Source organism: Lactuca saligna, chromosome 8, assembly GCF_052625555.1.
Source record: "Lactuca saligna cultivar CGN05327 chromosome 8, ASM5262555v1, whole genome shotgun sequence".
NCBI classification, from domain to species: domain Eukaryota; kingdom Viridiplantae; phylum Streptophyta; class Magnoliopsida; order Asterales; family Asteraceae; genus Lactuca; species Lactuca saligna.
In genome coordinates this window covers 20222413-20366591 of record NC_136424.1, presented here as the reverse complement: position 1 = coordinate 20366591, position 144179 = coordinate 20222413, and the positions used below count along the sequence as shown (strand labels likewise).

Sequence of the window (144179 nt, the reverse complement as noted above, 5' to 3'; positions counted from 1 at the left end):
TGTTAAACAAGGTTAAATTTTAATTTCATTTGCCTCCATTTTTGTGTTCTAATTTTGATTAGCTTGTTTTCAAGTTTCAATTGTTGTTAACTGTGCGTCTAGAGAGAAGACTTAGGTGTAGATGCTATGTTTATTTGAGCTAACTATTAATGTGTAAGATGCATTTTTCTTCTTTTGTTTTTTTCGTAGATATTTTTCCTTATTTGGATACACAATCAATCAACTTACATAAAATAAGTAAATTAACAGAATGCAATCAAACTAATAGAAAATTAAATAGTAAATTAACATAATGCAGTCAAGCTAGTAGCAAATGAATGCTTTATTGATCAAACTTCTCCAGATTCATTATTGGTCAATCGGGTGTTAATAGAATGAGCCAATATAACAGTAAATTAATATTTTTCATTTTTAAATAAAAAAAATCATTTCTATAAAATATAAAATCCCAATCACATTTGTTTCAAAATTCATAACATCAGACAATTTATTCAAAACATCAGAGTGTCCCCAATAAAACGCCAAAGAGTACATGTTGCACCATCACGCTGGGCTCTTGTCCTTAGATCCTGGAGTACATGAAACAACCAACAAACTGTAAGCTAACGCTTAGTGAGTTCCCCATAACATATCTCATACATTCCACATAATCATATAAGCCATATCAACCACACAAGTCATGCATATAAACATATACGGATGTCGTTGGCTCCCGCCAGGGTCTTACACCTATGTGTTATGGGAACCCCCCATGGTCTTACTTGGAATGCCATGGGCACTCCCACATGGTCTTATAACAAAGTGTCATGGGTACCCCCATGGTCTTTATCTAGAATGCCATGGGCACCCCTACATGATCTTATAACCAAGTGTCATACATGGTCTGACATCCAAGTGTCACGGGCTCCCCCCCAGGGTCTTCCATGCAAGTATCATAATACAACTAGCATATCACATACCAAAAATCAACTCACATACCACATGACACATTATGGGTTGACCTTGGTGCCTTTGATCCATTGGTATGGTGAGGAGGCTCACCTCAAATGCAAATTGTAGCTGAGTAGGTCTAAACTGTGAGTATTAGCTCTACCACCTCCCTAATCATAAACAATTCCTTAGATACAACTCAACCCTTAAAATCCCTTAAAAGACAACCCTGTTGAAAGTCAAAGTCAAAGTCAGTGTTGCGAGTTGACCTGACTCGTCGAGTTATCCCTATAACTCATCGAGTCCATCCAAAAGCCAGAACCGCGATGTGGCGATCCAACTCGTCGAGTTCATCCTTTTCCAACATAATCGTGGTAACTCCAACCCAACTCACCGAGTTCCCCTGTAAACTTGTCAAGTTCTCCTATCTGTCAACCCACTTATTGAATTAAGCCCTTTTTCTTGAATCCAAAGGTTCCAAACTTCAGATCCCTAACCATAGAGATGTCTAGAAGGGTAAAGTTTCCAGCTTTACCCCCAAAGATCATCTAATAAGCTTTAGCCCTGAACCCTAGCTCCTTTGAGGAGGGTCTTGACTCATTAAGCCTCAAACCCTTGCTTCAACATTTCATTTTTACGTATCTGAGGTCCAAAGGTGGTTTAATCACGTAAAGTTTCCAACTTTACATCCATGCATGCAAGAAACACCCTGTAAGGTTCATTTTTGGCTTAATAATAGACATATTGCATGAATGGGATATGGAGGCTATCAAAGTTTGCAACTTTAATTCTCTAGATGTCTTATAGAGGCTAGATCTACACCCTCAACCTCTGGAAACCTATTTTCTTTGTAAATCCAAGCCAAAGTCCAAAAACTAGGCACTAAACTACAAAAGATGAGATCTAATAAGCTACAAGTCAAGGTTATGACTTTATACCTCAAATATGTAGCCCTTGATGTAGAGTTTCTGGATCCAAGTTCACTCCGCCAAGCTTGGTACTCCTGTCTTCAAAACCTCCTTCAAATATCTCAAATAATCACTCAAACACTAAAAAAAACTCAATGAACAAGAGGGGAGGTGATTCTAGGGTTTTCTCTAGGAAAGGAGGTTGATAAGAAGGCCAACCAAGGGGGTTAATGTTCTTTATATAGGGTGCAATGCTCGAAAATTAGGGTTTTCATCCCCAGCTTCAAATTGTTAAGTTGAGGCTCCCCAAATCATTGAGTTGAGCCTCCCCAACTTGTCGAGATGGTGAGTGATTTCGCCTTAATTCCTGTTCCTTGTTTGGTTGTGGATTTGAGGCAGAGTTACTCAGTCAACTTTCTTATTCATCTTAATTATTCATAACTTGTATATGACATGTGATCATAGTGGTACCAAAAAGGATCGTAGTATAAAGTATCGACACTAAGCTTTCATAGTATGTCCTCGCTCATTGTTGTACGATACGTAGAAGTGTTAACATCAAGGGGAAAACATAAAGCACTAGAACATTTACAAAGAGTGCATTGTTGAACACACTAGGAGTACATCATCATATAACAGACGTTTATTTCCAATCGGCCAAAAATTTGTCTCTCGTATTCTAAACCCCGAAGTACTCATGCGAAGAGTACTTTGCTTTACGAAGCCTTGCCGCCGTATGATCAGCAGACCGTCACGAAATACAACTTGTCCAACAGACCAAGTTCGAGCACAAAGGCTAAGAATGAATACAATCTACCTATCACTATTCGATGTATACGCAAGGGTGGTATATGATTATGATTACGCGGATTTAGTATGTATGTTTCCGCCCTATCTCCTTTTCCTTGTTTGGTTGTGGACCTGGGGCAGAGTCGCACATCCGACCGTCTTACTAATCCTAATTATATGCGATTTGTATACATGAAGTAATGATAGATGGACCAAGTATGAGTCCTATCATGAACACTAGGGCAAATTTGCCAGCTCTACGAGTGGGTATTCTACAAATTAGAGGAGCGCAACCCTTAATAGTACTTCTAAAAAAGCTAATTTCGGGACGGAATTCCATCTAACGGGGGGATGATATGACAACCCGAAATTTTTTTCCTTGTAAAGAGAAGTCAGTCAACCCAACAGTGTATCATACTCGTTTCTGCTATCATTTAACCTTGTTTAGAGTCCGTTCAAAGGTCCAAAGCTCAGTACATTCAAGCCTCGAGTATAGGATTGCGTCGCGTACACTTCTAAGCCAACAAACAAGCCATACACTCCATTTGAGGGAGTGTACGGCCGTACACATAAGTGTATAGCCATACACCTATGATGGGTCGTAGACCCCTACCTAAGTATGATATTCTTCATTTCCAAGCCATTCCAACAGTTTCAAGGTCAAGAACATCGAGTTTCCTATCAACTATCATCCTGTTTTTCATATTGATCTTCAAAAAGTGGTAAGTGGTTCTTACATTTTTCTTGATATCCTTCCTAGTCTCATAATCATCTATTGATTCATCCATGAAAACATCTCTTTTGACTAGATCTTCAAATCTCACCAAGAACACACACTTTTTCTTGGTGATTATGAACCCTTTTGAGCCTGCAAATCGTAAGTACTCTTTCCTTATGCTTAAGTACATGTTAGAACACTAGATTAACACCTTGAAAATGCCCAGAATTCATGAACATGAGGGTTGTATGGCCGTACACCCATGTGTGGCCGTACACTCCTCAAAACTCCCTTAAAGGGGCTTCAAAGTGCATTCCTAGCTTCAACACTTGAAGAGAAATTGTCCTAGAAGCATTCTTACCCTTGGAAAAGGTTTTTGTGCACTTAGTACCATGAGCGTACGGCCTTAAAATCCCTGTCCATACACCCATGGCCGTACACTCTTCATATTGGCCGCACACTCCCCTTAGTTGAAGCACATGTGATTCCTACACTTGGTCAAAGTGTTTCATAGTCCCGTGAGGTGTTTCCTTGCATTTTGTTGCTCCTAAACACTATATTTAACTTCTCATCCTTACGCGCATATTCGCTTGAATCACCCGCATCAGGTGAGTTCATACCCCGTAATGAATCTTTTAACTGTTTAAAATGCTTTTTTTTGGGGGGGGGGGGGGGGGGGAATACAAGTTGAACACAATGATAATTGTGTAAATGTTTGTTATAAACATCTTTCAAAAGATTGCTTATGTATTTTATAAGTGATCAAAACATTTCAAAAACTCTTTTAAAGTTATGTTACTTTTTATCTAACAAAACTCCATTTTTAAAGTGCAAGCATGACTTAGTAGTAAAATGAGTCTTTCCAATAACAGTTCAAATAAAACACTAGTAAGCTATAAAGGGTACAATTTATAGGTTCAGTTCATACTAGATACAATACACGATAACATAAGAGAACACACAATAAAGAGAAACAAGGAGGAAGATATAATACATGATAACAGAAAGAATATACTAAGATACTATAACAGAACAAACATACTAATATGCTATAGCATGGAACAACTACAAAATCTAATTATACTAATTAATCACTAACTCATTGTTCTAAACACAAGGTGATAGTAAAATTGGGTATACATGATCACATAACTTCAATGTGGATTACACGGCCTAACAACTGGTTTGCTGAAGTCGCATTTGGTTCCCGAAATATCTTGATAAGGAGATCATATAGTATGGGTACTAGCCTTCACATTATGACCTTAATAAAACAAACATGTTTTAAGGTAATCAGTACATCACGTCAGGATGTCAATTCAAAAGACAACTGAGTACTTATATTTTCCCATTAATTTCATAAAGTGACAATTCCACTTTAAAGTTAATGCAAACTATTTTCGAGTCAAGATAGTTACAAACTAGGTGTAACACCGTGATTTTCAAAAACAAAATTTTCATTTAAATAATCAATTTAATATTAAAACACTTGGTAAAAATCTTATTCATATTTGAATTACAAAACATAGTTCCATTTTCATTTGCATAGATAACCAGGATCCTCCAAATACAACTCTTTCTTCGGTGTGTACAATCGAACCGTTGCCATTCCGCGTTACTGAGAAAACCTGAAACAACATAACATAAACACTGTAAGCACGAAGCTTAGTGAGTTCCCCAATATACACCTTACGCACATACGCCTTTCCAGGCCCTGACCTTCCGGTCCACTGCACAATGCCTTCCGGCCCATGAGATAATTGCCTTCCGGCCCATAACGTGTTGCCTTCCGGCCCATAAGATAGTTGCCTTCCGGCCCATAAGATAATTGCCTTCCGGCCCATAAGATAATTGCCTTCCGGCCCATAAACATATATAACACATAATACATTTACTCTAACACATAAAGCACATATATCATATATCAACCTGCCTTCCGGCCCGAAACATGCACAGCACATAATACATTTACTCTAATACTTAAAGCACATATATAGCATATCACACCTGTCCTTTCTGTCACATAACACTTTGCCTTCCGGCCCATAGATAAACATGTATATCACGCGTAGCAGCTAACTTTCCATTTGATAGCATATAAACATACACATAACATATTTGACCTTCCGGTCACACAATCAAACCCTTCCGGGTACAGTATAGTGAGAAAACTCACCTCGCGGACGCTGGGAGATAGCAACTCCTGAAGTCCCTCGCACTTGATCCTCCGAGCTACAAGCTCCCTGTAACATCATATATCCCTTATTAACACTTCTATCTTCCACGTTAACTGACCCTAAGAAATCACACCGGTCATCCCTGGTCAACAGTCCATTGTCAGCTCGACTGGACTCGGCGAGTTCCCTGGCGACTCGGCGAGTCTGGTCGTTCTTCAATCCTCTAAAATTCCCCTTCTACTCGTCGAGTATCCCCTTTTCCTCGACGAGTTACTCCTGGAAGAATCGCGGGGCCACCCCGACTCCACTCGCCGAGTCTGAAGAACAAACTCGGCGAGTCCCAGTGAATCTTCAAGCTACTCGCCGAGTCTGACCATCCGACTCGCCGAGTCCACGCCATGCAGTCGATCGAACTGCTTCCTGAGGTACATATTTTCCCGAATATACAAACATGGATCCTTCTGGACCTCTAAGGGTCCTAATGCAAGGTTATAAACGTTGAATAACAACACACAAACCATCTAGACTCCAAATGGGTTCCATAAACCCTAAATCTATATACACATCAATCACAGGAGAATGTAATCCGAGTTATTACCTGAATGATGTACCTTCCATGTTCCCAAACTTCAGAACTCGAACTCCCTGCAGTTCCTTTAACTAAAACCCTTCTCCTCCTTGCACAACAATTCCTTCAAGGTCACCCATGGCCTTCAAGCTTGCTCTAGACGCCTCAGTCGTTTAGGGTTCTCATCAATCGGCCAAAAGACGAGCAATGACGGCATAAGATCCCTTATATACGTCCCAAACTGAACGGCTAGGGTTTTCCGCTGAACAGCGTCGACTCGCCGAGTCCATACCTGGACTCGTCGAGTCCAGCCGCGAACCCGCGACCACAACTGCGACCCTACTCGGCGAGTCTGGCTCCAACTCGCCGAGTCCCCCCTTTAAAACACCCCAAAATGCTATTAAACAATACTTAAGATTTTGGGCTGTTACACTAGGGAAAACTTACATCATTTTACAAACGACAAACAGAACAGTCAGGTCTAGTACATTCAGTAGAAAGGGACCATAATGCTAACCTTATGATTCCTTAATTTATACATCAAGGGATATATACTAATAGGATCCGACATGTAATAGGATGTGTGCTTTTCGCTTCATTTCTTGTTCCTTGTTTGGTTGTGGGATTAGAGTGGATTCATTCAGCCTATTATCTATTCAATCTTAGTTATATATATGTTCCATATACATTAAGTCATCATAAGGGGTACCAGGTATGGGTCAGGTCATAGGACACTAATTCAATGCACAATTTTCTAGTACAAAGCATACTTTTCAAATCAGAACTTTTGGTATACAAAACTATAAACTTACCAGTAAAAGGGTTTAATCCATTTTATTAAACCAATATAACTTAAAGGACCTTAGGTGATTAATTCTATAATACCTTATTTTATACATCGGGGTTATATATAATTAATACCCGATAGATAGTAAGATGTGTGTCTTCCACCTCATTTTCTGTTCCTTGTTTGGTTGTGGGCTTAAGGCAGATTCACACAATTAACTATCTATTCGATATTAGATTATATATAGCTAGTATAATCTAAGAGATTATAAAAGGAACCACTGTGTTTACTATTTGTATTATAAGAAATAAGGGTTTTCTTAAAGGATAATATTTTCATAAAATATAAAGGAACTATTACAATTAACTCCGCGAGCACCAAGTGAATACATCAAGGTTATATACAACGATGATCTAACAACCAACGGATGTGTGCTATTCGCCTCATTTCCTGTTCCTTTTTTGGTTGTGGGCTTAGGGCAGATACACACAATTGATTGTTTGTTTACTGTGATTTTTATATAACTTGTATCCATTTAGTACTCATAGAAGGGATTATAGAGTCATTTTTACTTATCTTTCATCAAAGCAGGAAATATAGGATTTTATAGAGGAACATGCAAACTTTTCTAAACAAAACTTACAACTTACTAAAATTTCTTACAACTTACTTACATCACTAAAATCTTATGAACTCACCAGCTTAATTGCTGATCAACCTTTCTAACGAAATGGTTTTTTATTACTTTGATTACTATGATACATGTCTTGTGATACTAAACATGACGTCCTCTACCCCCGAATCTTTCTGTCATTCTGGTTTTGGGGTGTGACAGAGTATTAGCCCCGTACTACTGAAAGCACATAATCCATACTCGAATCTGTGAGAGTCTTGCAGAATCTGCGAAGCTTCGTGGAGGAGTTTGTGACCCAATTTGGGGACATATGATGTTCCAACTGTTGCAGCTCAACCATTTGCAAGTGAGCAAATGAGCGTGACAGGGTGTCCGACCCTGGACTATATAACTTCTAAGTATGAGGATGCGAAATCGATTTGGAGCACTTTGAGAAGTGAGGGTTGTGCCAGGTTCAAATAGTAGGGGGTCCCGGGGAGAGACCCAAGACTTTTGATCATCGGGTGAAAGGATAGCAGAGCCGGATTCAGTGCAACACATGCATGAAAGTACACAAGGGAGTTTGACATTCCAAGGGTTTAGGCTGCTACAAGTATAGCGGGGTTGTCCATGTTAGCAAAAGGAGTCAGGCTGTGCAGTTTCTGACATGAGAAGTCATAAATCCAACAAGAAATGTTGTGGGTATGTAAACATGCCTTCTTTCAGTTTTATCTACACATTTTTGTGGGAATTGTAATGTGGTTTGGGATACTGTAGCAAGATGAGTAAGTGTATCCCTGGTTAATTTCTTTGCTCCTGTTGGGTTAGATCATCAAATATCATCATATGCCAATTACATACCGTGAATGACTAGTGGTTAGTGTAAGATCGTTTCCATTTTGTTGGTTGGAGGTGTTTAATGTTCACTCGGTTCATAATACAGATTTGTCGTGGAGCAGTTAGGGCTCATCTAAAGCCCAAAGCTTGTGAATCCTTAGAATCCTTCAGGAAGCAGGATCCTACTGATCAGAAGGGAGTTTTGCACCAAGTCCTTAGAATGGTCTAGGCATCTCAGGAGGAGGTGATCAGGAATCCTCCAGATGATTGTGGATGTGTTATTTTCTGCTACTTCTAGGTGGATAATGGGAAATGTACCACTTCGGAATTTTGATTGAGTTTAGACTAATTAGATCTCATGTCCGTTCCCTACCACTATGTGGATTATCAAGGATTGTTATATGTCATTCTACATGCCAAAAGGTCCTTTGATGAACCTATAGATGGATGAATCTTGTGGAGTGGGTTCCGTGTGTATTGTTACTATTCCATATATTTGTTGGGGTCCAGTCAGAAGTATTATTTGGAAGATCCTTGGCTAGGAATTAGTATGATAGTTCTCCAATGAAGTCGGAGTTCAACTGTTCTATCATTGTTTGGGTATGGTCGACAATTTCCTATGGAAGGACTTCTGGGTTCTAGCACTACTGGCAGTAGGAGAGGAGTGGTAGCAGTAAGATACGGGTGTTAGACGCAGAGGAATTTGATAATTGGATGCTCTAGAGAAATTGTGTTTTTGTGTGGGTCGTGTTGATTAGGGTTTAGTGTTTCTATGAGTATTCATCAGTCAGAATAAAGATTAAGGCCTCCAGTTGTCAGCATGGGAAGTGGATTGATGGTCAGACTGGACCAAATTGTAAGTGTACTCTTCAACATTTCCAATGATGGGCGATCTTAAGGCTTGACTAGTGATTGATCGCTAGCATTGGTAAGCATGGGTTTTCATTAGTGGTATATTAGAAAGCCAGAAGGATTGGGAATCCTTCAACTCTTACGTACAGTGAAGACTTAGTCGAATCTAAATGGGGGAGAACCGACTAGGTACTTGGGAGTAGTAATAGGTTTGAAACTAGGATGAGTTTTGCATCCTCGTCAGGAAGGAATGCGGTCGAGTGGCCATCTAGGTTGAGGTTTGTGTAAATTGGGAGTTTAGAAAATGTTCCAACGTTTGGTTCACACTTTTCTTTTACATTGGATAACAGGTTTAGGGAGCCAAGTTAGAGGTCCAATTAGAATCCAAGTACAGTTGAGTGTAAGTTCGAGTATGTGTTCGACCCGGTATGGGCAATGTTGTAAGACTACGGCAGTAGCCGTAGCAGTGACTAGCAGTTATATAGTATAGAAAGAGTTGTAAGATTGTGGGGGTAGCCGTATCATTCACTAGCAGCCAATCATTGTGGGAAGTTGCAAGACATGTTGGATTAGTGTCTATAAGACATGTTGGATTAGTGTCTAAGTCCATAACTATTTTGGTATGTACTTGACCCGATTATGAGCATGCTCCTTTTGGGTTGCCTTCACCATAGCAATATGTAGGATGAATTAAGGAGAGAGAGGTTTAATTATGATTTATTAATATATTATAAGAATAATATGTTAAAGGAGAAATCATAATGTTTAATTAATATTAGTCAAGAATTAATTTTGTGGCTAAAAGAGATTAATTAAACTTAAGGGACTTATTGTGTAATTATAAGATAATTACATAAATGGGCTTATGGACTCCATAGAAAGTGGAGTGGATGAATTCTATGGGGAAACCTATTAGAAATCATCCAAGGCTTCTAAAGAAGGAGTCCATGGGCTGCTTAGGGCTTAAGCAGTCACATTAGGGTTTTCTTGTTAGATAACCCTAATTGCCTACCTATTTAAGGAGCCCCTAAGCTCCAAAAACGTGGTGAATGATTCCCTTAGGGTTTCTGGACGATTTTGGGTGCTCCTCTCTCTTCTCTCTTCTTCAAAGTTGCTTAGTGGTGTTTGTGGCTCCATTAGAGGTGCAACACTTGAGGCAATAAGATTTCTGAAGCCAAGTATCGATTGTTATTGTTATATAACAATCAAAGGTAAGATCTAAACCCTAATTTCAGTTATAGTTTATTAGATCTAGGGTTTATGGCTTTGGATAATCAATTGCATGTTCATTAGACAAAGTAGATCCATAGCTATTAGGGTTTGCATCTACACCATATGATTGATGTATTGCTCAAAACCATCAAGACCGCAAGATAGCCATAGCATTCAGTAGCAGTCAGTCAGTGTGGGAAGTATTGTAAGACTGTGGGATAGTCGTAGTATTCACTAGCAGCCAGTTAGCGTGGGAAGTATTGTAAGACTGCGGGATAGCTGTAGCATTCACCAGTGGCTAGATAGCATGAGGAATGTGGTAAGACTGTGGGGTGGCCCGTAGAATTAGCTAGCATATAGTATAGAAGTGCTGTCAGACTATGGGATCGACCATATCATTCACTAGTTGGCAGTTAGAGTAGAAACGTTGAAAGTCTGCAGGGTGGCCTGTAACATTAGCTAGATGATAGTGTAGAAATGTTGTCAGACTATGGGGTGGCCCGTAGCCTTCACTAGTTGGCAATTAGAGTATAAATGTTGAAAGACTACGGGGTGGCCCATAGCATTCGTTAGTTATCCATTAGTATATTGGTTTAGTAAGACTGTGTGGTGGCCCGTAGCATTCATTAGGGGTTAGTTGGTATGGAAGTGTAAGACCGCAGGGTGGCCCGTAGCACTCACTGATCCCTATTCGACAACGAGGATGTAGCAAATGTGTGAATCACTCATGGATTCCTTCCGATGGTTTAGAACATGGCGGGCCAGCCACACGAATGTGAGAAGGCCACAGTATCACTAGATTCGAGAAGTGGTAGGTCGTTGAAGACCAGGAATGACATAAGACTACAACGTTTCTAGTAGCATTCACTATTTGTAGTAGAATTGGTGGCGATGGTTAGTCAGACGACATGACCAGAATCATCAGCAAGAATGATGGAGCCATGGGCGAGAATATGGTTGGGGCTTATTCTGATAGACGAAGTCCTCTTCGGAAGTCGCGGGAGGTGAGTATGAGGTTGTTCTTTAGCTCGACAACTGGGTAGGAATCCAGTACTCCAGATAACGACAATGATTTGAGATTTTGCATATAACATCTGGTGTACAGAAAGATGCTAAGTTGCAGCAGAATTAAATAATCTCAGAGTAGATGATTTGACTTTGCTGTGCAGCCCTCATATGAGTCAAACCGTTGTAGGGATGGTTCTTCTACTCATAAGATTATTTGATTCACACACTGAGTTGGACATCCAACATTAGACATGGTAAATGGAATCATTCGGTGGGTAATGTTGGGATGATTAGTACTAGGAAGGACTGAGATGAATATTCACAGAGAATTCATACAGTACGGTTTCCACATTAATGGTCTGTTGCAGAAACAGATCAATGTACGTTTCAGGATCCTGAAAGGCAAAGGTGGTTTCATGCCTTAGATGGAGGATTTATCCTCATTAGAGACAAGAAGGGATATTATTGAGTACGTTCAGTTGCCTTGGAAGGGCCATTGACTATAATGGGTAATGGTTGTACAATTGGTGGCGATGGTTAGTCAGACGACATGACCAGAATCATCAGCAAGAACGATGGAGCCATGGGTGAGAATATGGTTGGGGCTTATTCTGATAGACGAAGTCCTCTTCGGAAGTCGCGGGAGGTGAGTATGAGGTTGTTCTTTAGCTCGACAACTGGGTAGGAATCCAGTACTCCAGATAACGACAATGATTTGAGATTTTGCATATAACATCTGGTGTACAGAAAGATGCTAAGTTGCAGCAGAATTAAATAATCTCAGAGTAGATGATTTGACTTTGCTGTGCAGCCCTCATATGAGTCAAACCGTTGTAGGGATGGTTCTTCTACTCATAAGATTATTTGATTCACACACTGAGTTGGGCGTCCAACATTAGACATGGTAAGTGGAATCATTCGGTGGGTAATGTTGGGATGATTAGTACTAGGAAGGACTGAGATGAATATTCGCAGAGAATTCATACAGTACGGTTTCCACATTAATGGTCTGTTGCAGAAACAGATCAATGTACGTTTCAGGATCCTGAAAGGCAAAGGTGGTTTCATGCCTTAAATGGAGGATTTATCCTCATTAGAGACAAGAAGGGATATTATTGAGTACGTTCAGTTGCCTTGGAAGGGCCATTGACTACAATGGGTAATGGTTGTACCCCATAAGATGCCAAGTATAAGTACTCAGGGGTGGGGTGGGGGGAGGGGTACCTGAAGGATTGTCGGCTAGGGTGAAAGCAAGTGTATTTAGGGCTTATAGCGATTAAAGTGGCCTCAAGATTTTACCTCCAAGGAGTAGCATTTCGCTTAGGAAGCATGACAGAGGGATAAGTTTAGCGGTCCTTTCGAGGATTTGACGGAGCAGACAAGGTTTTGCATTTAATATGAAGTGTTGTGAGCTTTTTAGGCTAGTCAGAGTGATAATTGCATCCCATGAAAAGCATCAGTTAGTCCGGGGTAGATTGTGGAAGCCGAGGGTGTGGCTCGTAAGAAGTATCCGAGATAGGTAACTGCAGGTGACTTTGAGGATGAAGTCTAGTTTAAGTGGGGGCACTACCAGAATATAGGCCTTTAATGACATGCAAAGCATGACACGTAGTGATTTACGATACGGAAAAGTGTTTCCAAAAAGTAACGTCATCTCTTCTAAATTTTAAAGGATTTAGGACACTTATTTTTGCGTGCCCTAAAAATTAGTGTCTGAACAAAAAACAAGAAAAACACGGAGGGCACTCTACATAAAAGGAATGTCGTCTAAACATGTCGTTTTATAAAGTTTTCATCGAAGCGTGTTCTCCATCTTTAATAGCTAAGGGGGGAAATCAAATCCCAAAAAATTAAACCCCCCGCCTTGTTCTCATCTCCTACCTGCCGAATTCCATCACCTAATTGATCAATCCCTGCAAATTCCATGGCCACTTTGAAATCTATAGTTAAATCGGATCCAACCATACCTTTGCCCGAAAGTCTTCAGATATGGTATGTCTCCATATTTTATCTTTATATATGGCCTGTCTTCACATAATCAACAAAGATACTAGGGCTTCGAACCGGACCTCACAAAATTATTCGGTCAAAAAACCCTTCCCACCAGTAAAAAACCATTCATCTCACTCATAATGTTGGAGATTGAGGGTTCTACGATTTATTAATCTCCTCCTTCTCTTCTCTTCGTTCCGTTTTCTACCCTCCCTCGTCGTCTCCTTCCATCTTCATCTTTCTACATCTCCCCTGTACTTTCTCAAAAGTAACAGTAAAGTTATTTGATTTAGCGTTTTGATTTTGATTCTTCATTAATTGGAGAATGTGTTCCCATCAAGTCTCTAGTGGAAGAAACATTTGAGTTACAGACGAAAACAAACATGAATACGTTGACTTCCAAATATCGACTGTGAGCAACTCAACTGTTTTGACTTATATTTCTATTTTTTTGTTTATTTTTGGTTGTTTACACAACATTTTGGCTTCGATTTGCAAGAAGTATGGAACCAAATCATGGAACCAGGAAGATGTACAAGATGATTGAACTATAATTTGGTTCCACTTCATTAACATCAAGCTTTGATTCCAAAATCGAAGGTAATAGCTTTCTGTTTCTCAATAGCCTAGGACACCCACTAACAAGAGAAAAAAAAAAGTTTTTTTTTTTTTTTTTTCATTACTTACTTCTGCCTTATTGATCTAGACTCTGTTATCTACTTGTTGGTGGGATATCTATTAGTTTGAAGTTTAAGATAAGTTGAACTAAATGAAGTGCACATAAGGTGTTCGATGAAATGCTCAAGAGAGACTGGACAATAATTTCTTGCATTTTTGGTTGTGTAAATATTGAGGTGGTGAGATGGGTAATGATGGAACTAATAATATTTGACATACCTTTAATTTTAGACATTATTTGGCGAATCATCATCATATGGTTGTACAAAAGATTCTAATGTGGAAGGGAGATGATTTATGTTCCTTTTGTTTACTACATATTAACATTTTTGTTTCTAATTATGGTACATCGTTGTTGTAGGTGCTCATGTCAATTGAAGCAAAAGGTTTAAAAAAAGTTTGTATTTTTTCCTCATTTTGCTTTTGTTCACAATTACACATCCTTGTTTAATATTGATACTCTTAGTGATGATACACTGTTCAAATTGAGGAAGCTTTTGGATGATCATTTGGTGGACAAATAGAAAAACATAGCAAGACCAAATCCGACTGCAAATACTCACTTGCTTCCTTGATTTATTAACACTCAATTATTTCACTATTTTTCATCTATATAATTTGGTAGTTCCTTGATTCATAGTTAAACAATATTTTTTGTGACTCAGGTATTGATGTCAACGAACATGAATGTTTGTGAAGAGGATAAATTATTACCAGTCGTGAGGTGTTACCAGCTTATGAGTAAGGTCTCTCTCTCTCTCTCTCTCTCTCTCTCTCTCTCTCTCACACACACACACACAAACACACACACTACATGCTCTCTTAGGGTTTTGTGAAAAAAGATGAATAGTCTATGTCCCTATTAGAAACAACCAAATCATTTGAACCTTCATCATTTTTATTCTCAATTAATATGCTTTTGAAGCTGGCTACAGTTCATGGTAGATGTTTTTTCATCACCGTTTGTGTTTTTTCTCTATATCACACCTAAAGATCTCAATTTAAGTTTGTTTTCATAGGATTGGTTGTTTTTAAATTGTTTCTTGTATGGAGTTTTACTGCATAGCAGGTGTTTGGTAAAATGCCACAGTAAATCCCTTTTCGGTTATTACAGATGTTATTTAGTTGTATTAATATAGTTTCTTGAAGAAAGAAGAAACATGTTTGTAATTTTGTTTGAAGCATATCTACAATACATCCAAAAAAATTAGTGCTTCCATTTCTGCAGGTTATTACTTTTTATTTTCCCATTTTTTAGTTTATATATAATATACAGTTCCTAAACATTATTATTTGTTGGTATTTCAGATCAAAACACACAAGCATTTAAATAAGTGGCAATCATTACTCATTAAGCATCCATGTATTGGTAAATAAGCATTTGGTTTCACTACTTCATTTTACGCTCTCTAGGTTCATAAATTTCCATCCATTTATATTATTTCTTTCTATAATAAGCAAAAACAAAAACAAAAATATAACACAAATTGATCTATTTTCCCATAAATTATTGATTATTTTTATTTAAGTGATTTGATTTATCCATTTTTAGAAAAAAAATGAAAATATAACACAATTCATATTTATAAGATGAACTTTTGATTTGCTTTACTTTGGTCAAATAAGAAGCATTTTTTCAATGACAAGGAGAATATTTTTTCTTGATTATGATATTGTAGGTAAATATATTTTTCACAATGATCATAACATTTCAAGAAATAACAAGGTACATTTAATTACTTTTATTTATTAATCTTAAACTTTAAAAACTTTATTTTTGATCCTCTTTTGTTAAAAATATGTTTTCATGTTATAAAATATCATTGTACGCACATAGGTGTTGGTTTGTTTTTATGTTTCTTATTAAAGCATTGCACTTTGTGAGTACATTGCTAAATGGGGCACTTAAATAAATTACAATTTTAACCTTTTTAAGGTCTGATGTTTTTTTAATATAAGTATATTGCTAAAAGTGGCATTGTTATAGTAAACTACAATGCTAAAAGTGGCATAAAAAATTTAAGGTCTGATGTAGTTTATTTGACCTTTAACCTGCAAGTGTTAGTTTCATGATATCAGATTGCATTTAAGGAACTTTTTATTAAGTATATTTACTATGTTTTGTAAGGGTTAGAGAGGATTTCATGATATATGTTTGTAATTAAAGAACAAAGTCAAAGGGACTTCTATTTACTTAATATGGGCAATGTAATTTTTTTTTATATATAACAACAATATGTAACTTCTTCTAGCAATAAGTAACTTCTAAAAGACAAAACTCACCATAATTCTTTTCGATGCTCTGAAGAGACACTTGAATATGTCCATGGAGTTGATGCTCCTTATGTGATGGGTGAACTTACAAGGCATAACACTTCCATGGAGACTACCAAAGGTGGAATTACTCACGAGTTCCTTTTAATATTGTGTTTTGTTTTGTTTTTTTTTATTTTTTATAATAAATAGTATTAGAATGATTATTTGTATTTGACATGTGATATAATTTTTAAAATGAATTATCGTTCTTATGTATGATATTTTATTTTGTATTAGGTGTAAAACTCGTGTATTACACGGGTTGATTAAACAAAAGATTAAATATTAAAATGTAACATTAAGTATTTTTTTAAATAAGATTTTAAAATAAAGAATGAATAAATCTATTAATTATAATTACTACGACATTTATTACAGTTAATACTTTACATATATAAATATAGAAGTATTATGTGACTACTTAATTTAAAATTTGAAAAAATCTAGAAATTGACATTTGGATATTATTTATTTCAAAAATATAATAAAATGACAAGTGTCAAAACTCATGAGAGATTGACACATGACAAAATGAGTCTTCATTTATTATAGTTGATTATGATAATTTCAATCTGTTGTTTAATTTGAAAATCAGTAATTCTATCAAAAATAAATATATTTTTAAAACATTTAAATTATGACACTTAAATGCGTGTTCTAAATGCGCATTGTAAGGTTACAATAGCAAATGCGTGTTGTCTTCCTTTATGATAGGGGATTTCTTGATACGCATCGCGTTTCGTAACTGCACGACGTAAATGCGTGTTGTAAATAGATGACACGCAAAAGCATGTCGTCTTTCTTTATGACAGGGCCTTCCTTGATACGTATTTGCATGTCGTATGAACATTTTACAACATGCATTGCACGTCGTAAAAGGCTGTTTTTCTAGTAGTGGGGAGAGTTGTAACACCGGGAAACATGAAGGTCAATTAAGGAAAGAAAAAACCCAAATCAAGAGGGCAACTTGTCAAGTCCAAGGAGGAGAACACGACGAGTAGGAATAGATTTGGGATGCGGGTTGGGAAACCTACTCGACTAGTTGGAGGGACCAACTCGATGAGTTGGTCTGGGTTTGGGAAACCCTAAATCCGAGTTTTTGTAACATATTTAAGCATCCAATTCCCTACCTTTCAGCCTCATTTCCAGCCTCCATTGTCGAAACCCTAATTCTCAAAACCCTAATCCATAATGAGATATTCTAAGCCATTTTTGAGTGAATCTTGAGTGCTTTGGAGCTTGAGGAAGAATGAAAGGCTTGGAGATTCAAGAAGAAGGCAGTAGACCCAGAGCTTGGGTTGCATTTACAGCTTGTTTGAGGTATAAAGCTTATACCTTGGCTTTCCACCACTTAGATCTTCTTTAGGGCTAGCATATTGTCATTTTTTAGGTCACCTCAAAGTCACTTTCGGGATTTGAGTGCATTTTAGAGTGACAACTTCAGATTTGGGAACATTTAAGCTCAAAAAGATTAACTTTGAAACCTTTATTGAGCTATGGTCCTATTCCTTGCATTAGAACTCCTTTAGGACTTAGTTTTGGTGTTCTAGCTTCATAACGCCCATGCATGCACGTAAAGTTTGTAACTTTACATGTTATATCGACCCTAGGAGGTCAGATCTATGCTTTGGATGCAATAAGCCCGGCAGAAATCGATTGGATAGACTTGGACTTTGGGGGACTCGACGAGTCGTTCATATAACTTGGCGATTCGGGTTGTGGTTCCCCAACCTTTTCTGTTTCCGAGCAATCTGGTTGAGTCTATGTAACATCCCAAGTCTAGGTATACCTTGTAACCCTTGATCTTTTGAGTACTTGTCCATTTTAGCACTTTATTGAGAAAATGTGGTGAATAAGTACGCGGGGTGTACGCGAGTGTACGCTCAGCGTACTCATGTGCGTGTTTTTGATGCTGAAGCCACCTAGTACGTTGGGCGTACTAGGCCCAGAGTGAAAACCCTAATTTGAGGTGAGTCCCCTATATAAAGGATATGATGGCCTCATTCTTGGCCACCATTCTCAGACAACAAACCCTCTTACACCCTAAAGCTTCGTTCTTAGAGCTTGTGAGTGCATTCGAGATCCTTTGTGTGATTTTGTGTGTTCTTGGAGTGAAGAAGAAGCCTTGGAGAATAAGGAGTGAGAGTCCAGGCTCTTGGATCTAAGCATATCTAAGTTGGGAGCTTCATATAGAGGTATAAATCTTCAAGCTTTCTCACTCTTTTGTTTTGTGCATCATAGTAGAGTATTTTAGGGTTTTGTCCCAAAAGTTGGAGACTTTATGAGATACTGAGCTCTAGAGATTATGATCAACCCCCCCTTGAGTGTATTCAATGGTGTTTCCTGAATTGTGATGCCTTAGCCTAGGAGATGCTTTTAATCGGTGTTATCTGTTATTTGCTCTGAGTATGTTCTGAGTTCTAAGTCGAGAGATAATATAGGAAGAGATACCTAGATGAGCATATGAGTAGTCTGCTGAGAGAGTAGTATGATATTGTGAGAGACAGAGTACTTGTGAATTAGAATCCTAGGAGGAGGACTTGGAATGACTACAGGTTGGTATGGAAGGTAGTATTGGGCCCGTACTACTGGAAACACCGGATCTGGAGGCAGTCCAAGTAAGAATCCTTAGGATGCTAGACAGAAAGTAGTGGTGAGTGATCGAGTGTGAGTATACTCGAGCGAGTCTCTGATGATTTTGTGTTGTGTTTCAGAGACATCATGGTGGGTACACGCCACAACCCAGAGAGTAATTGAATTAGCAATGATGCGATTAACAGGATGATTCACGACGAGGTGGCCATAGCCATATAAGAGGCTATTCCGGAGATGTTTGGGTCTATTAACACCACTTTGATCGAGATGTTTGACGAGCGATATGCTGCAACCACTGAGGCGGCTGCTGCTGCAGCCACTGTAGCTATCGCTTCTGTCAGGCCATAGAGAGGTGACTCGTTGCTGTACTGGGAGTTCAGCAACATGAAGCCAGAAGAGTTTGACGGGGCTCATGATTTGATTGCTGTGATGAGATAGATCTCTAATATCAAGGGGTGTTTCTACACTTGTTCATGCCCAGAGCAGTTGAGGGTATGGTACGCACTGAACAAACTTCGCTTGGGAGCGAAGGACTGGTGAAAGTTTGTGACAGCCAGTTTTACTCCTATAGAGCATAAAGCAGTGACATGGGAGAGGTTTACATTGATGTTTCGAGATGAATATGTTCCCTTGGTTGAGAGGGAACGATTGGCCTAGGAGTTTCTATCTCTCAAGTCGAAGACATAGTTAGTGACACCGATTACGAGGTTGTTTCACAAGAGGGCGTTGGTTTTCCCCGATCATGTGTCTACTAAGCAGGCATGTATGATCCAATATTTGAGCATTCTGAGGAGGGATATTTGAGAGTTTCTGGCGAACTCGTCTTCTCGAACATTTTCTGAGCTTCAGGAAAATTCCTGGAAGAGGAGATTGACTTGGACACTCAGGCCAGGGAGGAGGCGAAGTCTCAGCTGATAGACTGGCGGCCGGTATAGTCACAGTTGGCAGCCAAGCGGGCTAAGCCCGTTGATGCGAGATCGGGGGGGGGGGGGGGCAGAAAGGCCACACTTGTGGGAAGTGTGGCAAGATTCATGAGGTATCATGTCGAGTGGTTGTTTGCTACAAATGTGGCAAAGAGGGGCATATGGTGAGGGATTGCCCCAAGGGGTTTGCAGTTTGTTTCCAATGCAACCAGACTAGCCATTAGAAGGTCAAGTGCCCCAGCTGCTTTAGGGATCAGCATATGGATTTTCACCTACTTTTGTACGAGCTACCGAGAGTCGGCCAGTGTAGGTCGAGACACCGAAGGTTCGTGGGAGAGCCTTTCAGCTGACATCAGAGGAGGTCAGCGCAACACCAGATGTCATGCCCGGTATGTATTCTTTTACTTATTCTATTTTGAGTTATATGGTGCTTATATTGTGTAGTGTATAGGTACTTTTCTTGTGAGTTCTGTACCTGCCTTGGTGTTATTTGACTTGGGTGCGAGTCGATCCTTTGTGTCATTAGTATTTAGTTGCCACATCAGTATTCGACGCAAGGCGTTGAGTCGATCTTTGCGAGTTTCTATAGCCGATGAGCATGCAATGTTTGCTACTGATATGATCCGGGGATGTGTGCTCGAGATTTTTGGTGTTGAGTTTTCGATAGATCTGGCATCGATCACGATGGATGATGTCTGTGTCATTGTGGGCATGGACTGGTTGAGTCGGTTCGGAGCTATGATCTATTGCGAGGGTTAGATGGTGACCATACGAGACCCTAGTGGGGGAGTGCTTACAGTGTGTGGCAAGGGTACCAGATCTGGGTTAGCTTTCTGCTAGGCTGCTAGAGCGAGATAGAGTTTACAACAAGGTTGCAGGGGCTTTCTAGCGTATGTGATGGATACGTGGGTTGCTACCGAGAGACCGAGTTTTATCACTGAGGTTCTGATAGGGAGTGAGTTTCTAGATGTTTTTCCCGAGGAGTTACCGGGTGTGCCTCCTGATAGGCAAGTGGAGTTCCGGATTGATTTGGTTCTGGGAGCGGTGCCTATCGCCAATGCATCTTATCGCCTTGCACCACCAGAGATGCAGGAGTTATCCTTACAGCTTCAGGAGCTGCTGGGGAAGGGATTTATCAGACTGAGTAGCTCGCCGTGGGGAGCACCGATCCTTTTTGTTAAGAAAAATGATGGTCCACACTAGATGTGCATTGATTATCGGGAGTTGAACAAGCTGACGGTCAAGAAGCGTTATCCACTTCCGAGGATCAACGATTTGTTCAATCAGTTGCAGAGGGTTTCTTGGTTTTAGAAGATCAATTTGAGGTCTAGATATCATCAGATGAGAATCTGTGAGGAGGATATCCAGAAGTGTCACACCCCAAAACCGATAACGGCGGAATACGTTTCGGGGTGGATGACGTAGTGTACAGTATCATCACAATTGTATAATAGTAAAAGCAAGAAACATACAACCATTTCATTCATATAGTAAGTGTATTTACAAGTGTGTTTTTTAATGTTTGACAAACACCAAAAGTAAACAAAAAAATAAGAGATGGGTCTTGTATCCTCCATATTCTCCAAAAATTGCTGCTGTACCTGTCTATCTTTGACCTGAAGATACAAGTTATTTTGAAAAGAATATCAGCATAAAGCTGGTGAGTTCATAAGAGTTTTAGTGTGAGTACTTGTATAAAAAGCATTAGAGTCATTATTATGAAAACTGAAGTTTGAAATCATAAATGGTGGTGAAACCTAGAAAATCCCAAATTTTCCAGAACATTAAGTAATGTAATATAGTGAGTTATTCTTAGAGTATGTAATAGTGGTGCAGCATCCTTTAGTATTAGATACTTATTTACTTCGGGATATTACTTCATCTTTCTTTTAGTATTTTAGTGCGGTTATAGTGTCTTTCTAGTATATTCCCAATAATGTGAGTAATAGCGAACTCCCATGACCTTCCCAGTCATGCATAGTGTAGTAGAGTAAGAGCATCCCTGGGCCTGAGCGGCTCGGACTGAAGTTATCAGTCGGGATGTAATAGCGTCTGCCCCGTATAGATCTATACATATAGTGTCATCTTCCTGTCGGAAAACTTCGGGCATAGTGAATAGCGTATAGAGTATCCCGTAGTGGATTAGTGAGTTATCTCATGATTAGTGCATTCCCTTGTATTATAGTGTAGTAATCATTCGTATAACTTGTATTGTATTCTCTTATTAGTGTATTGCTTCATAATATAGAGAATTATAGTAGTGTAGAGTAATAGTGGAAACTAGGGATAGAGTCCTTAACTATACCCATTATAGTTAATTTAGTGTATGTAGTTCTAGTCAAGTAGTGATCCAGGTAATTAATGAATTAAGAAGTACTCATAATCTGTACTAATATATGAGATATATAATTAAGAAATCAATGACATTCGGATGGATAACTACTACCCTAAGTCCACAATCAAACAAGAAACAGGAAATAAGGCGAGCTATCGGTCCTAAGTCTTTCAAGTCTTACTTATATAAATATATTAGTATGATTACATTCTCATAAAGAGTTTTATTTAACAAAAGTATTGTACGAAAGGAACATTTAAAACTTGTTTGTTAATCCAAGATAGTTTTGAAAAACAATTGACTTATTTATAAAGCATAGTGATAAATCACATGTGATTTGAACTACAAATTGTGAATCACATGTGATTAACTCGGAAATCTGAAAAATAGTCTTGTATAACTTTTCATAAACATGTATATTCAACTTGTATCTCCCCCCTAAAACATATAAAACATTTGAAAGGTTCATTAAGGGGTATGAACTCACCTGAAATCGCGGAAATCGGGTGAATCGGGTAAATCGGGTAAAAGTGTCGATTGAGCGTTTGGTACCCAATAACCTCTTGAGCACCTCCTAGGACCCTAATGTCCTATGAAATATGTATTTTACAAGAAGTTAATCATCTTATGCCTTTCATTATAGTATTTGGACATCCTAGCATCGTTTTCGGGGTTTTAAGGCTTAGAAGGGGTTCCCGGGAGTGGTACAAGGTCATGAATGATTTACGGGAGGGTCCACGAGCTCACTCCCTTGGAGTTTATGGCCCAAAAGCCATCCTTTGGGAGTTTACGGCCGTAAACCCCCTAGGTTTGGCCGTAAACTCTTGTGGCACTCCAAAGTGTATGCTTAAGGTCTTATTTCACTTCCTTGATTTAGTGGTGTGTGTCTTGGACCATTTTAAGGGATTAAACATCATAATTTGTGACATTTTTGGGGAGTTTACGGCCAAGACTTGTTCTTGGGCCGTAAACTCTTGTAAACCCTTCAAGATGTATGTTTTATTGGTACAACAAAGTCTCATACACCTTAGATAAATTCTAGAAGGCCATATAGTGAGTTTGGGACAATTTGGCATATATTTTTGGGGAGTTTACGGCCCAAGAACACCCTTGGCCGTAAACTCTTCATTTTGTGTCCAAATGTGAAGTTTAATGGTACAGCACACTTCCAAAGGCCTTAGCTAAAATCCTTACATGCATTTGAGGGGTTTTGGGACTTGTTTGACACAAAAATATGGGTGTTTACGGCCCAAGCTTAGCCTTGGCCATAAACTCCTCTTTTTTCCATCAAATGATGTTGTTTGATGCATTTAAGCCTTCCTTGTTGTCAAGTCTAAATTGCCAAACACCCTAGATGAGTTTTTGGGACATTAAACAAGTGTTTTTGGGGTGTTTGAGGTGTTTACGGCCTAAGCACATGCTTGGGCCGTAAAATCCTTTTTGCATGTCTAATCCATGTGTTTTAGTGTCCAAACCCTTCTAGATACATGCCTTAATTAGTATACTAGCTTAACATGAGGAAAAACTTGACCTTTGGCATGATTTTGGGGGTTTACGGCCTAAGGAGCTTCTTAGGCCGTAAACTCCTTTATGGTCCTTGATTCTCATGATTTTGGACTCTAAAAGCAGTAAAGTATGATTAGATTAAGTTAGGGGATGAATCCTTACGTTTGGAAGTCGGAAATTCACGGATTTGGAGTCGATTTCGGGTCTAGAGAGAGAAAGTAGTGAGAGAGAGGTGTAATTGTGGTAAAAGAGTCCAATTGAAGTGTTCAAGTGTTTTTATATGTCTCGGGTATTGTACCCGATACACGGCTACTCGATGCTAAAGTTTAACGGGGTTAAAACTTTTTACCCGGGTGAAGTGGTTGAAAAGTAATATAACTTTATTTAGTTAAACGGGGTTAACATTTGCACGTTATAATTACTCATGATAATGCCGGAACATATAATTAACTAAATATTTATTTATTGACGACCCGAACAATACCGAGAAATAACATATAATGACGCATTCCGTTAGTGAAAATAGGGTTTGTAACGGGAATAGATTTAGGGTTGTCACAAGAAGATAGCCTTTAGTACTCGTTATAGGTAGTATGAGTTTGTGGTGATGCCTTTCGGGATCGAGGCAGTGATGAGATGGGAGGTGTAGATATCCCCACCGATATCAGAAGTTTTCTGGGTTTGGCCATCTACTATTAGAGATTTATCATAGATTTCTCCAAGATTGTCGTCCCTCTCACTAGGTTGACCCGGAAGGGTGTTACTTTTATTAGGGGTCCCGAGCAGTAGGCCTCATTTGAGACTCTTCGCCAGAGATTGTGTGAAGCCCCAGTGTTAGCCCTCCCTGAGGGAGTAGAGGACTTTGTGGTTTACTACGACGCATCTGTATCATGGATGGGTGCGGTACTGATGCAGAGGGGTCACGCGATAGCATATGCATCGAGGCAGTTGAAGCCACATGAGACGAGATATCCCACCCACGATCTAGAGTTGGGGCGGTGGTGTTCACCCTCAAGATCTGGCGTCACTATTTATACAGGGTTCGGTGTACCATGCACAAGGACCATAAGAGTCTGAAGTATCTCATGGATCAGCCCAACCTGAACATGAGACAGGGGAGGTGGTAGGATGTAGTAAAAGACTATGACTGTGAGATCCTGTATCATCCGGGAAAAGCTAATGTGGTAGCCGATGCCCTGAGCCGTAGAGCAGTAAGTGCTCCAATCCAAGATGTATGTATGAGGATGACAGTGATGAATCCAGTCTTAGATACCATTCGAGAGGCATAGGTGGAGGCTGTGAAACCGGAGAGCCGTAAGAGGGAGCGGGTGATTGGGCATGTGTTTGAGTTTGTGACAGATAGTCGAGGGTTTATGAATTTCTGAGGGCGGATTTGGGTGCCTTATACGGGAGGAGCTCGACGTATACTAATGGAAGAGACGCATAGATCGAGATTCTTGATCCATCTAGGGGCCACTAAGACGTATTTGGATCTAAAAAAAGATTATTGGTGGCCGACCTTGTATGAAGAGGGATGTGGCATGGGTAGTTGAGAGGTGCTTGACCTGCCGCCAGGTTAAGGCAGAGCACTAGGAACCACATGGTCCATTATAGCCTTTAGAGAATCCCCAGTGGAAGTGGGAACATATTTCTATGGAATTTATCACCAAGTTACCGAGGACTGTGCGTGGGGTTGATGCGATATGGGTGATTGTGGACCGGCTGACGAATAGTGCTCACTTCCTTGCTATTAGTGAGAGCTCTTCTACAGAGAGACTAGCCAACATTTATGTGAGATAGGTGGTAGCACGGCATGGAGTGTCAACCTTGATAATGTCAGATCGAGACGTGCGTTTTACTTCCAGGGTTTGGAAGAAGTTTCATGAGGAGTTGAGCACGCGTTTGCATTCCAGTACCGCATACCACCCACAGACGGACGGACTGAGCGAGCGGACAATTCAGATGCTTGATGACATGCTGTGTGCATGTGTTATGGACTTCGGAGGAAGTTGGGACACTTATTAACCATGGATTAGTTTTCTTACAACAACATCCATCATTCGAGTATTGGTATGGCTCCCTTTTAGCTTCTCTACGGGAGGAGGTGTTAGACTCCCATTTGTTGGGGAGAAGTGGGACAGAGAGTGATGGGTGGCACTGATATAGTGCTAAAGTCAACTGAGTAGATTTAGCAGGTTAGACAGAGGTTACTGACGACCCAGAGTCGCCAGAAGAGTTATGCAGACAGGCGACGATCCGAGCTAGAGTTCCAGGTCGGAGATTTTCACCTCCTGAAGGTATCCCCATGGAAAGGGGTGACCCAATTTAGGAAACGGGGCAAGCTGGGTACATCGGTCCTTTCAAAGTGAGCGCCAGATTGGGTAAGGTAGCATACCGGTTGGAGCTACCTGCAGAGTTGAGTCAGATTCATAACACCTTCCATGTGTCCCAGTTGAGGAAATGTGTAGTCTATGAGATGGCAGTGGTACCCCTAGAGGACATTCAGGTGGATGCGAGCTTGAACTACATTGAGAGACCAATTACTATCATGGATCGAAAGGTGAAAGTTATGAGAAACAAAGAGGTGCCCCTAGTTCAGGTTTAGTGGTACCATCAGAGAGGATCTGAGTTGACTTGGGAGCTGGAGTCAGAGATGTGAGAGCAGCATCCATATTTATTTTCGGATCATGACTTCGAGGGCGAAGTCTGATTCTAAGGGGGGAGAATTGTAACATCCCAAGTCCAGGTATACCTTTTAACCCTTGATCTTCTGAGTACTTGTCTATTTTAGCCCTTTATTGAGAAAAGGTGGTGAATGAGTACGCAGGGCGTACGCGATTGTACGCTCAGCGTACTCATATGCGTGCTTTTGACAGAGAAGCCACCTAATACACTGGGCATACTAGGCCAAGAGTGAAAACCCTAATTTAGGATAGTCCCCTATATAAAGGATACGATGGCCTCATTCCTGACCACCATTCTCAGACAACAAACCCTCTTACACCCTAAACCTCCATTCTTAGAGCTTGTGAGTGCATTTTAGAGCCTTTGTGTGATTTTATGTGTTCTTGGGGTGAAGAAGAAGCCTTGGAGAAGAAGGAGTGAGAGTGCATGCTCTTGGATCTAAGCATCTCTGAGTTGGGAGCTTCATATAGAGGTATAAAGCTTCAAGCTTTCTCACTCTTTTGTTGTGTGCATCATAATAGAGTAGTTTAGGGATTTATCCCAAAATTTGGAGACTTTATGAGATATTGAGCTCCAAAGACTCTCATCAACCCCCTTATGAATGTATTCAGTGGTGTAGTGTCATAAAAATCAAGTATTAGATGTTGGAATCAAGCCATGCATGAGTTATGAGCATTTTGAGTTAAGAGAGTGAGAGTTTTGTGTGTTTGTGACCTTATCATCCATGCAAAGGATTAAAGTCACTGAGTTTATGGAGTAAAAGCTTTTAGGGAGTCCAGATTTGTGATATGAGCCAAGTTCTTAACTGATTAAGATGAAATGAGTATAAGGAGTGAAACTGGGACGTACGTTAGGCGTAATCCTAGTACGCGCAACGTAGGGGTCGAGCATCCTTGATGCCTGCATGGTAGCCAAGTACGCCCAACGTAGAGAGATGGTACGTGCAGCGAACGCACTGCCGTTCACTTTTGGTTGACTTTTAGTGTTTGGTCAATTTGTGGACTATTAAGGCCATGGAGCGGTAAAATGGTCTTTTACCCTTCTGGGAGTTTGTAGAAGGGTTGGTCTAGCTTCATTGAGAGTTGTTATTAATTAGGGATTATTATCATATTGTGATAGGCGGAGGCTAGATCGGTGATTCGAGTTCGAGATTATCCGAGTTCTTATGAGGTCAGTCTTCTCACTATACTTTACCATGAGTGGTATCTATGCGTGACCGGAGGGTCTTTTGTGCTTATTTGAGTTATGTGATATTATGCATTTTGTCTGTGTGATATATATGCTATATTTTGTGTTTACTAAGATCAGATCGAAGGGTCCAACCCGAGCTGTGGGACTAGAGGATTTCCACTGAGAGAGGACAGGAGGGTCTAAACCTAGTTGTGAGACCGGAGGGTCCTCACTGAGACACAACAACGGAGGGTTCAAACAGAGACTGATGAGACAGGAGGGTCCATGCCGAGTTATTGCCATTAGAGGCTTATTATTTGTGCATGTGGTATTTTGGGGAACTCACTAAACTTCGTGCTTATTGTGTTATGTGTTATGTGTTTTAGGTACTTCTTAGGATCGCAGGAAGGCCCCGACTTGATTGTACACACACCCGCATTAGAGATATGTATTTGGAGGATCCTGGATTTGTGATAAACAATTTTTGAAATATGTGTTGATAATTGATACTTGAGATTTTTTGTGAAAATGTGACATGTTTTTTGTTGTGTTTGAAAATGAATATTTTGGTTTGAAAATTTATGTTGTTACAGTCTAGAGGAGGACTCAGCAAGATGGATATGATTTTGGAATTGAAGATCAAAGAACTCAACGAGTTCAAGTATGAACTCGACTTGTTGAAAACAAATGTCCCGAAAGATATGATGAAGAACTCAACAAGTTCAAGGAAGAACTTGGCTAGTCAAGGGCTAAATGTCCCAACTGATATGAAGTAGGACTTGATGAGTTCAAGGATGAACTCGGCGAGTCAGGAGCAAAAGGTCCCGATTTTGTATGGAGAACTCGACTAGCTCAAGGAGAACTCGACAAGTTTGGAGTAAAACATCCCAACTATGTAGGAGGGAACTCGACGAGTAGGATCAAAGTACCAAAATTTTGTGGATTATGGAACTCGATGAGTTGGTAAACCAACTCGGCAAGTTGAGTCAACCAGATGTTGACTTTGACTAAAAGTTGACTTTGACCACGGTGTTAGGCTTTATTTTGACTTGGACTTGAGTTGACCCTTGAAAGGGTTATGATTATGAAAGTGTAATTAAGGAAAATTGTTATGTGTAGGAGTTTGAGAGGAGTTGATCCCAGCACCGAGGACAATTCAACTACTATACAACATTGAGGTGAGTTACCTTCTAGTAGAAGTGGGTCTAACGAACCAAGGCCGGCCCACTAGTAAGAGTTGTAGTAGAGATGATTGTCTTGGTGATAATTATCTGGTATGTTGCTATCTATTGTGATTATGTACTAGTATGTTATGATGTTATGTGATATGTGATATGAGGGGTAGGATAGACCCAGTACCAGTCGATAGGGCCGAAGGGGTATGCCAATATCCAAATAAGCTAGGCAATATATGACTTATATGTTTATGCACTAGGATGCTATGTGGTAGAGTACGGGGTGAAATAGTCCCAGGTACCGTTCAAAAGGACTGAAGGGGTAGGCCAGCACCCTGATATGCTAGGCAAGGTTACCAATCGACAGGACCGAAGGGGTAGTCGACCATCCTAATATGCTAGGCAAGTTTACAAATTAACAGGACCAAAGGGGTAGGCCAACACCCTGATATGCTAGGCAAGGTACTGGTCGACAGGACTGAAGGGGTTGGCCAGCACCCTGATATGCTAGGCAAGGTACTGGTCGACAGGACCGAAGGGGTTGGCCAGCACCCTGATATGTTAGGAAATGTACCGGTCGACTGGACCGAATGGGTAGGCTAGCACCCTAATATGCTAGGCAAGGTACTGGTCGACAGGACCGAAGGGATAGCTAGTACCCAAATATGTTAGACAGAATGTGTTATGTATGGTATATGATATGATGGGGGAACTCACTAAGCTTCGTGCTTATAGTTTTCAGATTTGTTTTCAGGTACCTCTTCATCGAAGGGGAAGGAGCCGGCAAGGTACCTCTTCTTGGGATTGTACTCTGACATTGTTACTATTTTATGATATGGTTTTGAGACATGTGACTATGGTTTTATGAAATGAAGTGACTTGATGACGTTTTCTTATAATTGTTTTTATAAATCGTTATATAAAAATGAATTTTTTTTCTTGAAAATTGGGATGTTAGAACTGAGCTACTAGTGGCCCTGCATGAAGCGGGAGATTGCCTGGTTTGTGGAGCGGTGCTTGACCTGCAGGAAGGTCAAGGCCGAATATCAGCGGCCTCATGGCAAGGTTCAGCTGCTACCATTTCCCATGTGGAAATAGGAAGAGATCACCATGGACTTCATCATGAAATTATAAAGGACGACGATGGGTGTGGATGCCATATGCATTATTGTGGATAGATTAAAGAAAAGTGTCCACTTTATTCCGATCTTCGAGAGCATCTCCGTAGAGAAATTAGCGGATATTTACGTGCGAGGGGTTGTGGGTATGCAAAGGGTCCAGTGTCAGTAGTCTTCGACCGGGATGTTCGATTCACATTTAGATTCTAGAAGAAGTTCCATGAGGAACTGGGCAATCAGTTGCATTTCAGCACGACATAACACCCCCAGACAGTTGGACAGGGTGAGAGGATGTTCTGTACACTCGAGGATATTCTTCGGGCATGCGTGTTGTATTTTGGAGGTAGTTGGGATGAATACCTCCCATTAGCAAAGTTTTCGTATAATAATAGCTATCATGCTAGAATTGACCGACCCCCATTTGAGATGTTTTATGGTCGGAGGTATACGACCCGATTTTGTTGGGGTGAGATTAGGTACCGAGTCATAGGGAGCACCGAGGTAGTACTCAAGACTACCGGGTTGATTCAGCAGGTACGCGACCGGCTGCGAGTTGCACAGAGCCGTCAGAAAAGCTATGTTGACCGACATCGATCGGATCTTGAATTCCAGGTGGGGGACTTTGTTTTACTGAAAGTGTCGCCATGGAAGGGAGTTATCAGGTTCCGGAAGAGGGACAAGTTAGGGCTTCGGTATATCGGCCCGTTCAAGATTTTGGTCCAGGTGAGAAAGGTGGCTTACCGTTTGGATTTGCAGGATGAGCTTAGCAAGATTCACAACACCTTCTATGTGTCTTAGCTTCGGAAGTGTGTCACAGACGAAGCTGCGGTTATACCTTTAGATGACATTCAAGTTGATAAGAGCCTGAACTATATTGAGTGTCTCGTGGTGATTTTGGATATGAAAGTCAAGGTCCTTCCTAATAAAGAGGTGAAGCTAGTGAAGGTGCAATGGTAACACCGAATGGGCTCTGAATGGAAATGGGAGTCGGAGGATGAGATATGGGATCACTACCTATATTTGTTTGCATCAGCAGACTTCAAAAACGAAGTTTAGTTCAAGTGGGGGAGATTTGCAACGCTCGTTTCAGGTATCAAATTACTTTTAGAATTTTAGGGTTTTAGGATGGAACTCGACGAGTTGGGGAGCTCCAACTTGTCGAGTAGAGATTATTTATGGGATGCGGGATTTAGGATTTACTCGACTAGTTGGAAGGCCTAACTAGATGAGTAGGCACTGTAAAGGAAAACCCTAATTTTCAGAGGTTAAAACTCTATTTAAGGAACTTATGGGCCATTTGTGGCCTCCCTCATTGTCCTAACTGTCTAGAGAGAAATCCTAGTTGTGCTTCAGTGCCTTCTTAAGTGTGTGTGAGCCTTTGGGAGTGAATCTTGTACTTTTTGTAAGGAAACTTGAAGATTGAAGAGATTGAAGTAAGGAAAGGACCTTAGATCCGACATCTACCTGGTGTTAGTATCCTTTTGAAGGTAAAAAGTTACTATCTTGAGCTCTATTTGTTTAGATCTCATCTTATGAAAGAATATGGTCACTTTTGGTGCAAAATGGTGTCATACTCGGATTTGGACTTGTCATGAGGATATGGTTCCAGATCTAGACACCTCTAGGTTTCCATGGACATAAAGTTTCCCACTTTATCTAGTTTAGGCCCCTTTCCATGTACTAAACCTTGTACGAACCTTAGTTTTAGTGTTTTAGCCTAGTGAGGCCTTGCATTAATGTAAAGTTTGCAACTTTACGTGGTAACTACACCATAAGGGGATGGATATGTGGTTTGGAGCCTTGGATTTCACTGGAAAGGACTGAACAAAAAAGGGGCTGAAAGAACTCGACGAGTTTCTTAGCCAACTCGATGAATTAGATAGGGTTTACTCGTTTTTGGGATTCTGAGTGATTTCGGTGAATGATTAGAGTTTTCGGTCTACACAAGTTTTCAGTCTTCTGGACATTAAGGAACTCGACGAGTTACTCAGGTAACTCGGTGATTTGAATCGAGATTTCGGTTGTATGGACTCTGAAGAAAGTTGACGAGTTTCTGGATGCACTCGATGAGTTACGATCAACATCGGATGTTGACCTTGACTGCTGACTTAGACTTTGACCATGGTTGACAAAGTTTAACCTTAAGGGTATTTCTGGTATTTTGGGTTTTTGAAAAAATTGGTCACCCGATGATTGTAGGTAGTTGAGTTGGAGCTGCAAGTTGATATTGACCTTATCAGTTCAAGATTCCTTGAAAGGTGAGTCTCCTCACCATACCAATGGGTCAAAGGCACCAAGGCCAACCCCTTACTTGCTATGTGTTGTACTAGTTGATCATATGATATGTTGTATGCTATTCGTATCTATGATACTTACATGGAAGACCTCGGGGGGGGTTCCCGGGGCGCGTAGGTGTATGACCTTGGAGAGTTTCCACGACATCCTAGGTAAAGACCTCGGGGGGGGGGGGGGTCCCGAGACATTAGGTTATAAGACCCTGGAGGGTTTCCAGGGCATCCTTAGTCAAGACCTTGGGGGTTCCTGAGGCATTTGACTAAGACCATGCGGGGGGGTTCCAATGGCACCTGGAGTAAGACCCTCGAGGGTTTCCAGGGCTTCCCTATATGTTTGTATGCATGGTTTATGTGGTTTATGTAGCTTTTATAGCTAATATAGATTATATTATTATGTGGATTGTGTGGGGTATGTTTTGGGGAACTCACTAAGCATTAACTTGGAATAATCATAACTTCCTCATACGAAGTCAGATTTGGACACTCTTTGCATGCATGATTTTGGTTTTACGACTAGTATGAATTTCATTTAGATTATTTAGGCTAACAAGAAACCTATCTAAAATTCACTTTTTATGATACACTGAGCCAGTTAACTGTGAAACTTCAAAGAAGTATAACTTCTTCATACAAAGTCGAATTTACGCATTCTATATATCTACAAAAATCATATCAACATTTCCTACATGTTTATTACAATTATTTTCACTTAATAGTAAGATATTTTTATTTTGTATTTTATAATAATTGCAATCTATGGTTATAGTAACAATGGGGTGTTAAAACTCTCCCCTACTTACAAGGATTTCAACCCTGAAATTTAACTAAATAATTTTGACTTGTTGTTTCTCATTTCTTCTTCTAGTTTCTAAGTTCAATATGATCCTTTTCAATGTTGCCGCTGTACCTTCATTAGAATAATTACTTTGTTCTGTATTTTTTGTCTTCTTATCTAGGATTACTACTGGTTTCTCCATGTATTTATCTACTTGAATATCCTCCAAAGGTACAATTGCAGATTCATCCGTAATGCACTTCCTTAAATGGGATATGTGAAAGGTATCTTGTATCTCACTAAGCTCTTATGGTAGATCCAGATGGTAGGCAAGCTTGCCCACTCTAGCGATAACTTGAAAGCGTCGATATACCTAGTTCCTAACTTGCCCCTCTTCTAGAAACAAATGATACCTCTCAATGGTGAAAATTTGAGTAGTACAAGATCTCTGACTAAGAACTCAAGATCTGACCTTCGTTGATCTGCATAACTCTTGTGTCGGATCTAAGTAGTTTTCATTCTTTCTCTTACTTGTTGGGTAAGTTCTTTAGTTTTAATGAAAATCTCCTTACTTCACATGACTTGTTGGCCACCTTCTCCCTATCATATGGGCGTCTGACACTTTCTCCTATAAAGCATTTCGAAGGGAGGTCTACCAAATTCCGTCCGTCAAAAGGTGTTATTAGCTTGGTAATTCTAGAATCATTTTTCTTACGGCTTCTCCTACCGCTGTCTCTATCCAATCACGTATGTCGCTCTCGCTTGGTCTTGAGCCTTCAGATCCAGAACTCGAACCGCTCGCTCTAGTAATCGTCACTACAATGGAGACATAAATGGGACTATATTAATACAAATTTGTCATGTTATCTATAAATAACATCAACCCCTCTCAGTTCCTTAGTAATCATGCGACTTTTCTTGATTCATGTATATATCATGTGCTTCTGGTAGTAAGGGCTCATACTACCTTTCGTACCTATCCATAGCAGATCCAAAATTGCCCAAATGTTTCTAAGTCACATCACTCCCATATCGTTAGGTATCTTTCCATAAACAGTACTATAAGGACCTAATTACTTTTTCATAGACTTTTGTCCTAGGATTCCTTTTGCTATTAGCTGAGGAAGACCTCCTCCTGACTCTAACTAGTTATGAGATGAAATACGATTGCATGCTGCTAAAATCAAACAATCTATCGACCGTGAGATCCGTCATTATAATGGTTGGACTCAGAAAAGAGCTATACAATAGCGCTGGATTAGGAAATCTAAAACTATTTAATTCTAGGAGAATGCAACCTAACTTATATGTCGAATAGCTAGTCAACACCAAAATAGGTTCTAAGTAGTAAATAGCAAGCAATTTTCTAGGCTATAAGAAATCTTAAGTATCAGGAAAGTCTAATCTACAATTCCTAAAAAAATCTCTAGGCTATATACTATCATGCATTTCTAACACATATATCAGTTAATATAACAATATGGATATCCTAGGATTCATTTTCTTTTTTGAGCTCTGCCTAACTGTATGCATCCCATTTTCTTCTTTTTTGCAAGATTTTTTTTATAAAAATATTTATTTGATATTCAGATCCTTAGTTTGAGTCTAGAATAACATGAGTGTTCATCCAATTCTCTCAAACCAGGGTTCTGATACCAACTTGTAACGTCCTGATTTTCAACAAACATTTTCATTTTTGTTTATTAAAATAGAAGTCTTACACGTTCATACATTTATTGAAAAGAGTTTTAGTGGAAGTCTTAAAACAAATGCATTCGATGCGAATACCGTCATACACGTGAGCTTTTCCTCATTCCAAAAACAACCTGGAAATTAGTTATTGAACAACTTTAAGCCTAGGCTTAGTGAATCCCCTCAAGATACCATATACCAAAACAAATATATAATGCATACACATATTGGCCTTAAACTTATAGTTGGTCTGCACCTTTCCTTTCAGCATATAGTTGGCCCACCCTATATAGCCTTCAACATGTAGTTGGTCTACTTTCCTTTGGCCTTTAGCAAAAATCTAGTCTACCCAAATCTATTGGTCTTCAGCACAAGGCTGGTATGCTCTCAACTCAACATATAAGAGAACATACATTTAGCAACAATTCACATAACAAGCAACAAACTAATCTAGTCTAATTGCCTAATTTCATAGTACATAGAACAATATTCTAACATACAAATGTTACATACTAGAGTATATAAAATAGTGAGAAGAACTCGCCCTGACAGCTTCTCAAACGGTTAACAACTATCCGGTCAATCTAATTGACGAGTACGTGCCTAACAAGTATTAACCTATAATACTATAGTTGATTAGTTCCTATGAGAATTTGGTAAATGAAAGGCTAGATTTTTCACTAATCCCAACGGATATTGAGAGTTCTATTAAATAAGGATCGGCCATGAGGGACAATTGGGAAGCAGGAGCATTTTGGCATATATGCTTTCTGAAATCCAACAACCAAGACAACATGACCATTCTAAACACTTCTCCTATAAGTAGATCAATCATTATTTGAATGTTATTACCGATTAATCTTATTTACACATTCATAATAACGACTATGAATATGAATATAACTAATTACAAGAAAAGAACTCAAAAATCGAGCCTAAAAGTTGAGAGGGAATTGAGAGATGGTGTGGGAAGGAATGGGGCTCTAAATGGATTTTATAGGGAAATTTTTGGGGAAGCACACAACACATACCTACCAAGCGTGTCGCGCTCTTGCGTGATATTGGATGCCATGTGGCATTGTCTAGGTGATGACACGTGTTGGAAAGCTGGTTGTGTGTATGTCATGCCTCTTGTTGGGGCGTGTTGCACATACTCATATTTTTCAGTTTTTTTTCAAAAGAATATATATCTTCTTCTTATGAGCTCTGTTTTTTACGTTAGTTATATCCACGTGTATCTATCAGCGATATCTACAACTTTCATTTAGACTCCGTCTGCTAATTCTCATTTTATTATTTATTTATTATTTTTAGAAGACTTAAACTGTTAAAGTCCATGTGAAATTCATAACTCCTTAATACGAAATCCTTTCTCGATTATCTTTATATCGACGGGTTTATATTTACGAGATCTTTAACTCTCGTTTAGATTGTTTTGGCTAACAATCAACCAATTTGAATTTCGATTTATGTGTCCGCACTAATACACTGAAACTTAATTAGAAAAATCATAACTTGCTCATACAAATTCAGATTTTGACGTTTTTTTTATATGTACGCTTTTGGTTTTATGACTACTACGACTTTCTTTTAGATTGCTTAGGCTAATAAGCATCTGATCTAAATTTCTCTTTTTACAATATGTTAGAGTCGTGTTGATTTAACCGTGAAACTTTGAAGAAGTAGAACTTCTTCATATGAATTCGAATTTACGCGTTCTATGTATCTACAAAAACCATATCAATGTTTCCTACATGTTTATGATGATTATTTTTGCTCAAGAGTAATATATTTTTATTTTGTATTTATAATAATTACAATCTACAACCATAGTAAAAAGTGGGTGTTACATGATTTGTAAGGATGGAAGGAGAAGGAGGTCACTATTGGTGCAAGGGAGTTTGGTTGCAGCTTTGATCCAACATTCTCATCATATTATTGGACCTTTGTGAGTATACATTACCAATGTTGTTCTTTATTTCAATAGATCTAGTTTTTATCTCATTTAGGAGATTTTGGTCCCATATTTTGGTATGCTTGGAGTTGGAGGACGCTAAAACCTTCTTTGTGATTATTATGACTTATGGGCCTAGGTAATGAGAAAAAAAAATGTGATTGCGTGCTTTCCCTTTATGTCATGCATGAGTTTTGGTGTAGTATTAGACTTAGAGTTTAGAAGAGATTAAGCCTTGGAAATGGATAAAGTTGGATACTGAACCATTAAGTCGCTTAGGGGGTCCAAATTTCTAATTTGGGCATTGGCGAATTTTAATAATTTGGTGATATTAATTTCTAACGATTAACCAACCGATCAAAAAAAAAAAAAGGAGGTTGTTAAGACATAGGTTGTGACCCAACTTTTCAGTGTCGCGGCGAGTTATTGGTATTTCATGACTCTTTTGTTGTGTAGTGGGCATGGAATGCCTGATCTTAATCATGGCGTGCTTCCATTGATTTTGACTGTTGACTTTTGACTAGTTTAAGTTTTGGTCAAACTTTAAGGAATTAAGTTGTTGACTGATGTTTGACTTCTAATCGGTATCTAGGTGGTTCCTAACACATGTTGTTATGATTCTTCAACTTTTGGCTCATGTGAGTTATATCACTATTCTATGTGTTATAGTATATAGCATATGTATGATAGGAAGTAGTTGCACTATAAGATGTTGATTATACAAGTAGGTTACTATAGTCTATTGTATGTTGACTGCTTGATTGTATGATATCTTGACATGTATGTAAGGGATTTGATGGTGGATTGACACTAGAACTGAGAGCCTAGAATACTTGCGTCGATGACTAGACGTGCACTAGAGCCGTTAGTTGTCGTTTGATTACTAAACATGCACTGGAGCTGTTATTTAGCGTTTGTCTAGGTGGATCAGAACTAGATCCGAGAGCCTTTGTTTGTTTACGTTGTATGCGTATTTTAGTATGTGGTATTTTGGGGAACTCACTAAGTTTCATGCTTACTCTTGTTGATTAAATGTTTTTCATGTTGTTTCGCTGATCATGGAAAGGGCCTAGCTTGAGTGTACCATACATGCATCGCTGAAGAAATATGTTTTAACTTCTGTGGATCCTATGTTATCACTATATTTTTGAAATTATGTTTTTACAAAGTTGAACAAACGAGTTTCTATCTAGCATGCAAAAGTGTAATCGTGTATTCCTCATGGGATGAAACAGTATCAACTTCGCGGTAACTTTCGTCGGTGAAAAAAGCTGGTTGTTTGGGTGGAGGCAACACCCCCTCACTAATCAGCATCAGAACTACTGACAACATAGTTGGTCTATCTTTTGGATGATGTTGCACACACAATAATCCAACATGTATTGATCGTAGTACTTCAGATACCACACAAGAGTTGCGTACAAATGCACTCAAGAGTTCAATGGACTTGTCTTCTTTATATAGTCTCCATGCCTGAATGAAACCAAATTTCAGAAAAATATACTAAAGGATGAAGTTAAAGAACAAGTAGTTCCCAGCCCTTTTTAGTCTACAAGATTAACTTACATGTCCAAGAAGGTTATCACTATGAGCCTCATGAGAGAACCCTCTGTTTTTCTTCCCACTCACAATCTCCAGCACAACAACACCAAAGCTAAATACATCTGACTTTATAGAGAAACATCCATGTACTGCATACTCAGGAGAAATGTAACCACTGCAGCCAAGTATATTTAATATAAAAAAAGATTAGTGGGATTTTCGTTTGTTTGTTTTTGTTCCCTTGTCTTGGACAATGTTTTACAGGTTCTTACTATGTTCCAACCACCTTCTTTGTCTTAGCCATGGCATCCTGTCCTACAAACTTTCTAGCAAGGCCAAAGTCTGATATTTTTGGATTCATCTCACTATCCAACAAGATATTACCTGCCTTCAGATCTCTATGGATTATTTGAAGGCGGGAATCTTGATGTAGATAAAGAATACCTCGAGCTATACCATGGATAATGTGAAAGCGCCGAGGCCAATCAAGCATTGAACAATTGGTTTCATCTGCCAAATATGAACCACTTAATAATTAGTCCATGCGTGTTGCTACAACAGGTTTGAAATTAAGTCATTAGAGGGAGTCAAACCAAATAAAAATGAGTCCAAGCTTTTGTTATCCATGTATTCATAAATTAGAATCCTTTCATTTCCTTGAATGCAGAATCCAAGGAGCTTCACAAGATTCCGATGCTGAAGTTTGGCAATACAAATGACTTCATTTTGGAACTCATCAAGTCCTTGTTGAGATGTTTCTGAGAGACGCTTTACAGCGATTACTTGCCCGTTTTCCAGCACACCCTGCAGATAAATATTGGAGCTTATGATTCTAATATTTCATTGTCAATACAGACATGTATTGCATCTTATTTCAAGTGAATCGGCAAGTTACCTTGTAAACAGGACCAAAACCACCTTCTCCGATCTTATTATCAATGTTAAAGTTATTGGTAGCCTCGACTATTTTATGCAGGCTAAACAAAGGTAGCTCATCAAAGTTTTCCATCTGAACACTCGTATGATCTTTATCAAGAGTAGGTGCCCTGCTTCCTACAAAAGTTCATTTTCAATTTCTCATGGTTACACGAATATGCCAAAAGTCATACTTTTGAAGACATATAATATTTCATTTCTCGATGAGTAATCAATGGCTTGTTTTACCTCGTCCCTTTTTATTAAGCCTCTTCACTTTCTTTCTACATGCATATGCTACAGCAAACAAAAGTAGTGCAGCTATCGAAACAGAGAGCACCACCGCGAGTACTCCCTTCTTCTTGTTGAAGCTGAATTGGCTTTCTGCTAATGAATAAAATAGTTAGTGCGGTTACAATTCAAAAGCAAATACATTCAACCTAATCCAGGCTTTCTGCTATGTATGTCTAATAAGTTTTATGGCTAAGAAGATTAGCTAGCATACACATGGTGGTTTAATCCAGGCTAATGTTAGTACTGACTCTGTAAGGGAAATGAAAAACAAGCAACACATGGACTAAAGTATGGCGATGATAAACACAATAAATAATTTTGATGTATATAGATTTCGATATTTAGAGGATACACCCCACAACATACTCAACAGGCTCAACACTTTTCACGGTTATATATATACATATATATAGATCAAAATGTGGGTACCTGTTAACTGAGAGGTTGACATTCTTATATAAAGTTCTTGATCATCATCATACTCTCTGATGTCCAAAAGCTCATCAAACCATAGCAAACATCCACTTCCCCCGTTTCTGATATCTAGATTAGCATAAGCTGTACAAGAGCAATCCCTTCTACAGGCCATCTCACATTCTTCAAGGGACATGCTCTCGTTGTAGGATGAACGACGTGTGTCTGGGAAAACCACTCCTGAAATTTTATGGAAGAAATCCGGAGTCCTACAATCCAATGGCTTTCTACGCTTACACCCACTCAACCAATCCCCTGCATTCCATTCTTCAGGGACTTTTGGTTCAAAACCTTCCAAACAACTGCAAGGAAGAGAACTTTTCATCCTGCAGCTTCCAAAAGGACCACATGGTCCATAACGACTACAAGCATCAACCACTATATTTGCATACTCGACCCATTCTTGGGTTCGCTTGATCCACTGCAACCGACGTCCCATTCCATCCCACACCAAAAGAAGCCTCTGAATAGTTGTGCTCTTAAGTTTATATCTATAATATATTTCCTTCTGATTCACAACAAATTCTGTCGAGTAAATTGGATTCATGTTATCCACAGGAACGCCTTGAAAGCCAACACCATTCCATGGTCCAAGCCTCAAGGTCTCACGTTCACCTTCTCCCAAAAAAATCTGTGGATATCCATTTGTGTCTACCCAAAATTTATACAGACCAATAGAAGGATCATCAGGGCTCTTCCAAGATGTTAAGAACCTCTCTCTTCCTGTTATCAAATCCTTCCCAAATTTCATTCCTGGTAGCAAAGTGTCGCCAGGATAGTCAAAACTCTGCCACAGTGGACTTTCTTTAGTGCTACTTTCATCCCACACCACAAGATTTCCGGTGTCTAGAAGCTGTGCCACCGGATTAACAGATAATATTGTAAAATTTGATGACCAAATCACTGATCTATTACTACTACTACCACCACTGTGAATCAGCAGGATTCCTTCTGTAGCGACTTCAAACACCGCAGATGCATCAGTGATCGGTGTCTGCCTGTTAGCAACCCAGACAACTGTACGAGGTGATATCTTCTTGTACCATATCCCCAAATATCGATTCTTTGACTTTCCGGGGCTAAAAAACCCGAGTTCGTAGATCTCTCCATCTGAAACAATGGTGTTGCCATCTTTGATTTGTTGATTTGCAGATACAGTACTGTCTACTGCAGCAGAACATGACAAGAAAAAGAATACATTACAGGATAGCAAGATAAGGATAGTGCGATATAGCTTCATTAACTAATGACGTGCTCTTGAAAATGGTTAGTGGTAAACGTGTACGTAAGTTGAAGTTTGAATATTGAAACTTACTTATATAAGTTATTGACTTGAAACCGTCAGCTTTGAAAACTTTACTTCTACACGTTTAATATCATATGTCATACTCTCAGTTTGACCACCGTTAACCTACCACTTCAATGAAATTTGAATACATTTAGGTAAAATACAAGCAAAGATACTAGTTTTTAACCAAATAATAGTGGGTGTAAAAATTCTTTCCTAACAAAATAAAAGAACTTATCGTGACATGTCACATTCATGTAATTTTTTGGTATTTTTCAATTAAATTAATTCTATGTGCAATTTTTTGATTTTTTTATTTATATAAAAAATTCTAATTAATGCATTAAATGTATTGACCGATTGATTCTATTATTAGTTGACTCTCCCTTGCTCGCCGTCGCTCCCCTGTGAAGACACCAGCCAGAGACATTCGATAGCTACATCTCCGTCGCACCCAACACCATGTTCCATTTTTCTTCCGTATTTTATGCTTTCTTTCTTCTTTTTTCTTCTTTCATTGAAATTACCGATTGATGTTGTTGGTCGATTTCTTTTTTATCGAGAAGGTTTTCTTTTCCTGTGATTTCCTTCTTCACATACAATATTTCTGTAGTATTTTTTTTATATCAATCGTCAAGTTCAAGTTCTTCGCTGGAGTTCTGTCAGGTGATTTCTTACTTTCATTGATAATTGATTTGCTACTATTTTGTTGTTACTGATTTGGTAATTGTGTTTGATGTTCAAATTTATGAAATCTGATGTGTATTGTGTTTTTTAAAAAATGGAATGTGTTAAGTTGTTTGATTAAACGTTGTTTGATTAATGTCTGAGAGGGATAGTAATTTCTTATGCATGTTTTCACTTATCAAATCTAATATTTATGTTTTAATGTTTAAATTTTGAGTTTTAGACATTCATATTCATTTATGTTTTTTTTAAAAGAAAATACATTTAGAAACCTAATTATGTAACAACGAAGAATTGAATACTACACAAACTCTCTTAACTTTTTCAAGTTGATACCCTGTAGTTCATATTCCAAAAAACAAATAAAAGCACCAATTTACTGAAAACTACATAATTTCTTACAACATGCAAATAGCCCTTCAAGTCTCGCCTAGATTTTAAGCTTAAAAATATGTTGAACAAAGTGCTACATAAGCCTCTCCTTAGCATTGTTTATCCACAACTGATAAAAAAGTTGTTTTGCTTAAAAATTAAATTTTTTGTTAAATTAAATATAATTTTAGGTTGTTATTACGAGTAAAGTAGTTATATACCTTATATGACTTTAAGGCATAGATATCCAAAATACTTAATGACCTTATGTTCTTATTTTGAAACATAATTTTTCTAGAGGTCATTTTGAAAAAACCTTAATAGAGAGGTGGGTATTGTAATTTCATTGACTCGTTTTTTAAAACATCATATTTCCATTTGCTTCCTTTAATTTAGATGCTCATGGAGTAAGAGGAAGAATATAGCATTCTAGTTAATAAAATTTTGATTTTTAACAATTATTTCATGAGGAAGTTTACTGTTTGATGTTTGACTGATTTGCAGCTTAATAAAAATTTGATTTTATCGAACATATTATAAATGTACGATGTTATATTCATGGTTGTTTTTATTCATTTTCTTTTTTGTTTTATTAACGTTAAATATCCACAAAATGTTTAATTGTTTGTAGCTTCCACACAAGGTTGGCCTGTTTTGCCATTTCTTCGGTTATATAGGTGGGTATTTTGTACATTGATAGGTTTTTTAAAACATCATATTTCTAGATGTTTCCTTTAATTTAGTTGTTTCTTCCATTCACGTTTGAAATTCTTTGAAAAAAAATATATTTGGGTTGAGGCGGTCCTGCTTTGTGGTGTAGGCCAACATACCCGGCAAGTTGTCCGGATAAGCTGTAGGCCCTGCGAGGCGGTTCAGTCATGTCGAAGGCTCGGGAGCGGTCCAGTTAGGGTGTAGGCCGTACGAGGCGGTCCAGTTTTGGCTGAAGGCTTATTATGCATATTGTTCTGTATTTTTTGATATGATATGATTATGGATATGTATGGATGGTATTTTGGGGGTAGCTCACTAATCTTTCGTGCTTACAGTTTCAGTTTTTTGTTTCGGGTACTTTTTGTGATCATGGAAAGGCGAAGGCATGATCGTACCGCTAGGCCTGCTGCTATATTTTTATGATTGGAAACTGAGATACTCTGATGATTATTATTTTGAAAACAAATTATGTAATGATTAAATGGTTTTAAGTGTGCCGAAAAAGTTTTAATTTGGCACGAAAAATATGGGTGTTACAAACAAACTTTTACTTAGTATTTTTAGGATGTTACACCAAAGAAGAGTTTAAAGAAATTTTGGGAATATACTAAATCTCAGTGAGAAAAACATGAGGGGTAATAACATAACCGACACCCTCTACTAGCATTAATGTAACACTATTAGACATAACATAAATATTATAGCAAGAAGACAAATAAATAAATGATGACAAACATGGTGACATTTGGTGATATTCACTAGAGTCAAAGATCTAGAAAGATGAAAGAATACTTGAAAACTAGATAAGTACATACCCAAATGGGACATCGGTGGTGACTGCTATATTCCCTAAATTAGTCATACATTTTAGGTATTTATCTTAATAATTTATTCTAGAATATTGTATTTTAAAGATAAATTATACGTGATATGATTTAAATTGGATAATAACAGATAAATTCAAGGTTTGAAGAAAAAGGAAAGGGTTGAAGATTATTTGAGCTGATAAGGAAAAAAATTCAAAAACTTGCCAAAAATATGACTGTCTTTGCTCTGTGAAATCGACGTTTTCCTGATCCTATAAATAGACGATTATACAAACCTAATTCAGTGTGCAATCCTTAGGAACTTCTCCCAAGAGGTTAAAAAGTGAAAAAATCATCCATAAACCCTTTTGGTTCGATCTCGAAGGTGGAGATAAAAACTGGAGTGAAGATTTGAAGAGTAGAAGATAGAAGCGTTAGAATGATAAATCGGTTGGATTAATGATCTTGTTTTGTAAATCATTTCTTATAATTTTATGTTTTTGTTTATCTATTATAGGGTAAAACATGAACAATTTCACTAGATTAAATGCAATGTAATGATTTGGTGCAGTTTAATTGTTCGAATATTGGTTTTGTTTAATATATTATGTTTGTTTGATCAAAATCCTTATGTGTTAAAGTTTTGATTTATATTATGTATTTGTGACTTATTTATGATTTAGACAACCAATTTGATTGTATTAACTTGAATCTTGATTAGTTTATGAATAATAAATTGGTTGGACTAGTGTTTGATAAAACCTAGGGTTAGGCGATAAAATTGTAAAATTATATGTGTAAGAAAATGTTTGTGAACAACTTATGCTAATAGTTGGCTTTTGTGACCATTGAAGTTAATTTCTAGATCAAATCTCTCATAATATGAACTTAATTATAATTGTAGAGATAGTTAATTGCATGAATATTGTATTCGTTGTCTTTATAATTACATAATGTAGTTAATCTGACCAGATAACTAATACATTAGAAATCGATAACAATAACTAGTATTCATTGTACTCATTTGGAATCCACCATACCTGAAGGTGAAATCGAAATCTATGTGAAAACATCTTTATATCTTCTATCTTTAAGTCAATTCTCTAGTTTTGTTAGCTTAGTTGAATCAAACATTTGAATATATCTGAATTGAATTCCCATTCTTACACTATCAGATCCACTGTGTAATGTGCATTAGCTTAGCTGCGATAGATTAGGATTTTATAAATTTAAAAGCTGATAATATATATACACACACACACACACACATACACACACACATCACTGACATGGCAGCAAGATTAAAGGCCATATAAAGGACTAAAAAGCATGGGGATCCAAATTAGATTGAGGAGTGATGGAAACTTCGTGATTAGTCTCTATGGAAGGTGCAACAATAGCAGTGAACTATGGTGGACGCAGTACCGATGACATAACCATGTGACTAAAAGGGCATGGTTGAAAGGTTGGCTAAAACTGTCAAAGATGGTATGTTTTATTGTGGATGCATTTGCTATAGTTTTTTCTTTGTTGAATAATAGTATGCACTAAGACTTCTAGTGATTCTTCTATTTTCAAAACACACATTCATCAAATGCAACTTTATTGGATGTTCATGGCTGATTTATAGACTAAGGTTGTGGTGGAACAACAAAAACAAGTGTATTACAATCTTTATACCCATGGTCAAAAAACCTTTTGATACATGTTTCTTCATAAATCATCTCTTTAACAACTCAATGAATTGTGGGAAGACGGGTACAATGGAGAATTGTTCCACCAAGGCCTTCATAATTATATGGTAATGCCATACAAATGCGCTAAATGTTTCTCTTCTCTTCTAACAAAATATTGTCTAAAAGCTTTTAATTCAGCAGACTCTGGGTGAGACAACAAATCCCACAAATAAGACATAGTTGAATATTAGTCTCTAATTGATACTATATTACTATTTATCAAAGTTAGACTAAGTGTGCAATCTTTCCAAGTGATCCCAAACTTCTTGTGTTGATCATATTTTGGGAATTAGGTGCCAATTAATCAATTAAACCACAATATTATTAATCCAAGTGATAGTCATAGATTTATCAATTTCCTAAGCATCAACTAATATTGCATAATTAACATCTCATCTATCGACTTGCTTTAACACCTGTATACCCCACATCTATTTGCCCCTCAAAAAGAATTTCATCACAATAAACAAAATTTTTGCAATCTAGTTGGATGCTAATAGACTGTAAAATAGTCATCTTTAGGAGCCATATTGACAATAATCAACCTAAGCATATACCAATACCAAATAAAAAGAAGATGACGAACAAACAACAAACACCAATCAACAAATTCCGACAATAACAAAAACGAACTAACATCAACCGAATGAATGAAGGAAATGATGGAAAATTACCAGAGCATACGAACGACTAACATCGGCTCATGCAACCGGTGATTGCCAAACCGTTCTCCACAATTAACATATCAAAAGGAAAGGATCGAATAACACTCTGATAGCATGTTTAGCAAATAATAGACACAGAAAAACGGCTAGGGTTATATTATGAGAGGAAATGGTAATTGAAAATACAAAAGAAAAGATAACTATATATAGATAAGTTATCTATGATTTACGTAGCTGCATTGCCAAATAAAAGACCCAACATAAAATAAGCTCGATGCTTTATTACGCTAAGATAGGCACATGCTGTCTATCTAGCATGCAAAAGTGTAATCATGTATTCCTCTAGGGATGAAACAGTATCAACTTCACGATAACTTTCTTCGGTGAAAAACGCTGGTTGCTTGGGTGGAGGCAGTGCCCCCTTACTAATCAGCATCAGAACTACTGACAATATAGTTGGTCTATCTTCCGCATGATGTTGCACACACAATAATGCAACATGTATTGAACGTAGTACTTCAGACATGACATAAGAGTTACGTAAAGATGCACTCATGAGTTCAATGGAGTTGTCTTCTTTATATAGTCTCCATGCCTGCATGTAACAAGGTTTTAGAAAAATATACTAAAGGATCAATGATGTTAAAGAGCAAATAGCTTCTAGTCCATTTTAGTCTACATGATTAACTTACATGTCCAAGAAGGTTATCACTATGGGCCTCATGAGAGAATCCTCTGTTTTTCTTCCCACTCACAATCTCCAACACAACAACACCAAAGCTAAATACATCTGACTTTATAGAGAAATGCCCATGTACAGCATACTCGGGAGAAATGTAACCACTGCAGACAAGATCATTTAATTAAAAAAAAAAAAAAAGATTAGTGGTATTTCGTGTTTGCTTATATTTTTTCCCTTGTCATGGAAAATGTTTGATGGATTCTTACTGTGTTCCAACCACCTTCTTTGTCTTAGCCATGTCATCATGTCCTACAAACTTGCGAGCAAGGCCAAAGTCTGATATTTTTGGATTCATTTCACTGTCCAACAAGATATTACCTGCTTTGAGATCTCTATGGATGATTTGAAGGCGGGAATCTTGATGTAGATAAAGAATACCCCGAGCTATACCATGGATAATGCGAAAGCGTTGAGGCCAGTCCAGCATTGAACCTCTGGTTTCATCTGCCAAATATGAACTACTTTATTAGTCCATGAACATTGCTACAACAAGTGTGAAAGTAAGGCATTAGAGGGAGTCAAACCAAATATAAATGAGTCCAAGCTTTTGTTATCCATGTATTCATAAATTAGAATCATTTCATTTCCATGAATGCAGTATCCAAGGAGCTTCACAAGATTCCGATGCTGAAGTTTGGCAATACAAATGACTTCATTTTGGAACTCATCAACTCCTTGTTGGGATGTTTCTGAGAGACGCTTTACAGCGATTACTTGCCCGTTTTCCAACACACCCTACAAATAAATATTGGAGCTTATGATTCTAATATTTCTTTGTCAATACAGACATGTATTGTGTTTTATTTCAAAAGAATCAGCAAGATACCTTGTAAACGGGACCAAAACCGCCTTCTCCGATCTTATTATCGATGTTAAAGTTATCGGTAGCCTCAGCTATTTTATGCAGGCTAAAAAAAGGTAGCTCATCAAGGTTATCCATCTGAAGACTCGTATGGTTTTTATCAAGGGTATGTGCCCTGCTTCCTACAAAAGGTTCATTTTCAATTTCTTATTTTTACATGAATCTGCCAAAAATCATACTCTTGAAAACACTCGATTGGTAGTATTAGCTTGTTAATGTTTCATTTCTGGAAGAATAATCAATGACTTGTTTTACCTCGTCCCTTTTTATGAAGCCTTTTTACTTTTTTTCTACATGCATATGCTACTGCACACAGAAGCAGTGCAGCTGACAAAACTGACAGCAACACCACGAGTATTCCCTTCTTCTTGTTGAAGCTGAATTGGCTTTTTGCTATGAAAAAAAAGTTAGTAATGTTACAATTCAAAACCAAATACATTCAACCTGGAGGATCCCGACAGTTTTTTTTTTTTTTTTTTTTTTTTCAAGAGTCCCTATAAATTACTGTATAAAGTAATTCTTGTTAGATTCGATTAAATCTTCATCCTATGTGTGACCAATAGGTTTTACCAGCTAAAAGAATTAGCTAGATATCACAAGATAGTCTAATCCAAACTAATGATAGTACTGACTCTGTAAGGGAAACGAATAACAAGCTAGCAAGACACGATTAAGGTATGGCAATAATAACTCAACAGCCAACTTTCACTGTTTTATATAGAATAAAATTTGTGTACCTGCTAACTCAGAGGTTGCCATTCTTATGTAAAGTTCTTGATAATAATCATATTCTTTAATGTCCATAAGCTCATCAAACCATATCAAACATCCACTTCCTCCGTTTCTGATATCTAAATTAGCATAAGCAGTACAAGAGCAATTGCTTCTGCATACCATCTCACATTCTCCAAGGGACATGCTCTCGTTGTACCATGAACGTCGTGTGTCTGGAAAGATCACTCCTGAAATTTTATGAAAGAAATCCTGAGTCCTACAATCCAATGGCTTTTTACGTTGGCACCCACTCGACCAATCCCATGAATTCCATTCTTCTGGGACTCTTGGGTCAAAACCTTCCAAACAACTGCAAGGAAGAGAACTTTTCATGCTGCAGCTTCCAAAAGGACCACATGTTCCATAACGACTACAAGCATCAACCACTACATTTGCATAGTCGACCCATTCTTGGGTTCGCTTGTTCGACTGCAACCGCCTTACCATGCCATCCCACATCAAAATAACCCTCTGAACAGTTGTACTCTTCAGTTTATATCTATAATATATTTCTTTCTGATTCACAACAAATTCTGTAGAGAAAATTGGATTCTTGTTTTCCACAGGAATGCCTTGAAAACCAAGACCATTCCATGGTCCAACCCTCAACGTTTCACCTTGACCTAATTCACCCACAAAAATCTGTGGATATCCATTTGTGTCTACCCAGAATTTATAAAAACCAATAGAGGGATCATCAGGGCTCTTCCAAGATGTAAAGTATCTCTCTCTTCCTGTTATCAAATCTTTCCCAAATTTCATTCCTGGTAGCAAAGTGTTACCAGGGTAGTCAAAACTTTGCCAGATCGGATTTTCTTTGTTGCCATAGCCATCCCACACCACAAGATTTCCGCTGTCCAGAAGCTTTGCCACTGGATTAACATTCCTTGCAGATACGGTGAAATTGGATGACCAGATGACAGTATTACTATTGCCACCACTGTGACTCAGCAGGACTCCTTCTGAAGTGACTTGAAACACCCCAGATGCATCCTTGATTGGTGTCTGCCTGTTAGCAACCCAGACAACTGTACAAGGTGATATCTTCTTGTACCATATCCCCAAATATCGATTCTTTGACTTTCCAGGGCTAAAAAACCCCAGTTCATACGTCTCACCATCTGAAACAATTGTGGTTCCATCTTTGATCCGATGATTTGTATATACTGTATCTACTGCAGCAGAACACGACAAAATAAAGAATATAATACTTGACAGCAACACAAGAATAATGCGATAAACCTCCATTAATTAATCATTTGTTCATGAACAGGGTGAGTGCTAGACATAGATGAAGATGGTAGACATAAATAACATCAACTATGAAAACACGTTTTTTTTTAGAACCAAAAGTAATATTATGAAAAACAAAAGAACAACACGTAAGCTTGACTTTTGAATATTAAAACGTACATAAGTTATTGACTTGAAACCTTCATCTTTGAAAACTTGATTTCAAGACGTTTAATTTTTGGTTACGGAAGTTTTACGGGTAAACCGTGGGCGTGTTTGGCACGGCGTTTTTGGGAACTTTTAGCTTCTAGGATTTGATAAAACGCTTCGTTTTGAATAAAAAACTTGGTTTGACACTACAAGCTGTTAACGTTTAGTTTAAACAAACACTCTAAATCTAAAAGTTATCTCACATAGCCTTTGACACTAGAATCTGTTAACGTGATAAACCACCTTAAGGAAGTCAGATCTATGTGTTGGAGTGAAGTCTTAACCGTTTAAGAGTTGAATGAGAAAGTTGTCCAAGTTGAGTACACTGGCCATATAACTTTTATGTTGGGTGGGGCCCGTTATGCGAGTTTGGGCGGGGCACATTATACTCATTAGGCGGGGCCCGTTATGCGATTTGGGTGGGGCCCATTATACTTAGTGTGCGGGTCCCATTATGTGATTAAGGGCGGGGCCCGTTACACTCATTAGGCGAGGCTTATTATGTGTTTATTTATGTAAGGTATGTTGTATTTTGGGGAACTCACTAAGTTTTGTGCTTACGATTTTCAATTTATGTTTCAAGTACTTCAGGATTGAAAGGGAAGAGCCCAGGATGATTGAAGAGCACACATCACCTTTTTCCGCATTTTGAGAAGTGCTGTGATATGTTTTGATATATTGACATACTTTGATCTTTATGGGGTTGTATGACAATGATTGGGTTAATGTTGTATTAAATCAAGAATGAAATTTTTTGGTCTTATTGTTGGGACGTTTCAATTGTTTAAGTTAGTAAAGCTCTTGAATTGTGTTTTAGAGCTAAAATGTAGAACTAGAGTGCAATATTTGGACTTCTTGATTAAGTTCGATGTTCTTTACATCATAAGTAAGTAGATAGAATTATGGGGCTTGTCGATACCCTTCCGTGCATATAAAGATCGTTGAAAATGGAGTTGAAACAAGGAAGTTATGGTTGTTTGAAGCTGATATGGATTTTGGGAAAAACGTGACTCCACGTTACGGCATGCTGTGCAAGTCAAGCCCATTAAATTAGGGTTTGGCTCGAATGTTAGCATTTAAACCCCTTGTTTTAGGTTATTTGTAGCCTCCTTTTTACCTAGAAACCCTCTCTTTAGCAAACCCTAGCCTCCCTTCATAGATTAAGCTCCTCCTATCTCCTTTCATCCATTTTTATGGTGTTTTTGTGTCCTTGGAGTGTGGTGTTCTTTAAAGACTTGGTTTATTACATTTCCTCTTTGGATCTAAGGTATTTGGATTTTTAGTGTTTATATGCTTGTTTGGTGCATTTGATGAATTTTGAGTGATTGGTTTCAATAAAGTTTGCAACTTTATTGATCTATGAAGTCTCAAGAGTATTGTATGTTCCAGATCTGAGGTTCCTTGGAGTTTTGGTCACAAGCTTGGAGTGTATTTTTCCATGTTTTTGACTTAAAATGGAAGGGACATGCATTGGACATGTATGTCCATAAACCTATGACTTTTATGGTCCATTAGGTGTAGGAAACCCTTCTGATGTGAAGGAGTAAGTCTAATGATTAAGTGCTTAATGGGTGTTTGCATGGCTTGAGTTCCCTTTAAGGACTTAAGGTTGGAGATCTTAACTTATTGAAACTTCTTAAGGGATAAAGTTGGAACTTTATCCATCAAGACCGCAGGAGGGACCAAATCTGAGCTTCGAAGCTCTTGGAATTGTTGGAAAACAACATAATATGTTAAGTTGTTCAGGCTAGTCCCTACGGTGTGACATTAGGCTCCCCGACATCACGACTGGTAAGGACCCGATTGTTTTTTCCTTAGACTGCCACAGCATGACCGATGGATGGCCACGATAGGACTACTCGCTGATTAGGGTTTTTGGGTTGTTGACATAACCGTTGACCATGGGAGGTAACTTATTGACTTTCTGAGTTAGTTGACTTTTAGTCAATCTGTATGTTTGGACTTTAGACTGAGGTTAAGTTCCCACTGTCTTATAGGTAACTCGTGGTGTTGGTTTTGATCCTTGGAGGGAGCTACTATATTAGTTGCTTGATTTTGAGGTAAGTTTTCCTCACTCTATGCATAGGTCGAAGGCACCAATACCGACCCACTAGATTGTGTAATGTACCCTATTGTATAGGATGTTGTTATGCTACAATGATCTGTTAGATTAGTAGATCTGTATGATTATCTAAATTTTCAGGATAGTGTTTATCTGTGGCATATGTCGACATAGTACGGTTGGGTCGAAGCGCAAATGCTTTGTGTTGTAAGCTAACAAACGTGGGAGCAATCCATCCATAAGCTCAGGGCCAAGAGAGCAATTCATTCTTATGATGTGGGCTCGGGATCAAGGTAGTCATTAGCTGTGGTCTAGGATTGGGCAATCCAGTCTCATGTAGTAGGCTCAGGGGCAATCCAGTCTAATGTTATGGGCCCAGTGTGCATGCATTGTATATGTATTGTCGTGTGGAGTATATTGGGAGAACTCACTAAAATTTGGCTTACAGTTGTTGGTAAGGTGCATCAGATGATTAGGGCAAGGCAAAGGCGTGATCGTACACGTCCTCCTGCCGATATATGTTTTAAGAGATCTTGATACTCTGATTTTATGGAATTGTTTTGAAAACAATGTTTTATAACTTATGGTTTGTGGGATGGTTTTATAAATAAATGAAAATTTTTATCATAATTTTTGGGATGTTACATGAAGGTTTATATGTGTTAAGTTGACAAACTCTAAGCTAATCCACCCCCCCCCCCCCCAACATTCTTCCACACACTTCATTTGGAAACGATTGTGAATAGATGGACGATAAGTAAATGGTGATTTAGATGCTTGAAGAAAACTAAAAGCATGTTTGAAATCAAGTTGAATATTAGAATATTATTTCTCGATGAAGCTTGGAACTATATAGCTTATTCACAATCATTTTGTAACACCCTGTTTGGGATCATTCTATGTTTTAGGGCCGTGGGCTGGAATTCAATTTTGTAAAGGCTTTGGGCATTAAGGAGGCTATGTTTAGACCTTTTGAATGGAGGTAATGATGATTATGAGATCTACACCCTTGAATTTTGTTTTAGAGTCAAAGAGTAAAATGGGAAAAGTCATAGGTCGGGTTCTTGCATGAAATGTGGATTTTTTTCGAGTGGTTTTTAGTCTAAGATATTTAGATAATATTGTAGAGCTCTTAAATACTTTTTCGTGGATATAAAGAACATCGAAAACGGAGTTGGAATGAAAAAGTTACGATTGTTTGAAGTTAGGACCATTTTTGGGTCAGCCACATATGTTGGGCATAAATTGAATACGTCGGGCATACTAAGTATGCCTGAGTACACTGGTTGTAAATTAAGTACATTGGCCGTATGCAAAAAGTGCCCAAACCCTATTTTCATGGTCCGAGCCCTATTTAAGCTTCTTAAATCCCCCAAACCCATTCCATTCTCAGCCTCCACCTCCCGAACACCCTCTCTTGTGACCCTAATCCTAGATTGATCCTTGTGAGTAGAAAGAAGGTGTTTTTAAGTGCCTTGGAGTGTTCTTGGTGCACCTTGGAGAATAAGGAACTCATTAAAGAAGTGTTGGTTGCATTGGAGCTTTTAGATCAGACTTTGCTCACCTTGATCCTTCTTCTAGAAGTATAAAGTTTGAATCTTGATGATGAAATTGTTAGATCTAGTTAGTTTCGGGTGTTATGAGCTTTTGGTCACTTTAAGTGCATAAATTTAGATCTTGAAACTTTGTGACCTTGTTATGGATAAAGTTGGAAACTTTATCCATCTAAACATCATTTTGATTTAAATCTAAAGGTTGGAGACTTGTACTTAGTGGATTAAGTTGAAAAAGATGCACTTTTGGGTCCCTTTGAGACTTAAAGACTAGACCTTGTTTGTTGGGACCATTATAATGGATAAAATTGGAAACTTTATCCATTATGGAACCATTATGAACCATAAAAGTGTGATCTTGTCCCCTCTATCCCTTCTATACAAGAGTTGTGATGTCTTATTGGGTTAAGAACTTAGGATTTTGGACATTAAGCAGTTTATAGCCATGCAAAGTCATAAACTTTCCAAACACTATATTACTTAGGACACCATTTGGGGCTTGGATCTAAGTTTTGGATATAAGGGCTTAATGGAATAAGCTCTTAATGGAGTTTTGGGACTGGGCTGCATACGTTGGGCGTACCTAGTGGTACAATACACGTATGCAGTCAGTGCCCCGCTTTTGGTCAACGTCAAAGTACATTGGGCGTACTTTCTTGGTACATAGTGCGCACTCTGCTGGGAAGGAATATTGAGTTCTCGACCTTGACCGTTGACTTTGATTTTTTCCAGGGTTGACGAAGTTTGACCTTAGGGTATTTTGGGTAATTTGATTTATAGTTTGAGATTTAGGTTCCTATTACTTGTATAGGTGACTGGTAGAGATAGCTTTTTGAGCAGTGATCAGTGCATCTATTGTTTCAGACTGTGAGGTGAGTTTTCTCAGAATATCCATGTGTCGAAGGCACCAATGTCAGCCCATTACTTGTTATGTGGAATGCTAGTTGTCTTTGTGATACTTTCTTGGAAAAACCCCGGGGTAGCCCATGACATTTGTATGAAAGGCCATGGGGGTAGCCCATGGAACTTGGATGTCAGACCATAGGGGTAGCCCATGACATTTCAAGGAGATACCATGGGGGTAGCCTATGGAACTTGGATGTCAGACCATTGGGGTAGCCCATGGCAAATGTATGTATGGTATGTGGTATATTGGTGAACTCACTAAGCTTTGTGCTTAAGGTTTTCAATTTATATTTCAGGTACATCTATACTAAGGACAAGGGTCCGACGTGATGGCACATTATCCCCCGTAGTTTTATGCATTGGTAATTAATGATATTACTCTAATGTTTAAATGATATATTCATTTTGATCGGTTTTGGAACAACTTGTTTGTATGATTTATCATTTACAAAAATTACCTTGGATTTTCGAGATGTTACAAGTTGGTATCAGATCCTTGGTTTTAGGGATTCGGGCACACTCTTGGGTATTTCTAAAATCAAACCAAGGAATTCGTAATATTTTGAAAGAAAATAAATTTCTAAAAAGATTTTTGTAAAGAAAATAAGTTTCTAAAAATATTTTTATAAGAAAAAGGGGGTGTGATACGTGCAATCAGCCAAGCTCAAGTAAGTGATTCCTAGAATACCCATACATGTTGAGATGATATATGATATGAATGTTCACATGCTAGGATAAGGCTATGGATACATTCTGGAATTGCATGATAAATCGGTCTGATATGTGATACCTTGTAGCCTAAGAAGCATTAGATGCTATGATTGGGAATATGTATTGGTAACAGTAATTCCTAAGTGTATGCTTTATAAATTATATACGATTAGGATCATATAGCCCTAGAATCATTGCTTTGGCCTTATATCATTTTCCTTGTTTGGTTGTGGTCCTAGGGTAGAATCATTTAGTCGATAGTCTATTTGATCCTGGATTGTGTATAATTTGTATGCATAAGGCAACCGAAAGTGAGAGTAGAAGTTCCTAGCTTGGTAGTAGCATGTGAGTGTGGGATGCCCTTTGTTTGTTTTATGCCTTGCAATGTTACTGCTCGAATGTTGCTTGCTTTGTGCTTTGTGGAACTCTTAGTGATGTGATTTAACTATTAAGTGAATATGTTAAGCCACATGTTTCAAAGGATAAATAATCTCGGAGTGATGGATTTGACTCTATTGTGCAGCTCTTGTCTGAGTCCAACTGTTGTAGGGTTATGTATTTTACTCGAAGGACTATCTAATCTTTGTTGCATGTGATTGTATTCATGAAGTGGTTAATTGCATTATTGGGAGTTTTTCAGCAGCTAATCCACCCCTCCCCCCAACTCTTTTCCACGTACTTCAATACAAGAGTTGTGATGTCATATTGGGTTAAGAACTTAGGGTTTTGGACATTAAGCACTTTATATCCATGCAAAGTCATAAAGTTTCTCGAAACTTTATGACTTAGGACATAATTTTGGGCTTAGATCTAAGTTTTGGATGTAAGGGATTAATGGAATACGCTCTTAATGGAATTTTAGGACTGGGTTGCATACGTTGGGCGTACCTGGTGGTACATTGCACATATGCAGTCAGTGCCCCGCTTTTGGTCAGCATCAAAGTATGTTGGGCGTACTCTCTTGGTACACAGTACATACTTCGATGGGAAGGAATATTGACTTTTGGACTTTAACCATTGACTTTGACTTTGACCAGGGTTGACAAAGTTTGACCTAAAGGCATTTTGGGTAATTTGATTTATAGTTTGAGATTTGGGTTCCTATTAATTGTATAGGTGACCGGGAGAGATAGCTTTTAGAGTAGCAATTGGTACATCTATTCTTTCAGACTGTGAGGTGAGTTTTCTCACTATATCCATGGGTCGAAGGCACTAATTTTGGCACATTACTTGTTATGTGGAATGCTAGTTCTCTTTGTGATACTTTCCTGGAAGACCCTGGGGGTAGCCCGTGGCATTTGTATAATTGACCATGGGGGTAGCCCATGACACTTAGATGTTAGAAGATGGGGCAACCCATGGCATTTCAAGGATAGAGTATGAGGGTAGCCCATGTCACTTGGATGTCAGACCATAGGGGTAGCGCATGGGATTTTAGGTAAAAGACCACGGGGGTAGCCCATGAAAAATGTATGCATGGTATGTGGTATTTTGGGGAACTCACTAAGCTTTGCACTTACATTTTAGTTTATGTTTTATGTACATCATGTACTAAGGAAAAGGGCCAGACATGATGACACAACATCCCCTAGAGTTTTCCGCATTGGCAATGAATCATATTCCTCTGATGTTTAAATGATATATTCACTTTGATCGATTTTGGAAAAACTCGATTGTATGATTTATCGTTTAAAAAAACTACCTTGGATTTTTGGGACATTGCATATTTTCTCCAATTATTTTCCAAGCCTTAAGAAAACTTCATGAATTCAAATCTAAGTGTAATTTATGTTTTAGATTGACAATCAGGGATCACGAGTAAAAATCTGGGATCTCATGTAAGCATCATGGATGCTTATAAGTTGAAGATCCTAAAAAGGATGCTCATCAATTGAAGATACTAATTATTGATGCTTATACAATCTACCTCAAGGATAAAGGTTCCAGAAGTGTCTACATGGAAGATGATGATTATTTGACACCTCTCATGGGCCTAAGGATTAATAGGCTTGGCTTATTAGGGTTTTAGGTTTGATCCCTAGTCTATGAATATGGTTTCATGCTAGTCATTTGTTAAGGTCTTCAATGTCTTTTATATCCTTAGTGAGTAGGTTGAATCTTTTTTGGTTGTACTTGTAATCACTTTTTGAGAACTTTGTGAGTAAGAATACTCCCCTCCTATCTGTGGATGTTGGTCAACTTGACTAAACCACATCAATATTGTGTTTTCGTGTGCTTTTAGTTTCGTGTGTTATCCGAATTACTTTCTTACAAGGTTCAATATAGGTTGACAAGTGGCACCAAATATATTCTGATTTTTAACAAGTGACGTCTGCTTTCGCTAACCCAAATCCAAAAAAAATTTAAAGTAGTACAACTGATTTGTAGAATAATTATGATGATGTTGTACCTTATATAAATGAATGAATTTCTTAATTGAATGAACAACATCCTCACATGAAAAAAAGAGCTTACAAAGGTGTTGTACCTTATATGAAAGATGGTGTAGTACATTATCAAGGTGTTGTACCTTAAATGAAGGATATTGCTGTAAATTATTGTAGTTTGTTATTAGTAATCAGTATTTTTAAATTTTAGATTGGAGAAAATAAAAAACGTGTTTATTGATTTAAATAAGTAGTTTTTGTAAGTTGGCTTCATCTAATTTAGTTAAAATTGTTCTATTATGATAACAAATTTACTGTATAGTTTGTTATTGTTAATAAGAATTTATTAATTTTTTGGGGGAGAAAATAAGGAAGTGTTTGATAAACATATGTAGTTTTTATAAGTTGTTTGGTTCTAATTTATTGAAAACACTCGTCCGTATAATACATAATTTATTGTTTTACTTATACTTTAATCATCAAATTAATCGTGTGTATGTGTGTGTTTGTGTGTGTGTGTGTGTGTGTATATATATATATATGTATATAGAAAAAAAACTTTGAGAAAATCTTTTCACAAGTGATTATTCATATATAAATATGGCAGTTAGTGTTGGTGGTGGCAAGGATAGTGGTGACAATAGCAATGGTTGTAGTGTTGATGTTGGTTGCAGTGGCAGTGGTATTTGTGGTGGTGGTTGAGGATATGGTGGTTGTAGAGGTGGCAGAGGTGCTGGTGATGACAGCGGCGGTTGTGGTGGTAGTGGTGGTGATGATGTCGGTTGGTGGCGAAGGTGTTGGTGATGATGATGGAAAATGAAAGAAAGAGCAAGAAGCATGTTCTCGAGTTTCATTTAAGTCATCAAAGGAAAAGAATGAGAAGGAAATGAAAAGAAAATTTGTAACATCGCAAAGATTAAGGTCGAATTTTCACTTTCGAAACCAATCCAAAAACCCTAAGTGTTTACAAAACCTAGTTTCCAAAATTCATAACACAAATCGGGGTATTCCGAAATCAAATTAACAACCCGAAAGAATGTACATGATGAAGCCTTCACCTTGACCCTATCATCTGATGTATCTGAAACCATAAAATTAAATTATAAGCCAAAGCTTAGTGAGTTTCCCCAAAATACCACACACAACCCAACATATAACAACATGCATGCATGATCCTTCAGCATGACTGGACCACCTCGTAGGGCCTATAACCTATCTGGACTGCTCTCAGGGCCTTCGACTTGACTGGACCGTCTGGGAGTTCCTACAGCCTATCTAGACAGCCCTGGGTATCTTGGCCTTCATCAAGAAGAAGTACCACTTCATCCCAATAAAACAATAACATGTCGACATATACGGTAAAATTCAATAGCCAGCAAATACATGTAATCATATAAATCTACGAGTCTAACATATATCCAACATAACATCATCCTATATACCAGGATACAAAACTTACTGGGTTGGCATTAGTGCCTTTGACCCACAATTATAGTGAGGAAAACTCACCTGAGTCACAAAGTCAACTAAAAACTAGCTTAGTGTCGTGCTGACAACAACTAACAACTCTCTTTGCCAAAGATAGGTGTTAAACACCTCTTACTAATCCATACAAGGTAAACCCTAATTCTACCTTCTAAAAATAGAAGTTTAACCAAAAGTCAACCCATATTAAAAGTTAATTGTTAAAGTCAACAACCAATGTACGTTGACTTTAGTCAACTTCCGCGTTGTGGTTTTTCTTGGCCACATCGTGGTCCTCATGCGATCAAACAGATGGGAAGTTCCCAGTTGTCACGCAATGAAAACTTATGTCCATGTTGTGGGAGCTGAGATTCCAACAACTTAATGGATTAAGCTAGTTTCTTCGATTCCAAGAGCTTTAAAGCTCAGATCTGGTCCACTCTATGGTCTAAATGAATAAAGTTTCCAACTTTATCCATTAAGACACCGAAAGAGATTAAGATCTCCAGCCCTAGGTCCAAATAAAACTAAATACGAAAATGTCTTAACCATTAAGCCCTTAATCTGAAATGTCCTTAACCCAACCACTCCAGAAGGGTTTTCTAATATGAGATTTATCATAAAGGCGGAAGCTTTATGGACATGCATACCAATGCATGTCTAGAATCCATTTTAGTTCAAAATGGGCTAAAAATGACCAAAACTATTGTAAGATCAATAACTCTCAACCAAAACCTAAATCTACAATATATGTTGCTCATGGGATTCAGGAGAGTCATAAAGTTGCCAAATTTATGAGTTCCTTCCTTCCAAAATTTCTCAAGCATGAACAACATGGGAAAATATTCAAGATCTAACCACTTTAAGCCATAAAGCAAGGAACTTTGACACTTACAAAGGTCAAGAGATGCCCATCTTCACTTTAGCCAAGAAACACCCTAATCCTTTCCAATGCCTCTTTTTTCTTCCGAAGCAACCAAGGTCACCAAAATGGACTCACAACTGTCAAGGAGGAATTAGGATTAGGGTTTCTGAAACATGAGGGTGATGGAGGCTGATAAGGAACCCTAAAAATGACTTAGAGGTGTTTAAATATGAAGGAAACCTTAAAAGAAATATGTGCTTGGGCCAGGACAGCTATTATGCCATAGAAAGCTTTGGTCATGTCGTGATGATCCAATAACACATGCGATCCATTATATAATAGCCACGCTGTGACACTCTGTGGCCACGTCGTGGCATAAAATTTATTCCAAAACTTAATCTTTGGTCCTTGATAAAAGTAATCTTAACCAATTTGGAATATAGGTGTTATAATTATCCCCTACGCAAATTTGATTTCATCCTCCAAATCGCTCTCTACTAACCCCATGCTATTTGGACAATCCTTTCAGAATCCCAATCTGAACTAAGAAGTCGACTCATACAGGCAATTTCCTTCCCATACTACAATCAAAACCCAATCTTTGTGAAACTCACATGAAGTGACTAATAATGAATCATTGACCCACTACCTTTAACCAATGAAGAATAAGCATCACTATTATGCTCGAAATTAGGAAATCAATTACCTTTTCTGACTCCCGCGCATGCAAAACCATCACAAAACGAAATCAATATGACTTCACTTCGCAACCCGAACCATATGGAACCCTTCCGACCTTGAATTATCATGTTGATACCACTAGAAAATAGAACCTCTAGCTATTCACTGCTATTGAACCCTCCACTTGAAAACAAAGGTGACTCCTAAAATGAGTCTCAACTAAATAACCATAGTAGTGGAACACAAACAACATCAACATATTCCAAAAATTCCCTTTAGCCACTTCGAAATCAAGGCATCTTATAAATAGAACTCAATAGACCACTCGGAAACCCACAACTGCCGACAAACAATCCAATAACTTGAAAATACTCAATCACAACAACTATCTTTCTCACACTAACTGTAAGACCCAACTTCCAGTGACAACCAGACAACCGAGAACTCTCAAAACTACAACCACAAACCAACTCCACCAATAAACTTCCTGGAACCGGGAACCCATCGGTTCTAAGCTTCAGAAACCATACTCTAAGACTGATTATTGTACCTACCCCTAGTTCATAACTACAAACACCACTAAAAAATGAAGAAAGAATACTCTAAACATACCGATCATGAATTTCAACCAATCCCAAATCCATAAGTTGTGCCAAAAAATATTAAATACACACTTGACTTCCTAAAAAATCATCACCAACCCACTACTCCCACAAGCATAAAGATGGACCATCCAAGAATTTCACGTTTCATCCAAATCCCTCATCATCTCAGGAGTACATCTACCTAACAAATTAATCGAGACATTTGAAATGAACTCCAGGACTCAAGATTCCATAACAAATACTCAACATTGGTAACCAAACTCCTAATAAACAGCCTGCAAGCAAACAGGGTTCATAATGAAATCACTCCGCAAGTGACTTTTGATGCTCAACTATTACTCCCAACAACCTTTAACTCCCCACATGATCCAAACCAGCTTGTCATTGATTCTCCCGAGTCCCAACAATGAGCTAACACCCAAACATGACAAGAAGAAAACGATAAGAGATCTAAGAGTCTCAATCAAATGACTACCAGGTCCCACGCATATGAATCATACAGCCACTAGTTCATGATATATTGTCACAACTTCTAACCAGTAAAAGATAATCTTACGACACTATTTCGATCATGCCGTCATCCCATCACTTGCCGGAATACTCATGACCAACGCCATAGGGGCCTAAAGATACTCAACCATCAATCCATTGACTTGTAGGAAACCAATCAACATCCCTCTCAATGCTAATCGAACACAACATGGGCTATACCCTTCTATCACACACAATTCCTTTCATAGTATAGGCTACTAGTAATGCAAAATTAGACGAAAACATAGTCGTACACAACCAACGAATAAGTTTGGTGGTTGCACTCTTGTTCTAACTCTAAGGGTAAAAAGCAATTAACAAAACATGACAATAATTCGAGCCAAGTTTTCTCCTGCTATCTTACTTAGCCTACATCCCTAAGGGAAACACACAACCAACCCTAGATCTATTGCACTCCTTGTACTTCACAACCTTACCCATATGGTGTCGTACCAACAGATCTAACCGAAATGATGGACCTTAACAGTTAATAGAAACATCCTTATGAATGGTCAAAACGAAAATCCTACACCTTGATTGAAGCTGAAAAGATCCTACCAATACACAACTAGCTCAATTAAACATCCAAAGTTATCAGAAACGTTGTCAAAACCCTAGTCGGGTCAATCCAGATACTAGCCTTGCTAACATGACATGCCAAAATTGGATTCTACGCAGATCCAAAGCCAAACATAAAAACTATACAACATTGCCCCAACATCCAAACTTCCAGTAACCAAGGACATCTGCAAAACTCGAGCCTGCTACGAACAATAATTCCACAACCAACCATTGTGGTTACCCATACCAAAAAACCAAAATCTACAATGTGTAGATTTTGACAATAGGTTGATGCATCCATTGAACTCCAAATGATACAGCTTGAAACTTCCGAAGAACCTCTACTATTGATGATGAACAAAAAGAATAATGACCGAGATTGAATGAAAACCAATCGATTTATCCAATACAATAATGGAAAAAGCCTATGACGAACTAAACATACCAAACTCTGAAACTGATTGACCGATCAAAAACTGCTCATCCTAGACTATATATATCAATATATGCAACAAGATGACAAATCCCTCAACAATCGTACTCAACCTGAGCAACCCAAATGCCTCGTGACCTATTCCTTGATGTACCCCAAAGGAACCACTAGTTACAATGAGCTCCTTGTCCAACAACTTCTTACCACAAAGACGACTCTTTCATTTCTAAACACATACATATGATGGCAACTTCCTTTGCACCCCCGTCTTAACTAAATCTTGAACCAAAGTTTCGCATACCCGAACCGAAAATCCTTATGACCCATTCTTCTCAAACTATAACTAGAACATATTGATAATCCTCCAAGGAGAATATCAACCTCCCCCCCCCCCCTTAGGGTTCAAACTACCACAAAAGGTCATTGCAAGTAGACCAAAACTCAAATCGGCTTACCTAGATACAAAGCATCCTTGACCCTTATAATGTATAACACAATGCAAGATGATCTTCCAGATAAAGACCAAGAAAAATCAAAGAGATTCCATATCTCAGATGGAGACCTCGGGAACTCCGCAATCATTACTTCCTATATTATCAAGAACCCATGCAGATACACAAGCCATAACTCTATCTGTCCATTCATAACACCAACTTCCTATCTAGAAACAAACTGACTACCACACTCCTCGCCTGCAAATCCACAACCCTTAATTCATCATGAGAATCATTCATAAATACAAAAGACATCATTCACAAAGTCGGGATACATCAAAGACAGTAAAAGTTGTTACTCCCGATTCAGTTCCCTGATCACCTGAAACCATCAACTAGCACCTGACCTGCCTATATCTAAAGAAATCAGACCCTTGATCTCATTTCAAGTCGACCATACTACAAGAATCCTCTTGTGCATTACCATACTGCCATAGTACCACCAAAAACCACAACCATCTAGCCTAATGTTGGGTCTACATCCCAACTCTGAAAATCACATGTTTGTTCTCTCTCTCTCTCTCTCTCTCTCTCTTTTTCTCTCTCTCCTATGAATAGGAAAGCTAGAGGAACATAGCCCACCTGTAGATAGGGACATTCCAGTCCATTTACCAATCACTCAGCCGTTGGATACAATCCTCGGGCCTATCATAATAATCGATTTTTTCTTGAGTCTTGCGACTTAACGGACATTACCTCGAGTAAGGCCCATGATACCTCAAAATCAATGAACTCACCTAGGTATGCACCATCCAAACCTATCCTGAAAAGACCACTAAGGCCCAAACTGTAACATCCCAAAATAGGACCTAGAAACTTTTGTTTAATAATTACTAAAAACATCATGTTAATATCATAAAATAAAACTCGTATGTCAATATCTCAAAACCATAGCAAAGTATCACGAGAAAACTGTATCAAGACTATATCAAATCACATCTATGAAAAACTAAAAGAACTCCCAGGATAAACAGAAGTTGTGGTGTCTGCGATGCCATCAACCCGAGCTCTTCCCTTTACTTGCGGAAGTACCTGAAACCAAAACTGAAACTGTAAGCACAAAGCTTAGTAAGCTACCACATACCATACAATAACATATAAACACATATTGGGCCTTGCCCACTGTATCGGACCGAAGTCCAGAAACTTCATCGGACCGAAGTCCGGAACTGACTGGGACCTGGTCCCCTGCATCGGACCGAAGTCCGGAACTAACTGCATCGGACCAAAGTCCGGAACTAACTGCGACCTTGTCCCCTGCATCGGACCGAAGTTCGGAACTAACTACATCAGACCGAAGTCCGAAAACTAATTGAGCATAACATAGCATAGCATAAACATATCAACTAGCATGAACATATAATCTGCATACTGCATCGGGCTGTAGCGCAGAACACATAACACATAAATCCTGTTTGAGCCACGAAGGTATCAAACATACTAAAAATTGCATCGGACCGCAGTCCGGAAACTACTACTAGCTAAACGGATCGGCATTGTGGCCTTAGACCCGTTCTTACTGGAAGGAAACTCACCTCGTACACTGGCTGCTAAATGAACTGCTCTTGAAACCATCTGGTGCTGCTCCGGTATCACCCCGGCTACAATTTCCATAAATACACTCAATCAATTACTGATAACTGTACTAATGGTAAAATGACTATTTTACCCCTGGTCAAAGTCATCCTCCTGGTCAAAGTCAACCTCCAGTTGACCGGACTCGCCGAGTCTGAGGAACTACTCGCCGAGTTCTGTCGTGCAGACTCCATACAACTACATTCGAATCCGCTCTATGGTTCCTAACTCATAGATCTGAAATCTTGGAACCATCTAAACACGTAAATTTGCTAACTTTACGTGTAACTACGAAGGAATGAAACCATCCTACTCAAACACAACTTTACTTGAGAAAACTCATCCGACTCGCCGAGTTGCTCATACAACTCGTCGAGTTCTAAGGCAAACTTCATCCGACTCGCCGAGTTGTTCTTCCAACTCGTTGAGTTGACTACTAACTTCATATAACTCGCCGAGTTGCCCTAGGGACTTGCTGAGTTCATAGAGTCCTTTTTCCATACAGGTCCGATCTGAGCCATGCAGCTGCTCCAAATCATGGATCTAAACTTCTAGGGCATGTTTTTCACGTAAAGTTGCGAACTTTACGTGCAAGCATGGCTTTAAAGGTTTCATATGACCAAAATAATCTCTTAATGAGGTTCTAGGCTCAATAGGGACTTTAATCACAACCACAACCGAAACTTTATACTTCTAGCATGCCATGAGTGTCCAGATCTGAGGTATAACCCAACCACAAGGCCTAATCATAAGGGATTTGGGGTTTTTGGGCTTAGAAACCACAAATTAGGGACAACATAGATCTATATGATCAATAAGAAAGGTATAGAATTTAATACCAGAAAAGATGACCAATAGAGTGTGTATTCTGGATCTACTTCCTCTTCCTTGAACTCTCCAACTTTCTCCATCTCCTTCTTACTCCAAAGATACCTTCACAAGCAATAAACACACACACTCACTAAGAAAACGGCTAGGGTTTGTTAGTTGATGCTCTGGAGGTGAAAGTGACGAGTTTGGGCGCATAAGAGGGTTTAAATAGGTGCAAAACCCTAAAATTAGGGTTTCCTCCAGACAGGCAAACTCATCGAGTCCAGCGTGTGGACTCGCCGAGTAACCGGATAAATACGCGTGCTCATTCTGTGTCTACTCGATGAGTCAGGAAACGGACTAGTCGAGTTCCTCACAAAGGAATAAACTTATTTAAATACATACCGGGAATGGGGTGCTACAACTCTCTCCCATTTGCCTTAGACTTCATCCTCGAAGTCTACTGCTGCTAAATCTTGGAACAACTCTGGATAGTGCTCCCTCATCTCTTCATCTGCCTCCCACATCCACTCAGACCCCTTCTGGTGCTGCCACTGCACCTTCACCAACTGAACCACCTTGTTCCTCAAGGTCTTTGACTTCCGGTCCAAAATCGCAACCGGTCTCTTAATGTAATTCAGGCTGCTATCAACCTAAATATCTTCCAAGGGTACTACTGATGTCTCATCTACCAAGCACTTCCTTAACTGAGAAACATGGAAAGTGTTATGGATCTGGCTGAGATCTGCCGGAAGATCCAACCGATAAGCAACCCGACCCACCCGGGCTAAAACCCTAAAAGGACCGATGAACTTGGGGGCCAACTTGCCCCTCTTCCGAAACCTGATAACACCTTTCCAGGGTGATACCTTCAGGACGACCTTATCGCCCAGCTGGAAATCCAAGTCTGAATGCCTCCTATCGGTGTAGCTCTTCTGCCGACTTTAAGCAGTCTGCAGTCTACTACGAACCTGCTGGATCAACTCTGTCATCTTGAGCACCACTTCGGTGCTCCCAATGACTTGCTGACCGACCTCGCCCCAACAAATCGGGGTCCTGCACTTCCTCCCATAGAGCATCTTGAAAGGAGGTCGATCAATACTCGGATGGTAACTATTGTTATACGAAAATTCCGCTAGCAGAAGATACGTATCCCAACTGCCACTAAAGTCTAGGACACATGCCCGCAGCATGTCCTCGAGAGTCTGAATCGTTCTCTCGCTCTGTCCGTCCGTCTGAGGATGGAAAGCGGTGCTAAAAAGGAGACGAGTACCCATCTCATCGTGAAACCGCTTCCAGAATCTGGAAGTAAAACGGACATCTCGGTCTGACACCACTGAAACAAGCACTCCATGTTGTGCCACCACCTCTCACACATATATATCGGCTAGCTTCTCAGCCGATATGATCTCCTGGATTGGTATAAAATGGGCACTCTTCGTCAATCGATCCACTATAACCCAAATTGAATCCACTCCACGTGTGGTCCTGGGAAGCTTAGTAATGAAATCTATAGTGATATCCTCCCATTTCCATACTGGTATGTCCAATGGCTGCATCTTTCCGTGAGGCCCCTGGTGCTCCGCCTTAACCTTCCTGCAGGTCAGGCATCTTTCCACATACCAGGCGACATCCCGCTTCATGCAGGGCCACCAATAGTCTGGTCGAAGATCCCTATACATCTTCGTTACCCTTGGATGGATTGAAAATCGAGACTTATGGGCCTCATCCATCAACACCTGCCGTACTCTGCCCCAGTACGGTACCCATACCCTCCTATGAAGGGTCAACAATCCTCGGCTATCGTAGTCAAAAGAAGCTACTCGGACCACAATCCTCTCATACTTCTTCCTCTCTTCCTTAAGGCCCTCGGCCTGCGCCTCTTTGATTTGCTCCAATAATGGAGTAATTACCGTCATCCTCAAACAAATGCCTCCGATCAGGGCCGCCACTGCCTTGCAGCTCAGAGCGTCGCTCAACATGTAGGCCTTCCCTGGGTGATAAATGATCTCACAATCATAATCCTTCAACACATCTAACCATCACCTCTGCCTCATATTAAGATTCGGTTGATCCATGAGGTACCTCAAACTCTTGTGATCCGTGTAAATAGTACAACGGACCCCATAGAGGTAATGTCTCCAAATCTTGAGGGCAAACACCACTGCCCACAACTCCAAATCATGCGTATGATAGTTAGCCTCGTGAGGCTTCAACTGTCTCGAGGCGTAGGCTATCACACAGCCTCGTTGCATCAACACTGCTCCCATACCTGTGATCGAGGCATCACAGTATACTACGAAATCCTCTACTCCTTCTGGCAAGGTAAGAATCGATGCCTCGCACAATCTCTGCCTGAGAGTCTCAAACGCCACCTGTTGCTCAGGCCCCCAATGAAACACCACTGACTTCTTGGTCAGTCGGGTGAGCGGTACTGCTATCGTGGAGAAATCCTGGATGAATCTCCTGTAATATCCTGCCAAACCTAGGAAGCTCCGAATCTCGGATGGAGATCTCGGGACCTCCCACTACATCACGGCCTCTATCTTGGCCGGATCTACCAAAATACCCTTCTGGTTGACGAGATATCCAAGGAATTGCACCTCGCGCAACTAGAACTCGCACTTGGAGAACTTTGCGAAAAGTCTCTCCCCCCTCAAAATCTCTAGCACCTCTCTCATACGCTCCTCGTGCTGCTCCTGAGTCTTGGAATACACCAAGATATCATCTATGAATACTATTATAGAACAATCCAGCATCGTCCTGCACACACGGTTCATGAGATCCATGAATGTTGCTGGAGCGTTGGTGAGCCCAAACGGCATCACCACGAAATCATAATGACCATACCAGGTTCTGAAAGCAGTCTTCTGCACATCCTCGCCTCTGAATCGCATTTGATGATACCCGGAGCGTAAATCAATCTTGGAAAACCAAGACGCTCCCTGCAGTTGATCAAAGAAATCATCTATCCTCGGAAGTGGGTAACGGTTCTTCACCGTTACCTTATTCAGCTCCCGGTAATCTATACACATACGGTGCGACCTATCCTTTTTCTTTACAAACAAAATCGGTGCACCCTAGGGCGAACTGCTCGGCCTGATAAAACCCTTGTCTAGCAGCTCTTGTAGCTGCGTAGATAAATCATGCGTCTCCACGGGAGCCAACTGATACGGTGCCCTGGCTATCGGAGCCGCACCAGGGATTAGGTCAATCCCGAACTCAACCTACCTCTCAAGAGGTATCCCCAAAAAATCCTCAGGAAATACATTCGGGTAGTCCCGTACCACCGGAACATCATCAACTGTCGCCTTACCCTTCTCCCGGGCATCTAGAACATAGGCAACATAACCGACACAACCCTGCTGAAAATAACGCCTCACTCTCACTGCTGAACACAGAATCGGTTCACGCTGTGGCCTCTCACCCTGAATCACCAACTCTCCCCCACTGGGAGTGCAAACTCTCACTAACTGCAGCTTACAATCTATCACCGCCCCATTGGGGCTCAGCCAATCCATGCCTATTATAACCTTGTTCCCTCGTAGGGGAATAGGGACCAAGTCCACCGAAACCCGCTCATCGAATAACTGTAGAGAACATCCTCTATGTACCCTTGCGACCCTAACGGTCCTATCAGCTTCTATCTCAACCTCAAGTGAACAATCTAGCTCTCCAGGAGCTCTACTGAACCTCTTGATAAGCGTAAGAGAGACGAATGATCGGGTAGCCCCGAATCAAACAATATTGTAGCTGAAATGTCATTCACTGAGAACGGCCCTATACAAAACATATAACCATAAGAAACACTCAATAATAACTACATAGATAAGGGAAAAATACATACCCATCACCACGTCAGGACTCGCTCGTGCCTCCTCTACTGTCAGCTGAAAAGCCGTACTCTTTGCCACCGGCGTCTCAGCTCAGCCCTGACGGCCATCTATAATCCTCAAAGTAGCAGGAGCAGGTGCTGACACCTTTCTTGCAGCAGCTAAACTCGGACACTGGGACTTTTTACGTACCCTCTGATTGCAATGGAAGCAAATCGGATCTGATGCCGCAACGGTGGCAGTAGTGGCTGTACAATCTCTGCTCATATGCCCAGTCCAACCGCACTTGTAGCAGCCGGCACTCCCTGCGTTGCACGCCCCATCGTGCAATCTCCCACACTTGCCACACCAAGCGTGGCTCTGCTGACTCCTAGCTCTGTGATCGGAACCCTTGGGCTTTTTGCCCGTACTCCCTGTACCTGGAGCCGCCTCCGGCTTCCTCTTTCTCTCCATCTCAAGGTCAATATCTCTCTCTCTCTCTCTCGCCCTAGCAATCATGTCATCCAGCGTTTTACAGCTGGACCGGCTCACAAACTGGCGGATATCACTCCGAAGCATCTCATGATAACGATCCTTCTTCATTTCCTCATCAGCCGCGTACTGAGGAACAAGAAGATCCCTCTCCCTAAACTTGGCGGTAATCTCCGCCACTGTCTCTGTAGTCTGGGTAAGATCCTGAAACTCGCGTGCTAACTGCTGCACCTCAATAACCGGTGCGAACTCGGCTCTGAATCTGGTAGTAAAGTCTGCCCAGGTCATGGCATCCAAGGCGTCATCATCCCCGATGGCATGACCAATCTCCTCCCACCAATCTCGTGCCCTGTCCTTCAGAAGACAGGACGCCAATCTGACCTTATCCCCCTCGGGACATCTGCTAGTGCGGAAGGCGTTGGCCACGTCTGCCAACCATCTGGTGCTCGCTATGGGGTCCCGTGCCCCATGATAATCCAGTGCCCCGCATGCCCGGAACTCCCTAAAAGTAAGCGTGTGCGACCCCATCATGGTCGCCACCTTAGCACGGAAGGTGCTCAACCTCTCGTCCATCATCTCTAAGATACCCTCCTTGATCGAACCGAAGATCACAGGAGTCTGCTCAAGTATGGTGCGAGTAATATCTGAAGAGAGAAACTCCCTAGTCTACTCATCCAACTGCCCAGCCTCCGGGCCTGATCCTGATCCCCCTTCGTCACCTGAACTGCCGACTGCTGGTCTAGGGCGTAATACCACCATTCTGAAATACAACATAATAAATGTCAGGAAAACGGATATATCTCGAGGAATCACTACTACCACAAGTTTCCTGGTCTCATCTCAGCTTTCCTTGATTCGAGTACGGATCCTCTGCTTCCGGTAGTACGGGCCCATACTACCTTCCACATTTATCCGTACTTTCCTCAAGTACTGCCTTGACTCCACCAAGTCACTATTACTGCTAATGATCTCTGTTACTCCCATCCTACGCTTGCCCGAGGGAATTCTCTGACTATACCCGATCCAGTCCTCAGCTGTTGAAAGCCTCCTTGTGATGCCAATTAGCCATCACCTGAATATCATCACATGCGGCGAGGCTCAGATAATCCTTCAAGTAAAAGTCTCGTCCCTACAACGGTTAGACTCAGACAAGAGCTGCACAATAGGGCTAAGTCTAGCACTCTGAGATTATTCAACCCTGTTCACATGTGATGTGACGCATTCACCTAATGGCTAACTCCTATCACTTAGAGTCCCACAAAGCACAAAGCAAGTAGCATTCAAACATAGGAGACTACTCAAGCAATTCTATCCTCATAACGGGAAACTGTACTAGCATACAATGCTAAGCTCATGTTATCAGGCATAACCTAAATAGGCTATCCTACTGCTAACTACTCAATGTTAGCATGCAATCTTATAAGGCTAAAACACATAAAATAGACATATAAGGCATCCTCATAGATCCTTAGTCCTATACTAGCATGCTATTCTACTGATACTGAAACTGAAACTCAACATTAACTGATACATACTGTTGTATGGGTAATTTAGGAGTACTTACTTGAGCTCGGCTGATCGCATGCACCACACCCTTTTTTCTTTTCAAAGTTCTTGTCTTTCTAAAATTCTTTTTACTTTTCTAAAACTCTTTTCTTTCGAAAAATATTTTACCATTTCCTTAGTTTGAGTTCATACACACCCGGAAGTGTGCCCGAATCCCTCAAACCAAGGCTTTGATACCAACTTGTAACATCCCAAAATACAACCCATAAATTTTTGTTTAATAATTACTAAAAACATCATGTTAATATCATAAAATAAACCTCGTACGTCAATATCTCAAAACCATAGCAAAGTATCACGAGAAAACTGTATCAAGACTGTATCAAATCACATCTATGAAAAACTAAAACAACTCCCAGGACAAACTGAAGTTGTGGTGTGTGCGATGCAATCAACCCGAGCTCTTCCCTTTACTTGCGGAAGTACCTGAAACCAAAACTAAAACTGTAAGCACAAAGCTTAGTGGGCTCCCCCAAGCTACCACATACCATACAATAACATATAAACACATATTGGGACTTGCCCACTGTATCGAACCGAAGTCCAGAAACTGCATCAGACCGAAGTCCGAAACTGACTGGGACCTTGTCCCCTGCATCGGACTGAAGTTCGGAACTAACTGCATCAGACCAAAGTCCGGAACTAACTGGGACTTTGTCCCCTGCATCAGACCGAAGTCTGGAACTAACTGCATCGGACCGAAGTCCGGAAACTAACTGAGCATAACATAGCATAGCATAAACATATCAACTAGCATGAACACATAAACTGCATATTGCATCGGGATGTAGCTCGGAACACATAACACATAAATCATGTTTGAGCCACGAAGGCATCAAACATACTAAAAACTGCATCGGACCGAAGTTCGAAAACTACTACTAGCTAAACGGGCCGACATTATGGCCTTAGACCCGTTCCTACTGGAAGGAAACTCACCTCGTCACTGGCTGCTAAATGAACTGCTCTGGAAACTGTCTGTTTCTGCTCTGGTATCTCCCCAACTATAATTTCCATAAATACACTCAATCAATTACTGATAACTGTACTGAGGGTAAAATGACTATTTTACCCCTAGTCAAAGTCAACCTCCAGTTGACCGGACTCGCCGAGTCCAAGGAACTACTCACCGAGTTCTGTCATGCAGACTCCATACAACTACATTCGAATCCGCTCTATGGTTCCTAACTTGTAGATCTGAAATCTTGGAACCATCTGAACACGTAAAGTTGCTAACTTTACGTGTAACTACGAAGGAATGAAGCCATCCTACTCAAACACAACTTTACTTGAGAAAACTCATCCGACTCGCCGAGTTGCTCATACAACTCGTCGAGTTCTAAGGCAAACTTCATCCGACTCGCCGAGTTGTTCTCCCAACTCGTCAAGTCGACGGCTAACTTCATATAACTTATCGAGCTGCCCTGGGGAATCGCCGAGTTCATACAATCCTTTTTCCATACAGGTCCGATCTGAGCCATGCAGCTGCTCCAAATCATGGATCTAAACTTCTAGGGCATGTTTTTCACGTAAAGTTGCGAACTTTACGTGCATGCATGGCTTTAAAGGCTTCATATGACCAAAATAAGCTCTTAATGACGTTCTAGGCTCAATATGGACTTTAATCACAACCACATCCGAAACTTTATACTTCTAGCATGCCATGAGTGTCCAGATCTGAGGTATAACCCAACCACAAGGCTTAATCATAAGGGATTTGGGGGTTTTGGGCTTAGAAACCACAAATTAGGGACAACATAGATCTATATGATCAATAAGAAAGGTATAGAATTTAATACCAGAAAAGATGACCAATAGAGTGTGTATTCTGGATCTACTTCCTCTTCCTTGAACTCTCCAACTTTCTCCTTCTCCTTATTACTCCAAAGATGCCTTCACAAGCAATAAACACACACTCACTAAGAAAACGGCTAAGGTTTGTTAGTTGATGCTCTGGAGGTGAAAGAGACGAGTTTGGGCGCATAAGAGGGTTTAAATAGGTGCAAAACCCTAAAATTAGGGTTTCCTCCAGACAGGAAAACTCGTCGAGTCCAGCGTGTGGACTCGTCGAGTAACCGGATAAATACGCGTGCGCATTCTGTGTCTACTCGATGAGTCATGCAACGGACTAGTCGAGTTCCTCACAAAGGAATAAACTTATTTAAATGCATACCGGGAATGGGGCGCTACACAAACAATCACCAGACCCAACCTCAACCTGAACAACCATAATGAAAATATCGACACATACGGAAACACTGTCACGAATCAAGCTTATCAAACCACGCTATCTACCCTCAACCAGATCCTTAGAATCCTTGTGACCTCCCTCAATCCGAGTATGGATCTTATTCTTCTAGTAGTACGGTCCCAATCCTAATTTTAACACATATCTATACTTTCCTCAAGAAGCGTCCTGAGTCCCTAAATCACCTGCTCATAATAATACTCCTAATACCCACTAAACAACATAGAAACAAAACTAAATCACTTCCTAGGATCCCCACCTCACCCTGCCATCAGCTACCAGAAAACCCCTTTTAATGTCAGCTAACCACTTCATGAATACACTTACATGAAACGAAACATAAATCATCTTTTGAGTAAAAGACCCAACCCTACAACGGTTAGACTCAAACGAGAGTTGTGCAATAGGGCCAAATTAATCATTCAAAAATTATTTAAACTTTGCAACACATAATTTAACATATTCATTTAATATTTAACACACATCAATATGTGACCCACAAAGTACAAAGCAAGCAACATTTGAGTTGTGAAACTGTCTGGCACTAAGACACCATAAAATCAGGTAGATCCTTATGCGCAAATTTCGAACCACTAGGCCTAAGCATCAAGGATACACATACATCATGCATCTACTCTCTCAATTGTGGCTAATCATTCCTCATGATATCCTGCTATAAACTATACTCACTCATGGAACTTCCACCAACCCTATAGCCACTTGTACATGCTAATCATACATAACGCTAGATTCTATAGACAATCGAATACTTGACTCTACCTTAAGCCCTCAACCATTCTCTGACTATAAAATATTGGTTATGTACAACTATGATGCATACACTAAGGAACTATAGTAATGATGTCAATTCCATCTAACATACAACAAATTCTCCTAGGCTATCAGGCATCATGTATCAAACAATTCTATCATGCAATTCCTGAAGATCCATAACCTACTACTAGCATGTTTTTCTATCAGAATCGTCATAAGTAAATAATAGTGTGGGTAACTTCGGGTACACTTTCCTACTCCGGCTGATCATACACATCCCATCCTTCCTCTTTAACTTTTGAAAACCTTTTTGAAAATTTTTACAGATCCTTAGTTTGAGTCCAAATTCACATGTATGCTTATCCAACTCACTCAAACCACATATCTAATACCAACTTGTAATATCCCAAAAATCAAGGTAAAATTTTAATTTCCTAAACCAATCTAAAAACCATAAGTGTTTACAAAACATAATTTCCAAAAGTAATAACACGAATCAAAGTATCCCAAAATCAAATCTCATAAAAACCCAGGAGAATATGCATGATCAAACTTTTGCTTTGACCCTATCATCTGATGTACCTGAAACCATAACATCAAATTGTATGCCAATGCTTAGTTAGTTCCCCTAAAGCACCACGCACAACTAAACAGATAACAACATGCATGCATGACCATTCAACATGATTGTACCACCTCGCATGGCCTACCACCTATCTGGACCACTCTTTGGGCCTTTGGCTTGACTGGACCACCTCGCAGGTCATACATCCTATCAGAACCGCCCTAGGTATCTTGGCCTTCAACACAAAGAAGGGCCATCTCAATCCAAGAAAACAATAAGATGTCGACGTATACATTAACACTCAATAGCCAACAAATATAGGTAATCATACAGACCTATGAGTATAACATATATACAGTATAAAATCATAATATAGTGCTGTGCCATTGGTGCCTTTGACCGACAAGTATAGTGAGAAAAACTCACCTGAATCACAAAGCCGACTAAAACCCAACTTAACATCACGCCAACCACAACTAACAGCTCTTTCTCCTAAACATGCATGTTAAACAACTCCTAACAACCCATATAAGGTAAACCCTAAGTCTAACTTCGAAAATTAGAAATTTAACCAAAAGTCAAACCATACTAAAAGTCAACGGCCAATGTTGACTTCAACCGCCATGTCGTGGCCTTCCTTGGACACATCGTGGCCCACATGCGATCAAATATACAAGAAATTCCCAGCCTTCATACTTTGGTGACCTATAGCTACGATGTGGGAGCTGAGATTTTAACAACTTAACGGATTAAGCTATTTTCTCCGATTCGAAGAGCTCCAAAGCTCAGATCTGGTCCATGATATGTTTAAAATGGATAAGGCTTCAAACATTAACCATTAAGACACCCAAAGAGATTAAGATCTCCAACCCTACGTTTAAATAAAGCCAATACCACAATATCTTAACCATTAAGCCCTTAATCTAAAAATTCCATTAACCCAACCACTCCAAAAGGATTTTCTAATACCACTTATATCATAAAGGTGGAAGCTTTATATACATGCATACCAATACATGTCTAGAATCCTTTTTAGGTCAACATGGACCAAAATGACCAAAAGGGGAAGTTTTCTTATTTCTTATTTTTTTCTTTCTTTCTCTTTTCTTTTATTTATTTATTTATATGTGATTACTTTTGCTTGTACTTGATTAGAATGCACACCATTTTAAGCCTTGAAGCAATTCACCACATGAGTTGTAATAATGTTAGGCTTCATTTAGGAACCTTATTGAGAGTTTACGGCCAGGAGTTTACTCCCTTGGGCTGTAAAATCCAACATATATGGTCTTTTGACCATAAACTTCCATGAGAGGTCTTGCACTCCTTTGTTGCAACCCATTAGCCTCCTAGCACTTGACCAAACTGTTTACCTCGCATTAGAATGTTAATACATGTTCAATTAGTGTTTTAATCACTAATTGTTTATATACATATGTCTTCATATGTAATTAGGATCATTGTGTGTGTCTAAAGTCTTCACTTGACACCAAGAACTTGTCCGATCCTTCCTTACGATACAGTTCGTTCAATTCCAATCACTTACTACAAGTGAGTTCATACCCCTTAATCAATGTTTTAACTGTTTTTAAATGTTTTATGGGTGGGGGGGATACAAGTAGAATTATGCTAGTTACTATATCAATCACATATGATTATTAAGCAACATTCAAATGATTGGCTGCTCATTAGCCATTTTACCAAACAGTTTCCTTCAAATGATTTTCATAAACATTTTATATGATTAAAACTCCTTATTAAGTTGTACACTTTACTCTGTACGCTTCATTTCAAACTTATTTATATTTGTGTTTCAAACAAATGTTCTTTTATACTTAAACTGTTTTATCAAACCCACGCTTTCAAACCGTTTTATAGATTGACATCAAGTCGATCTTTTCTTAGATAATAATTATGTTCAAAGGTTTTACAAAACTTACTTTATGCTTTTATATTATAAATTGCATGCCTATATATGTATATTTATATGAGGAATGTTTAAAGGACTTAGGAAGGTTATCCACCCTATTTCCTTTTCGCGCTTGAGATGTGGTCTTGTGGGATATCGGGTACCCATCCAAAGGTTGTTTAAATATTAATTATATATCATGTGTACATATATAGTCATAAAGGTCCTTCCAGTTCAGCCAATGCCCTTAGGTAGCAAGGGTATACATCCATGTTCATACGTACCAGTTTAATTATTAGTAAGCTACAATATGGGTAGTTTAGGAAGATACTAGAACCATTAATAGAACGCGATATAATACAATGAGTCAGTTCATTCATGAGTCAATACTTGCTAGATAGAGAAAGAACACACATTACAGCTAGCACACGCAAAACATTAAAGCACATTACTTTAGATTTACATTGATACATTTACATAGAGATCCTATTATAAGCATAATTATATAAGCAATGTTTAAAGGACTTAGGAAGGTTATCCACCCTATTTCCTTTTTGCGCTTGAGATGTGGTCTGGTGGGATATCTGGTACCCGTCCAAAGGTCGTTTAAAAATTAGTTATATATCATGTGTACATATATGGACATAATAGTTCCTTTTAGTTAGTTCAGTACCTTTGAGTAGTAAAGGCATACGTTCATATACTTTTACATGATTACGCTTACATAAGTACATATACATGAATACGTTAACAAAATTGTGATCCACTGTATCGGAGCATGCCTTCAATTTCATGGCCCGAGTTGTAGCCAGAGTCTCTTGGAGGGAGAGCGTGAGTTTGCGTATAGATATATACTGGGTTGACTATCCTACACCTTGCTGCTAGCTACAGCCGGACCTGCAGGTCTGCGGGTGCCAAACGTCATTTCTTTTTATGACCTACATTTGTCGTTGTTATCCAGTCGATAGTATGGTACAATTAATCACATGATACCTTAATATAAATCCCGTTTAAGGTAGTTAGTACAATAGTAGTTCTTATAGCACTACATTACAGTACTACATTAATTTTCCTTTTTACATATACTTAGTGATCTTTTCACTTAAACATTAAATGTAAAAACTATACTTTGTTAATGATAGTTACACTTGGGAAAATTACACAATTTTACAAGAAACGAACATTTAGAACAGTTAAGTCTTGGTAGAAGGCTACATTCATAGCAGTTAGGTCTTGGTAGAAGACACCCTCATATACTAGTAGGAATCATAGGGATTTCTATGGTTTTTCAAAAGTTTACAGTTGTTTTACAAACATTTTCATACTTACAGTTCATTTACATTTACAAATACTTACATTTCAAATACATACAACTATTTACACACAAAATAACACACTAAAATACTTATGATCTCACCAGCTTTAAAGCTGATACTCTCTTTCAAAATTACTTGTATCCTCAGGTCATCAATAGACAGGTACCGATGCAAGGTTTAGAGAAGATGGAGCTCGTTCAAGAGTCATCTTTCTTTTGATTTATACTTTAGTGTCTATTATAATTTGTCAGAACACACTTGTATAATAATTACATTATCAATGCAATGGATGATGTTGTTCCTTGTTTACTACTTTTCATTGTTGTGATACTGTACATGACGTCCTCCGCCCCAGAACGTTTCCGCCGTTCTTGGTTTTGGGGTATGAGACCAACCTCGCCCACTCACTGTATCTGTATCTGATCGTCGTCGCTGCCACCTACTGTGCTCTCGCAACACTTTTTTGGTGACAAGAAGCCACCACGCTCTCTCTTTATCCCCTTTGTCCTCTACACTCGCACCACTCACTTGAGATTACTTCGAGGATTAGCAGCTTTCAGATGAGATCCAAGCACTCTATCAACCGTAAGTTTTTTTTTAATGCAAATTCGAAGTTGATATTGTCATGTTCAAGAGAAATGAATCTGAAAAAAGGGCTCAATAAAGATTGAATTTGATGTCGGAATTAATGTGCAAATACAAATTCTTTGTTCCAGTTTTGATGTCAAACCTCGCTCTTTCAAATTATTAGATGTTCGAGTGTCGTCTGCGTGTTTCTAGCCTCAAAACCCACGTCTGTATAAGGTCAAAATGCTTAAGGGTATCGGTAGTCACCCAAGGCAAAGTTCTGTTTTTGAGGTTTCAGCTTTGCTGGGATATTGGTTCTCTCAGAGTGTTAATTTTGTGATAGTAATGCCGAAAACACGTGTTTTATGAATTACTGATGAAACATGTGACTTTTTGAATTTGTTTGCTTGTTGCTCTTCTTGTTGAACACTAACTTCAATTTTACAATAAGAAACAACATTTTTGACATCAAAAGTGAAGCTTTCTTTGGCATTCCTAGAACCTAGTATACTCTTTTAAATAAAAAGAGTTGATTTTGTTCATGTACATTTCAGTAAACACTTATTTGTACATGTAAAAATGCAAATATATTGAAAGAATGAATCATATGCTGATAAAGTAAAAAGAAATTTGTATTTAAAGCTGCATATTTTCAATTCAAGAGGATAATCAGTACCAGAGAGATGTCATTTCCAGCTTTCTTAATTTGATTGTAGAGATGTGGTGCTTAGGATTTGAACATTACTGATTATATTGTTATCTGAAATTCATCTATGATTTATCCAAACAAAAACAATTTTACTGACTTTATCTTATTCCTACAGGTGCTCAAAATGTGAGCTCTAAAAGCCCACTTAGGCAATTCGTTACAGGTAAAGACAAGTCAGCAGGTAGAAATTCAAAGGGTCGTATCACAATTTTCCATAGAGGGGGAGGGGCAAAACGATCACAAAGAACAATTCACCTAAAATGCAACACTTCATCAGTAGGTGTAGTTGAACGAATCGAATACGACCCAAATCTCACTTCACGGATCGCAATGGTCAGATGGGTCGAAGGGGCAACCGTTGACCGCCCTAAAAAAGTCAACTCCCTCCAAAAAAAACTTCACCCCACCACTAAGATCCTACCCTCCATCTCCATCAAAGGTTAGTTTTCATTCTCTTCAATTCCCGGAATGTTAGATGACAAAAAGATGGAATCTTTAATGCCTAAAATAGATCATGTAGCGGTTGCACTTTCAAAAGGTAGTAGGACCTTGAGTAGTCAAAGTCAAAGTTAAACAAGGACCCACATGAGAAATGTTAAGGATGTTTTCTTATCTGCTTTTTCATCTTCAAATGGGAAAAAAGACATGATGCTCCTTCTTCGTTTGTGAAAGTGTTGGGTGTTCCAAGAATGGCGGTGGCAGGGGCAAAACCGGATTTTTTTTCCAAGAATAAAAGATGATGTGAAAGAGAATGAAAGTATGTTGCTTAATGAGGTAAAAAGGTGGGATAAGGATAGTGTTGTGTGGGGGCATAAGATGAAACGAAAAGCAGTTGATTTTTGGGGGAGTTTGAGACAAAGGGGGATTTTAGGGGTTGTTAATGAGTCAGAGTCAAAGTCAAAGGTGGGAGAAAGTGAAAAGGTGGAAAAAGATGCGAAATTTAGAGTGGATCGAGCTCCTGTGGGTTATATATTGTCTACCAAAGTGTCGATTTATTTGTTACCTAAGTATCGGTTTATCTGTTACTTGTCTGTTGTGACAAAAAAACAACATAAATCATAATTATACTTAAAAAAACAAATATTTAATTGGGTTTGTAATCAAGAGTGTACATTTATATATTATTATTTTAACATTTGCACAATTTGACATAATCGAATTTGTAATCAAGAGTGTACATTTATATATTATTATTTTAATTATATTAATAATTGTTTATATTTAGTAAACTATTTGTGCAAAAAAATTAATCGTCTCTACAATTTAATTTTTGAATAAAATATTTGCACCTGACGCTTGGCGTGAGTAAACGGCTAATATATATATATATATATATATATATATATATATATATATATATATATATATATATATATATATATATATATATATATATATATATATGAAGGGTTATTCTAAATGCACGAAAAAAAAAATTCTATATATACTTTTGTCAGTCATTTGTCATCGATTCAATTTCGTTTTTAATATATTTTATCACTTTTCATTTAATGCCCCTTATTTTTTGTTAAAGTAATAAAATTTACCTTCCACTTTTCATTTATAGTTTTTATTTTGCTGTTTTGTTTATTAATTTATTTTATTAACTAAACTTAATTTTTGTATATATAAAATAAAACACATGGTAATTATTATTATTTTCAACATTGTTTGTTTTTAATGATTGAGAATTTTAAAGTGTTCGACACCAAATAAAAAATGTTATATATATATATATATATATATATATATATATATATATATATATATATTAAAATAAAAAACGATAATAAAGTATGATCATCCCGAAGGAGGGTTTTATGAAGAATTTAATAGGTTAAAAAGTGGTACTATAACATTGAATGGAATAAAAATGCATTATATATATATATATATATATATATATATATATATATATATATATATATATATATATATATATATATATATATATATATATATATAGAGAGAGAGAGAGAGAGAGAGTTAGCTGGGGGGTGGTTAAGATACCTGTTTCTTGGAATGAATACGTTGATGGTATCGACTCTACTCGTTACACGAAACTCGCGACTTTTTTATTAAAATATATATTTCTTGAATAAAACGTCATTAAATATTTAATAGATATAACCAATAGTAAAAAATAATATATTTAAAATTAAAATTAATAATATAATATAATATAATATAATTAATTGGGAAAAAGTTAGAGTTATAAAACATAAAAAGAAATTATTGACTAATATATATTAAATGGTTTAGAAAAAAAAAAAAAGTTTTCTAATATGATTTATTTATACGCCCGATGGTTGATATAAAACAAACAGGAAAGAGTTATAAAATAAAATAAAACTTTCTTAATTAATCATATAACAAAAAAAAAATAGTAAAGTTTAAAGTAAATACTATAAAACATTAAGTGTGTATTTTGAAAAATCTTTGGAAGTTGAGAGACAAATTAATTTTATCGTGTCAAATGTCATATTTGACCTTTATATACTAAGGATTCGTGCGTATAGGAGTACCCAATCTTAATAAGGTACTTATTTATCATGCATATGATTATATATAAAGCTCGTTGTCAAGAAGTCAACATCATGTTATTCCTTTTACAATAATAAGTATACATAACAAGTTACTTCCGAGTATATTTAAATACGTAACTTATGGCCCAAATAAATTAAATTCTCTATCACAAAATCTTAATAGTAATTAACGTACTTATTAATCATGCATGTGATTCCAAACAGAACAAATTAACCAAAACATGTTATTATTAAAAAGTAATAACAGTATAACATTGATGTTTTAAGTCACATTATGGTTTCAAACAAGCAAAAGGAAGAAATTTTAATTTGGAATTCATGCACTGTAAAACACATAAGAAAACTAATTACAAAAAGCAAGCATCTCAGGGTCACTTTGAACAACGGCCAAGTCATGCTTTCCCAAACACACGAGTACTTCAATGCCGTCCCTGTTTGGCGCATCCATCATTATAAAGCTATTCTTCCTTAGATCTCCGGCCACGGTTGCTTTTACAGGCTTTCCCCACCCAAAATCAATCTCGTATGTAGAATACCGACACAAGCTTGTAGAAAGATAAACACTATCAAATCTTCTTTGACCTTCTTCTACAGTAATTCCCGAAAGAATACCAAACGCGGTTTGGATATTTCTTATGCCTTGGAACATCATCTTTTGCTTCTTGAGCTCAGTAAGGAATGACTCCGGCTTCACTTCAGTTTGGTTGTGTGTTAGAATATCCATTACCATGAAGAAATTTCCTATACTCTTTTCAGGCAACTTCTCCGTGAATCTGCCTCTCATATTTGTCAGTTGACCAACACCGGTGGGTTTGAAACAGCCTGAATTGTTCTTGGTAGCTGCTGCAACTGCAGACTTATAAAGCAGCCAGTTCAAAACTTCAACACGAGTAGGGTCTGTGATGGGTTGTCCAGCTTCTGCGGTCATGGCTTTGACTTTGAGTTTAAGCTCGTTTATCTTTGCGTTGGGGAACATGAAACTCTTTGTAACACATTCATCGGATCCAAGTGTAAACCCATTATAATTTAGATTCATGTATTCAAAAGGAATAAAGTGGGGGTCGTCGGGAAGTGCATGTTTCTGCTCTCTGGATGATAACAATTGTGTCATTTTAGCCCAGTCGTTTAGAAAATGAACAAAACTGTTTCCATCTGCTAACTTGTGGGACAACGACATAGCCACCGCTGCTCCTCCACATTCAAAATGATTGACCTGAATGGCCAGCGGGATCACTCCGTTGCTTTCAAGATCATCGTCATCTGGACGATTGGATTTTTGATTTACGAGACCATGCGGAAAGAATTGGTCGAGATCTTGATGCTGATAATTTTTAAGGAAATCAGAGAGCGAGCTATCAATGGAAGCTTCAAGAAACTCAGCTCCTCGGTCGTTGCAATCTACAAAGGATGGTGCCACCTTGGCGAACCTACCAGCAAAAGGGTAGTACTTAGTTAAAGTTTCAGATAATGATTTCTTCAAGGGAAGTATTTTGTCATGGGAACTAGGATAAAAACCAGTGTTTGGGTAGAATGTAACAAACGGGAGAAACGTATTTATGGAGGCTTGATCGATGAACGAAAGATTGTAAGTTTTGAGGTGAGAAGGGGTCGGAGAAGAGGGCTTAATAATTTCTTTAGAGACGATTGTATGAAGCTGCCTTCTACCAAATCTTATCACGTTGCCAATCATAGTCATCTTCACAGAGAAGAAAGGGCTTTTGATGATCTATATTTTTGCGTCTTAGTTTTTCACATCTTATATGGCCATAATTTGCTTAATTAATTACAACATGCACACGATCTTTTTCACATCTTATATGGCCATAATTTGCTTAATTAATTACAACATGCACACGATCTTTTTCACATCTTATATGGCCATAATTTGCTTAATTAATTACAACATGCACACGATCTTTTTCACATCTTATATGCCAGAGTTTGCTTAATCCAATATATATTATATATATGCCATAGTTTGCTTAATCCAATATATATTAATGCACACGATACTCGCTTCCTACGGGGTTGATTGTCTCGCTTCCCACGGGGTTGATCGTTTTTATTTATATGTGCACATTGCTAGCTGTCGGCTATTCATTTCACTTTTGTATATTCTATTTATTGTACTATTATACGATATAGTTTTCTTCCACCTACGCTACTATGTTACTTTTAGTATATTAGTTTTTTAGTATGTCACGTGATCATTAACTAATGTAAAGTTTAAATAATTTGTTTAATTCTTATTTATGTTGTTTTCACATTTAGTAATTTTTAAATTGCCTTAAATATTAATCATATCTTGTTAATGTAAAAAATATTATTATTATTATTATTATTATATATCTTAGTTAGCATCATATAAAAAATAAGATGGCAAACGGGAAACAAATTGTGATGCTAAACCTGTTTGTATGGTAAAATCAATTGTTTTGAAAACTACATCCATACACGTAGGGATATAACATTGTTATGCATGATTTTATAACGTCTCAAATACTTAGAAGCAAGAAATTTATTTTTATATTATATTAACTATCAACCAAACATGTTCTTCAAAACCATAAGGAAATCAGAGTATATCAATAATCATCCAAAAATACATGAGAGTCAATAAAGCGGAAAATCATGGTATGTACAATGCGATCATCCTAAGCTTTTCTCCTTCGAACCGGAAGTACCTGAAACATAAACTGAAAATCGTAAGCACAAATCTTAATGAGTTCCCCAAAATACTGCATACCATACATATATGTAAGATCAAGGTTGTACCGGGTCTATTTCACCCCAAGACTATTTCACCCCCTGAGTCTATTCCAACTCATATGTCAGTACAAGGTTTTACGGGGTCTCTCTCTCTCTCTCTCTCTCTCTCTCTCTCTCTCTCTCTCTCTCTCTCTCTCTCTCTCTCTCTCTCTCTCTCTCTCTCTCTCTCATTAATGTAATGTATGAAAATAGGCTAAACTATATATTACTTAAACACTCACCCCCTCCCCACATCCAAGCTATATTATCATATATGCTCAAATTAAACCAAAAGCAACACACACCTTTACAAAATGTGTATCTATTTCAACATGTCTAGTGTGTTTGTGTTAACATTATCACAAAAGACAACAATAGCATCCTAAATAATATTCTTAGTTTCCAAATTTAGCGAAATTAGCCCTTCACCATTTAAATTTCGAATTAACTCCAATATGACATTCGAAATATGTTTTTTTAGTTTCTCATATTCTAATGCAACCTTAAATTATTGAATTTTTACTGATCTCTAAATTCATATTAAATGAATTTATCCAAATATTATTCCTTAATTTTCAAAATCAAAATTTTACCTAATCTATCATCTAACTAATTAATTATTTTTTTTATTTAATTACTTTTAAGTGATAAGTTTGAAATTTTAAATCCACCAGATTTATTTTATTCAATTATTTTAATTTATGTTATATAAAAATGCACTTAAGAATTTTAACTTCTAACCACAAATATATGTGTACCATACGCGAACACATTGTATTGTATTGCTTCTTCTTTTCCTTTCCTTTCCTGTTGAGCACCAAGAAGTCAAGAACCCACCACAAATCATATGTTGACTTCCCTTTCACTAGCCTTTTATTTCCTTTTCATTTTTGTACTTAAAGTATTAAGTTTTCCCGTTGTTTTTCCTTAACTATTTAAATACAAAATTAATAACAAAAATACAAAAAAAATGGATTTATTATAATTTATATTTTTTTATAAAATTTTCTATTTATTATAATTTATATTTTTTTATTATAATTTATATTTTTTTATAAAATTTTCTATTTGTAGTTTTGTACTAAACCCAATTAAATATATGGGCTATTATGTTTTCCAAGCTCAAATACTTTTTCTCTTTGATATAAACTAATTATACACAATCAGTGTTGTAGAACTTTTTCATCTACAAATTCACAATTTAATTTTTTAGATTTTAAAAATTCAGATCGTGCCCTAAACTACTAATTAAATGAACTTGTTTATCCTTATTTTAGGATGCTACAACTTGTGATTGTCGAAATTTCAAGGGTCACGATAGCAATGGTTTTCGAAATTACAGGGATAGCACAACCTACTAATCATAGTACCTCAAACATAGTATAGACCATTTGTTTTTCTCAAGTCAACCTTTTTACAACAAGATAGCCTTTTGTTAGCACAACTTGTGATTGTAGTACCTCGAACATAGTATAGACCATTTTCTTTTCTCATGTCCGCCTTTATCACAACAAGAGAGTCTTTTGTTACTTGAAAATTTGTATCCCTTGTCATCAAAGACACTTAAAGATATAACGTTTCTCTTCATCTTTGGAATGTAACGAACATCACTTAAGCTTCTTATTATGCCATCAAACATCTTGATCCGTATGGTGCCAATACCACCAATCTTGCATGGTGAGTTATCAAATCAAGAACAGAACCAGCATTATGAAGTGGTTTGAAGGTAGTAAACCATTCTTTATGTGGGCATATATGGTATGTACAAACGAAATCAATAACCCACTCATGATTAATGTTGGGACACCTAACAAAATCTACATTAACAAATAACAACTTCTTTTGAATGTGGTCGATTGCTTTTTTCAAGAACAATATCCCTACCATCTTTTTTCTGTAAAAAGACCACAACAAAGGCCGAGTTTAAAAGGAGGGAGATTTAAAATACAAATACTAGATATAGAACTAATAGTAAAATAGTTGTAAAGGTAAAGAAAGTAACATTACCTTTGTCGTCCGGCCTTGAGCTTCCATGAAATCAGAAAAAGCATGCATTAACAAGTCTTCCTCGGCCTACAAAAAAGATTAAAATAATTAATTAATCAAGCAAAGTGTTGGATATTATACGTAACAATACATGCAAAGAAAAAAAAAATCACACCTTAAGTTTTTGCCATTCATGTGACAATGATCGACTAGCATCCATGAGGAGTTCATCATGTTTCTCCAAGTGTTTACATTTAGAACAAGAACATTATGTGCTACCAATCGTGTAAGAAAAATCATTATTTCAGCAAAACTTACTTCAAAGTCTCTTCATATTTAAGGTCCATTAGATTATGCAAGCTTTATTGATACCCTGAAATCCTAGCCTTCAATCTTTACTTAAACATCAACAGCAATTAGGGATGATCTTCAAGCATTGTTGATTAAATAAGTACTCTAGCGAGCATAACAGAGATAGTAATGTAAATATTTAAGGACACACAAGAGGCACGACTTTTTGGAACATTGTACTTATCTTTCTGTTGGAAAACATACGAATCTTGTGAAAACAGAGAAAGGACATTGCACTCGATGCATGTCTTAAAATAACTTATTCATGCAAATTGAAGCCATGGTTTCCACATCCAAAACTATTTAACCGAAGATTGGTATATTTACTCTTTAATTTTTGACAAATAATTAACTGTGAAGTTATTTTTTTTTAAAATAAAGCGATTTGAATGAATACTAAAAAGAAATTAAATTGATATTAGCCTTATTTTAAAGGTTCAAGATATCACTACCTATATGTTCAAGTACTGGAATGTGGTACACGTCGTTGTGGTGTTTAAAATCCTCCAATAAGAAAGGTCGTGGGCGGCTATTTTCACACCACCGCCTCAATTAGCCGTTAGCGGTGAGTCACTGACTCTTTTCCAATGATGTTTCGTTTTGCGGCCCACATCACCGCCTATTTTTTCCCTTTTATCTCTATCTCTCTCTTGGTTATCATTCCCTTCTCTCCAAATATTGTCGATGCTCTCGTACCTTCCTCACTGTATGCTGTAGATGGAGGTTCGGGATAGTCTACATCCCTCCGTCATACCGGAGAACATGATGCTTTAATTGCATACGTCTTACACCTGCGTCCCCTTTGGCCGCCTCAATGGGATGAGTCATCATCTCCTTCCTTCACACGCAAATTAAAGGATACGATTTTTGTTTTGGCTATGGATAGTTGACGTCATCGCAAATTGGGCCTACTAAGTTGCCACATTCATTCCTGGGTAGCCAATACCCCCTGTCACCGCCTTATCAAGAGGTGGACCTTTATCTTTCCAATTAATCCAAGAATCAAAGTTTGAATTGCAACTTTCGTTTATTTTAATAGTTACTTTGACCACTTTTCCATATTCCATTTATTTTAATAGTTAGGAACAAATTTTGGGGAACTTATAAGTGCTAAAACTACTATAAAACAAATCACAACCATCAGGTGCTGGTTTAGAAAAGTAAACACACCCAACATTGCAAAACACAAGATGTAAAATGGATGATTATGCAAAATATATATATTACAATTAGAATAAATAATAATATATTTTTGATCTATTGAAAGGTGTTTCGGGTTTTTGTAAGAAAATATTCATTCATTATCACATTAGTTGGTGGATTGTTTATAATTTTGGTATGCAATTTTATTTGTTTGGAGAAATGGATGAAAATTTCAATAGTTAAGAAAATTCAACCTTATATTAAAAAAGAGCAAAAAGGTATTATGAAGAAAATGTTTTTATTCAGTCACTATTGTATTATTGTAGATGAACAGATGGGAAAGGATACTGACCAACTTTACATAAATGATAGCCATAAGATAGGTTAGCTATTCTGTTACTTTGAATTCCCACTGGTTTGAATGCATTCTTTAATCATTCATAGTTGATACATTCTTACTCATATGAATTCCCTTCATACTTGTAAGTTGACATTTCAAATAGATGTCAGTAATACCTATGACTATAGAACAGGAATTGGATCTGGCATGGTTGATTCCCTACATGCCTAAAAAAGAATTGCATTATATTAAGAGAATCAAGTCTTTTTGTTTATCCCTATCTCTCTATACAAGAACACTCCTGATTTTTGATGAATTTTGTAAGACCATTCCATCAGAATTGTTTATGAGTTTCTCGAATTATCATTTTGTAGTGAACTTCTATTTGTAAATTTTTGTCATTACAGGGACTACAACTCCAGTATCCAATGAAGATATTCTTGGAGCTATAGTGCTTATTTTTTTAATCAATATATGAATAAAATAACTTATTTTTAATGTTGTGTTTTAATTTTGAAGTAACTTGAAATTTCATAATAATCTCTCTATGCCTATAGCACATTTAAAGATAAAGTTGAATGCTAGTGCTTGATTTGATGCTAGAATCTTTGATGATTTAGGTGCTCTCCTTTGTTTGGTTTTGAACGACCAATGTCAAAGGACGAGAGTAATTCATATGAACAGCAATATGTTTACTTGCACATGACCCTAAACCTTGGATAAGCCCTAATTCAGTCTGTTGAGATTGATTATTAGTTTCGACTATTTGGGTAAATTGATTATGATTTTAATGATTCATATGTTTTTGTCAATTTTGCTTTGTCACTTCAGTTTCTGCAATGGAATTTGAAGTTTCCCTTGTTGGTTATTCAGCTATGTGAAGCAAACTTAGATGGGTTTTAACAGGTTCAAACTCATTACTCAAGTATTTTGTAAACCCCTGTATATTTTTTAGGAAGGATAATATGTTCATTTATTATTGTTTAGAATTCTTTTTAGTCTAAAAAGAAAGACTTAACACCTCTAACTCATTTAATGGATAAATGACGTTTGTGAGAGTAAATTACATAATCTGCCACTATATTATCCTTCTTTAATGTTCAGTTTTCTTGTATTGGTGATAAAGATTTGGTGAATTTTTATAGGTTGTGATGATTACAACTTTCTGGTTGGATTCAAGCAAAGTTTAGATTATCCAAATCTTGTTGAGGCAAGTTAGATGGTTATGTTAAACAAAGAGAAATTAATTTCTCTTTTTACAATTCATTTATTCGCTTTATTTGATCATTTACATATCTTAGCCACATATGAGTATTTCATGATTTTTCTAAAAACATTTCATCTTTGATTTCTTAGCTGATGGCTCATAGAAAATTGTTACTTAATGTTGGGAAAATCCTTCTTTCACCGTTATTGCCGAGACACATGTCATTAACAAGAACCAAGTGACTTAATTCAGTTTCTTTAGGTTATATATTTTAATTGCAGGTTACATGTTAAGCCTTTTTTCTACACTAGCATTATAAGATGTATAGATTTAACACATGTTGTTGGGCTACACTATAAATGTAAGAGTGTGGAATGATAGATAGTGCATTAACTTCTATGTTTGTTGGAAATAAACAGGTGTTGCAGTTATCTTTGGTGGTTCAACAAAATTGTCCTTTGTAAAGCAATAATGAAAATGTAGGAAATATGAAATGACATCTTTGAAGACATAATGGATTTTTTAAGGAACCAAAGCAACTATCCAACCATTTGAAGTCAAAACCGTTCTATTTTGTTGGTTTTTCGTATTTTGTTGGTATGAAATGTAATGGATCAAATTCCATTTCTTTTTCTTTTTTTCTTAACCTGCCAAAGGATTTGTGTTGTCTTGGTTTCAGCTCATCTTTTCTATTCATCAACTTAGCTTCGAAATGATTTTATGGAATCACTTAAAACTATAGCTTATTGATTAATCCTTTAGGGTCGTGATTATCACGGCCCTAATAAGTTTCCTAGTATGGTTATATACATTAGCATTAAAAAAATACTTTTTATATTGAACATTAATCTTCCACATGAATTAACCAAAATGTGATAAAAGTGGGAAAAAAAAAAAGTTCATTGATCAAGATGATTAATAAATGAAACCCTTCAAATTTTGGTATAAAAAGCAATGCATCAACATTCAACAAATTTAGTGTAATTTGACAACATACATATTAATTATACTAAATTTAGTGTAAGAACATGATTATAATTTGTTAAATTCCATTTACTGTGTGTTGGTGTACTAATAGTAGGCTCGCATCCCACAGACAACAACCTCATTTGTAACAAAACTCGTTACACACATGCTAATCAAACACAAATATTTACCAAAAATTTAAACCTCAAACAATGTTTGACTTATTTAGTGTTTTTCGTTACTATCCACATTGACCAATGCATTTGACTGTGGTGGCTCAATATCCTCCAAAACACTAGTACCATCTTGTCTCTGCAAAATTCGAATGAAGAAAAATATTAACTTTGACCATAAACGTTGACTAATAAGTAATTTCAAGAATGATTCATATATCTAATAAAATTAACTGTTTTTAATTACAAAATTAATATCACCTTTGTAGCCAGACCTTTAGACGCCATGAGATCATAAAATGCACGCATTAACATTTCTTCCTCAACCTACAAAAAGACTAAATAATTAATATTCCTATGATATTTTGCTTGTTTCTTTTCTTTAAAATGCCAATTTTACCCTTTAGTTGCGTGTTATACAAAATGGAATGGAAGTCAATTATAAAAACAAAAGAATACTTTAACGTTATATATATATATATATATATATATATATATATATATATATATATATATATATATATATATATATATATATATATATATATATATATATATATATTAAAAAAAGATGAATTACCTGAAGTTTATGTAATTCATGTGACATTGATCTATAAGCATCCATGAGGAGTTCATCCTGTTTCTCCAAGTGTCTACATATTAAAGAACAATATTATGTACTCTTAGTCATATTAGCGTTAAAAATATTTCAAGAAAACTTACTTTAACATCTCTCCAGTGTATTTAGGATCCATCAAGTGCAGATTCTGAAAAAAAAAAAAAAAAGTTCTCAAAATTAGGGATGACCTTCAAGCATTGTTGATCAAATTAACATAAATTAACATGTGTTACATCAGAAATCGTATCAGAACAAGATAGTAATGTGAATAATATGTGGAAAGATAAATTTTTATGCATAAAATCTTTGATCTTGTTCTTGATCATGCTTCAGTTTAGATCCGATTCACTGATGGGTTAGTAACACAATCATAGCTCCAAACACGAATGCAATTTCCTCTGTTTTTAAAACAATGTCTGACTTAAAATAAAATTCTTCTTAACAATTGAATTTCAATTTTCAACCAACCGAACTTAAACTAGCAAACCCTAACAATTAATTAATCAACAATTAAATAACTACTGGTAAAAAATCATCCATGGAAACAGAAATTATAAGTCATTATAAACAAGAAAGTAAACTGTAAAGAGATATGTTATGTCAAGAAACAATCGGAAGGAAAATATTGGGGACAGGGTAAGGGATATCTGAAACTGCGATTTCTTACGTATTACCAATTTTGACCAAACAACTAACGAATCAGATCTAAACACACATGAAATCAATCTGTAATCCGACAAGCATACAATAACGAAGATTGCTATAATACGTACCTTACCAGTAAGAGAGGCGACGATCTTCAGAACCCAATCAAACCACTGCGCAGAAATTGGTGGTGTCGGTTGCTTCGGGTATGAAGGAGGTCAGCGCCGGTGGCTGCAGGGAAGGATGATGGTGAAGATAGAGGCTGCTGTGGCGTGGTGTTTAGGAGGCGGTGTGAAGCAAATAAGAAGAAAAGATAAAACGATGTAGGGAATGAGGGCTAAAAGTGTATACACAATGAATCCTTCAGAGCCCTTTGTGAATCAATCAAGATGAATTGAAATTGAAATTGAACAAAGATGTGAATCAATCAAAGAAAGAGGTGACGACAAACCAGATTGGTCGCTAGTTGAAGTTGTCGCTGTGACCTTGTTGTTCGCTCGCTGCTGCAATCGACCGTGATGGTGGCAAATTCGGAGGACGCCGTATCGGAGAGGAAGGCAGCGATCGATGGTTTTGATCGGAGAGGAGGGTTGCGACGGTGCTGGTCGCTGCAAGATGGCGTCGATCGATCGAGGGTTCTTTCTGGGAGGTTGGGAGGTTGGACGATGATTGGAGGCGGAAAAAAAAAAAAAAAAAAGACAAAATTGCAAAAATGGTCCTATGGCTGTCAAAATTGGATTTTTTTTGTGTTTTTAGTCCCTGTACACTTAAAATGACTATTATGCCCTTTATATATGTATTTTTTATTTTCTATATTTATATTATTGTTTTTAATTATTAAAAGTCTCTCTCTCTCTCTCTCTCTCTCTCTCTCTCTCTCTCTTTTTTTTTAAGAACACCCTCCAGGTGTTACCCTCTCAAGAACATTCAACATATCCCACCATTATCATTTACCACCACGATCTCCTACTACCATTTTCGTTCACTACCACCATCCGCCTTTCATCATCGCCGTTTACCACCACCATCCACCTGCTACCATCCTTGTTCTCCACCACCCTCTTAAGAACAAACACAATCATTCTTTCTCACTCCTCCTGCCATTATCTCCATTCATCACCACCGTTCGTTGCCGACTGCCCGACCACCTCCATCTCCCCCACCATCACCTCTCCTTTCCTAACCTGATAACCATTCGCCACCACCATTCACCTGAAAAATCAAACCAAAACGTCGAAAAATCGAGGGATTTATAGAAAATGGTGGATGTTGAACCACAGATACATTTTTCTCCAGAGGCGGTCTTGAACTACAAAATTGTTCTATGCGCTGAAATGTGGATTGATGTCGATTTTGTTATCGAATGGCCAATGTTGCAAAAGGTAGCTTGAAGGGAACAAGTGAGGTTGATGGTGGCGACGCAATCAGAGCAAAAGAGAGTTGAGGGCCAGGGTTCTACTTCCCCGACCTCCTCCCAGATCAACTTCTACTTCTTTCGAACAAGATGAGGATAAGAGGATACAAAGTCAATTTCAAGGATCTGAGATTGAAATTGCCCTCCTAATTCGAGCTAAAATCAAACATTGGAGTAGAAATCGAGCAACCGTGGGGAACGTGACGACGATCGATGGTGGTGATAATCCAGTTGTTCTGGTGGTCGACGACGGCGAATTTAGGGTTCTTCAGTTGAATCTTTCACTTGATTTTGTGATTCCAGTTGTTCGAGCCTAAGTTTGTTAATGACATCTAGATGTCTTGCCGTCGTATCATGTATCTTGTTGTGGATCTCGCAATGGAAGCTGCCACCGGAGCTAGGGTAACAGAGTCGCCGTCGGAGTGGTGGTGATGGTGGTCCTATTTTAGGGTGTGGTGGAGTGTGACTTAATTGGAATGGGTGGTCTGATGATGGTGGAGAGAGAGAAAGAGAGAGATAGAGAGTTTATTTTTGTCACAACTAGAAATTTTGTGTCTTGTAATCACTACACTCAAGTAAAGGTTGAATCAAAAATTTTAAAGCATGTGTGATGCTTATTTAATGACATCAAAAACTTCAATCAAATACATCATGCAAGTGCTACAAATAGTCAACAACCAATTGGAAACCCTAGAAGTTCTTGTTTAGATCCATTTTGGACTAGTACTTCCTTATTGGACCCAAATGGACCAATAAACTTCCAATTTGACTATCATGGGCTTAGAACCCTTAAATGGGCTCTAATTGGACCCATATCTATTTATTTCAACATTTTGGGCCATATTGGGCCTAGAATGAAATAAATTCAAAATTATGAACAATAATGAACTTAAACTAGCCCAACAAAGTATAAAAATCACACTTATATCTTACAATCATCAAACCTAACTCTAATATTGGGCTTAGGGGCATTAAAGCCCAATACTCTCTTTTTTCTTCCAAATTTCGGCCCAAGACAAGCCCAAGAGGAAGAAGTTGACTATTACCATGACACCTCACTTTTACATGGGGGATATCCATGTTTTACACTCCAAACATCCATATAATCTCATCTTTCCATGAAAACTCCTCTCTTCTTCTTCCCCTCTCTCATTCTCAGCCGAACACCCCTCTTCACTCATCAAAAATTCATTCCAAACCTCTTTAAGTCTTGAAGAGCATTCCTCCTTCCCTCTCCTAAAATTTTCGAGGTTTAAGTGCATTCCAAGGAGATTTTTCACAAAAATCACCATCCAAGGTAAGATTATACTAAATTCTATGATCTAGGTTCCTTGATCTATCTAAAATCTCTTCTTAACTCTCATGAAATCATGAACTTGTGTCTTAGAACCCCTCAAACTCGAGATCTTCAAGAAAAGGGTGCTAAGGCCAAAAATCACTTCATTTCTTCCATCCTTTCTTCAAAAACTGAATCAACACCCAAGGTGAGCTTCATACCCCCTTATTTTCGGTTTTTATAAGTTTTTGTGGGGGAGAATACAAGCAAAGGTGTAGATCCATCATTATGTGTATGTTTTGGTTGATTTCTATGCTTATATGTATGTTTTGTATGATTATGATGCTAGATCTAGTTATGAATTACTAAAAACTGAAATATATTTTATACTAGCATACAATATACTACTACATGCCAAGTATACCAAGAAAAATAGCCAAATGGCTTGGCAACACTTATTTTGGGCTAAAACCTCATTTTTTTTGACACCAAATGTTAAAAATACAAAGTTGAAGGGCCTAAAATGAAATATTTCGAAATCTGATGGGTGAGATGAGTCCAAACAGTTTCCATAATGTATTTTCTGAAAATATACTATTTGAAGGATTAAAAACATAAATTTCAATCTTAATGGGCTAAAAATGACAATTTCGGCCCAATAGGGCCCATTATGCGAAATTTTCTGTTTTGGAGGGCCAAAACTGTGTTTTTCTGTAAAACAATGGACTACTAGTGTTACAAGTACTTTTCAAAGGTTTAAAATGCTTTTCAAATTTAAAAAGGACCAAAGTTGCAAAATTTTTCCAATTTGGGCCAAAAATGTAAAAATTGCGAAAAAGAGGGGTTATAACCGAGAAAACTGCAATTTCAGGGACTTAAACTGTTTTCAATGAAAAATATGCTGAAAAATATTAATTTCAATAATTTTTGGTGTTAAAATGTCAAGAAAAATGGTTTAAGGACTAAACCGGAAATTATTTTACCTAAAGGGGTGAAAAAGTAAATTTACAAAATAAAGAGGGGTTGTAAACAGAAAATTTTCAATGATAATTCAATACACTCGTTGTGAACAAAGATTGACACTACGACTCTCGATGAATTACAATACACAATATCACCAACAATCGTTATTAAACGAATTGATTCGGTCTCGAATCAATAACAAATCCAAAACTACTAACACTACAACGCTCAATACACATATGGAACTCTCGGAACTCTTTACTCTCGTGGAACTTACTCAATACGTCGACGTACACTCCTTAGGCCCAAAAGTTGCAAATCATGCTTGTTGAGCCTAGCTAGCCCGATGACATGATCTTTAGGCCCAAAGGACACTTGCTTACATGTAGTTGGGTCTAATATGACTCGACAGCGTGTAAAAGGACTTTCAATGGCAAACATGCTGCTGGTCCCCAAGGGTCCTTCGGCGCTGCTAGTAAAGTCGGGAACTCACGATTGCTGGATGGGTCTCGGGCCCTTCGCAATTGCAATGGTCTTGAACGATGTAGGGAAATACCGAGGGTTTCGCACCTTCACTTTTTCCCCTCGGTCGTGGGACTACACAAGTCCGGGAGGATTGAGTTGTGTGAATAAGTGCGAGTGACGCCTAAGGGATCGCTAGTACGGTTGTCAACTGGACGTTTTCATTAACGTACGTTACAACAATTCACCACCCTCTGTATACTCAATGCCTCCGGAGCTCAACGAACACCCCTAACGTAACGAAATAACAACACACAAACTAAGTAAAGCAAAGTGATAGGAAAACGTTGGGTTTTCCTAGGGTTTTCAACCAGTACACTTATGAACTATATGTCGAATTTCACAACTCTTACGCTTACATCTATAGAATTCAAACAAGCATACTCACGGATCTTCATATATTTTTACGCTATACTATTTTCAGAAAATATCGGATTTTCTGGTGGTTTTCAAAACATTACAAACATTGGATTTCAAACATTACTTATGAACTCACCAACATTTCATATGTTGACGTTTTTCAAAATACTTGTATTCTCAGGTAACAGATAAGTGAAGAAAGGACTGTACTCTATGATTGTTTTGCGGTTGTTTAACTAACAACGAACAATGTATTTTGGAATGTAATATTTTGAAACAATGTAACGGATGTAAACGCTACCAGTTGTATTATTCCAATGCTTGGTGATGTATGATGTTATGTTTCATGTATATTCACTGTGATGGTATTCAATTGAGTCACAATAGCCCCCGGACGTTTCCGCCGTCTGGTTCGGGGGTGTGACAATTTTGTTTTTGTTTTTTATTTTATTATAAGAATAAAAAATAAATTAATTAAATTAAAATATAATTATTTAAAGGGCATATTAGTCATTTTAGGTAGGATGTGGACGAAAAACACAAGAAAATACAACCATAAGGACCAAAACCACACAAGATATCTAAAATTGGACCAGTGGTACACCAACATTTCATTTTGGACCAAAACTACATAATTTTGCCAACCACATGGACCATTTTTGCAATTTTGTCAAAAAAAAACGCGTATTTTTTAAGTCAAAGGCTTGCAAACTTTAGAAGAGGCTATCCCATATCTGTGTGGGGTGAAGACGCAGACGTTTTTATGTCTGCGCACTTCAGAAAAACAAACAAACTGCAAACCATTATGTCTGCGCGTGGTCTGCGCCTCGCAGACAGAAGAGGTTACACAGACCTGCAGAGAAAAAACAAACACCCTTTTAATTTATTTTTATATATATTTAATCATTTATGTTCTTTTTTATATAGTTATTTATGTTTTTATTTTGTACAAACATGACCATCAAACCTAATGGTTATATGTGTACAAAATAAAAAATATAAACAATTAGATATGTCTAAAAAAACATAAATAACTAAATATATACAAAAATAAACAACATAGATTAAATGTATACACAATCTAATCTATATCATGTGTCATCCTAAAAAAACATGTTTCAAAACCATGTTTCACAGTTATAATGGTTTATAGGGCTAAAAAACAAAAAAACTATTGTCATCGATCATTAAAATATTTCTTTTCATAATTATTAAACTTACAAGTTATCTTAATATTAAGCCCTTTTTGTTAATGATTAATCTATATTTTCAATTAACCAATTATTATAAATTATACGAATGATCTTTATGGTTTCAATTTTCTTTCATGGTTGGTCCCTCACAAACACCGTTTACCTCCAAACAAATTTGAAAATCTCCCCTATCTTTGAAAACTAATATCATTTTGTTTCACCTTAAAATCCTTTTCGAAACATCATTGAAACGGAAAGTCCATGCTTGCATTCTTCAATCGAAAACCAATTCCAGCATTTAAAATCGAGAACCCAGATCCTACACTATCTTTAAGGAGAAGCAGTGTAATCATCCATCGAAAAACCGAAAATCAATTCACGTGCTTCGAAAATCAATGCATCCAAATAATCATTCACCCTTCTTCAAACCTTTGTGAAATAAACCATAATCAAACTCAAAAACAAAAAGCCATGCCCCATTTTCGATCCATCCTTCCTTCGATGAATCAACAACCTTTAGAAATATTACATCAAACAACTTTTTCAAATCCAAAATAATAACCATTGATAACTAAATCGATACATTGTTATTGTTGTGTCATCGATCAAAGAAAAATAAAAGGAAACAAGCTTAGTTTGTGGGGGACGATTGCATGACTAGAGGAGAGGGGGTCATTAACAATTTTTTGTATGCTTCATGTTCGTTTCTTTTCCTTCATGTGTCCTGATCCTCCCAATTCTTATGTGTCATTCGTCGCTCATCAGGAAGAATAAAACTGTCACACCCCTGGCCGGCGGCAGAAACATCAGGGTGTGCGACATCATCATGGATCACACTAATTTACATACATAGAATAGTATAACAACATAACATAACGTATAAACTTATATTTGTTGGGTTTTATTTCAAAATCAGTTTCATAAACTAGAAAATATGGCAAAAGGAAGACTTGATTTTCTAAAATAACATAAACAATTTATACCCACCAAGGATCATCTTGCAAGTTATTGAAAGATTGACCATAACAGAGGCAACGACCAAAAACCTTCTAATATCCTACTGATTAGTTGTCTCGCTGATTGCATAACCATCGCAACCAGCGCCACATTCACATCCATCACAGGTAAAACAAGACTACTTAAGTTTGAAGTCTCATATAATGATCAATAAATGCATGTTGTTTTGGTAATATTGGTTTGTGGTGAGTTTTTGCTAAAAGATTTGGTAACTGGTTTTTTGTTCTGCGTGCAAGAAATAACAATGTACTTTGATTTTTTTGCCCCAAGTGCAAGAAATAGTAATGTACTTTGGTATCAATAAATGTGTATTGATTTGGTAATTGTGTTTGTAATTGCATTGTTGTCCCAAGTGCAATAAATAATAATGTACTTTGGTATTTCTTGTATTTAAGGTTCTTTCGCACAAAATAAGTAGAAAATAAGCTACCATTTCTTATAAAATAATACTATTTAATTTCAAAGTCTCATATATCTATATAATGATCAATAAATGCATGTTTATTTGGTAATTGTGTTTACGTCCCAAGTACATGAAATATCAATGTATTTTTTGTATTTCTTGTATTTAAGTGCAATAAATATCAATGTACTTTGTTCATTTTTGTTTATGTTTGATAGTTTAACTTATAAGTTTACATATGTTGTTTTTTTATATGGTTGGAAAATCCTTATGCAATGCTCAACAACCTGGTGTGTAGTAAGGAACTTTATGCGTTTTTTCAATTGGGAAAACCACAAAGTGATGACCAAGGAGGAAACAAGGAGAGTGGAGATGATGGTTCGTAGTTGTGTTTTGTATGTTAGACTTGTTGTGACATAAATTTATAATACTTTTGTTGTTTATTTTGATATTTGTATGAAATTATAACACTTGGGTACCTAATTGGATGTCGTTATGTAATTTTTTTATGCGTTTAATGTCGTTACCTATTGGTTTTTTGCACCCGAAAAATAAATATAAAAAATGAAAAATAATATTATCGCCGACATTATTACGTGCGATAGACAATTACCGGCGACAAGGTTATTAGCGGTGACAAATATCTTTAGTGGCGACATTTTAAATCATAATGACAAGGCAGTACGGATGACTTTTTAGCGGCGATGTGTCGTTACTGTTACTTTTACCGGCGACAAATCCAAACTTTAGCGAGCATTTTTTTCGTGTTAATGTCTTTTTTCTTGTAGTGTGTACTACTGCAAAACTAATGTCAACTAATTTAACTATGTTAAATTCATCATAGACCAAATAAACCCACCGAATATTTATCCCAAACATAACCAAACAAAACTAAATTGTTAATCATAATTCATAAACACGAATTCCATAGCATCGATGTAGCAACGTTTTTAGCAAATAAATAATTCGAGTGAACTAAACAGAAAAATAAATTGAATATATATATATATATATATATATATATATATATATATATATATATATATATATATATATATATACACTAGCCGTTTACCCGCGTTAAGCGCCGGGCGGCAAATAATTTCTTTCGGAATATAGTAATGTGATGATTAGTTTTTTAAACACACATTTTAATAAATAAGAACAATGAAGAGTTTGTTTGCTTTTGCGTCTCTCCAAATGAAATCCACACGAATAGGTGTCAAAAATACCACAAATGGAAGTTTAATAGCAATGAAAATGCATTAACGTAAATGTAACCGTTCATGATTCTAAAAAAATCTTTGAATTAGTATAGAAAAATTTTATGTACGAAAATATACTCGCCACTATCGATGATCAATAAGAATATATATATTTAAGGTTTTGTGTAGATAGTACTTTAGGTCATGATTCACAAGTATCTAGTTATGAGAGATCTCATTAAGTGTTTTATTTATGTTTAGCTATACATGATTTTTGGTTTATGAAAATTATGTTATATTTATATTCATTTATTACGAGTGGAAGGTAATAAATTTATCACCTATAAATATAATATCTATTTGATAATTTAGAAAGTGTTTTGTGTGAATTCATAAGTTAACATAGAAACCTTTTTGTGCTTCCACATAAAATGAGTGTAACGTTCACATATTTCAAAACAAATTGATAAGAAAAGTATTAGCAAAAAGCGTGATTAAATATTTCAAAACAAATTGATAGGAAGTAAAGCATGCAACTACCCAAATATATCAAGTTGACAAACTTCCCTTTCAAGCCCTTCACAAAGTGAATTGATGTGTGTAAACTTAACTATTTTTAAACCTACTTTTAATTATAAAATAACACACAAAGGTAGTGGATCTATCAATTGTTAAGTAAAGCTAAATAAGTAGGGTATCGAACACAGAGAACGGTAAATTAAAACTAAAGATTAATTTTATCTAAATTAAATAATAATAAGGGGTTTTCTCTAGTTTTACAAGACTAGAAACTTACTATCACTTAAACTAAAAGCTAGAAAAGAAAAGATTCAACTAAATTCAATGACGAAAGGAACTTCTGTTTAGTTCAACTCAATTGATCCTATGGTTGATATTATGGTACTAGTGCAATGGATTAATTCTTCTATTGGCTACCGATTCAAGTGATTAGCTTTGCATTTGTTGCACTAATCCTTAGAGAACAAACTAACTCAAACAGTGATCAGTTGTCTAATTTAATTTAATTCACTAGATTATTTATTCGGGTTAACTTAGACTTGTAATAGCTAACTAATTTGGTCCTTTAGTTAACCTCTTGTTGATGGTCATCACACAAGCTCACACATGAATTTACCTAATTTTCTATTAATTCTAGTTTCACATTCGTTAATCCTAGACATATGATAAAGTGGTCACATAAACATATGAGGTTGACAATTAAAAGATGTTCATACTATTTAATTATCTTCCTATCAACAGAAAAATAGTTATCATTCACACACAAGGTTCTTTAACAAGCTAAAATCAACAATATCACCAATATTGAATTAATCCTACCATAAATCAAACCATAGTTTCAATATTGTATCCCCAAATAGAAGTTTAAGAGTTTTAGCTCATGATTGAGGTAATTAACAGCAATAAAACGAATTCTAATTGTCTAACCATGATTGAAAACAATAGATTAAGTAGAATGATGAGAATTTGCCTCAAATCTCCTTTGGAATTGAATTATAGGTTGTATCTTCGATCTCTAGGGTTCTTCTGACTCTCCAATCGCAGTTCTTTTCTCCAAAAGGTTCCAGAATACCTTATGTCAAACTGGACAGTCGTTTTTATAGATTCGAACCGACTCGCCGAGTCCATGACCGACTCGCCGAGTCCATCCCTTAATTCCTGTACACGGTAAGTCACGGAGTCTTTATCCTCTCGAATCTTCGATGCTACTCGCTGAGTCCCTTGTATGTTTAGCCTTTTTCTTCTTTGTTCAACTCTCGAGCTCCCAACCGCTTCTCATGCTTCCGAGCTTCGCTTTTGGATTGAAAACATAATTCAAACACTTTTAAGTATCTTTTATCCATGATATACAATAAATTAGCTAATAAATGATAAAAATATATACTTATTATGAGGCTAAATATACATATATCAAAATACCCCACACTTGACTTTTTCTTGCCCCCAAGCAAAACTAAATTTTAGCACATTAGAATCACATAGGACAACATCAATCCAACTCAACCATTATGCCAAGACCACAACGCATGCATTTGTGTCTAAAAATTTTCCTAATAACCCCCCATACTCCAAATACTCACAATCCTCATAAACATTCGCCCACTTATCCCGAACAATGCTCATTTTATGCATCCCTCCGAATCCATCCGCAGAAAACCTCCTATCCTCAAGGTATTTTTGGTTGAGCAACCCAAGCATACATAATCTAGAATTACAATTTATGATACCACTATGGAGCTCTTTTGAATTCTTCACTTCCTTGATAATTTGATCTTTGATTTCTTTGAATTCACCACCTTGTTTGATTTGATTTTTGGTATCTTCAATTTTTGAACTCTTGGAATTTTGATCTTTTAATCTTCACTTTAGTTGCTCCAAAATTCTTCAAATTTTTCTTGCAATTCTCTCTCTTTTTTTTTTACATGTACCTCACTTTTTTTTTCACTCAAAACCCTACATGTTTAAGCAAAGGCGCTCAACTTCAACCTTTATTGGTTAACGATAATAATTTTCCTGGATACATTTCTGGTACACGATGCTAAACATATTGCATCCTTCGGGCTAAGCAAGGCCGTGCTTTTGTCCCATGCTTTCACTGGAATAAGGAAGCCACAAATGCACTAGAACGTATATAAGCTCAACTAAACATTTGAGTCTTCATGTAATCATCAACATAACTCTAACATGGAATCCTAATTACTTTTTACCAAAATTTTCTAAATTAAATCCTAAGTAACATTTTTGGTATGCAAAAATTTAAAAATTAACCTAAATTAGGACATTAGGATTCTGTATTTACTAAGATGACATCAACCCCCTACCCCACACTTATTTTATGCAATGTCCTCATTGCATGTTATACATGAAAAATAAAAACATGAAATGTAAAGGGAATTGGAACAAACTCCCCTGGGGTAGCAGTCGCTAGACTGATCATCTTCTATTAAGCTCTTACTTCAATTGACTTTAGACATGTGAACAAGTTATCCGTGTCTTGGGCATCAAATTGCACGTGAGCAGCTCCAAATGTGCAGGAAAAATACTGTAAAATCTTCAAGAATTGATTGCAAAGAATAAGTGGTCAAGTGGTATGTCCAACAGCATCGAATCAGCAGTCTTCACGGTGTAAAAATAAGTGACTCGTCGAGTCATATAAACGACTCGTTGAGTATAGTCGCGGAAAGTCTCGAAAGTGTGAACATATATATTATGACTCGTCGAGTTTGCTTAGTGCACTCGGCGAGTCTGTGTTGGGTGGAAAAATAAACGTTATGCACTTGTTCTAGCTTGTGATAAATCTCAAAAACTTCCCATAACTTCTAGAATTATTCACTCATGTCCCTTAGGACCGGACTCGACACCTTAACTCTAAACTTCACCCTTTCTTGACTCTTTTCCACTTTTTTTTCTTTCTCTCAAACTCTAAACCCTTTATGCAAGCATTCCTAATCCAAAATCTAAAAGTCACCAAGGCAAATAAAACATCAAACACATGAATTTAAGTCCTAATTAACAATTCAAAACACACCAAACAAAATAAAAAAACAAATAAAAATTGTTCCATAAGACATAAAAAAAACTAATCATCATCCTCTTCCTCATCATTGCCATGTGCAGCTCTAATCCCACTAGCTCCACTCCGCCTTGCATTAATGATCTCGTCCCAAGAAGGAATGTAGGGAAAGTTACCCCCATCAATGTGTGGAATATGGAAATGGTCAAAAAGCCGCACGTGGGATTCATTGCTGAAATTTATACCCCTTGCCATTTGATCTTGGAGCCTACTCATCTCGACATTGTACCAATCCATTGGCACTTCATCATTGTCCACCAGAATCACCGGCGGTTCCCCCTCCACTTCCCGCTCACGTCTCGATCTAACCCTCCTTCCTGGTGCCTCGGGTACGGCCATCGGATCGTCACGCAGGATAGCATAATGACCACCGCCATAATCTTCAATAATTCTTTCCCTCCGAAAAAGAATAGGATTAAAGGGAGGGGCAGGAATCATTGTCATCAAGTTCCATGCACCGCGGGTCATCAACCCATAGGATTTGGCTAACCGGGTCACGAACATTCCACCGTTAATCTTCGAAGTTTTGCGATCCTTGACCGCTCCCTCCGCCAAGTAAGAGGCCAAACACCATGGAATGTTGCAGAAGGTGTCGGGCGTGATGATACTCCAAAGATAAAATATGTCAAGGTTGGAAACCTTGTCGTCGTCCTTTCTTTGATTGATTGTAGTGGAGATAAGGCGGTGGATGAGGCAGTGTGTGGGTGACCTAATGCTCCCTTCTTGAGCCGATTTCGGAATATATAATTTGTTGGCGATTGTGTTCCACCAACCAATACTTGTAACACTGTCGGGGAACACCTTATGAGATTGTTCCAAGAAGGCACGGAAGACAGCAGTAGCGACCAATGGTTGGTCATAAATCCCCAATCGCTATGCAAGTTCAATGACAGAACATTGATGGAATTCGCCCCCAAGACAAAAACTAAAGCTCTCGAGGTGGCAGCAATCATCTCCTCCTCGGAAAGATACCGTGGAGAAAAATTCCCAGCAGAGTTCACGAAACACAGACTCTTGAATTCTGAAAATTCGGCTCCATCCATCACATATAATTGACACCCCATCGTAAGTGAATTCCTTAAAAAGGTAAGGCGCCAACTCTTCCTCATATAAGACATTCTTTAACCAATCCCAGTCAATCCTATTAGGTACATAAACCTCCTTCTTCCTGATCTCAGCCAACCTCTTCCCCTATTTTGTCATCGTGGAAGCAGATTCAATCTTAGGGAAATTCAACCAAGGAAAATCTCCTTGGTTTCCACGAGAGCTTTGTCCTCTTGAAAACATTGTTCCTGCAAAACAAAGAACAAACAACCCAGAAGATACAGAAAAACATCAAAACAGATTCCATCTGGGTCCCAAACTAGACTCGTCAAGTCCATGAACGACTCGGCGAGTCGGATGAACTGCGCGAGTCAGTCGACGGGTCGAGCGAAATTCGACCATAAAAACTCAAAATTTCCTACTGGGGTTTGTCTCGGGATGTTCATACAGTATACTAGTGCAAGAAATTTCATGTAAAACATCCTAATTGAGTGAAAATCAAAACCTAAAAAATCCTAGATTTTCAAAATTGACACTTTAAAACACGAAAAATTGAAACTTTAACAGTAAAATAGAAGATATTACATACCTTGATTGCTAGATTTCAAAACTTGGAAGACATTGGAAGAAAATGGGGAGAAAGAAAAAATTTGAGAGAGAGATGCACCCGTCGAGTGTGTCGGTTGTGTGTGTTTGAAATTAGGGTTAAAACCCTATTTACCCAATGTAAAATATTTATTATCCTCTTTTTTTTCAGTAAATAACGTCGACTCGTCGAGTCGGGGTTCGACTCGCCGAGTCATGTCGTGATTTCAGATCTTTGAGTTTTGAATGGACTCGTCGAGTAAGTCACCCCACTCGGCGAGTCACTGATTTTTCTTTTTCAAAAACTAATAATAAGTTTTATAAAACTCTATTTCCTCTTAAAAATTAACTTCAACCCACCCCACACTCAAACCATGCAGGCCCTCAATCATGCATTTTGAAGAAGATGAAGATTAAAAATCCTAAAACTGAAAAGGTAAAAATAAAAGAAATCAAACTCTAATGACGGGTTGCCTCCCGCTAAGCGCTTTTTTTTAAGGAGTCATTAGCTGGACTCCTTCCCGCTCTACGTTTCTTTGTTGTGCTACATCGGGAACTCACGCTTTATCTTTTGTGGTTTATACTTCGTCTTGTAAGCGTGTATCGTCTTCTTGTATGCACGTCTCAATTCTTCTCTCTTTTTCCGTGTGGCATCTTCTTTAATTGAATGTTTGATCTGTTTTCCAACCTTCTTTTTCTTCACCCCACTCTTCGGACCCATCCTTTGAACTTCCTTTTCTTCAAACTTAATGACTTCATATGTAGAAAACACTCGGGCTCGAGGTTTGATTAACTTGATCACTCTATTTGTGGATGAGTTATTAGTATTACCATTCCATGCCTTAGCTTTCTCCTTTTCTCCCAAGCTTGCCTCCTCGTCAAGTTGAGTTCCCTCATCTTCTTGTATAATTGAATTAAGGTAAGATATTTGAACATTTTGGAAGTCATAATGTTTTTCAAAAACTCCGCCATCTGCTGCTGGACCTTCCAAAGTATTAGGACAGATCTTCATGTCAAGAACATGCAAGGACCTGGTAATAAGCAAGTCAAGGCTGTCTTCTTTTCTGCACTTTTCGACGGGACTCGTCGAGTCTGTTAAAGTGACTCAGCGAGTCGGAGCGTATTCCATAAAATCCTTTGTTTCTTCTGGATCAGCTCCCCCAAGCAACCTCTTCATCTCTTCTAAGTCCTTATCAGCATCAAAGTTTTCTTCAGACGATTGCAAAATCTTACTTGGATCTTCTTCTTTCAAGAGTACAAGTTCTTTTTGTAGTATTTCATCATCCAAATCAATGAAGGAAATGTTTTCTTTTCTTGCTTCTTTTTGCTTAATCTCTGGTAGAGCTTTAAACACTGCTGACTCATCTCCTACCCTCAATGTTAGTGTGGACTCGCATACATCTATCAATGCGCATGCGGTATTTAAAAATGGTCTCCCCAAAATAATTGGAATTTTGGAGTCTTCTTCCATATCAAGCACTACAAAGTCCATGGGGAATATAAATTTATCCACCTTAATGAGGAGATCTTCACAAACACCTCTTGGACGAATAATCGTCTTATCCGCTAAATGGATCTTCATATTCACAGGCCTTGGCTCGGGTAAATTTAGCTTCTTGAAGAAAGAAAAAGGAATTAAGTTAATGCTTGCACCCGAATCAGTCAATGCTTGAGTGGCAAGTATATTTCCAAATTGGCAAGGAATCGAGATGCTTCCCGAATCACCCTTCTTTTCTGGTAGTTCATTCAATACTTATTCCGCCACATCTTTCCTAGCAGCAAAAAGTCCCTTAAGCAAGTTCAAATATTTGGGTGTTTGAAGCATTGTTTCAACAAATGGAATGTTGACTTGAAGTGCTTTAACATGTTCCATGAAAGCTCTGTATGCTTTAACCTTTTCATCATGTATGGCTCTGATTGGGAATGGCAAAGGAGGGTTGTAAGGCTTTAAGGAAACAGCGGATTTGTGATCAGGGCACAGACTCGTCGAGTCTATTAGAGGGACTCGGCGAGTATGGTCAGGTTTAGCTGAACTCGAATCTTCTGTCTTTTCTGCATGCACCTTAGTTGAGACAATTTGTGTAGGGGTCATAGGAGTGAAAATTTTTCCATAGCTGGAGGTTATAGCATTCACATTCTCCATTCTCGGATTATTCTCGGTTTTACTTGGAAGTGATGTGCAAGTTGTCCTAGCTGTTTCTCGATGTTGAGAATATATGCTTGCTGATTCCTAAGTATAGTTCTGGTCTCTTGTATTGCAGCATCATGATCATTGTGTCTTTTCTCGGACGCGGCTATAAATCTTGTGAACACTTCTTCTAAGTCAGCTCTCTTTTCCACCACTGGTTCTTCCTTTTGATAGTAACCCTCTCTTTTTGCTTCTATTTCTCTTCCTTTGCCTTTTTATATTCTTCGTATGGGAGCCATTCCTTCTTGGGTTTCCACCAATTCTCGTCGTATCTGTCGCCGCTTGAGTAGAACACTTGCGCCTTCTTGTTTCCATTTTCATCCAAGTCATAATCCTTCATGAGATGAGGTCCTCTACAGTTCTCGCATCCAACTCGAACAGCATGGATTGTTTGATCCATTTTTGTCATCCTTCTATCTAAACTATCGAGCTTAGCCATCATCACCGTCATGCCATCATTGACCGAGTTCACTACCCCCGACTTACTTCATTTCTTGGGTTGTGGTATTCTCTAGAATGTTTAGAGAATTCTTCAATTAATTCCTTGATTACCGGGGGTGCCTTCTTTGTGAGCGGGCCTTGCGAGTCAAGCAATTACCTTGTGGTAACATTGACTCTATCATAGAAGATGGAGACTTCTTGTTGGCTATTAAGGTCATGGTGTGGGCAATTTCTGAGAAGACCTTTGTACCTCTCCCACGCCTCATAAAGGGACTTTCCGGGTTGTTGCTCGAAGTTGGCAATAGATTTCTTCAACTTGGCTATTTTAGAAGATGGGCAAAAATGGTTTATGAATTCCTCTTTCATCGTAGCCCATGTGGTGACCGACCCGAGGGGAAGTGACTTGAGCCAATCCATTGCAACACCCGTGAACGTGACTGGAAGCATATGAAGTAGCTGGGTCTCGCGTGGCACATTTGGAACATTGAAGTAATCAGCTACATCATTGACTTCATCCAAGTGCTTGTAGGCATCTTCGTGGTCTTTTCCATAAAAGGGAATCTCCTTGAGTTGAGCGAGTATGTGGCCCTTTAGCTCGAAAGAAGCAGTAGCGGGAATTGCGGGTTGCACAAGTCCCGGGCCGGTATTGTCACGCATCCTCTTCTTCCATTCCCCCATGGGGACTTCATTGATATTAGCCATAGTAATAGCTAAATTGTCCTCAAAATCGGATTTGTGCTCGTATTTAGGTTCTTCTTCTTCCTCGGTCTCGTACTCGGTGTCTTCTTTAACCGGGTCTTCGATTGCTACAGAGGCACTGGATGCTCCTGATTTACTGCTCTTCTTCTTACTGAAAACGGACTTAAGGTTCTTTAGTGGCGAATTCTTTGAAGAAACGGATTCTCCAACGGATTTTCCTTTGTTCCTCCTTAGTGCGGATTCCGGGTCTTCGAGAGGAGGGACCAGCGGTGTATCAGATCCTCGGGTCATGAAGCAACTGCAAATAAAACAAGAAAAACACGTAAAAAGAACAAAAATAAAATAAAAACTGAAACTGCGAATCAGCGATGGACTCGCCGAGTTGCTTCGAGTGCACTCGGCGAGTTCAAGGTAAAAACAGAAAAAAATTTCTAATTACTTGTTAAAACGGATATTTATTAAAACTTATAATAACTACTAAATTTCCTAAGAATTTGCTTTGTTTAAGAGAAATCCAACACAAAGGATCGATAAAAATAGAAATTAATGCTACTTTAGAATCGTTCCCCGGCAAGAGCGCAAAAAACTTGATGTGTGTAAACTCAACTAGTTTTAAACCTACTTTTAATTATAAAATGAACACACAAAGGCAGTAGACCTATCAGTTGTGGTAAAGCTAAATAAGTAGGGTATCGAACACAGGGAACGGTAAATTAAAACTAAAGACTAATTTTATCTAAATTAAATAATAATAAGGGGTTTTCTCTAGTTTTACAAGACTAGAAACTTACTAACTATCACTTAAACTAAAAACTAGAAAAGCAAAGATTCAACTAAATTCAATGACGAAAGGAACTTCTGTTTAGTTCAACTCAATTGATCCTATGGTTGATATTATGGTACTAGTGCAATGGATTATTTCTTCTATTGGCTACCGATTCAAGTGATTAGCTTTGCATTCGTTGCACTAATCCTTAGAGAACAAACTAACTCAAACAGTGATCAGTTGTCTAATTTAATTTAATTCACTAGATTATTTATTCGGGTTAATTTAGATTTGTAATAGCTAACTAATTTGGTCCTTTAGTTAACCTCTTGTTGATGGTCATCACACAAGCTCACACATGAATTTACCTAATTTTCTATTAATTCTAGTTTCACAGTCGTTAATCCTAGACATATGATAAAGTGGTCACATACACATATGAGGTTGACAATTAAAAGATGTTCATACTATTTAATTATCTTCCTATCAATAGAAAAATAGTTATCATTCACACACAAGGTTCTTTAACAAGTTAAAATCAACAAAATCACCAATATTGAATTAATCCTACCATAAATCAAACCATAGTTTCAATATTGTATCGCCAAACAGAAGTTTAAGAGTTTTAACTCATGATTGAGGTAATTAACAGCAATAAAACGAATTCTAATTGTCTAACCATGATTGAAAACAATAGATTAAGTAGAATGATGAGAATTTGCCTCAAATCTCCTTCAGAATTGAATTCTAGGTTGTATTTTCGATCTCTAGGGTTCTTCTGACTCTCCAATCACAACTCTTTTCTCCAAAAAGGTTCCAGAAAACCTTGTGTCGATCTGGACAGCCATTTTTATAGATTCGAACCGACTCGCCGAGTCCATCCCTTAATTCGCGTACACGGTAAGTCACAGAGTCTTTATCCTCTCGAATCTTCGATGCTACTCGCCGAGTAGTTGACGCTACTCGCCGATTCCCTTGTATTTTTAGCCTTTTTCTTCTTTGTTCAACTCCCGAGCTCCCAACCACTTCTACTGCTTCCTTTTGCTTCCGAGCTTCGCTTTTGGACTGAAAACATAATTCAAACACTTTTAAGTATCTTTTGTCCATGATATGTAATAAATTAGTTAATACATGATAAAAATCTATACTTATTATGAGGCTAAATATGCAGATATCACCAACCCATTAATCAGAAACAAGAATCCACAAAAGGACATTATTTTAACATAATAACCTAAATCATGTTCTAAAAGTGATGAAAAAATCTAGGTAGTGTATGCACAGTTCATCAGTAGTTTCAGGGATCAACTGTTTCACAGAAGCAATTTGAATTGCTATATATGGTTAATGGCTGGAAAAACAAATATATAGTACGCAATGGAACTACATTACCCAGTGAAGAAGTAGATCAACAGGAGAATCTAAAGGGATGATATATAAATATTTTACATTAAAAAAACAAAAAGTATCATCATGATTATTGATTAGCAAAAGGCATGATTAATTGCTTCAGATTTCTATCCTTGGCTGGCTAGAAACATAATAAAATATATTTCGTTCTAGAAAAATAATCTTTAAATTTCTATGTGACAACAATCGGTTAATGTAACATCTCAAAATTTAGGTAAAGCTATGTAACCCTTCTTTTTTTTTTTTTTCAAGTTGTCAAGATTGGTCCTTTGAGTGAGTTCTTAGAGAAAATAAATATGTTGGGCGTACTGGGGAGTACGTTGCGCGTACTCATGCGCTTAAATTGGACGTGGAGTCGCCTGGTTACGCTGGGCGTACCCAGGGTTACACTGGGCGTAAAGGGTTCAAATGTAAACCCTAAATTTTGGCTTGTGCACTATTTAAAGGATGCCAAGGCTCATTTCTCAGCCTCCACATCAGAGAGTGAAACCCTAAGAAAGCCTTCATCATCCTTAGCTTGAGTGTGTGTGTCTTGGAGCTAAAAGTGTCTTGGTGTGTTAATGAAGAAGAAGGAGAGGAGCTTGTGGAGGCTAGGGCTTGAAGTGCAAGTTTGGATCTGAGATCTATATAGGAAGGAGCTTCATTTAGAGGTATAAAGTTCAAAACTTTCCTCTTTATTTGGTTTGATGTTGCATGGACCATTTCTAGGGTTAAAAGTCCCAAAGGTGGAGACTTTATGAGTGTAATGGACTCCATGGACCTAGATCTGTCCCATTTCAGTGATATTTGTGTTATAGATCCATAAAAATCCCAACTTGGTCGTTGTTGTGGGGTCATGCTTGAGTTAGGAGCTTTCTAGGGTTGGAAATGGAATGTTATGGGTGTTAGTGACTTATCCAGCCATGCAAAGGCTTAAAGTCACCAACTTTATGGATTAAGAGGCTTAGAAATGGTCAGGTCTAGAAGTTGGACGTGGGTCTTAACCGTTTAAGACCTCAAGAGCTTAGAGTCTGAAACTGGGTATTACGTTGGGCGTAATCCCAGTACGCGCGGCGTAAGGGATCGCATACCCCGTTTCTGTGAGGACGTCGGGTACGCTTAGCGTACATGTTTGGTACGCGCAGCGTAGCCCGGAGAGTTTACTTATGTTGACTTTTAGGGTTTGATCAACCTTAGGGTCTTTAAGCCATGGGAGGGGTAAAATGGTCTTTTACCCTTCTGAGAGTACTAAGAGAGAGAATAGTCTAGCCTTGAGAGATGTATTGATTAAGAGTGTTTATTTCGTATGATTAGGTAAAGGCTAGACCAGATTATTTACAAAGATCGAGATTACCGAGTTACTCGAGGTGAGTCTTCTCACTATACTTTACATAGAGTGGTAATTAGAGTTATGTGATAGAGTAATTGTATGTTTTTGCATGATGAGATTCTATGTGATTTATGCTATGTATGTTACAGAGTTTATAGAGTTAAGACCGGAAGGTCCACAGAGTTACGGCCAGAGGGTCCACAGAGTTGTAGGACTGGAGGGTCCCACTGAAACACATTGACTAGAAGGTCAAACAGAATTATAGCCTCGAGTGGCTGATATATGTTGTATGTGGTATTTTGGGGAACTCACTACGCATTTATGCTTACAGTGTTGTGTTATGTGTTTTAGGTACCAGTGAGGATCTCGGGAAGGCGTCAGCTTGATCAGTACACACACGAGGAGTTTTTACGTATTATGATCTTGGGATGTGATGTTATGGATTGTTATGTGATACAATGATATTTTTATAACAATTATGAACGAAAGAGTGTTTTGAAAATGTGAAAAATTATTTGAAAATTTTGGGTGTTACAGTTAAGTTTGTTAATTTTATTTTTTCAATTTACATACTTTTTCAATTTATATAATAAAAATAAATAAAATAAAATAAAAATAATAAATTGACTTTATTTTTAAACGAGTAAATTACTGAAATCATCCCTATGGTTTGATTAAAATTGCACGTTTAGTCCCTAACTTTTATTTTGCACTCGGATCGTCCATATGGTTTGATTTTGTTGCGTTTGGTCAAAATTGCACATTTGGTCCCTAACTTTATGTATGCAAGGGACGAAAAACGCAATAAAATCAAACCATAGGGACGATCCGAGTGCAAAAGAAAAGTTAGGGACCAAACGTGCAATTTTGACCAAACCATAGGGACGATTTCAATAATTTACTATTTTTAAACTTATCCGCCTAAATAAACATATACCACTTCATCACCAATTCACATGAGGCTCAAAGTTAAGCTATTAAAAATATAGAAGCCATAACCATAAGGAGCAATGTCAGCCAATTTCATAACAAGAAGAAAAACAGTTACTAACATACATATTGGTATACTACTATATGACATGTGAATCATTACCATGGTTCCGTAGGATACAGGTCCACCGAATTTACTCTTTCTGATCTTTGAGCAAGCTCCCTCTTCATAAAAAATAAGTACTTATCATTATCGAACAAATGTTTTGCAATAATATCAACATGAAATTGAAGTAACTAAAAGTACCTTGATATCGAGCCTTATAGGCTGTCGCAGAACGAAAAACAAACACCAACAATTGAAGTTCCAACATTAGTAATTCAAAACCGGATCTACACTGGAAAATAATCATATATATATATATATATATATATATATATATATATATATATATATATATATATATATATATATATATATATATATATATATATATATATATGAGGGGATCTTTAGCCTACAAGGCTATCGGTTTAAGATGTGTAATCTATCTGGTAAACGCAAATGTCTTGCTTTAAAATTGTTAACATCAGTTTCAATTTTACAAAAGATCAACAAGAAATTATGAGAAATGTGATCGATTTTTGCATACCTGAATGGTTCGATTCCGACATATTCACTGCTGAGTTTCAGTCCGGTGGCCCATCCGGCTACTCCGACAACATAGGCGGAAGCTTGGCAGGTGATGTGGATCAGGTATTTGCACAAAGGAGGTAGTGGTGGACGCTCGCTACTATATGCTCGGCCGATTAGGGTTTTTTGATGCACACCCAAATCCATACACGAATTCGATCCGGTTTGAGCAATGAAGAACTTGTTGAGGTGATTGAAATGGCTTGAAATGTCTTCTGGTTGATGGGTTATAGATGATTATGTCACGTGTGCCATCGATTAAACATACTAATCCATTGCAAGAACCCAGAATCTTGATTGAAGTTTTAGGGTCCGTCTCAGGTGGCTTTGATTTGGTGAGTAGTGTTGTGTGTAGGAAGGAGACGGAAAGAATAGGGTTTCGATTTTGTGATGGCGGCTATTGTGTGTAGAGAGAAGATTAGGATACCATTTAATACCTAATACCGTGTATAAGCTATACAATGTGATTATAAGCTTAATATTATTGTACATGATGTAATAAGTATTATGCCTCTTAATTTTCAAGAAATGGGCAATATCCTTAATAATATAGTGTGTTTGTATATATATATATATATATATATATATATATATATATATATATATATATATATATATATTGCCCTGATGTTGATGTCGCGTTATGTTTCTGCTTTGATTTTTAACATCTCTCGTTTCTCATATTCAATCAACGCCATGCATGTATGTAGGGGTGTCAATTTATGACACGACACGATAAAAATACACGACACGAAATGAAATCTGGACGAAATCAAATTTTGAATCTGTGTTGGTGTCGTTTTCGTGTCAAGTTTAAAAAACACGATTCCGTATCGTGTCATGTTCGTTTTCATAAATCGACACGAAATTGGCACAATTGAACATGTGTTTGTCGTGTTATATATGATTAAGTATTAAATAAATAAACTAATAGTTAGGTAATGTTATCTTTGTCATGTTGTGTCGTGTTGTCGTGTTTTAATTGGTTTGTTTTCGTGTTAGTGAAAACAAACACGAAGTCGTGTCGTGTCGTGTTCGTGTTACACAAAATCTTGTCGTGTCGTGTCGTGTCAAACAAAAACATGACACGACTGCCCGATTTGACAGCCCTACATGTAATGGTTTGGACTTTAGACATATGGGTGTGTGGGGCCGTGGTGGCTTGGAATATGAATGGTCGGGGGCTTATGTACAATGTAGAGTTGATCGATATTGGTCAAGAATGGTGGCTGCAATTGTAGGGTTAATATCTTTTGTAGGGTTTCTTCGGTAGGCTCCCTTGATAGGCACGTAAAACAACAAATTATTAAAACAGCGTAATTACACAATTTCACTCGAATCTTTAGCATGGTACAACTTTAGTCCTCAACATTGCATTGTTTTTAGGATTTTATTTCTTTTAACAAACTGATCCGAACTTCCACGTCGCTTATAAACTAGAAAACGATCGAATTTGCAAAAACTCAACACGAAACTAGTAGATAACTCTGGTTAATTTCAAAAATATCTTGAATCGTCTAAATCGAAGTCCGGAGTAGTCAGATATGATGAAAACACCGAGACATATTCAATCTGTAAACATAGCCAGATTTGATGGTCCCAAAACAACTTGATTAATAAGTATATATATAATATAAATACCTTACTATTAAATATATTATACAAAAGTAGAAAAAAATCAATAGATCTTATTGATAAAAAGTAACAACGTCATTTGGATATGAAAGATGCATGCACAAAGAAGCTAATTTGGAATTCATGCATTTATGAGAACACATAAGAAAATTAATTGCAAAAGGCAAGAAGTTCATGGTCACTTTGAACAACGGCCAAATCTTGCTTTCCCAAACACACAAGTACTTCAATGCCATCCCTGTTTGGCGCATCCATCATAATAAAGCTATTCTTCCTTAGATCTCCGGCCACGGTTGCTTTTATAGGCTTTCCCCACCCAAAATCAATCTCATATCTAGAATAACCACACATGCTTGTAAAGATATACGCACCATCAAATTTTCTTTGTGTTTCTTCTAAAGGAATTCCGAAAGATAACCAAAAGTGGTATGGATATCTGGTAGGCCATCAAATTTCAGCTTTTGCTTCTTGAACTCACTGATGAATGACTCCGGCTTATTGTGGATGAAATTTATCTTTAGGTTCAGCTATTTATCATTAAGATATAATGCTTTTGTCTGCATTTTCATTACTAATCTCTATTTGTCTGTTGCTTCCACTTTCTTTCTAAAAAACAGTAAGAAAATACTGATGTAAGTAACTAGAAACCTTGTTTTCCTTTGATATGTTCTTCTTATACTACTTGTTTTCAATGATTTTGTTAGTTAGTGTCATAGTTATGTGAATCATGTGCCTGTTTGATTGATGTATATGTGTTTGAATCTTAAACGTAATTTAGTACAAGTTTATTTTCGAAATTTTAATTTGTTATGTGATTATTATCATGTGTAATCGTGACTTGTTAGTCAATGAGCTCTCTGAGACAAACAGGTTGAGGGACTTCAAATCTTGAAATCAATCAACTTGAGGTAAACTTGAAAATTAAGTCAAACTTATAATAATAATAATGTAACTTGATGTGAATGAGTCCCACATGCATACTTGATCTAAGGAATTATTTCTGGTTAAAGATTATGAGCAACTGCTTTTATTATTAACTCCAAACATATACTAAAGTTAAAAAAAACTGCATAAGTCATGGTGTAGAAGATTCTGTATGGTGGTAGCAAATGACTCATGCTTATGTTGTGCTTGTAGGTTGATCTTGAAATATTATCTTTAGAGTTTTCAGAAAAGTCTTACTCAATGGTCATGCTGAGAAGTTTATTGTTCATCTCTTCAGAACATGTAGGATGATTGATATATACATGGAAATTTAAAGAGTTAGTAAAGAAAATGTATTGAATAAAATGAGTAAATATCGTTTAAACGGTGAAAAGAATAAATGATAATATAAACTAAAACTAGAAATAAATATAATAACCAATATTAAATTTAAATGAAGGTGATATAAAAATGATAAGTGAAGGTATTGTTCATACTTGAAATAGTCGGTCAATAAACGAGTGAGGAAGACTGAAATAATATCATAATTATTCTATATTTCTATTTAGTGAAATCAAGTCGTTGACCGACTGTTATATGGTTTAGACCTTAGACATATGGGTGTGTGGGACTGTGGTGGTTGGAAAATGAATGGTCGGGGGCTTGTGTTGGTCAAGGATGGTGGCTGCAATTGTAGGGTTAATATCTTTTGTCCTTGATGCTCACGTAAAATAACAAATTATATTAGAGCCTAATTACACAATTTCAGCTCGAATCTTCAGCATGGTACAACTTTAGTCCTCAACATTGCATTGCTTTTGGGATTTTATTTCTTTTAACAAACTTAAAGCACAAAACTTGTAGATAATTTTGGTTAATTTCAAGAATATCTTGAATCGCATAAATCGAAGTCCTGAATAATCAGATATGATGAAAACACGGAGACATAGTAATCCGTAAACATATTTCTTGCATTTTTATTTGATGGTTTTGAATTTATCTTTTTTTTGAATATGTCAATTCCATGTCGGAACCATTTAGACATAATAATAATAATAATAATAATAATAATAATAATATTATTATTATTATTATTATTATTATTATTATGAGTCCAAATCCTAATAAAACTCATACAAAAGACGGTAAAGACCTAAGAAGCTTCGGAAATCTTATATATACATGATAAAATTTATTAATTTCTTTGAGATTTTTGAACTGAAATCCAACACCCACCAAAACCCATAGACTAGGTGGTGGGAAACTCAGGGGATAAAAGTTCCATCTTAAACAAAAATTGTTTTCAGGGCAAAAATATCTTCTTCCATGACAAAATAAAAGTGTCTCCATCCCAAAACAACATGATTAATAAGTATATATCATATACCTTACTATTAAATATATTTTACAAAAACAGAACAAATCAGAAGATCTTATTAATAAAAAGTAACAACGTCATTTGGATATGAAACGTACATGCACAAATTAAGAAGCTAATTTGATTTGAAATTCATGCATTTATGAAAACACATAAGTAAAACTAATCGCAAAAGGCAAGTTCATGGTCACTTTGAACAACGGCCAAATCTTGCTTTCCCAAACACACAAGTACTTCAATGGCATCCCTGTTTGGGGCATCCATCATTATAAAGCTATTCTTCCTTAGATCTCCGGCCACGGTTGCTTTTACAGGCTTTCCCCACCCAAAATCAATCTCATATGTAGAATACCCACACATGCTTGTAAAGATATACGCACCATCGAATTTTCTTTGTGTTTCTTCTAAAGGAATTCCGAAAAGATAACCAAAAGTGGTATGGATATCTGGTAGGCCATCAAATTTCAGCTTTTGCTTCTTGAACTCACTGATGAATGACTCCGGCTTCATTTCACTTACAATATCAATGGCTAAGTGGAAATTTCCGATGCTCTTTTCAGGCAACTGTTCCATCAATCTGCCTCTTATGTTTGTTTGATGACTAACACCCATGGGTTTGAAATCAGAGCCTGAATAGTTTTTCGTAGCTGCTGCCACTGCAGACTTATAAAGCAGCCATGTCAAAACTTCAACACGAGTAGGGTTCGTGATGGGTTGTCCAGATTCTTCACTCATGGCTTTGACTTTGAGTTTAAAATCGTTTATCTTGGCGTTAGGGAACATGAAACTCTTTGTAACACATTCATCGGATCCAAGAGAAATCCCATTAAAATTTAGATTCGTGTATTCAAAATGAATAAACTTGGGGTCGTCGTCGTTGGGAAGAAGTTCATGCTTCTGCTCTCTGGAACAAAATTGTGTCGTTTTAGCCCAGTCTTTTAGAAAATGAATTAAACTGCTTCCATCGGCTATCTTGTGGGACAACGACATAGCCACTGCTAATCCTCCGCATTCAAAATGGTTGACCTGAACAGCCAGCGGGATCACTCCGTTGCTTTGAAGATGATCATCATCTGGACGATTGGATCTTTGATTTACGAGACCATGTGGAAAGAATTGGTCGAGATCTTGATGCTGCGAGGTTTTAAGGAAATCAGAGAGCGAGCTATCAATGGAAGCTTCAAGAAACTCAGCTCCTTGGTCGTTGCAATCTACAAAGGATGGTGCCACCTTGGCTAACCTACCAGCAAAAGGGTAGTACTTGGTTAAAGTTTCAGATAAGGACTTCTTCAAGGGAGTTATTTTGTCATGGGAAGTTGGATAAATCCCAGTGTTTGGGTAGAATATAACAAATGGTTGGAACGTGTTGACGAGGGCTTGATCGAGTAAGGAAAGATTGTATGTTTTGAGATGAGAAGGGGTCGGGGAAGAGGGTTTGATGATTTCTTTAGAGATGATTGTGTGAAGCTGCCTTCTACCAAATTTTATCAGGTTGCCAATCATAGTCATCTTCACACAAGAGAAAGGGCTTTGATGATCCGAATTTGCATCTTAGTGTTCCGGTTTTATATGCCAATAATTGGTTTATTTACATCAATAAAATAGTACACCCAACAGCCACAGTCGCTTCCCGGCATCTGGATTTAGTGATCACATTTATTATACAAACTATTAGACTTCGTCTGTTAATTTGACTCTCGTTTTTTTCTATTTATTTAATTATTTAATTATTGTTTTCTTATATGTATTTTATTTCTTTTGACTTTTATTTGTTACGTGGGTATTATAATATAATTAAAATATATATATATATATATATATATATATATATATATATATATATATATATATATATATATATATATATATTATTAAAAGTAACTATATGTTTACTATTATTAACTTTGGATTTAAAATTTGGGTTTAAGTCATTTTTTGTCGCTTAATTTTTGGTTTTGTGCTTATTAGCCACTTAACTCTTTTTAAGTTTTAAAAGGTCATCAAACTTTTGGCTTTGTGCTCATTTAATCATTTAACTTTTTGTTTTGTCACATTTGGTCACTTAACTTTTAAAATTGTACTTATTTAATCACTAAACTTTTAATTTTTTTTTTAATTTTAGTGACTAAATAAGCATAGTTTTAAAAGTAAGGTGACTAAATGAGCACAAATCTAAAAGTTAAGTGACTAAATGTGACCAAACAAAAAGTTAAGTGACTAAATGAGCACAAAGTCGAAAGTTTGATGACCTATTAAAACTTAAAAATTGTTAAGTGACCAAATGAGCACAAAACCAAAAGTTAAGTGACCAAAAATGACCTAAACCCTTAAAATTTTAAGCTAATTTGTTGTAAACATTCTAATAATATTAAATATGTGATAAAATAGGTATAGATTTAATACATATCCTTCCCAATATTAAGTATTCTCTTTCTCTCTCTCTCTCTCTCTCTCTCTCTCTCTCTATATATATATATATATATATATATATATATATATATATATATATATATATATATATTGTTGGGTTTTGAGCAATCTAACACTTCCTAAGTGTGCATGCAACTCTAATAAACCTTGGATCTATGTTTGTCTAAATACATGCAAAATAATAATTTTTCCAAGGTTCATAACCTATCTAACATGACATGGGGTACTTTTAAACATAAAAGAATTAGATGAGATTACATACCTTTTTGATGAGTTTGATTCTTAAGGAGTTTGAGGGCCAAGCACCAATAGTGTGAATGCCTCAAATGGAATCACAAATCACCACAAACGTTTGGAAAACTTTGAGAGAGTAGTATACTTTCTTGTGGAATCGGCCACCACTAAGTCTCACACAATTAGAGTCTACACTCAGAGCCATATTTCTTGCATCATATGCTTCTTTATATAGTGTGCATGGTTAGGGTGAAACCCTAATAACCTATGTCTTTTCCTTTCCAAGGATCCATGGGTTAAAAGCTCCATGGATCATCCATGGACTTCCATATTAGCTTAGCCTATTAACAAATGAGTATTAGCCCACACTATATAAAATATAATAGCCCATAATTTAATCAGTCTTTTTTTTTTAATCTCTAAATTAATTTATAATTAATTTAAGACTAAAACTAATTAAATAACATGACTTCACATTAATATATTATAACTTATAATATATTAATAAATCGTAAGTATACAATTCTCATAAAATTATCCATAAATTGTTTGGATGAAATGCAACCCAAATGTACCATGCCGGGTCGGGTCAAGTATGTACCAAATAAGTTATGGACTTAGACACCTTATCCAACAGACTCCCACTTGGATAAGTCTAATAACTATATTTGCGTATGTTACTTCAGGAACCAACCAACAATCGTAGCTCTCGAAAACTCTGTTGAACTATGAAGCGCCATTTTAGATAAGTGATCATATACTCCTCTGTTCTCATGATATTAGCCGGAAAAATACATGGAACAACGTCGTACTTATTATCCAGCAGTTTGTTTCCTGATTTTCGATTTGTTTGACAAAGAACTTAATCGAACACATCAATTTAGTTCTGACCGGCCGGTACATAGGTCACAACAAAATCATCGAGGGGCCCAGATATCGCTTCTATTTATAGAAGGAACAGATAAACTTCGACTCATATGCTTGTTCTACTACTTGTTGAATTGTACACAAAGGCACGTTTTATAACATCAAGTTACTGATGCGTTTACGTGCAATCAATGCACAACCAACTCATAGGTAACAACTCATATCTCTAGGTTTGAAGATTTATATGATATTACCATCTCACGATCACTCGAGATAAATTCCATGAAGTGATACAAGTGAACGTGGGTTTATTCCAATACTCATAACTTATGAGCACTCATGAATGTTGTAGCAACCATTGCTATGACTAAACCCATTTAGCCATCTACAAACTCGATTCATGACAGTCTTGATTCATACCTACTTCCAACATATGAACGACTGTGGAGTGTTTAAATAACTTAGTCATTCGGAAAGAATAACCTAGCTATTTTGGAAGTCAAAACATACAAAGTGAAACACAATAATAATCGAATCCAATATGGTCTCAGAACCCTTTTGAATATAAATAGAACCACCTTTTATTTATCACCATATTGATTACACATTATTCATTGTATAATGTTTCAAACAATCACCTTAAGACTTGAATAAAAAACAATAGTCATCCCATGCTCTTGGCATGTACACTTTGTTTTTCTAAACAATAATTATGCCATACTCCAAGTATGCACACTATGTTTGTCTATGATCCTTACATTGTGATGTAGATCAATTGAACATGATTCTAATGATACTCATTTCACAATCCCAAATCCTTATTTTAAATGTGATAATCCTTGATTCCTATCATTTACCAAAAAAACGGTTAGATTTTAAACTTTTATGCAATGTTCCTCTTGTAATGATTATTCACAAAGTCACCAGAACCTTGTCACCAGTCATTACAGAGTATCCCAAAGAAGGTCAACTTCTATGGAACAGAAGTCTCATATTCAAAGTACATTGCTTTGAACATCCTTCTTGCATTAAGGTTTTCTAATCTTACATAGATTGAATAACTTCCACTGTGACAATCGTCAATTTTCGGGCAAGTCAAAGTCAACCAAAGTCAACAAGTCAAACCGTTCGACTCATTTTGCATGTGGGTACTATAGTTTACGTTAAGTAAATACTAAACAACTCGCTATTCTAATGAGAGATCATAAATCAAAAAGTGCGAACATCCAGATATCCTTAACCTAAAACTGTGGTACGTGGCGAGCCAAACCGATAAAACAATGTTGCATACTCATCGGGGGTATGTAAGACCCTTAAATAAGGCTTAACAGGGTTTACGAACCTTGCATTGCGAAGTCGGACACTCACAAATGCCACACATGAAACCTCTCTCAATCGTTTTCACTCTATGTCAAATCTCTCCCAAATCTCTCCAAGTATGTGAAATCTCTCTCAAATATCTCTCTGTATGAGAAATCTCACTAAGAATGTCAAATCTCTCCCAAATTTCTCCAAGTATGTGAGACCTCTCTCAAATATCTCTCTGTATGAGAAATCTCTCCAAGAATGTCAAATCTCTCCCAAATCTCTCCAAGTATGTGAAATCTCTCTCAAACATCTCTCTATATGAGAAATCTCTCCAATAATGCCAAATCTCTCCCAAATCCCTCCAAGTATGTGAAACCTCTCTCAAATATCTCTTTGTATGAGAAATCTCTCCAAGAATGTCAAATCTCTCCCAAATCTCTCCAAGTATGAGAAATCTCTCCGAAATCTCTCTCAAAAGTTTCCCGTAACTTTTTAGAATCATTCGGGTCATTCCGACCCTTAACCGGGTCAAAAACGGCTTAAAACGGGGTATAAACGAGAAAAATGGACCTTAGGAACCGAAACCCTTCTCAAGGAGCCGAAGCTCCTTAAGGCCGAGACCCTGGACCGAAAGCACCAAGGACTGAACCGAGTCTTTGCTTGGCCGAACCCGGAGAACCGAATCACTGTAGCGAAGACCGAGTCTCGGTCTCTGTCTCTCTTCCCCTCTCGGTCTCTGTCTCTTCGCGCCTCTCTGTCTCTTCACGCCTCTCGCCTCTCTAATCTCTCTTCCCTTCTTTCGGTCTCTGCTCTCTCTCTTCTCTCCTCTCGGTTTCTCCTCCCCTCTCGGTTTCCGCCCTCTCTCCACTCGGTTTCAGCATCAGAAGACCGAAACTCGGCCAGATTTCGGAATTTTGTCGCTTTTAGCCCATTTTTGATATTTTTAACATTTTAAGCTCGTTTTTCGCGATTTTAAAGCGGGATTTTCTCCAGAAATTATATTTTAACATAATAAACCCTAAATATTCATAATTTAATCATATTTTTATGAAAATCATTATCTAAATAATAAAGATCTAATGGGGGATTTATTTAAGGTGGAGTGTTGACCTTGCCTTAACTTATGTCATAAGCAACCACCCCACACCCACTCTATGACCAGCCACACCTCCCCACCTTACCTAGGTCACTTCAATGTCCCTTACACTCAATTTCTACTCATTCCCACGTTTTTAGAGCTGGAACAAAACACCCTCTCTCCTCATTTCTCTCATTTGCTCTCATTTCACTAAGTATCAAATACCACTTTTCTCTCAAACTTTTTCTCCACCAAATTCGAGATTCAAGGCTGATTTTCAAGTGTTCTCCCACTCTTAGTAAGTATAATTCATCCTCCTTATGATTATTTCACTTCATTCTACTCAAATCATTGATTACTTACACAAACTCCATAACTATGATGTTAGATTCTCGAAAATCTTCAAGGCATCTCCAAGTGTTCTTCAGTTAAACACTTCCATTATTCAACAACCATCTACTGAAATAACTTAAGGTGAGTTCATACCCCTACATTTTCATGTTTTCTCAAGTTTTTAAGGGGGGAATACAAGTTAAAACACCAAGAACATAACTAAATTTTTCTAACAGCCTTCATCAGAAAAGTTCAACTCCATTCACGGACTGTTTTGGGCAATTTACACATTTTTTTTTCAAAAATGTATAAGGTGCAAATAGTTCAAGTTCTTAGATTTAAAATGACTACTTGCACATCTCCATACGATTTTTCTACAATTTATGGTGATTTTTACAAAACTGCCTAACATTTCAAACAACAATCCGGACCAGTCTGTGATTATGGACTTTTTCACCCAAGTTGGAGGTCATTAAAAATCGTGATAAAAATTATGAGTAAACTAGACACATTTTGGGAACTCTCAGAATTTACGGATCTAGTTTTCGACTTCGTATGATTTTTCTATCATTTTTCCAAAACAGTGCAGAATGCTTAATGTTAGCTAACATCATATAAATATCATAACACTTTGTATTATGTTGAGCAAAGTGTATAATCATAAGTTCTAATTATTGAATGTGTTTCTTTGTTAGTTTATCATCATGAACTGAAACTAAGTCATTCATAATAAATATTATACATTCATTTTAGAACACGTATAATAAACTATAAAAAGTATAGTTTAATGGATTCATAACATTAATGCATTTCCATAAAAGAGTTCCTACATATTACAAACGTTTTAGATAAACTATAATAGGTATAGTTTATCATACATCACACAACACACTCGTACAAAAAGGGTACGTTCATACAGAAAAGATTTACATTCACACACATTTTACGTAAACTTGTTAACCTAAATTGTGAGACATTCTCTTCTCGTACGTCCGAGTGCGGGATATAATTCCTGGTAGTTATAATCAGAATCTCCTGGAGGGAGAACGTGATACTTGTATATAGATCTATATTGGGTTTGACACCCCACACCTTGCTGCTAGCTACAGTGGGACCTGCAGGTCTACGGGTAACAAATGTCATTGCAGTTTTGCGACGCCTGGGAAACATCGTGGCAGGTTCACATAGTCATAGTATGATTATAGCGACTCACATAGGGATATAACAATCCATAAAGCTTACGGGATTTTATTTATAAAACCTAAATGGGTTTTATGTCGATTTAAAATCACTTTTTTTCTCAATGAGTACAGATATTACTGTACACTTTTGGTTTTGGTAAATTATGCCTACACATCATTTGAAACCACATTTATATCTTTAAGTATGGCCAATACTTGTTATTTCTCGGTTCTCGGATTTAGGACTACATATACATAAAGTATTAACAAACATAAGAATATACGTAAATTTCATTTAATTCAAACGCGTTCATCTCCATTTAAACACATATCATTTTCTATTAGTAAGAGAGGTTACTTATCCATTTTGGTCTTCGGTCATAAGACTACATTACACAGATTTTAAGGAAAATATCGGATTTTCTGGATACATATTCTAACGCTTTTACAAGGAAAACGGTTTACTTTTCTAACGAAATCTCTTATGAACTCACCAACCTTTGTGTTGACACTTTTTCAAAACTACTTGTGTTCTCAGGAATTCAGTGAAAACAGGAAATCAACAACGTTTTGAGGATGCGACGATAAATCGTCAAACAGTTCATTTTGTATCACAATGTAATTGATGTGAATCATGTAAACATGTACTTTGATGTAACCTTTTCAATTATATTTGTGATGGTTGTATTTACTTTGAGCACTATTATACTCATTGTTGTGATACTCTACATGAAGTCCTCCACCCCCGGACGTTTCCGCCATCCTTGGTTTGGGGGTGTGACAGATTGGTATCAAAGCATTGTTTATAGTGAACTCAGTGTATCGAACCACATAAGATATACAAACTATAAATGCATTGGGATTAAGTTCTCTGATTTAAAGTTTCAAAACATCTATACTTTTAGAAATAAATAGTTTCGTATTAAAAGTATACATGCATACATACATACTAAGGTCAGCATCATTCCAGAACAAAACAAAAGTAATGATTGTTGGATATCACAGGTAAACTCGGGGATGTATGGTCAGTCTTGGGAGTGGCATAGCCTGATCAACTATGCTGGTCCGAGGAGTGATTAGCACATGCCCAAGAAGAGTTGTGATACTGCAACAAGTCTAAAAACTTACCAACACTACCACAATGAGAACATTAAAACAGAACATGAGTTTAAAATACTATGGGAGTATTTTGTAATATCATAACTTATATGAAAACTAAATAGATCCTTAATAATAGGTCTATAGTCCCTAAGTGGATACTTTAAGGATATATATAACTTAGAAATTATAGACTTAGAATTTGTGGTCATTACTTTACTTCCTTTTCCTTGTTTGGATGTGGACCTAGGGTGGGATCGCTTATTCGAAGGTCTATCGTATCTTGTTATATGTGATTAGTATACACTATGTCATTATAGAAGTAACTAATAAGGATCACCCCCTATAAGTAATTGATGATAGAGTTAGACGCATAGTAATTATCTCTTCCACTCCTATTCTCGCAAGTACATCATGGCAAGATCCTACTTACCGGACGACCCTTACTTTCCTAATCCGAACTCGAGGAATGGCGAATGGTTATGAGAAGAATCAGAAGCGGAACCGGAGGTAATCGATCCTCCATGCATAGCAAGGGTTTCGTGAATCGTTTCGACTATATCGAACCTGTGCCCCGTTGGGCAATCGTGATCGAGGGTTGAATGTCAACAACAATGACAACAACCACCATGTGGAGACCAACGAGGGTGCTATGACCTCAACTACGGGGGACTGACGGACAGAACCCTCCCGGTGAAGACTCGGCGGATCGCGAACATCGGGGATTAAAACAGGAAGACTACAACCTGAGTTTAGAAAACTGCGCGCTACTACGGACCCTACCATCTCGTGTACCCGTGACTCAGAATTAGACTACTATTCCTGAGATCAACTCTCTTTTAGGACCTTATCGCCACTCGTGAAGAGGAAAGAGAGTGACAGCGTAGACACACGACATTCAAAGGAAGGATGATCGCAACCAAGTATCAATTGGCAAAGCTACAAAATGCATCGACCTAACCTCAGGCATCACGAGGGATGGATCGTCGTGAGTAGAGTTCATACCGCTCACTAGACCTGGTAAATTAGGTTATGAGTATGCATTAGTACTACTCTATTATAAGTAAAAGCACAGAACTGCAAATTAAGTGGTCATACTAATCGAGAGATCTAGTTACTATCAAAACCCGTCCATGCACAAACATGAGGTAGACCTGCAGCGAGGTCAAAATTTTCACTGAAACCATGATTTCTAGAGTCATATTAACAAGATGGGCTTAGGATGTACCTATCAGACTCGAATGTCTATTTAGCCTTAATTATATAACTAAGCATACATCAATAGGTCATGACAAGGACCTAGCTTGGGTCAAGTGTAAGGTTTCACTTGGATACAAAACTACTAAAATACATGAGTTTACTATACAAAGAATCTCGTTATAAATTGTTTTTCAGAACACCCTCAACAACCAAATTACGTTACAAATCGATATGAGATAAACTTAGTTAGAAGACTCGCGACATATAGCCATTCTAAGAACTCATTATCGTCTCACCTTTAAACATTTTGTTGAGGAGTTTCTTCTTCATAGACCTATGGGTGCGATCATACCAACACTAATGCACCGGATCCCACCGAAACTTCTCAGCCAAATGGGTTCGCACAAACATGATTCTAAGATGAGTAAAGCTTAACGACCGTATGAAACCTACTCCTACCTACTGCCATAACTCCATCTCGGGAGCGTTAGCAGAAACACTAAGAATAGTACAGTAATGTGCAAAAATTTATATGCGTAAATATAAATTGTGAGGATGCACTTAAGATAATCATTTCCACTAACGAAGTCGTTTTTCGTCATGAAACAGAGCTATGTATTCACCAAGAGGTAACAAACCAACTAGCAAGGCGCCAACACTGCAGATAGACGCTGCTACTTTTCAGGCTGCAGTCACGGCAGCCGTGGCAGCCGTCAGGGCGCAATTCAATGCTAACAACGTCGGCAGGGGTGGAAGCGGTACTAACAATACAAATTGTGGTAACAATCAAGAACACCAATGGGTACCTACCAACGAAAATACCTCATGCCACGAACCTACGAACAAGAAGAGAAAGTTTTGGAACATGAAAGAGCGCCACCAATCTCAAGGATACACTAAAGGACAACAACCTAGGGTCGCCCCTACCATTACAATAGCAGTCATGACACATGCCTCGACATTAGCCACCCAAACACTGGCCAGACCATATGAGGGATCACTCCCAAAGTGCAACCAATGTGGCTTTCATCACTATGGGGCTTACCGGGAGTTACACTGTAAAAACTGCAATAGGAAAGGGCATTCCGTCCGTTTCTGTAGGGCCCCGGCCCATCACCTCCCTTCAATCACCTGCACCAAGGTAGGCCCAGTATGCTACCTATGCGGTGAAACGGGACACTTCAAGAGAGAATGTCCAACTGAGAAGAATGATGAAGGGACATGAGGAGTGTGATGAACACACCAACAGGAGCAGTAAGGGAACCGTATTAGGACTTTTGTAATGTTCCCAACGACAAAACGTTTAGGTACTGTATGTTTGTAATGAATTTGGTACGCTTACTAAAGTAACCTTCCTTCTAAAAAGTAGCTAAAATATTCTCTCTCATACAAATCAAACCAAAGACATTCATATATGACCTTAGGATCATTACCTATAAGTTGTGATGACCTTGTCCATACATCGGGGTTAATTAAAAAAAAATCAAAATACTAAATTCTTGAAACAAATAATTCTGTCCTGACTCCGATTCCATGTCTAGTATTAGGGGTTGAGTGGGGTCACCCACTCGACGATTTCACCAATATCAACTTACATACGATGTTCATATACCGCTCGATCGTAAGGAGACTTGTCATGGATCATGATATCAAGTATCATTACTGGCTATCGAAAACACACCCACTACCAGTGCTAGACACTGTGGTATGAATCATCTACCATTATCATAACATCAAACAAAACGGAACACACAGAAAAGAAATACAAGACACTTTATCACTATAGTGATCTCTTCTTACGAATACAATTTATCTCATGTTATCTAAAAAGATATTGTTGTCGTTATCTAATTTTGATTGATATAGCCCTCATCTTCCCGAATTAACGACTACAAAAAGGGCCCTTCGCCTACCCCCCCCCCCACCCCCCGAATATCGAAACCTTCATCTCTCATAAACATCCAGCACGGACCTTTGGGTCATCTCTCGTTATGAAACTCCAAAACACGCACCAAAGGAGTGTTATACTTCCCAAAGCCCTATCACAAGTATTTACAGGAGACCTTTCAGGAATGTCATGCATACAACAGACAAGGTTCAAGCAAGGAAGCTTAGGATGGATACAACCAGGTGCGAATCTTGCCATGAACTTCGGGCCAAGGTTGCCCAGAAGGACGAGTGAATGTCCTACCATCCAAAAAGGCCTAGTCGCGTAAACCAAACCCACATGCTTCCTACCGAGCTACAAGAAATGTCAGGTCAAACCTATCGAACCACTCAACAATGAAATTGAAGAACCAAGCTTCTCACCCTGGAAAGCTCTGGTCTTATTCTTCAAATAGAAAGGCAAATTGCTCGTAATTCCATCGACTTCAGAGGCCCCGACAATATCTCCAGTAAAAACCTTTACTATCAACCTCGCATAGTCGAATAGGCCGACAAACCGCAAGGAACGAGGTACCCTTCAGGAATTGGACCTGAGATCTGAATATCACCAGTCACGAGTATTGAAGAAGGATATCCGAGAACAATCCTCCAATTTCGATGTAGATGCTGGAAGTTCGTAGTGATACCCCTCGGATAGGACCAAACCCACCCGTAGAATTCATGAACGTAATAGATAGGATATGCCATTCTTACTAGGATCAGTTCGTCATTATCATTACAAATGACTTGCTTATCTACCCTCGTAGTAAGAAGGAAACCAAGGAGAGCAGCTACAACAAACCACGAAAGCGATACGATCAGAGAAGTATTACCCGAAGTTCTCTAGATACGAGTTTTGGAATTAAGGAGTCCAATTCCTAAGACACATCCTTATAAATGTGGAAATTCTCAAGGACCCTTTCAATTGATCAAAACCGTTGAGAAACAGTCAGCACCAAAGACGATAGCTGGAATACACCAAAATTCTAGGTCTCGCTGACCTGCCATCTTAGTTCCTTTGGAACTTCTCATAAAATACGGATCCCCTCCCAACTTTGACCCTAAAGGGAGCAACCCTTGATAGGAAGAGAAGCAAGAGGGAGAAACCTTTAGAACTCCAGTATAACCGACCAAATTCCTCTGGAAACACTCACTATGGGAAGGCTTAGTACGCTTCGGAAAGCATGGAAAGCCAATACCCCAAATAATTATGCCTTTCGAGATTCTTTTTAGAATCAGCCCTATAACTCGCTACTTCAATCTACTCCCGCGAGCTTGGTAAAGTACACTCTATCCGACACGTCCCAAACTTACAAGAAGTATCTATCTGACGAGACTCTTGCAATTCCCCTCGACGAGATCGAGTTCCACAAGAGCCTCACCTTCTTGGAAGAACCATAGTGACCATGGACCGAGGTCAAGCGGACGAAACAACACCGCTTCCTATTAGTGAAAGTTCACTGGAATGCTAACCAAGAACCTGGAGTCACTTGGGAGCGCGAGAATTAGTCGATTAGGAAGTAACCCCACTTATTGGCTTGATTATTCATGCCTACTCTTTGCCTAAATTCAAATTTCGGGACGAAATTTCCTCTAACGGGGGGATGATGTGACAACCGTCAATTTCCAGGCAAGTCAAACTCAACCGAAGTCAAAAAGTCAAACCGTTTGACTCATTTTGCACGTGGGTACTATAGTTTATGTTAAGTAAATACTAAACAACTCATTATTCTAATGAGAGATCATAAATCAAAAAGTGCGAACATCTAGATATCCTTAACTTAAAACAGTGGTACGTGGCGAGCCAAACCGATAAAACAATGTTGCATACTCATCGGGGGTATGTAAGACCCTTAAACAAGGCTTAACAGGGTTTACGAACCTTGCATTGCGAAGTCGGACACTCACAAATGCCACACATGAAACCTCTCTCAATCGTTTTCACTCTATCTCTCTCTATGTCAAATCTCTCCTAAATCTCTCCAAGTATGTGAAATCTCTCTTAAATATCTCTCTGTATGAAAAATCTCTCTAAGAATGTCAAATCTCTCCCAAATCTCTTCAAGTATGTGAGACCTCTCTCAAATATCTCTCTCTATGAGAAATATCTCCAAGAATGTCAAATCTCTCCCAAATCTCTCCAAGTATGTGAAATCTCTCCCAAATCTCTCTCAAACGTCTCTCTGTATGAGAAATCTCTCCAAGAATGTGAAATCTCTCCAAGTATGTGAAACCTCTCTCAAATATCTCTTTGTATGAGAAATCTCTCCAAGAATGTTAAATCTCTCCCAAATCTCTCCAAGTATGAGAAATCTCTCCGAAATCTCTCTCAAAAGTTTCCCGTAACTTTTTAGAATCATTCGGGTCATTCCGACCCTTAACCGGGTCAAAAACGGCTTAAAACGGGGTATAAACGAGAAAAATGGACCTTAGGAACCGAAACCCTTCTCAAGGAGTCGATGCTCCTTAAGGCCGAGACCCTGGACCGAAAGCACCAAGGACTGAACCGAGTCTTTGCTTGGCCGAACCCGGAGAACCGAATCACTGTAGCGAAGACCGAGTCTTGGTCTCTGTCTCTCTTCCCCTCTCGGTCTCTGTCTCTTCGCGCCTCTCTGTCTCTTCACGCCTCTCGCCTCTCTAATCTCTCTTCCCTTCTTTCGGTCTCTGCTCTCTCTCTTCTCTCCTCTCGGTTTCTCCTCCCCTCTTGGTTTCTCCTCCCCTCTCGGTTTCCGCCCTCTCTCCACTCGGTTTCAGCATCAGAAGACCGAAACTCGGCCAGATTTCGGAATTTTGTCGCTTTTAGCCCCTTTTTGATATTTTTAACATTTTAAGCCCGTTTTTCGTGATTTTAAAGCGGGATTTTCTCCAGAAATTATATTTTAACATAATAAACCCTAAATATTCATAATTTAATCATATTTTTATGAAAATCATTATCTAAATAATAAAGATTTAATGGGGGATTTATTTAAGGTGGAGTGTTGACCTTGCCTTAAATACTCGTGTGACTCAGGATCGCAAAGATCAAATTAAACTTCTATCCGTTCTTGATGGTAAGTTTGTTGAGTTCTCGGTAGTCGATGCACATTCTGAATGATCCATCCTTCTTTTTCACGAACAACACGGGTGCTCCCCATGGCGAGAAGCTTGGCCTGATGAATCCTTTTCCAAGTAGCTCATTCAGTTGGCTGGATAGCTCTTGCATCTCTGCCGGGGCTAATCGATAGGGTGCTTTGGCTATTGGGGTAGCCCCGGGAACCAGATCGATTCTGAACTCAACTTGTCTTGCGGGAGGTATTCCCGGAAGGTCCTCGGGAAAAACATTGGGAAAATCGCATACGTCGGGCACATTCTTGATGTCCTAGACTTCGCGTTTCACATCTACAACATGTGCCAAAAACGCGTGACACTCCTTGCGTAGGCATTTCTGAGCTTGGATACTTGAGATGATACTAAGAGTGGTACTGGGTTTGTCGCCCAAGACAATGAAAGTTTCGCCGGTTGGCAGATTAAGGCGAACGGCCTTATTGTAACATAAAATGTCCGCATGATGAGAACTCAGCCAATCCATGCCAACAATGACATCGAAACTCTTAACCGAGACTGGCATGAGGCTGATTGAAAAGGGATTATTGTTTAAAGTTAGGGTGCAGTTTAAGTATATCTCCTTAGTGCCTTCGGTTTTCCCGTTGGCCATTTCTACCATGAATGGTTCACTTAATGATTGTGGTATTGATTTTAGCAGGCTTTTAAAGTCGTGACTCACAAAACTCCTTTCCGCTCCACTATCAAACAAAATGCATGCATACGAGTTATCGAGAAGAAACGTACCCGTAACAACAGTAGGGTCCGCAATGGCCTCATCTTGTCCCATTGCGAAAACACGGCCCCTTCCGCCGGTATTCCGGTTGTTTGCCTTTGGGCAGTCCCTGCGGTAGTGCCCCGTGTCTCCGCACTCAAAGCAGTCACGACTTACTCCGGTATTAGCAGTGGGGGCGGATGGTTGGGTTGGCTCTTTGCAATAGTGGGTTGTATGTCCCTTCTTATTGCACCTGGTGCATTGAAGATCATGGCAAGGACCGTTTCCGCCGTTCTGTCACACCCCCAAACCTGAACGGCGGAAACGTTCGGGGGCGGAGGACGTCATATTCAGTATCATAATAGTTCATAGAAAGTAAAGTACACACCACCATATATATTAAAGTTTCCAAAATGTTTACATAATTGTATTCGTTACATGTTCAAAAGTTAAATACATAAACATCTTTCAAAAGAATTAATTAACGTCAGTACGTTAATCCCCAAAAGTTGATTTCCAAATCAGTTTAGCGATTCCCTGAGAATACAAGTTATTTCATAGAGAAAGTGTCAACAATTAAGTTGGTGAGTTCATGAGTATTGTTTTGAGAAAATGTACGCCATTCGAAAGTTTGTGTATGTTTTCCAGAAAACGCATTATTTCAAATGTAAAGAGTTATGATTTGTTGTGTTGAAAATGAATGTATTAGATCCAGAAAATCCCATATTTTCCCTAATGGTTGAGATATGAATTGTTGTGTTTTCCAAGAAAAACCCTTATTTTCTTATAAAAGTATGAAATGCATATGAATGTTCGTGTTATAAGTTGTAAATAATTGCACCAGGAAAATCCCTTATTTTCCTATTAGTTGTTTGGTTTGTATGTAGGAAAAACCCTTATTTTCCTAACATAACTGGCAGTCTCTAAGACCGAAAATCGCAAGAAACCGACGTTCTTAAAAGTTGTGTCATAGTTTTATATAATAAAGCTATACGAAGATCGTATTTGTTAGATGAAGAATAGTTTTAATAGCTACTCGTTCATAAAAGCATAATACCATAATAATTGTATATCCGATGAGTTTTATAACCATACTAAACATAATATGTCTGTAGCGACGTTCTTCAGGCGTCGCAGCGTTATGACAACTGTCACCCCAAAGGACGGACTGTAGCAAACAGTCAGGGCGCGGGATCATGACTTCCCGTATAGATCTATACACATTTGACACGTTCTCTGAATGGGAGACTCTGGTTATAGACAGGACTTGCAGCATTACTTTCTAATAAAGAAAAGTAACGTTTGAAGATATACACGTCTCATGGATTCTCAACTAAGTCTGTATTAAAGTGATAGTTTTGTATGCAAAGTTTATCCTTTTTCACAATGTTTGACAAAACAAAATCATAAGTTTTTAGAATGTATAGAACGACTTAACAACGAAAGGTACTTTGAGATCACTATATACTTTGTATAAATCTAATGCACGCAAAGTATGACAAGAGTTTTCCATAGTAGTAATGAATTCCAAGTGATTTATTTGATAAAACAAGTGAAGTGAAACTTTATAAGATACACGATAATAACCGTATGTTTGCTTGTATTCCCCCCCTAAAAGAGTATAAAAGCATTTAAAATGTAGTTAAAGTGTGTTTGAAAGGGGTATGAACTCACTTGATCGATTGAAGAAAGCGCGATGAGAACCGAGCAGAACTTCTACTTGAGAAAGCGGATCTCTCGAGATTCTCGGGAAATCTCGGGAGTCTCGGGAGTGTAAAACTTTCTTCCCACCTTGGGTATGAAAACCGGGCCTTTGGGATGATTCCGAGTATTAAAACGCAGAGCTTTGAGGCTCGAAAGGAAGGAAATTAGCAATTTTGGCCGGCACCCTCGCATCTCTATTTATAGGGGTCTGAGAGGTTGCGTTACGCGGGGCGTACTAGAGTACACGCTGCGTACTCATGCGTCATGCATGAGCGCATCCTCGGTCGAAACATTGGAGCGACGTGGACGAACCGGAGCCAAGCATCCGAGTATGCTGGGCGTACGACGGTACGCTGGGCGTACGAGGGATCGGACCGCTGACTCGTACTTCGGATAATACCGAGTTTTAATTAAATTTATATTTTAATTAATTATCAAACTTCAAAAATTCATATCTTTCTGATACGAACTCCGCTTTCGACGTTCTTTATATCCACGAGAAGGTGAGACTCCGATCTACAACTTTCGTTTAGACTCCGTCAGCTAGTTTTGAATTTATTTTTAATATTATATTTTTAATAGGTCGGGACAGGAAAAGTCCGTTAAAGTTCCATAACTTCTTCATCCGACGTCCTTTTTCGTCAGACTTTTTACCGTTGCGCTAGTATTGTTGAGCCCTTCGATTCTCATTTAGATTGTGTCGGCTAAAAGTCTCTCGATCTCTATTTCGAGTTTTTAGCTGTCTACTGCTATATCTGTAACTTAGAAAAATCACAACTTCCTCATACGAAGTCAGATTTGGACGTTCTTTTTATGTACGTCTATGGTTTGATGATATCTAAAACTTTCATTTAGATACCTAAGGCCAAAAACTAGTGTATTGAAACTTCGCATTTTACGTTTATCAGTATTGTCGGTTTTGACGAGAATCTTCGGTTGGTCATAACTTCTTCGTTATAAGTCGGATTTTAGGATTCTTTATATGTATGAAAACCTTGACACGATTCCTACTACTTTATTTAACCCAAATAATATTTTTGGAAAGTTAAATTTTGACCTAAATTTGACTTGCGTTCCATCATATTGCCTCGAAATATCGGGTTGTCACATCCGGTATGCGAAGGGACTCCCATGGGAGTATGAGGTTCAGTACGTCAGGCACATACTTTAGAGGCAGCTATCTGGGCTGCCAAGTCTGTTGAGAACATGATAAAGGGGAGAACCACCAACAAGGTTGAGGTTGGTGAGAAGAGGTAGTTTGAGGGAACATCTGGTTCCGGTAAGAAAAGCAAATTTTCGAAATCTGATTCGAAAATTTTTGGTGGGGGAAAAGGAGGAGAAGCAAAGTGGTGTGATAAGTGTAAGAAAAAGCACTTTGGGAAATGTAGCGAGGATGTAACTTGCTACAAGTGTGGGAAGGTTGGACTTTTTGCCAATGAATGTCCGAACAACAAAAGGATGTGTTTTGGTTGTAATGAAGAGGGGCATATTTTTAAAGACTATCTGAAGAAGAAGGAGGCAGCTAAGCCCAACATTCCACCAAAGCTGAAGGCGAGAGCATTCCAGATGACACTGGAAGCTGCTAAGGATGAAGCTGATGTCGCTTCAGGTACCTTCCTCTTTAACAAATTGCCTGCCCAAATTTTATTTGATTATGGAGCCAACTACTCCTTTATATCACATGAATTTGGTAGAAAACTAGCTTTGCCTGTTGATAGACTAGATGATGCTTTATTAGTCGAAGTTGCTAGTGGCAAGTTTGTACCTGTTAGCCATCGTATGAAAAACATCTTAATCGACCTTAATGGGAATAAGTTTCAAGAAGAATTATCACCTATCGAACTTAACGGTTTCGACATTGTGTTGGGAATGGATTGGCTCAGCGCCAATGATGCCGAAATTTTATGCAAGAAGAAGATAGTTAAAGTAAACCTGCCTGGAAAAGATTCGTTTATGGTGTATGGAGACAAACGCCGAGTGAATTCTGGAATCATTTCCCTAATGAAAGCCAGAAAGTGTTTGACCAAGGGATGTACATCATATTTAGCATTCGTGATTGATGCTATGAAGGAAAAGAAGGTGATGCAGAGTATTCCTGTGGTGTGTGATTATCCGGAAGTATTTCCCGAAGATCTTCCTGGATTACCGCCTGATAGACAAGTGGAGTTCAGAATTGACTTGTTACCAGGAACCATGCCAATAGCAAAAGCACCTTATCGATTAGAACCGACGGAGATGAAGGAGCTAATGATGCAACTTCAGGAATTGCATCACAAAGGTTTCATTGGACCTAGTTCATCACCCTGGGGAGCTCCGGTGTTATTCGTGAAGAAGAAAGATGGAAGTATGAGAATGTGCATTGATTACAGAGAGTTGAACAAGGCAACAATAAAGAATAGATATCTGTTGCCAAGGATTGATGACCTGTTTGATCAATTGCAAGTTTCGAGCAATTTCTCGAAGATCGATCTTAGGTCAAGATATCATCAGCTGAAAGTAAGAGAGCAGGATATAGAGAAGACTACATTCAGAACTAGATATGGACACTACGAGTTCTTGGTTATGTTGTTTGGACTAACCAATGCTCCGGCAGCATTCATGGATTTAATGAATAGGGTTTGTAATCCGTTCCTTGATAAATCTGTGATAGTGTTCATAGACGACATTCTGATTTACTCAAAAAGCCAGGAGGAGCATGGCAGACACTTGCGAGAAGTGTTAGAAGTCTTGAAGAAGGAGAAGCTGTATGCTAAGTTCTCCAAATGTGATTTTTGGATTCGTGAAGTCCAATTCTTGGGTCACATGGTCAACCAAGAAGGGATAATGGTTGATCCAGCAAAGATTGAAGCTGTAATGAAGTTGGAACAACCGAAAAGTCCCACAAAGATTCGAAGCTTTTTAGGATTAGCCGAATATTACCAAAGGTTTATCCAAGGCTTTTCTTCGATCGCTAGTCGGTTAACAGCTTTGACCCACAAAGGAGCTACTTATGCTTGGAATGATAAGCATAAAGAAGCATTCGAGAAGCTAAAGAAGAAGCTATGCGAGGCACCGATACTTTCTCTACCCGATGGAGTTGAAGACTTCGATGTTTATAGCGATGCATCTGGTGTTGGATTGGGTTGTGTTTTAACCCAAAGAGAAAAGGTGATAGCATATGCATCTCGACAACTGAAGGAGTAGGAAAAGAACTACCCGACTCATGATTTGGAGTTGGCAGCGGTGGTTTTCGCTCTAAAAATATGGAGGCATTACCTCTATGGCACGAAGTGAAAACTTTTCACTTATCATAAGAGTCTCCAATACCTCTTTAATCAGAAGGAATTGAATATGAGACAACGATGCTGGCTGGAATTACTCAAGGACTACGACTGTGAGATACTTTACCATCCCGGTAAAGCTAATGTTGTTGCTGATGCTCTCAGTTGGAAAGTCAATCTTGAAAGGAAAAGGCCAAGAGCGTTGAGAATTGAAGTTGTCTCGACTATTTTGGAAAGTATAAAGAAAGCTCAAAGCGAAGCTTCTGAGAAGAATGACCGGAAGGAGGAATGTTTGGGCAAAACGTTGGTGTTCGGTGTAAACAGTCATGGACTGAAGGTGTTCCAATATCGGATTTGGATACCTAAGACAGGAGGAATCAGAGATCTTCTGATGGAAGAAGCTCACAAAACCATGTACTCGATTCATCCCGGTAGCACTAAAATGTATAGGGACCTGAAACCTTACTACTGGTGGCCGACGATGAAGCTTGATGTTGCAAAGTATGTGGCTGAGTGTGTGACTTGTGCGTGAGTCAAGACACAACATCAGAAACCGTATGGGAGTTTAGAACCTTTACCTGTGCCTATGGGTAAGTGGGAAGACATTGTTATGGACTTTGTCACTAAACTGCCCAGAACAAAGAATGGTCACGACATGATTTGGGTGGTCGTTGATCGATTCACTAAGAGTGCGCATTTCATAGCATCCATGGAGAAATGGTCTATGGAAAAGCTTGCGAATTCTTACGTGAAGGGAATTGTGAGGCTTCACGGTGTTCTGTTAACGATTGTGTCGGATCGTGATAGCCGTTTCACCCCACGATTTTGGAAAAGTCTACAAGAGGAATTGGGTACCAAGTTGTGTTTAAGTACAGCTTACCATCCGCAGACTGATGGTCAGAGCGAACGGACGATACAAACACTTGAAGATATGCTGAGAGCATGTACCTTGGAATTCCTAGGTAATTGGGATGAACATTTACCGTTGGTAGAATTTTCCTATAATAATAGTTTTCACTCGAGCATTAAGATGGCACCTTACCAAGCTTTGTATGGACAAAAGTGTCGTACACCGTCTTGTTGGCTTGAGGCTGGGGAAAAGCAGTTTATGGGACCGGAGATGGTTCATCAAACTGCTGAAAAGTTGAAAATAATTAAGGAAAGAATGTTAGCAGCTCAGGATCTTCAAAAGAGCTATGCTGACAAAAAGCGAAGATCGATGACTTGTGAAGTTGGAGATTCGGTTTTGCTTAAAGTCTCGCCGTGGAAGGGACTTATAAGATTTGGTAAAAGGGGAAAATTGAGTCCAAGGTTTATTGGATCGTTTAAAGTTCTTCAGAGGATTGGGAACCCAGCTTACAAGCTCGAACTACCAGAAGAACTGAATGGAATTCATAACACTTTTCATGTGTGTTATTTACGGAAGTTCACGGGGGAAGTTCCCGACATGATTCCACTTTCGAAGTTGAGAATCGATGAGAACAAAAGGTTGATTGAAGAACCAGAGGCAATTGTTGACCGAAATACTAAGAAGTTGCGACGCAAGATGGTCGAGTTAGTGCTTGTCCGATGGAAACACACGAATGGGCCGAATCTCACCTGGGAGACGGAGAGTGACATGATGGGTCGCTATCCGCATTTATTTGTTGAGGTGTGATTCTGGGGACGGAATCATTCTAAGGTGGGGAGAATTGTAACGCCTGTGTTTCCGGGCTTGCCATTTTTAGTAATGTGATAGTCTAGGTTAACCTTTGTAACCCGTTTTGAAATAATAGAAGTGTATTATTTGAGTATTATATGTTTTGTGCTTAATTGCTTAATTATGTGGTTTGATTAATTAAGAATAAAAATAAGCGTCAAAATTTAAGTGTATAATAAACTTGATATCTTTAGATAATGTTGTAGTATTTGAAACAAGGTTTCCGAAGATATAAAGAATGCCGAAATCCGAGTTATAACGAGGAAGTTATGACCTGTCGAAGTTTCGCGACAGAACCGGCACCGCTGAATAACGTAAAAAGTGAAATTTATGTTAGAGCGATATTTAGCCTTAGTGATCTAAACGAGAATTGAAGATCTCATTGTTAGTATCAAAGCGATAAAAAGTTAGGCAAGAACGGACGTCAAACGAAGAAGTTATGAATTTACAACGAAATTTTCTGTCCCGACCTATTAAAAATAAATAATAAAAATAAATTCAAAATTAGCCGATGGAGTCTAAACGAAAGTTGTAGAGCGTAATCTCACCTTCGCGTGGATATAAAGAACGTCGAAAACAGAGTTCATATAAAGAAGATATGAATTTCCGAAGTTTATTAAATAATTTGTATTTAATTTTAATTGGAAAATCCGGTCTTATCCGAAGGCGAGTCACCGGACTCATCCGGAGTACGCCCCGCGTACAGAAAATATGTCGACACTCGCACTTGAGGACTTTGGATGATGAATGCAGTGACAATTTCGGACCAGTACTCCCCGCGTACTCCGAGGCATCAGCCTCCTATAAATAAGATGCGAGGCTGCCGAGTTTCTTTGCTATTTTTCTCCATTCTCTCTCCCGTTTTGCCACAATTTGCGTGCCAGAAATATCCCGAAGCCTCGGTAATATTCCCGAGTCCCGAAGCAAGTCCCGAGATCCCGAAGATCCCGAGAAGTGCGGTTTCCGAGCCGAACATCTGCCCACGAGAAGTTCGATTTTTGTAGAGATCTTCCAGATCTGCTGAGGATTACTACTTTTGCAAGTCGTAGTGTTGTCCGATCATCTTCTGATCAAGTGAGTGTATACTACCTTTCATAAACGTAATAATAATACAAGTATGGTTTGGGTGTATTAAGTATATTGTTGTTTATACGTGTGAGTGCGTTGTTACTTTCTCCTAACGTATAATTATGAAGTATTTTATACGATATACGTGTTATGTGTATATTTTGTTGTTATGTGTGTGAATGTATATTCACTTTCTTCTATCTTACAGATCTGATTATTTCTATATGAAATACGTGTTATGTGTGTGTACCTCATCTGTTATGTGGAAAATGTATTGATCAAGCATGCTATACAGGTTTTGAAAATATGTATAAAAAAGTATGTTTTTATCTACTAATATGTTGGGTAGAACATGGGTAGATAGTTGGTGTGTAATAAACAGATGAGAGGCCTCGTTGTTGTTTTGATCCAGTCATCTAGCGGAATTTAGATGACGACCACGGACTTTTCTAGACAGTCTAGTGGAACGCTAGCAGGCTCATAACCTGTAGGTGTTAATGAACTTGGGTGTTCATTCGCTGTATTCCATCCCCTTCATGGTTGCCTTATTTGACTTATATTGCTGAGGAACCCCCGCAACGTGTGTTGTCACCCCGATGAAAATATTCTTAGATTAGGTCCCTTGTGTTAGTTATTTTAGGGACATAAAGTGAGAATAACGGGAATGGGTAACTGGGTTATTGTTGGTTGATAATAATTAATTTAATTATTTATTGTGGGTTGGAAACCCTATATGCTCACCAGGCTCCCAAGCTTGACCCACTCAGTTTTATTTGTATTACAGGAAGTGGCGCAAGGGCATAAGATGGATGAACCATCAAGTTGTTTTGTTTACAAGTCTGTATATGTATATATTTGTTGAATGACTTGTAATGTTATCGTTTATGCTTATTGGTTTGTATCGGAACATGACACCCTGAGTTTTGATTATATAATGAAAATAAATTTCTTTTATGAAATGCTTTGGTAAACATTGTTTTATCACGTTTTGTTTTTGGGAACAAATTCCGCAACTCTTTCAAATCAAAAGGATTTACTCTGAATTTATTTTAAAAGCATAAATGAAAATCAGTCTTTTCTGGCCGAGATTTTGGGGATGTCACACATAGCTTCTTCTTTAGCTTCTCGAATGTTTCTTTATGCTTATCACTCCAAGCATAAGTAGCTCCTTTGTGGGTCAAAGCTGTCAATGGAGTAGCAATCGAAGAAAAGCCTTGGATAAACCTTCGGTAATATCCGGCTAATACTAAAAAGCTTCGGATCTCCGTGGGACTTTTCGGTTGTTCCCACTTCATCACAGCTTTGATCTTCGCTGGATTAACCATTATCCCTTCTTGGTTGACCACGTGTCCCAAGAATTGGACTTCACGAATCCAAAAATCACATTTGGAGAACTTAGCATACAACTTCTCCTTCTTCAAGACTTCTAACACTTCTCGCAAGTGTCTGCCATGCTCCTCCTGGCTTTTTGAGTAAATCAAAATGTCATCTATGAACACTATCACGGATTTATCAAGGAACGGATTACAAACCCTATTCATTAAATCCATGAATGTTGCCGGAGCATTGGTTAGTCCAAACGACATAACCAAGAACTCGTAGTGTCCATATCTAGTTCTGAACGCAGTCTTCTCTATATCCTGCTCTCTTACTTTCAGCTAATGATATCCTGACCTTAGGTCGATCTTCGAGAAATAGCTCGAACCTTGTAGTTGATCGAATAGGTCATCAATCCTTGGCAACGGATATCTATTCTTTATTGTTGCCTTATTCAGCTCTCGGTAATCAATGCACATTCTCATACTTCCATCTTTCTTTTTCACGAATAACACCGGAGCTCCCGAGGGTGATTAACTAGGTCTAATGAAACCTTTGTCCAATAACTCCTGAAGTTGCATCATCAGCTCCTTTATCTCCGTCGGTGCTAATCGATAAGGTGCTTTTGCAATTGGAGTTGTTCCTGGTAACAAGTCAATACGGAATTCCACTTGTCGATCAGGCGGTAATCCAGGAAGATCTTCGGGAAATACTTCCGGATAATCACACACCACAGGAATACTCTGCATCACCTTCTTCTCCTTCTTAGCATCAATCACGAATGCTAAATATGATGTACATCCCTTGGTCAAACACTTTCTGGCTTTCATTAGGGAAATGATTCCAGAATTCACTCGGCGTTTGTCCCCATACACCATAAACGATTCCTTCCCTAGCAGGTTCACTTTAACTATCTTCTTCTTGCACAATACCTCGGCATCATTGGCACTAAGCCAATCCATTCCCAACACGATGTCGAAACCATTAAGTTCGATAGGTAATAATTCTTCGTGAAACTTATTCCCATTAAGGTCGATTAAGATGTTTTTCATATGATGGCTAACAGGTACAAACTTGCCACTAGCAACTTCGACTAATAAACCATTATCTAGTCTATCAACAGGCAAGGCTAGTTTTCTACCAAATTCATGCGATATAAAGGAGTAGTTGGCTCCAGAATCAAATAAAATTTGGGCAGGAAAATTGTTAACGAGAAAGGTACCTGAAGCGACATCAGCTTCATCTTTAGCGGCTTCCAGTTTCATCTGGAATGCTCTCGCCTTTGGCTTTGGCGGAATGTTGGGTCTAGTTGCCTCCTTCTTCTTCGGGCAGTCCCTCGACATGTGTCCCTCCTCACCACAACCATAACAAACTTTCTTAGTGAGGGTACATTCATTGGCATAGTGACCTGGCTTTCCACACTTGTAGCATGTGGCCACTACCTCACATTTTCCATGATGCTTCTTCTTACATTTGTCGCACCATTTCGCT

General features: G+C 37.8%; 4 protein-coding genes, 5 long non-coding RNA genes, 1 other non-coding gene and 1 pseudogene across 16 annotated transcripts; 5 read left to right on the top strand and 6 right to left on the bottom strand.

Moving 5' to 3' along the window:
- Positions 1-13240: 13240 nt before the first annotated feature.
- LOC145008507 (uncharacterized) lies at positions 13241-14880 on the top strand. Of its 4 annotated transcripts, none has more exons than XR_013663512.1 (3): positions 13241-13803; positions 13891-13991; positions 14431-14880. It is a non-coding gene; the product is annotated as an uncharacterized LOC145008507 (long non-coding RNA). The 4 variants fall into 4 exon arrangements; XR_013663511.1 differs by having other exon boundaries at positions 13891-14466; positions 14735-14880; XR_013663510.1 differs by having other exon boundaries at positions 13894-14880.
- A 22835-nt stretch (positions 14881-37715) lies between these two features.
- On the bottom strand, positions 37716-41106 carry LOC145008705 (G-type lectin S-receptor-like serine/threonine-protein kinase At4g27290). 2 transcript variants are annotated; one of them, XM_078967301.1, is made up of 7 exons: positions 39788-41106; positions 39314-39451; positions 39045-39202; positions 38743-38953; positions 38422-38659; positions 38174-38324; positions 37716-38080 (listed from the first exon to the last, which is right to left on the bottom strand). In XM_078967301.1, exons 1-7 carry the CDS (start codon positions 41070-41072, stop codon positions 37793-37795), a joined length of 2469 nt encoding a protein of 822 aa, XP_078823427.1. In that variant the 5' UTR covers positions 41073-41106; the 3' UTR covers positions 37716-37792. The 2 variants fall into 2 exon arrangements, with proteins under 2 accessions (XP_078823427.1, XP_078823428.1); XM_078967302.1 differs by having other exon boundaries at positions 39314-39448.
- Positions 41107-41534: 428 nt separating this feature from the next.
- Positions 41535-43689, top strand: LOC145013022 (uncharacterized). Its single transcript, XR_013664795.1, has 3 exons — positions 41535-41786; positions 42811-42856; positions 43000-43689. It is a non-coding gene; the product is annotated as an uncharacterized LOC145013022 (long non-coding RNA).
- A 2516-nt stretch (positions 43690-46205) lies between these two features.
- Positions 46206-49735, bottom strand: LOC145011963 (G-type lectin S-receptor-like serine/threonine-protein kinase At4g27290). Its single transcript, XM_078970715.1, has 7 exons — positions 48439-49735; positions 47957-48094; positions 47666-47823; positions 47364-47574; positions 47046-47283; positions 46790-46940; positions 46206-46692 (listed from the first exon to the last, which is right to left on the bottom strand). Exons 1-7 carry the CDS (start codon positions 49721-49723, stop codon positions 46405-46407), a joined length of 2469 nt encoding a protein of 822 aa, XP_078826841.1. The 5' UTR covers positions 49724-49735; the 3' UTR covers positions 46206-46404.
- An 8448-nt stretch (positions 49736-58183) lies between these two features.
- Positions 58184-80576, top strand: LOC145009459 (large ribosomal subunit protein uL2mz, N-terminal part-like; annotated as a pseudogene).
- Positions 80577-82362: 1786 nt separating this feature from the next.
- LOC145011379 (akuammiline synthase 1-like) lies at positions 82363-83807 on the bottom strand. Its single transcript, XM_078970088.1, has one exon. The coding sequence runs from the start codon at positions 83754-83756 to the stop codon at positions 82404-82406; it is 1353 nt and encodes a 450-aa protein (XP_078826214.1). The 5' UTR covers positions 83757-83807; the 3' UTR covers positions 82363-82403.
- A 2287-nt stretch (positions 83808-86094) lies between these two features.
- LOC145008565 (uncharacterized) lies at positions 86095-87864 on the bottom strand. Its single transcript, XR_013663542.1, has 3 exons — positions 86970-87864; positions 86816-86881; positions 86095-86702 (listed from the first exon to the last, which is right to left on the bottom strand). It is a non-coding gene; the product is annotated as an uncharacterized LOC145008565 (long non-coding RNA).
- LOC145008566 (uncharacterized) lies at positions 87647-90509 on the top strand. The gene is made up of 4 exons (XR_013663543.1): positions 87647-88115; positions 89460-89534; positions 89774-89838; positions 90255-90509. It is a non-coding gene; the product is annotated as an uncharacterized LOC145008566 (long non-coding RNA).
- A 355-nt stretch (positions 90510-90864) lies between these two features.
- On the bottom strand, positions 90865-92934 carry LOC145013155 (uncharacterized). 3 transcript variants are annotated; one of them, XR_013664862.1, is made up of 6 exons: positions 92690-92934; positions 92372-92469; positions 91698-91741; positions 91555-91627; positions 91236-91301; positions 90865-91113 (listed from the first exon to the last, which is right to left on the bottom strand). It is a non-coding gene; the product is annotated as an uncharacterized LOC145013155 (long non-coding RNA). The 3 variants fall into 3 exon arrangements; XR_013664861.1 differs by having other exon boundaries at positions 92367-92469; positions 92690-92933; XR_013664860.1 differs by having other exon boundaries at positions 92367-92933.
- Positions 92935-108652: 15718 nt separating this feature from the next.
- LOC145013636 (small nucleolar RNA R71) lies at positions 108653-108759 on the top strand. Its single transcript, XR_013665184.1, has one exon. It is a non-coding gene; the product is annotated as a small nucleolar RNA R71 (small nucleolar RNA).
- A 7158-nt stretch (positions 108760-115917) lies between these two features.
- On the bottom strand, positions 115918-119802 carry LOC145012641 (akuammiline synthase 1-like). Its single transcript, XM_078971434.1, has 2 exons — positions 118567-119802; positions 115918-116279 (listed from the first exon to the last, which is right to left on the bottom strand). The coding sequence occupies exons 1-2, from the start codon at positions 119693-119695 to the stop codon at positions 116035-116037; spliced, it is 1374 nt and encodes a 457-aa protein (XP_078827560.1). The 5' UTR covers positions 119696-119802; the 3' UTR covers positions 115918-116034.
- Positions 119803-144179: the final 24377 nt, after the last annotated feature.

Excerpts from the sequence above, each read along its gene's own strand:
- LOC145011379 (XM_078970088.1), bottom strand. The coding sequence starts at position 83,756 with ATGACTATGATTGGCAACGTGATAAGATTTGGTAGAAGGCAGCTTCAT.
- LOC145011963 (XM_078970715.1), bottom strand. The coding sequence starts at position 49,723 with ATGGAGGTTTATCGCATTATTCTTGTGTTGCTGTCAAGTATTATATTC. Across the intron at positions 48,095-48,438 it reads GGCAACCTCTGAGTTAGCAG|CAAAAAGCCAATTCAGCTTC; the intron begins GTACACAAATTT and ends TTTTTTTCATAG. Across the intron at positions 46,693-46,789 it reads GTGATAACCTTCTTGGACAT|GCATGGAGACTATATAAAGA; the intron begins GTAAGTTAATCA and ends TGTTACATGCAG.
- LOC145012641 (XM_078971434.1), bottom strand. The coding sequence starts at position 119,695 with ATGACTATGATTGGCAACCTGATAAAATTTGGTAGAAGGCAGCTTCAC. Across the intron at positions 116,280-118,566 it reads AACACAAAGAAAATTCGATG|AAGAAACACAAAGAAAATTT; the intron begins GTGCGTATATCT and ends GAATTCCTTTAG.
- LOC145008705 (XM_078967301.1), bottom strand. The coding sequence starts at position 41,072 with ATGAAGCTATATCGCACTATCCTTATCTTGCTATCCTGTAATGTATTC. Across the intron at positions 38,660-38,742 it reads CTTGGACTCATTTTTATTTG|ATGAAACCAATTGTTCAATG; the intron begins GTTTGACTCCCT and ends CATATTTGGCAG. Across the intron at positions 38,325-38,421 it reads AAGAAGGTGGTTGGAACATA|TGGTTACATTTCTCCTGAGT; the intron begins GTAAGAACCTGT and ends ACTTGGCTGCAG.